At 45.6% G+C, this 109,221-nt stretch overlaps 1 protein-coding gene across 1 annotated transcript; it reads left to right on the top strand.

The window, feature by feature from the left end:
* The first annotated feature begins 4,026 nt into the window (after positions 1-4,026).
* LOC141270525 (uncharacterized) lies at positions 4,027-104,735 on the top strand. The gene is made up of 7 exons (XM_073680559.1): positions 4,027-4,085; positions 66,934-67,083; positions 67,213-67,392; positions 67,467-67,590; positions 67,672-67,769; positions 67,968-68,058; positions 101,972-104,735. The coding sequence occupies exons 2-7, from the start codon at positions 67,012-67,014 to the stop codon at positions 103,327-103,329; spliced, it is 1,923 nt and encodes a 640-aa protein (XP_073536660.1). The 5' UTR covers positions 4,027-4,085; positions 66,934-67,011; the 3' UTR covers positions 103,330-104,735.
* The last annotated feature ends 4,486 nt before the right edge of the window (positions 104,736-109,221 follow it).

The following is a 109,221-nucleotide window of genomic DNA, read 5'->3' as shown; positions in this document are numbered from 1 at the left end:
CATGCGGCTCCACTTCGTACACACGCGGCTCCACTTCATACACACGCGGCTCCGCTTGGTACACCTCTTACACGCGCTGCTCCGCTCCGTACACCTCTTACACGCGCTGCTCCGCTCCATACACCTCTTACACGCGCTGCTCCGCTCTGTACACCTCATACACATGCGGCTCTGCTCCGTACACCTCGTACACGCGTGGCTCCGCTCCGTACACCTCGTGCACACGGCTCCGCTCCGTACACCTCGTACACACACGGCTCCGCTCCGTACACCTCGTACACACGGCTCCGCTCCGTACACGCGCGGTTCAGCTCCGCACACCTCGTACACGCGCGGCTCTGCTCCGTACACCTCGTACACGAGCGGCTCTGCTCCGTACACCTCGTACACGCTCGGCTCTGCTCCGTACACCTCGTACACGCTCAGCTCCGCTCTGTACACCTCGTACACGCGTGGCTCCGCTCCGCACACCTCGTACACGCGCGGCTCCGCTCCGCACACCTCGCACACGCGCGGCTCCGCTCCGTACACCTCGTACACGCGCGGCTCCACTCCGTACACCTCGTATACGCGCGGCTACGCTCTGTACACCTCGTACAAGCGCGGCTACGCTTCGTACACGCGCGGCTACGCTCCGTACACCTCGTACACACGCGGCTCCGCTCCGTACACACGCGGCTCTGCTCCGTACACCTCGTACACACGCGGCTCCGCTCCGTACACCTCGTACTCAAGCGGCTCCGCTCCGTACACCTCGTACACGCGCGGCTCCGCTCCGTACACCTCGTGCGCGCGGCTCTGCTCCGTACACTTCGTACACACACGGCTCCGCTCTGTACACATGCGGCTCTGCTCCGTACACCTCGTACACGCGTGGCTCCGCTCCGTACACCTCGTGCACACGGCTCCGCTCCGTACACCTCGTACACACACGCCTCCACTCCGTACACCTCGTACACACGGCTCCGCTCCATACACGCGCGGTTCAGCTCCGCACACCTCGTACACGCGCGGCTCCGCTCCGTACACCTCGTACACGCGCGGCTCCGCTCCGCACGCCTAGTACACGCGCGGCTCCGCTCCGTACGCCTCGTACACGCGCGGCTCCGCTCCGTACGCCTCGTACACGCGCGGCTCCGCTCCGTAAGCCTCGTACACGCGCGGCTCAGCTCCGTACACCTCGTGCGCGCGGCTCTGCTCCGTACACTTCGTACACACACGGCTCCGCTCCGTACACCTCGTACACACGGCTCCGCTCTGTACACATGCGGCTCTGCTCCGTACACCTCGTACACGCGTGGCTCCGCTCCGTACACCTCGTGCACACGGCTCCGCTCCGTACACCTCGTACACACACGCCTCCACTCCGTACACCTCGTACACACGGCTCCGCTCCATACACGCGCGGTTCAGCTCCGCACACCTCGTACACACGCGGCTCTGCTCCGTACACCTCGTACACGCGCGGCTCCGCTCCGCACGCCTAGTACACGCGCGGCTCCGCTCCGCACGCCTCGTACACGCGCGGCTCCGCTCCGTACGCCTCGTTACCGCGCGGCTCCGCTCCGTACGCCTCGTACACGCGCGGCTCCGCTCCGTACGCCTCGTACACGCGCTGCTCCGCTCCGTACGCCTCGTACACGCGCGGCTCGGCTCCGTACACCTCGTACACACGCGGCTCGGCTCCGTACACCTCGTACACACGCGGCTCCGCTCCGTACACCTCGTACACACACGGCTCCGCTCCGTACACCTCGTACACACACGCCTCCACTCCGTACACCTCGTACACGCGGCTCCGCTCCATACACGCGCGGTTCAGCTCCGCACACCTTGTACACGCGCGGCTCCGCTCCGTACACCTCGTACACGCGCGGCTCCGCTCCGCACGCCTAGTACACGCGCGGCTCCGCTCCGCACGCCTCGTACACGCGCGGCTCCGCTCCGTACGCCTCGTACACGTGCGGCTCCGATCCGTACGCCTCGTACACGCGCGGCTCCGCTCCGTACGCCTCGTACACGCGCGGCTCCGCTCCGTAAGCCTCGTACACGCGCGGCTCCGCTCCGTACGCCTCGTACACGCGCGGCTCCGCTCCGTACGCCTCGTACACGCGCGGCTCCGCTCCGTACGCCTCGTACATGCGCGGCTCCGCTCCGTACGCTTCGTTACCGCGCGGCTCCGCTCCGTACGCCTCGTACACGCGCGGCTCCGCTCCGTACGCCTCGTACACGCGCGGCTCCGCTCCGTACGCCTCGTACACGCGTGGCTCCGCTCCGTACACCTCGTACACGCGCGGCTCAGCTCCGTACACCTCGTGCGCGCGGCTCTGCTCCGTACACACACGGCTCCGCTCCGTACACCTCGTACACACGGCTCCGCTCTGTACACATGCGGCTCTGCTCCGTACACCTCGTACACGCGTGGCTCCGCTCCGTACACCTCGTGCACACGGCTCCGCTCCGTACACCTCGTACACACACGCCTCCACTCCGTACACCTCGTACACACGGCTCCGCTCCATACACGCGCGGTTCAGCTCCGCACACCTCGTACACGCGCGGCTCCGCTCCGTACACCTCGTACACGCGCGGCTCCGCTCCGCACGCCTAGTACACGCGCGGCTCCGCTCCGCACGCCTCGTACACGCGCGGCTCCGCTCCGTACGCCTCGTACACGCGCGGCTCCGCTCCGTACGCCTCGTACACGCGCGGCTCCGCTCCGTACGCCTCGTACACGCGCGGCTCCGCTCCGTACACCTCGTACACACGCGGCTCGGCTCCGTACACCTCGTACACACGCGGCTCCGCTCCGTAAGCCTCGTACACACCCGGCTCTGCTCCGTACGCCTCGTACACACCCGGCTCTGCTCCGTACACCTCGTACACACACGGCTCTGCTCCGTACACCTCGTACACGCGCGGCTCTGCTCCGTACACCTCGTACACGCGCGGCTCTGCTCCGTACACCTCGTACACGCGCGGCTCTGCTCCGTACACCTCGTACACGCGCGGCTCTGCTCCGTACACCTCGTACACGCGCGGCTCTGCTCCGTACACCTCGTACACGCGCGGCTCCGCTCCGTACACCTCGTACACGCGCGGCTCCGCTCCGTACACCTCGTACACGCGCGGCTCCGCTCCGTACACCTCGTACACACGCGGCTCCGCTCCGTACACCTCGTACACGCACGGCTCCGCTCCGTACACCTCGCACACACACGGCTCCGCTCCGTACACCTCGTACACACGCGGCTCCGCTCCGTACACCTCGTACACACGCGGCTCCGCTCCGTACGCCTCGTACACACTCGGCTCTGCTCCGTACGCCTCGTACACACACGGCTCCGCACCGTACACCTCGTACACACGCTGCTCTGCTCCGTACACCTCGTATACACGCGGCTCCGCTCCGTACACCTCGTACACACGCGGCTCTGCTCCGTACACCTCGTACACACGCGGCTAGGCTCCGTACACCTCGTACACACACGGCTCTGCTCCGTACACCTCGTACACACGCGGCTCTGCTCCGTACACCTCGTACACACACGGCTCTGCTCCGTACACCTCGTACACGCGTGGCTCTGCTCCGTACACCTCGTACACGCGTGGCTCTGCTCCGTACACCTCGTACACACGCGGCTCTGCTCCGTACACCTCGTACACGCGCGGCTCCGCTCCGTACCCCTCGTACACGCGCGGCTCTGCTCCGTACACCTCGTACACACGCGGCTCCGCTCCGTACACCTCGTACACACACGGCTCTGCTCCGTACACCTCGTACACACGGCTTTGCTCCGTACACCTCGTACACACACGGCTCTGCTCCGTACACCTCGTACACACGCGGCTCTGCTCCGTACACCTCGTACACACACGGCTCTGCTACATCCACACTGTAAACCCCTCCTGACCCCACACATAAACTTCAGCTCATCCAGCACCATGACAACCAGCACAGCAGAGTCCTGCATCCACTGAGGCCCCTGATCATGTGACCCCTGACTCCTCCCCTCCTGTGACCTCATCACAGGTCCTGTGCGCACAGAACAGCCATATATGTGGTGACGGCTCTGCAGGTGGAGGTATGTGGAGACCCCATTACTGGGCGCAGGGGGCATTAACCCCTTCAGCACGGAGAATCTTTTGGGGTCTTGTGTTGCCTCTTTATAAGAATCATAAGGTTTTTGTTCTGTTTCCTGTAATAGATACATACGACCCAACTATGGAGACAGGAGGGGAGGAAACGTATTGTTCTCATAGTACAGGACCCCTTTACTGGCCCCACAGTGTAATGCCCCCATTATGCCCCTTATGCAGTATGTATGATGCCCCCAATATGCCCCTTATGCAGGATGTATGATGCCCCCACACAGTGTAATGCCCCCATTATGCCCCTTATCCAGGATGTATGATGCTCCCACACAGTGTAATGCCCCCATTATGCCCCTTATGTAGGATGTATGATGCCCCCTATGCAGGATGTATGATGCTCCCACACAGTGTAATGCCCCCATTATGCCCCTTATGCAGGATGTATGATGCCCCCATTATGCCCCTTATGCAGGATGTATGATGCCCCACAGTGTAATGCCCCCATTATGCCCCTTATCCAGGATGTATGATGCTCCCACACAGTGTAATGCCCCCATTATGCCCATTATACAGTATGTATGATGCCCCCACAGTGTAATGCCCCCATTATGCCCCTTATGCAGGATGTATGATGCTCCCACACAGTGTAATGCCCCCATTATACCCCTTATGCAGTATGTAAGATGCCCCCACACAGTGTAATGCCCCCATTATGCCCCTTAACCAGGATATATGATGCTCCCACACAGTGTAATGCCCCCAATATGTACCTTATGCAGGATGTATGATGCCCCCATTATGCCCCTTATGCAGGATGTATGATGCCCTCACACAGTGTAATACCCCCATTATGCACCTTATATAGTATGTATGATGCCCCCACACATGTAATGCCCCCATTAGGCCCCTTATGCAGGATGTATGATGCCCCCACACAGTGTAATGCCCCCAATATGCCCCTTATGCAGTATGTATAATGCCCCTTATGCAGGATGTATGATGCCCCCCACACAGTGTAATGCCCCCAATATGTCCCTTATGCAGGATGTGTAATGCCCCCATTATGCCCCTTATGCAGGATGTATGATGCCCTCACACAGTGTAATACCCCCATTATGCAACTTATATAGTATGTATGATGCCCCCACACAGTGTAATGCCCCCAGTATGCCCCTTATGCAGGATGTATGATGCCCCCCACACAGCGTAATGCCCCCATTATGCTGGATGTATGATGCCCCCATTCTGCCTCTTATGAAGTATGTATGATGCCCCCACACAGTGTAATGTCCCCATTATGCCCCTTATGCAGTATGTATGATGCCCCCACACAGTGTAATGCCCCCATTATGCCCCTTATGCAGTATGTATGATGCCCCCAAACAGTATAATGTTCCCACAGTACCGCCATCCCCCCACACACAGTATAATGTTCCCATAGTAGCGCCTGAGGTTTTACAGTTGGAATAATCCCTCTGGAAAATGTTTTTACCTTCACCTGCTCCCCTACATGTATACCCTCCAGCATGTATACATTCATGTAGGGGAGCAGGCCTTACTAGATATCGAGGCTTTGTACAGTAATATACCACATGAGGATGGTATCAGAGGAATAAGACATTTCTTGAAATCGAGATCAGTAGAGTGTAGTAGACATAATGACTTCATGGAGGATCTTCTAAAATTCACTCTTAGGCTATGTGCCCACGATGCAGAAATGCTCAGGATTGTACATGCGGATTGTACATGCGTTTTCCTGCCAGGGACATGCGGAAGTGAAGCATTCTTCACTTGCATTTCCGCATGCGGGTTGACAAGCGCTTTCCAAACGATTTTAGCATCTCTTGGAAAGTGCTTGTCAACTTGGTCACACTATATAAATCCATGCAAACAGCATGGATTTATATAGTGTGACCGAGAGAATGTCAAAAAATAAAAAAATAAATATATACTTACCTTCTGATGGCCCGCGCTGTCTGGCTTCGCTCGGTCCCGGCAGCGGTAGAGTGAAGGACCTGCCGACGTCAGCGTTGCGTGACCCGTCACATGACTCTGACGTCAGCGCAGGTCCTTTATTCCATCGTGAAGTGCCGGGAAGCAAGGAGGAGCGCAGCGCGGACCGCCAGAAGGTAAGTATACATTTATTTTTTATTTTATTCTTTTTTTTACAGCTTTTTTAATGGTACCTGGGTGTGGATGAGACTCTCCTCTACAACCCGGGTACCATCCACACATTAGAACGCGCCAATTACTCAAGTACAGATGCAGTCTTGCGGAATTGGCGCATTCTAATGCAAGTCAATGGCGGCGAAAACGCAGCACTTCCGCAAAATAATTGGTAGTGCTGCGTTTTTTTCCGCAATGATAATCCGCATCGGAAATTTCCGCAGCATGTGCACAGCACATGCGGATTATCATTGGGGAACATGGCAGGCCTTCTACCATGCATTTTTTAAGCGTTTCTGCAGCGTTTTTGCCGCTACGGAAACGCTTAAAAAACGCATAGTGGGCACACTGCCTTACTCATAACTTTTTTCTTTTTGACAGGAAGTACTTCCACCAGCTCAGGGGTACTGTGATGGGGAGCTGTGCCCCCTTGTATACTAACCTATTCCTGGGCTGAGGAACCCACAATATTCAGGGATGATCATAAGTGGTGGCATCCATATATTGGGGTATGGTATAGATACAATTGAATAGCCACAACCTGCTTAAACTTACGGCAGGAAATTACCTCAGTATCAACAATACAAAACCGCAGAGAGGTATCTCTTAAAATGTAACCTTTACTAATACTCATAAAAAACATTCTCTTATATATCCGATACTGTCTTTAACATTAATCCCTATTAACATCAGGATACAAGGTGACTCATTAAGTATATCAACAATTCACGGTCACTTGAATAAATATATCCAGTCCTTATTGTTAACAAACATAAACCATAATCTGAAGCGCTATTGTGCTTAACAGAAAGAAAATGTTTACATCTCACCCTTTTTGCATGTAGGCACCATCCAGGTTTTCCTGTTAATAGGGATTAACGTTAAGACAGTATCTGATATATAAGAGAATGTTTTTATGAGTATTAGTAAAGGTTACGTTTTAAGAGATACCGCTCTGCTGTTTTGTATGGTATAGATATACTTCAAATGAGACTTTAGAAGGATACTGGCACCAATCTCACAAGCTCAGATGATAATCTTAATGTCAGCAGTTACTTGCGATCTTTTGCGGTGGTGCATAAGATCAAAGCAAACATCGATATGAAGAAATATGAAAAACAGCACTCACCAGATCTTTCTTGGCTTAAAAGTCCTTTATTCCATCATGTGTGGACAATATAAGAAAGCATGCAGTAAAAATGAGGTGCAGAGGAGGAAGAGAGGACTCTTTTCATATTTCTTCATATCGATATGGTATAGATATATTGACAACATTTTTAACAACTGGTAAGGGACGAGTGAACAATTTCTTGAATTTGTCAGGGAACTCAATATCAGTAGTTGGGTAGATTTCCATCAGAGTTTAATTATAAACAGTTGCCTTTCCTGGATATACTAATCAAGAAAGAATGGGATGGGACCCTAGGGGCACTCTTCTACCATAAACCTATAAGCACTAATAAACTATTGAAGTGGGATAGCCACCACCCCATCCCCCTAAAAAAGGATTACCCAAAGGCCAATTTTTATGGTTGAGAAGGAACTGTCTAATGTTACAGATTCTAATATACTGGCAATAGCCATGAACACGAGATTCAGGGAAAAGAACCTACCCCCAGGGCTGTGGAGATTGAGTTGAAGTTGGTGTCCATTTTGGTGGAGTCAAAATAAAATGGACCAACTCCAACTCCTAAAATACATAATAAATTGGTACAGTAGTTCAGTGCATGATGTGCTGTAAATGTTTTTATAAGAATTTGGGAAATTTATGAAATGTCCTATAAATGTCTGTTCTGTTACTGATCTAAGGATCTAGGCTTTTAGTTGAGATGAATCTGTGCTGCACTTTATGTACAGTACAGACCAAAAGTTTGGACACACCTTCTCATTTAAAGATTTTTCTGTATTTTCATGACTTTGAAAATTATACATTCCCACTGAAGGCATCAAAACTATGAATTAACACATGTAGAATTGTATACTTAACCAAAAAGTGTGAAACAACTGAAAATATGTCTTATATTCTAGGTTCTTCAAAGTAGCCACCTTTTGCTTTGATGACTGCTTTGCACACTCGTGGCTTTCTCTTGATGAGCTTCAAGAGGTAGTCACCGGAAATGGTTTTCACTTCACAGGTGTGCCCTGTCAGGTTTAATAAGTGGGATTTCTTGCCTTATAAATGGGGTTGGGACCATCAGTTGTGTTGTGCAGAAGTCTGGTGGATACACAGCTGATAGTCCTACTGAATAGACTGTTAGAATTAGTATTATGGCAAGAAAAAAGCAGCTAAGAAAAGAAAAACGAGTGGCCATCATTACTTTAAGAAATGAAGATCAGTCAGTCTGAAAAATTGGGCAAACTTTGAAAGTGTCCCCAAGTGCAGTTGCAAAAACCATCAAGCGCTACAAAGAAACTGGCTCACATGAGGACCGCCCCAGGAAAGGAAGACCAAGAGTCACCTCTGCTTCTGAGGATAAGTTTATCTGAGTCACTAGCCTCAGAAATCGCAGTTTAACAGCAGCTCAGATTAGAGACCAGGTCAATGCCACACAGAGTTCTAGCAGCAGACACATCTCTACAACAACTGTTAAGAGGAGACTTTGTGCAGCAGGCCTTCATGGTAAAAAATAGCTGCTGGGAAACCACTGCTAAGGACAGGCAACAAGCAGAAGAGACTTGTTTGGGCTAAAGAACACAAGGAATGGACATTAGACCAGTGGAAATCTGTGCTTTGGTCTGATGAGTCCAAATTTGAGATCTTTGGTTCCAACCACCTTGTCTTTGTGCGACGCAGAAAAGGTGAACGGATGGACTCTACATGTCTGGTTCCCACCGTGAAGCATGGAGGAGGAGGTGTGATGGTGTGGGGGTGCATTCAAAATTGAAGGCATACTGAACCAGCATGGCTACCACAGCATCTTGCAGCGGCATGCTATTCCATCCGGTTTGCGTTTAGTTGGACCATCATTTATTTTTCAACAGGACAATGACCCAAAACACACCTCCAGGCTGTGTAAGGGCTATTTGGCCAAGAAGGAGAGTGATGGGGTGCTACGCCAGATGACCTGGCCTCCACAGTCACCAGACCTGAACCCAATCGAGATGGTTTGGGGTGAGCTGGACCGCAGAGTGAAGGCAAAAGGGCCAACAAGTGCTAAGCATCTCTGGAAACTCCTTCAAGATTGTTGGAAGACCATTTCCGGTGACTGCCTCTTGAAGCTCATCAAGAGAATGCCAAGAGAGTGCAAAGCAGTCATCAAAGCTAAAGGAGTCTACTTTGAAGAACCTAGAATATAAGACATATTTTCAGTAGTTTCACACTTTTTTGTTAAGTATATAATTCCACATGTGTTAATTCATAGTTTTGATGCCTTCAGCTTGAATGTACAATTTTCATAGTCATGAAAATACAGAAAAATCTTTAAATGAGAAGGTGTGTCCAAACTTTTGGTCTGTACTGTACATGCTCAGTAGTGAAACTCCTCCTACCAGTGCTGTGGAGTCGGAAGTCAGGGAAATTGAGTAGTCGGAGTTGGTGCTTACCGACTCCACAGCCCTGCCCACAGTACATTTTGGATTCCGCACGATCGTTTGCAGAAAAACGGGAGAGACAGACACTCCTCCATACCTAACCAAGAGACCAAGAAAAAGATGGGATAACACAAGTTATAGGTACTTACAACAATCAGAGTGACTATATCTTTAATATCCTCAGAAAACACCCTTGTGGTCGACTTGGACCTGTGGAGTGCTGAGGAGTACTCCCACAATAACTTACAGAAAGGGTCGGTCAATTAAGAATCTTTCAATACAGCGTTTCTATAAAAATCCTGCACCCAAGGGGAATTGGCTAGATAGAAGAGTCTGTGGTTTCTTTAGATGTGGAGAATGTTGTACATGTAATTGGATGAGACCATGTAAATCTTTCTTGAGTTCCTCCACGCGTAAAACCTTTTTCCAGAGGGATTATTCCAACTGTAAAACCTTTGCACTTGTATATATGGCCACATTAACCTGCCCCCTAGATAATGTAGGCAAGACCAAGAGGGAGTCTAAGAGAAATGTGGGGAAGCATTTGGGCAATATTATCCATTGTTGGGACACCGCATTAGCGAGACACATGAACAGTGTACATCGAGGTTAAACTGGAGACATCTCCTTTTGTATAATTGAGGTGGTTAATCCCAATGTGAGAGGAGTTGATCACAATAGATATATCCTCAAAAAGCAAAGGGAGTGGATTTTTAGACTGGATTCACTAGCCCCTAAGGGACTCAATGAGGCAATTTCCTATGCCTGTTTTGTGTGAATACAGCCCCATTCTGGATTACATTTTTGGATTTTATACTCTACCATTACTACTCAGTTCCCTGTGTATACTATTTAGTAATTAACAAGTGTGGTGATCCTTGTGTATCTCCAGTTATGCAATAAGGATCAAATATGAACAATAGGAATATACCGTGGGCTATTGTTGATGGGCTATTGTTCATTGTCCCAAAATGTACATATAGATACAGTGGGGAAAATAGGTATTTGATACACTTCTGATTTTGCAGGTTTTCCCACCTAGAAAGAATGGAGAGGTCTGTAATTTCTATCGTAGGTACACTTCAACTGCGAGAAACATAATCTAAAAATGAAAACCATAAAATCACAGTTTGATTTTTAAATAATTAAATTACATTTTATTGCATGAAATAAGTATTTGATCACCTACCAACCAGCAAGAATGAATTCTGGCTCTCACAGACCTGTTAGTTTTTCTTTAAGAAGCCCGCCTACTCTGCACTCATTACCTGTTTTAATTGCACCTGTTTGAATTTGTTGCCTGTATAAAAGACACCTGTCCAGACACTCAATCACACTCCAACATTTCTACCATGGCCTAGACCATAGAGCTGTCTAAGGACACCAGGGCCAAATTTGTAGACCTGCACAAGGCTGGGATGGGGTACAGGATAATGGACAAGCAGCTTGGTGAGAAGGCAACAACTGTTGGCACAATTATTAGGAAATAGAACAAACACAAGATGATTGTCAATCATCCTCGGTCTGAGGCTCCATGCAAGTTTTCACCTTGTGGGGTAAGGATGATTCTGAGAAAGGTCCGGAATCTGCCCAGAACTACATGGGAGAACTTTTTGATATCAACTCCACTCGCCTTGTTTGGAAGAAGAAGGATGAGTACAACCCAAAGAACATCGTCCCAAGTGTGAAGCATGGTAGAGAAAACATCATACTTTGGGGGTGCTTTTCTGCAAAGGGGACAGGACAGCTGCACCATATTGAAGGGAGGCTGGATGGGGTCATGTATCACGAGATTTTAGCCCACAACCTCCTTCCCTTAGTAAGAGTATTGAAGATGGTGTAATGCACACGCCCGGGCTGAGCGGCGTGTGCGTGTGATTCCACTGGACCGTGCCGGAGAGTGAATGCCTGGAGGGGCGTAGCTAGGTATTCACCCGATCCGACCAGGGTCGCACGACTGCATACGACGCCAGTGCACCAAGGAGGAACCGAGCAGAGGGACCAGGTGCTACTCCAGGACAGACCCCGGACACTGCTGTTGACCCACACAGGGGAATACAGGAACAGACTGGTTAGGCTGGCGCACAGACTGGTGGGTATAGGCAGGCATGACTGGTATGCAGGCAGGCGGGTATGCAGGCAGGGGGGTACAGGCAAGCACAGCTAGAGTGCAGATAGGGAGGCACTAGCAGGTAGGAACACAGGCAGGATAGGACCCAGTACACACTGGGACTCAGGAACAATACAGGCAGAGGGGTACAGGCAAGCACAGCTAGAGTGCAGACAGGGAGGAACTAGCAGGTAGGGACACTGGCGGGATAGGACCCAGTACACACTGGGACTCTGGAACAGAACCACAGATGTGGCGGACAAACACAGCAGAGTGAGGCCGCCCAGAGAGGTGAGCGAGAACAGGGCAGGACAAGACCGCCAGGAGCGGTGAGCAAAGGGTAGAGCAGGACGAGGCCGCCAGGAGCGGTGAGCAAAGGGTCAGAGCTGAGCGAGACTGCCGGAGCAGCGAGCAAAAGGGTCAGAGCGGAGCAAGGCTGCCGGAGCAGCGAGCAAAGGAGTCAGAGCAGGCTAGAACCGCCGGAGCGGTAAGCAAAGGAGTCAGAGCAGGCTAGAACCACCGGAGCGGTGAGCAAAGGAGTGCAGGGGGGACAGGGCTCTGTACACACGGAACAGACAGGAAGGGAAAGGCAGAGCCAGATACCCACAGGGTACTTGCAGTGAAGTAGCGAGTGGACCACAAACTCACAAACGGGAGTACAGAGACAACAAGCAGGAGTTAGGTACGAGTTCAGACTCTGCAGAAAAAGGAAAGGAACGGACATAGAGGCAAAACAGGTAAAGGATAGGAGAGCGTTCAGACTGGAACTGAGTGTACGGAGGAGACCGACACTGCAGCGGGATACAGGAGCGGGTCTGGGAATACGGCCCCTAGAAGGCGGGAGGAACAGGCTAGGAGCGTGTTCAGACAGGACAGACAAGATACAGGAGCGGGTCTAGGTAATCGGCCCCTAGAAGGCGGGAGGAACAGGCTAGGAGCGTGTTCAGACAGGACAGACAAGATACAGGAGCGGGTCTAGGTAATCGGCCCCTAGAAGGCGGGAGGAACAGGCTAGGAGCGTGTTCAGACAGGCCTGGAAATACAGCCTCCAGGATAGGCAGAGAAGAGAACACAGACAGGACTCAGTTCAGACACGGGAACTGATACCGCAAGGCAGGAGACATAGACAGGACTCAGTTCAGACACGGGAACTGAAACCGCAAGGCAGGAGACAAAGACAGGACTCCGTTCAGACACGGGAACTGATACCGCAAGGCAGGAGACATAGACAGGACTCAGTTCAGACACGGGAACTGATACCGCAAGGCAGGAGACAAAGAACGGGACCTGGCACCTTCAGAGTGCAAGCACACACTGAATGAAACACTATGCTCAGGCAGGGATTGATTGGAGCAGCTGACCTATATACCAGGTGACAGACAGCAATAGGCTGAGGACGCACAAGGGGTGTGACCCACAGCAGGTACAAAAAGCAGGAAGTGATAGGGCACCGCCCTTAAGCAGCAGAAACGGACACAAACAGACAGCATGGAGGGAAGCCAGAGAGACATTCTGGACAGGAGATCAAGTGCGCGCTCTTGCACAGTGGGAGATGGACCACTATGCAAGGACGCCGCCAGGTATGTTACAGTACCCCCCCCTTACGCCCCCTCTTCTTCAGGCCTGCCAGAATCTTCCGCAGGGAATTCGAGGGCCAATTCTTCACTTCGAAGAGATCACTTCCACTGTCCACCGGAAAAACTGGTCTCCTCTGGGTAGCTAGGATGCTACCTCCCATCCAGCCACCCTTAGCAACAGACGAAACGGGTGGAGTACCAGGAACAGCACACAAGGAAGTCTCTCTCCACATATTTTCAGGTGGCACCCCAGAGGGTACAGGAGACAACTGGAAGTCCTCCACCGGGTTGGAGGGGGACAGAGACTTGGGGGTAATCTCTGCTTCGAGGTACATCTTGTCAAGCTCACAGGAAGAAATAGACGGGTTATCAGGTACATAATGAGGAAAAGTCACTGTCTCTTTGTTATCTGGTGGTACCCCGGAGGATTCAGGAAACAACTGTAGGTCCTCCGCCGGGTCAGAAGAGTGCAGAGGCTCAGAGAAAACATCTGCTTCAGAGTACACTAGGTCGGACTCACTGGACGAAGCAGGCGAGGTATCGGGTACCGAGTATAGGAAAGTCTCTGTCCATTCACCACCAGGTGGCAACCCGAAGGGTTCTGGAGACAACTGGCGGTCCTCCGCCTGGTCAGAGGGGTGTAGAGACTCACGGGTAACCTCTGCTTCAGAGTACACTAGGTCGGACTCACTGGACGAAGCAAGCGAGGTATCAGATCCAGGATATAGGAAAGTCTCTGTCCATTCACCACCAGGTGGCACCCCGAAGGGTTCTGGAGACAACTGGAGGTCCTCCGCCTGGTCAGAGGGGTGTAGAGACTCATGAGTAACCTCTGCTTCAGAGTACACTAGGTCGGACTCACTGGACGAAGCAAGCGAGGTATCAGATCCAGGATATAGGAAAGTCTCTGTCCATTCACCACCAGGTGGCACCCTGAAGGGTTCTGGAGACAACTGGAGGTCCTCCGCCTGGTCGGAGGGGTGTAGAGACTCGGGAGTAACCACTGCTTCGGAGTACACTAGGTTGGACTCAGTGGACGAAGCGAGCGAGGTATCAGGTACAGAGTATAGGAGAGTCTCTGTCCTTTCGCTACCAGGTAGCACCCCGAAGGGTTCTGGAGACAACTGGAGGTCCTCCGCCTGGTCGGAGGGGTGTAGAGACTCGGGAGTAACCTCTGCTTCGGAGTACACTAGGTTGGACTCACTGGACGAAGCGAGCGAGGTATCAGGTACAGAGTATAGGAGAGTCTCTGTCCTTTCGCTACCAGGAAGCACCCCGAAGGGTTCAGGAGACAACTGGAGGTCCTCCGCCTGGTCGGAGGGGTGTAGAGATTCGGGGGTAACTACCACTTTGGGGTACCCATTGTCAGGCTCACAGGACGAAGCGGACAAAGTATCGAGTACCGGGTGTAGAGAAGTCTCTCTCCATTCGTCATCGAGTGGTATCCCGGAGGATTCAGGAGGCAACAGGGGGTCCTCCGCCAGGTAGTAGAGGTGCACAGACTCTGAGGTAACCACAGCTTTGGAGCATCCTTGGACATGCACACCGGTTAAAGTGGGTGAAGCATCTGATGCCGGGTGCAGGAAGTTCTCCTGTGTGGAGTCTGGATGGGCAGAAGTCTCTTCGGGCAGGAGAACTGGTGCACTACCCACGCACATTACCCGTTGGGGCTTCTCCAGGATACAGGGAGATGAAGCTTCAGTAGGGACCTCAAGGTTGGGGTCAGGAGGTCTCAGGGAGGACAGACCCTGGCGTGACGGCTTGCCTCTACATCTAGCACGTCTGGACTGCCTCTTGAGGTTGGGAGAAGTATTCCGGAAAGCGTAGTCACCCTGTGAGGATTCTGGGTGGGCAGTAGTCTCATTGGGCTGGAGGACTATTGCGCTACCCACACACATTACCCATTGGGGCTGCTCCGGGATATTGGGAAGTGAAGCTTCAGCAGGAGCCTCCGGGTTAGGATCATCGAAGACCATTAGAAAGGCCACCAGGAAGGCCATTAGGTCCAGGAGGATCGGATCCTGTGTTTCCCATGGGGGGTTGATCCATTCCAAGGCATCACCCGCTAGGTTAGACATAATGAATCCCACCTTAACCCGATCGGTGGGAAAACAAAGAGGGTAGAACTTGAAGTGTAGCATGCATTGCTCCACAAATGCACGACACTGTCTTGGATCCCCATAGTAACGTGGCGGATCCGCAGGAACGAGAGCAGATAGATCCATCTGGACGGGTGCGTAATTCGCCTGGAACTCAGCTAAGGAAAAAAAAAATTATTTATTTATTTTTAATGCATGTATTCGCTGGAAAACTTCTCAGAGAGCGAAGGCCGTGGGGCTCAACGGGAACCATGGCCTGAGCATGCTGTAATGCACACGCCCGGGCTGAGCGGCGTGTGCGTGTGATTCCACTGGACCGTGCCGGAGAGTGAATGCCTGGAGGGGCGTAACTAGGTATTCACCAGATCCGACCAGGGTCGCACGACGGCATACGACGCCAGTGCACCAAGGAGGAACCGAGCAGAGGGACCAGGTGCTACTCCAGGACAGACCCCGGACACGGCTGTTGACCCACACAGGGGAATACAGGAACAGACTGGTTAGGCTGGCGCACAGACTGGTGGGTATAAGCAGGCACGACTGGTATGCAGGCAGGCGGGTATGCAGGCAGGGGGGTACAGGCAAGCACAGCTAGAGTGCAGACAGGGAGGCACTAGCAGGTAGGAACACAGGCGGGATAGGACCCAGTACACACTGGGACTCAGGAACAATTCAGGCAGAGGGGTACAGGCAAGCACAGCTAGAGTGCAGACAGGGAGGCACTAGCAGGTAGGGACACTGGCGGGATAGGACCCAGTACACACTGGGACTCTGGAACAGAACCACAGATGTGGCGGACAAACACAGCAGAGTGAGGACGCCCAGAGAGGTGAGCGAGAACAGGGCAGGATAAGAACGCCAGGAGCGGTGAGCAAAGGGTAGAGCAGGACGAGGCCGCCAGGAGCGGTGAGCAAAGGGTCAGAGCTGAGCGAGACTGCCGGAGCAGCGAGCAAGAGTAAAGCAGGACGAGACCGCCTGGAGCGGTGAGCAAGAGTGGAGCAAGACTGCCGGAGCAGTGAGCAAAAGGATAAGAGCGGAGCGAGACTGCCAGAGCAGTGAGCAAAAGGGTCAGAGCGGAGCAAGGCTGCCGGAGCAGCGAGCAAAGGAGTCAGAGCAGGCTAGAACCGCCGGAGCAGTAAGCAAAGGAGTCAGAGCAGGCTAGAACCGCCGGAGCGGTGAGCAAAGGAGTGCAGGGGGGACAGGGCTCTGTACACACGGAACAGACAGGAAGGGAAAGGCAGAGCCAGATACCCACAGGGTACTTGCAGTGAAGTAGCGAGTGGACCACAAACTCACAAACGGGAGTACAGAGACAATAAGCAGGAGTTAGGTACGAGTTCAGACTCTGCAGAAAAAGGAAAGGAACGGACATAGAGGCAAAACAGGTAAAGGATAGGAGAGCGTTCAGACTGGAACTGAGTGTACGGAGGAGACCGACACTGCAGCGGGATACAGGAGCGGGTCTGGGAATACGGCCCCCAGAGAGGCGGGACGAACAGACAAGGAGTGTGTTCAGACAGGACAGACAAGATACAGGAGCGGGTCTAGGTAATCGGCCCCTAGAAGGCGGGAGGAACAGGCTAGGAGCGTGTTCAGACAGGCCTGGAAATACAGCCTCCAGGATAGGCAGAGAAGAGAACACAGACAGGACTCAGTTCAGACACGGGAACTGATACCGCAAGGCAGGAGACAAAGACAGGACTCAGTTCAGACACGGGAACTGATACCGCAAGGCAGGAGACAAAGAACGGGACCTGGCACCTTCAGAGTGCAAGCACACACTGAATGAAACACTATGCTCAGGCAGGGATTGATTGGGGCAGCTGAGCTATATACCAGGTGACAGACAGCAATAGGCTGAGGACGCACAAGGGGTGTGACCCACAGCAGGTACAAAAAGCAGGAAGTGATCGGGCGCCGCCCTTAAGCAGCAGAAACAGACACAAACAGACAGCATGGAGGCAAGCCAGAGAGACATTCTGGACAGGAGATCAAGTGCGCGCTCTTGCACAGTGGGAGATGGACCACTATGCAAGGACGCCGCCAGGTATGTTACAGATGGGTTGTGGCTGGGTCTTCCAGCATGACAATGACCCTAAACACACAGCCAGGGCAACTAAGGAGTGGCTCAGTAAGAAGCATTTCAAGGTCCCGGAGTGGCCTAGCCAGTCTCCAGACCTCAACCCAATAGAAAATCTTTAAAGGGAGCTGAAACTCAATATTGCCCAGCAACAGCTCTGAAACCTGAAAGATCTGGATAACATCTGTATGGAGTAGGGGGCCAAAATCCCTGCTGCAGTGTGTGCAAACGTGGTCAAGAACTACAGGAAACTTCTGACCTCTGTAATTGCAAACAACGGTTTCTGTACCAAATATTAAGTAATATTTTTCTATTGTAGCAAATAATTATTTCATGCAATAAAATGCAGATTAATTTTGTAATAATCATACAATGTGATTTTCTGCATTTTTTTTAAGACTCTGCCTCTCACAGTTGAAGTGTACCTACAATAAAAATTAAAATTACAGACCTCTCCATTCTTTGTAGGTGGAAAAACTTGCCAAATCTGTAGTGTATCAAACAATTTTCCCCACTGTGTGTGTGTGTGTGTGTGTGTGTGTGTGTGTGTGTGTGTGTGCGCATATGTACAGTACAGACCAAAAGTTTGGACACACCTCATTTAAAGATTAAAGATTTTTCTGTATTTTCATGACTATGAAAATTGTACATTCAAACTGAAGACATCAAAACTATGAATTAACACATGTGGAATTATTTACTTAACAAAAATGTGTGAAACAACTGAAAATATGTCTTATATTCTAGGTTCTTCAAAGTAGCCACCTTTTGCTTTGATGACTGCTTTGCACACTCTTGGCATTCTCTTGATGAGCTTCAAGAGGTAGTCACTGGAAATGGTCTTCCAACAATCTTGAAGGAGTTTCCAGAGATGCTAAGCACTTGTTTGCCCTTTTGCCTTCACTCTGTGGTCCAGCTCACCCCAAACCATCTTGATTGGGTTCAGGTCTGGTGACTGTGGAGGCCAGGTCATCAGGCGTAGCACCCCATCACTCTCCTTCTTGGTCAAATAGCACTTACACAGCCTGGAGGTGTGTTTGGGGTTATTGTCCTGTTGAAAAATAAATGATGGTCCAACTAAACGCAAACTGGATGGAATAGCATGCTGCTGCAAGATGCTGTGGTAGCCATGCTGGTTCAGTATGCCTTCAATTTTGAATAAATCCCCAACAGTGTCACCAGCAAAGCACCTCCACACCATCACACCTCCTCCTCCATGCTTCACGGTAGGAACCAGGCGTGTAGAGTCCATCCGTTCACCTTTTCTGCGTCGCACAAAGACACGGTGGTTGGAACCAAAGATCTCAAATTTGGACTCATCAGACCAAAGCACAGATTTCCACTGGTCTAATGTCCATTCCTTGTGTTCTTTAGCCCAAACAAGTCTCTTCTGCTTGTTGCCTGTCCTTAGCAGTGGTTTCCTAGCAGCTATTTTACCATGAAGGCCTGCTGCACAATGTCTCCCCTTAACAGTTGTTGAAGAGATGTGTCTGCTGCTAGAACTCTGTGTGGCGTTGACCTGGTCTCTAATCTGAGCTGCTGTTAACCTGCGATTTCTGAGGCTGGTGACTCAGATAAACTTATCCTCAGAAGCAGAGGTGACTCTTGGTCTTCCTTTCCTGGGGCGGTCCTCATGTGAGACAGTTTCTTTGTAGCACTTGAGGGTTTTTGCAAATGCACTTGGGGACGCTTTCCAAGTTTTCCCAATTTTTCGCACTGACTGACCTTCATTTCTTAAAGTAATGATGGCCACTCGTTTTTCTTTAACTGCTTTTGTCTTGCCATAATACAAATTCTAACAGTCTATTCAGTAGGACTATCAGCTGTGTATCCACCAGACTTCTGCACAACACAACTGATCGTCCCAACCCCATTTATAAGGCAAGAAATCCCACTTATTAAACCTGACAGGGCACACCTGTGAAGTTAAAACCATTTCCGGTGACTACCTCTTGAAGCTCATCAAGAGAATGCCAAGAGTGTGCAAAGCAGTCATCAAAGCAAAAGGTGGCTACTTTGAAGAACCTAGAATATAAGACATATTTTCAGTTGTTTCACACTTTTTTGTTAAGTATCTAATTCCACATGTGTTAATTCATAGTTTTGATGCCTTCAGTGTGAATGTACAATTTTCATAGTCATGAAAATACAGAAAAATCTTTAAATGAGAAGGTGTGTCCAAACTTTTGATCTGTACTGTATATGTGTGTGTGTATATACAGTGGGTACGGAGAGTATTCAGACCCCATAAATGTTTCACTCTTTGTTTCATTGCAGCCATTTGATAAATTCTAAATGTTCATTTTTTTTCTCACCCCATATTGATTGAAAAAAACAGAAATGTAGAAAAGTTTGTAAATTTTTTAAAAAAGAAAAACTAAAATATCACATGGTCATAAGTATTCAGACCCTTTGCTCAGACACTCATATTTAAGTCACATGCTGTCCATTTCCTTGTGATCCTCCTTGAGATGGTTCTACTCCTTCATTGGAGTCCAGCTGTGTTTAATTAAACTGATAGGACTTGATTTGGAAAGGCACACACCTGTCTATATAAGACCTCACAGCTCACAGTGCATGTCAGACCAAATGAGAATCATGAGCTCAAAGGAACTGCCCAATGAGCTCAGAGACAGAATTGTGACAAGGCACAGATCTGGCCAAGGTTATAAAAGAATTTCTGCAGTACTCAAGGTACCTAAGAGCACAGCGGCCTCCATAATCCTTAAATGGAAGAAGTTTGGGACCACCAGAAGTCTTCCTAGACCTGGCCATCCAGCCAAACTGAGCAATCGTGGGTGAAGAGCCTTGGTGAGAGAGGTAAAGAAGAACCCCAAGATCACTGTGGCCGAGCTACAGCGATGCAGTAGGGAGATGGGAGAAAGTTCCACAAAGTCTAACGATCACTGCAGTCCTCCATCAGTTGGGCCTTTATGGCAGAGTGGCCCGACGGAAGCCTCTCCTCAGTGCAAAACATATGAAAGCCTGCATAGAGTTTGATCAAAAACACCTGAAGGACTCCCAGACTATGAGAAATAAGATTCTCTGGTCTGATGAGACAAAGATAGAACTTTTTGGTGATAATTCTAAGCGGTATGTGTGCAGAAAACCAGACACTGCTCATCACCTGCCCAATACAATCCCAACAGTGAAATATGGTGGTGGCAACATTATGCTATGGGGGTGTTTTTTAGGTGCAGGGACAGGATGACTGGTTGCAATTGAAGGAAACATTAATTCCGGCCAAGTACAGAGATGAAATCCTCTTCCAGAGTGCTCTGGACCTTAGACTTGGCCGAAGGTTCACCTTCCAACAAGACAATGACCCTAAGCACACAGCTAAAATAACAAAGGAATGGCTTCAGAACAACTCAGTGACCATTCTTGACTGGCCCAGCCAGAGCCCTGACCTAAACCCAATTGAGCATCTCTGGAGAGACCTGAAAATGGCTGTCCACCAACGTTCACCATCCAACTTGATAGAACTGGATAGGATCTGCAAGGAAGAATGGCAGAGGATCCCCAAATCCAGGTGTGAAAAACTTGTTGCATCATTCCCAAGAAGACTCATGGCTGTACTAGCTCAAAAGGGGGCTTCTACTCAATACTGAGCAAAGGGTCTGAATACTTAGGACGATGTGATATTTCAGTTTTACTTTTTTAATAAATTTGCAAACATTTCTACATTTCTGTTTTTCAGTCAAGATGGGGTGCAGAGTGCACTTTAATTAGAAAAAAAATGAACTTTTTAGAATTTACCAAATGGCTGCAATGAAACAGAGTGAAAAATTTAAAGGGGTTTGAATACTTTCCGTACCCACTGTACAGTGAAGACAATAATTATTTGATCCCTTGCTGTTTTTGTAAATTTGCCCACTGACAAAGACATGAACAGTCTATAATTTTAAGGGTAGCCTAATTTTAACATTGAGAGATAGAATATCCCCCCCCCAAAAAATCAAGAAAATCACATGGTATAAATTAGATACTTATTTCTCACTGCAAAATGCAAATAAATGTATTTGAACCCCTACAACCATTATGACTTCTGGCTCCTACAGACCAGTTAGACACTCCTAATCAACTCATTACCTGCATTAAAGACAGCTGTCTTGCATAGTCACCTGTAGAAAAGACTCCTGTCCACAGACTCAATTAATCAGTCAGACTCTAACCTCTATACCATGGGCATGATTTTTTTGGGGATATTCTATCTCTCAATATTAAAATTAACCTACCCTTAAAATGATAAACTGTTCATGTCTTTGTCAGTGGGCAAACTTACAAAAACAGCAAGAGATCAAATAATTATTTTCTTCACTGTATATACACTGCTCAAAAAAATAAAGGGAATGCTCAAATGACACATCCTAGATCTGAATGAATGAAATATTCTCATTGAATACTTTGTTCTGTACAAAGTTGAATGTGCTGACAACAAAATCACACAAAAATCATCAATGGAAATCAAATTTATTAACCAATGGAGGCCTGGATTTGGAGTCACCCCCAAAATTAAAGTGGAAAAACACACTACAGGCTGATCCAACTTTGATATAATGTCCTTAAAACAAGTCAAAATGAGGCTCAGTATTGTGTGTGGCCTCCACGTGCCTGTATGACCTCCCTACAATGCCTGGGCATGCTCCTGATGAGGTTGCGGATGGTCTCCTGTGGGATCTCCTCGCAGACCTGAACTAAAGCATCCGCCAACTCCTGGACAGTCTGTGGTGCAATGGTGGATGGAGCGAGACATGATGTCCCAGATGTGCTCAATCGGATTCAGGTCTTGGGAATGGGCGGGCCAGTCCATTGCTTCAATGCCTTCATCTTGCAGGAACTGCTGACACACTCCAGCCACATGAGGTCTGGCATTGTCCTGCATTAGGAGGAACCCAGGGCCAACCGCACCAGCATATGGTCTCACAAGGGGTCTGAGGATCTCATCTCGGTACCTAATGGCAGTCAGGCTACCTCTGGCAAGCACATGGAGGGCTGTGTGGCCCTCCAAAGAAATGGCACCCAACACCATTACTGACCCACTTCCAAACCGGTCATGCTGGAGGATGTTGCAGGCAGCAGATCGCTCTCCACGGCGTCTCCAGACTCTGTCACGTCTATCACATGTGCTCAGTGTGAACCTGCTTTCATCTGTGAAGAGCACAGGGCGCCAGTGGCGACTTTGCCAATCCTGGTGTTCTGTGGCAAATGCCAAGCGTTCAGCACGGTGTTGGGTTGTGAGCACAACCCCCATCTGTGGATGTCGGGCCCTCATACCACCCTCATGGAGTCTGTTTCTAACCGTTTTTGCAGACACATGCACATTTGTGGCCTGCTGAAGGTCATTTTGCAGGGCTCTGGCAGTGCTCCTCCTGTTCCTCCTTGCACAAAGGCGGAGGTAGCGGTCCTGCTGTTGGGTTGTTGCCCTCCTACGGCCCCCTCCACGTCTCCTGGTGTACTGACCTGTCTCCTGGTAGCGCCTCCAGCCTCTGGACACTATGCTGACAGACACAGCAAATCTTCTTGCCACAGCTCGCATTGATGTGCCATCCTGGATGAGCTGCACTACCTGAGCATCTTCTGTGGGTTGTAGAGTCCATCTCATGTTACCATGAGTGTGAAAGCACAGCCAACATTCAAAAGTGACCAAAACATCAGTCAGAAAGCATTGGTACTGAGATGTGGTCTGTGGCCCCCACCTTCAGAACCACTCCTTTGAGGGTGCCTTGATAATTGCCAATAATTTCCATCTATTGTCTATTCCATTTGCACAACAGCATGTGAAATTGATTGTCAATCAGTGTTGCTTCCTAAGTGGACCGTTTGATTTCACAGACGTTTGATTTACTTGGAGTTATATTCTGTTGTTTAAGTGTTCCCTTTATTTTTTTTTGAGCAGTGTATATCTCTTCAGTTCTGTCCTGTGAAAAGATCTAAAATATTTACAACAATGTGAGGGGTGTACTCACTTTTGTGATATACTGTGTGTGTGTGTATATATACAGTACAGACCAAAAGTTTGGACACACCTTCTCATTTAAAGATTTTTCTGTATTTTCATGACTTTGAAAATTGTACATTCACACTGAAGGCATCAAAACTATGAATTAACACATCTGGAATTATATACTTAACAAAAAAGTGTGAAACAACTGAAAATATGTCTTATATTCTAGGTTCTTCAAAGTAGCCACCTTTTGCTTTGATGATTGCTTTGCACACTCTTGGCATTCTCTTGATGAGCTTCAAGAGGTAGTCACCGGAAATGGTTTTCACTTCACAGGTGTGCCCTGTCAGGTTTAATAAGTGGGATTTCTTGCTTTATAAATGGGGTTGGGACCATCAGTTGTGTTGAGCAGAAGTCTGGTGGATACACAGCTGATAGTCCTACTGAATAGACTGTTAGAATTTGTATTACGGCAAGAAAAAAGCAGCTAAGTAAAGAAAAACGAGTGGCCATCATTACTTTAAGAAATGAAGGTCAGTCAGTCCGAAAAATTGGGAAAACTTTGAAAGTGTCCCCAAGTGCAGTTGCAAAAACCATCAAGCGCTACAAAGAAACTGGCTAACATGAGGACCGCCCCAGGAAAGGAAGACCAAGAGTCACCTCTGCTTCTGAGGATAAGTTTATCTGAGTCACCAGCCTCAGAAATCTCAGGTTAACAGCAGCTCAGACTAGAGACCAGGTTAATGCCACACAGAGTTCTAGCAGCAGACACATCTCTTCAACAACTGTTAAGAGGAGACTTTGTGCATCTGGCCTTCATGGTAAAATAGCTGCTAGAAACCACTGCTAAGGACAAACAAAAAGCAGAAGAGACTTGTGTAATGCACACGCCCGGGCTGAGCGTCGTGTGCGTGTGATTGTAGTGATTCCACTGGACCGTGCCGGAGAGTGAATGCCTGGAGGGGCATAACTAGGTATTCACCCGATCCGACCAGGGTCGCACGACGGCATACGACGCCAGTGCACCAAGGAGGAACAGAGCAGAGGGACCAGGTGCTACTCCAGGACAGACCCCGGACACGGCTGTTGACCCACACAGGGGAATACAGGAACAGACTGGTTAGGCTGGCGCACAGACTGGTGGGTATAGGCAGGCACGACTGGTATGCAGGCAGGCGGGTATGCAGGCAGGGGGGTACAGGCAAGCACAGCTAGAGTGCAGACAGGGAGGCACTAGCAGGTAGGAACACAGGCGGGATAGGACCCAGTACACACTGGGACTCAGGAACAATACAGGCAGAGGGGTACAGGCAAGCACAGCTAGAGTGCAGACAGGGAGGCACTAGCAGGTAGGGACACTGGCGGGATAGGACCCAGTACACACTGGGACTCTGGAACAGAACCACAGATGTGGCGGACAAACACAGCAGAGTGAGGCCGCCCAGAGAGGTGAGCGAGAACAGGGCAGGACAAGACCGCCTGGAGCGGTGAGCATGAGTAGAGCAGGACAAGGCCGCCAGGAGCAGTGAGCAAAGGGTCAGAGCTGAGCAGTGAGCAAGAGTAAAGCAGGACGAGGCCGCCTGGAGCGGGGAGCAAGAGTGGAGCAAGACTGCCGGAGCAGTGAGCAAAAGGATAAGAGCGGAGCGAGACTGCCGGAGCAGTGAGCAAAAGGGTCAGAGCGGAGCAAGGCTGCCGGAGCAGCGAGCAAAGGAGTCAGAACAGGCTAGAACTGCCGGAGCGGTAAGCAAAGGAGTCAGAGCAGGCTAGAACCGCCGGAGCGGTGAGCAAAGGAGTCAGAGCAGGCAAGAACTGCCGGAGCGGTGAGCAAAGGAGTCAGAGCAGGCTAGAACCGCCGGAGCGGTGAGCAAAGGAGTCAGAGCAGGCTAGAACCGCCGGAGCGGTGAGCAAAGGAGTCAGAGAAGGCTAGAACCGCCGGAGCGGTGCGCAAGGCAGAGCAGGGGGGACAGGGCTCTGTTCACACGGAACAGACAGGAAGAGAAAGGCAGAGCCAGATACCCACAGGGTACTTGCAGTGAAGTAGCGAGTGGACCACATACTCACAAACGGGAGTACAGAGACAACAAGCAGGAGTTAGGTACGAGTTCAGACTCTGCAGAAAAAGGAAGGGAACGGACATCGGCCATAGAGGCAAAACAGGTAAAGGATAGGAGAGAGTTCAGACTGGAACTGAGTGTACGGAGGAGACCGACACTGCAGAGGGATACAGGAGCGGGTCTGGGAATATGGCCCCCAGAGAGGCGGGACGAACAGGCAAGGAGCGTGTTCAGACAGGACAGACAAGATACAGGAGCGGGTCTAGGTAATCGGCCCCTAGAAGGCGGGACGAACAGGCAAGGAGCGTGTTCAGACAGGACAGACAAGATACAGGAGCGGGTCTAGGTAATCGGCCCCTAGAAGGCGGGAGGAACAAGCTTGGAGCGTGTTCAGACAGGCCTGGAAATACAGCCTCCAGGAAAGGCAGACAAGAGAATACAGAACGGGACCTGGCACCTTCAGAGTGCAAGCACACACTGAATGAAACACTATGCTCAGGCAGGGATTGATTGGAGCAGCTGAGCTATATACCAGGTGACAGACAGCAATAGGCTGAGGACGCACAAGGGGTGTGACCCACAGCAGGTACAAAAAGCAGGAAGTGATCGGGCGCCGCCCTTAAGCAGCAGAAACAGACACAAACCGACAGCATGGAGGGAAGCCAGAGAGACATTCTGGACTGGAGATCAAGTGCGCGCTCTTGCACAGTGGGAGATGGACCACCATGCAAGGACGCCGCCAGGTATGTTACAGTACCCCCCCCCCTTACGCCCCCTCTTCTTCAGGCCTGCCAGAATCTTCCGCAGGGAAATCGAGGACCAGTCGTTCACTTCAAGGAGATCACTTCCACTGTCCACAGGAAAAGCTGATCCCATCTGGTTAGCTAGGATGCTACCTCCTATCCAGCCATCCTCAGCAACAGACGAAACGGGTGGAGTACCAGGAACAGCACACGAGGAAGTCTCTCTCCACATATTTTCAGGTGGCACCCCAGAGGGTACAGGAGACAACTGGAAGTCCTTCACCGGGTTGGAGGGGGACAGAGACTTGGGGGTATTCTCTGCTTCGAGGTACATCTTGTCAAGCTCACAGGAAGAAATAGACGGGTTATCAGGTACATAATGAGGAAAAGTCACTGTCTCTTTGTTATCTGGTGGTACCCCGGAGAATTCAGGAAACAACTGGAGGTCCTCCGCCGGGTCAGAAGAGTGCAGAGGCTCAGAGAAAACATCTGCTTCAGAGTACACTAGGTCGGACTCACTGGAGGAAGCAGGCGAGGTATCGGGTACCGAGTATAGGAAAGTCTCTGTCCATTCACCACCAGGTGGCACCCCGAAGGGTTCTGGAGACAACTGGAGGTCCTCCGCCTGGTCAGAGGGGTGTAGAGACTCATGGGTAACCTCTGCTTCAGAGTACACAAGGTCGGACTCACTGGACGAAGCAAGCGAGGTATCAGATCCAGGATATAGGAAAGTCTCTGTCCATTCACCACCAGGTGTCACCCCGAAGGGTTCTGGAGACAACTGGAGGTCCTCCGCCTGGTCGGAGGGGTGTAGAGACTCGGGAGTAACCTCTGCTTCGGAGTACACTAGGTTGGACTCGCTGGACGAAGCGAGTGAGGTATCAGGTACAGAGTATAGGAGGGTCTCTGTCCTTCCGCTACCAGTTAGCACCCCGAAGGGTTCTGGAGACAACTGGAGGTCCTCCGCCTGGTCGGAGGGGTGTAGAGACTCGGGGGTAACTACCACTTTGGGGTACCCATTGTCAGGCTCACAGGACGAAGCGGACAAAGTATCGAGTACCGGGTGTAGAGAAGTCTCTCTCCATTTGTCATCGAGTGGTATCCCGGAGGATTCAGGAGGCAACAGGGGGTCCTCCGCCAGGTAGTAGAGGTGCACAGACTCTGAGGTAACCACAGCTTTGGAGCATCCTTGGACATGCACACCGGTTAAAGTGGGTGAAGCATCTGATGCCGGGTGCAGGAAGTTCTCCTGTGTGGAGTCTGGATGGGCAGAAGTCTCTTCGGGCAGGAGAACCGGTGCACTACCCACGCACATTACCTGTTGGGGCTTCTCCGGGATATAGGGAGATGAAGCTTCAGTAGGGACTTCAAGGTTGGGGTCAGGAGATCTCAGGGAGGACAGACCCTGGCGTGACGGCTTGCCTCTACGTCTAGCACGTCTGGACTGCCTCTTGAGGTTGGGAGAAGTATTCCGGAAAGCGTAATCACCCTGTGAGGATTCTGGGTGGGCAGTAGTCTCATTGGGCTGGAGGACTATTGCGCTACCCACACACATTACCCATCGGGGTTGCTCCGGGATATTGGGAAGTGAAGCTTCAGCAGGAGCCTCCGGGTTAGGATCATCAAAGACCATTAGAAAGGCCACCAGGAAGGCCATTAGGTCCAGGAGGATCGGATCCTGTGTTTCATATAGGGGGTTGATCCATTCCAAGGCATCACCCGCCAGGTAAGACATAATGAATGCCACCTTAACCCGATCGGTGGGAAAACATAGAGGGTAGAACTTGAAGTGTAGCATGCATTGCTCCACAAATGCACGACTTTGTCTTGGATTCCCATAGTAACGTAGCGGATCCGCAGGAACGAGAGCAGATAGATCCATCTGGACGGGTGCGTAATTCGCCTGGAACTCAGCTAAGAAAAAAAAAAAATTATTTATTTATTTTAATGCATGTATTCGCTGGAAAACTTCTCAGAGAGCGAAGGCCGTGGGGCTCAACGGGAACCATGGCCTGAGCATGCTGTAATGCACACGCCCAGGCTGAGCGACGTGTGCGTGTGATTGTAGTGATTCCACTGGACCGTGCCGGAGAGTGAATGCCTGGAGGGGCGTAACTAGGTATTCACCCGATCCGACCAGGGTCGCACGACGGCATACGACGCCAGTGCACCAAGGAGGAACCGAGCAGAGGGACCAGGTGCTACTCCAGGACAGACCCCGGACACGGCTGTTGACCCACACAGGGGAATACAGGAACAGACTGGTTAGGCTGGCGCACAGACTGGTGGGTATAGGCAGGCACGACTGGTATGCAGGCAGGGGGGTACAGGCAAGCACAGCTAGAGTGCAGACAGGGAGGCACTAGCAGGTAGGAACACAGGCGGGATAGGACCCAGTACACACTGGGACTCGGGAACAGAACCACAGATGTGGCGGACAAACACAGCAGAGTGAGGCCGCCCAGAGAGGTGAGCGAGAACAGGGCAGGACAAGACCACCTGGAGCGGTGAGCATGAGTAGAGCAGGACAAGGCCGCCAGGAGCAGTGAGCAAAGGGTCAGAGCTGAGCGAGACTGCCGGAGCAGTGAGCAAGAGTAAAGCAGGACGAGGCCGTCTGGAGCGGTGAGCAAGAGTGGAGCAAGACTGCCGGAGCAGTGAACAAAAGGATAAGAGCGGAGCAAGACTGCCGGAGCAGTGAGCAAAAGGGTCAGAGCGGAGCAAGGCTGCCGGAGCAGCGAGCAAAGGAGTCAGAACAGGCTAGAACCGCCGGAGCGGTGAGCAAAGGAGTCAGAGCAGGCTAGAACCGCCGGAGCGGTGAGCAAAGGAGTCAGAGCAGGCTAGAACCGCCGGAGCGGTGAGCAAGGCAGAGCAGGGGGGACAGGGCTCTGTTCACACGGAACAGACAGGAAGAGAAAGGCAGAGCCAGATACCCACAGGGTACTTGCAGTGAAGTAGTGAGTGGACCACAAACTCACAAACGGGAGTACAGAGACAACAAGCAGGAGTTAGGTACGAGTTCAGACTCTGCAGAAAAAGGAAGGGAACGGACATCGGACATAGAGGCAAAACAGGTAAAGGATAGGAGAGAGTTCAGACTGGAACTGAGTGTACGGAGGAGACCGACACTGCAGAGGGATACAGGAGCGGGTCTGGGAATATGGCCCCCAGAGAGGCGGGACGAACAGGCAAGGAGCGTGTTCAGACAGGACAGACAAGATACAGGAGCGGGTCTAGGTAATCGGCCCCTAGAAGGCGGGACGAACAGGCAAGGAGCGTGTTCAGACAGGACAGACAAGATACAGGAGCGGGTCTAGGTAATCAGCCCCTAGAAGGCGGGAGGAACAGGCTAGGAGCGTGTTCAGACAGGACAGACAAGATACAGGAGCGGGTCTAGGTAATCGGCCCCTAGAAGGCGGGAGGAACAGGCTAGGAGCGTGTTCAGACAGGCCTGGAAATACAGCCTCCAGGAAAGGCAGACAAGAGAACACAGCACGGGACCTGGCACCTTAAGAGTGCAAGCACACACTGAATGAAACACTATGCTCAGGCAGGGATTGATTGGAGCAGCTGAGCTATATACCAGGTGACAGACAGCAATAGGCTGAGGACGCACAAGGGGTGTGACCCACAGCAGGTACAAAAAGCAGGAAGTGATCGGGCGCCGCCCTTAAGCAGCAGAAACAGACACAAACAGACAGCATGGAGGGAAGCCAGAGAGACATTCTGGACTGGAGATCAAGTGCGCGCTCTTGCACAGTGGGAGATGGACCACCATGCAAGGACGCCGCCAGGTATGTTACAACTTGTTTGGGCTAAAGAACACAAGGAATGGACATTAGACCAGTTGAAATCTATCCTTTGGTCTGATGAGTCCAAATTTGAGATCTTTGGTTCCAACCACCGTGTCTTTGTGCGTCGCAGAAAAGGTGAACAGATGGACTCTACATGCCTGGTTCCCACCGTGAAGCATGGAGGAGGAGGTGTGATGGTGTGGGGGTGCTTTTCTGGTGACACTGTTGGGGATTTATTCAAAATTGAAGGCATACTGAACCAGCATGGCTACCACAGCATCTTGCAGTGGCATGCTATTCCATCCGATTTGCATTTAGTTGGACCATCATTTATTTTTCAACAGGAAAATTATCCCAAACACACCTCAAGGCTGTGTAAGGGCTATTTGACCAAGAAGGAGAGTGATGGGGTGCTGTGCCAGATGACCTGGCCTCCACAGTCACCAGACCTGAACCCAATCGAGATGGTTTGGGGTGAGCTGGACCGCAGAGTGAAGGCTAAAGGGCCAACAAGTGCTAAGCATTTCTGGGAACTTCTTCAAGATTATTGGAAGACCATTTGCGGTAACTACCTCTTGAAGCTCATCAAGAGAATGCAAAGAGTATGCAAAGCAGTCATCAAAACAAAATATGGCTACTTTGAAGAACCTAGCATATAAGACATATATTTTCAGTTGTTTCAAACTTTTTTGTTAAGTATATAATTCCACATGTATTAATTCAAAGCTTTGATGCCTTCAGTGTGAATGTACAATTTCATAGTCATGAAAATACAGAAAAATCTTTAAATGAGAAGGTGTGTCCAAACTTTTGATCTGTACTATATATAATATATATATATATATATATATATATATATATATATATATATATATATATATATATATATATATATATATATATATTACGGTCTATTGGAGCGCCTCCCCTCCAGCTAAAGTGAATTGTCTCTGCGATCTGTCTAGTAAATTCTTCTATTAATCCCATTTATTTTGGTGTAACTGTATGTTCTGTACTGTGTTGTCCCCCTTTGTAAAACCTTTTGTATATTTTTTCATAAACCCTGCCTCCCTTTGGAATAAATATAAAATGTAATAGTCTGTTTTCTTGTGCTCTGTAATCGTTCCTCCCCGAAGCCATACGCTCTTAGAAAGCAGGTGTCCGATCAGGCCTGTATTTTTAAAACTGATCGGTGGTGGCAGCGAATAATATTAATTGAGTTATCGAGCAGCTGGCAGTGATCGTACGGGGGCATATACACATATTCTATGCGCTGGCATTTGTAGGTGTGTACGCCATATGCTCACTGCTCACTTGCTGATAATTACGTAGTGAGTAATTGGGTCGTCTGTGTGTGCGAATCCCTGACAAATTGGTGGCAGCGGTGGGATATTGTATGATCCCTCCGCTGTCGTTACCTGACAATTGGTGGCAGCGGTAGGATTCTGCGGGATCCCTCGGATGCTGTACCTCACATAGTTGCCAGCTTGGGTATAAATATATATGTATGTAACAGACTGTAGACTTGATTGTAGTACAGTTGGGCTAAAAAGTTTACATACCCCGGCAGAATTTTTCCTTTCTTGGCCTTGTTTCAGAGAATATGAATGATAACAAAAAAACTTTTTCTCCACTCATGGTTATTGGTTGGGTGAAGCCATTTGTTGTCAAACTACTGTGTTTTCTCTCTTTAAATCTTAATGAGGCTGCGTGCCCACGTAGCGTTTTTTAAGCGTTTATGGTGCGGAATTTCCGCAGCGTAAACGCTTGTTAAACGCTAGGTAATCCGCACCCCATGGTCCCCAAGGGGATTCCGCATGTTCTATGCACATGCTGTGGATTTTTCCGCAGCGTTTATGCTGCGTACAAAAATCCGCAGCATGTCATTTAATTTTGCGGTAGCGCAGCGGAACTCCCGACATTGACTTGCATTGAAACGCATAGAAACCGCGACTGTACATTTCTACAAGCGGCTTCTATGCGTTTCTATGTGCGGATGGTACCCAGTTCTGGAGGAGAGGAGACTCTCATCCAGACCTGGGTACCATTGTACCTGTAAAAAAAGAATAAAATAACAAATAAAGTTATATTCACCTGTCCGGCGGCTTCTCTCTGAATGCCGGCATCGCTGAAGGACCTGCGGTGACGTCACAGTCATGTGACCGCAGGCCCTTCACCACTGTGTCTCGCGATATGCCGGCAGCCGGAAACCAGACAAGAACGAGCGCTGCTGCACACACCGGGGCCTCGGGGGTGAGTATAGCTTTATTTGTTTTCATTTTTACGGTTCACACTATATAAATCCATGCCGTTTGCATGGATTTATATAGTGTGACCTAGTTGTCAAGCACTTTCCAAGTGATGCTATCGCCTGGAAAGCGCTTGTCAATCTGCATGCGGAAACGCATGTGAATCCGCATGTGGATCCGCATGTATTCTGCAGGAAAAACGCATGCACAATCTGCATGCGTTTTTTCTGCCAGGGAGATGCAGAAATGCTGCAGAAATTTTCTGCTTCATTTCTGCATCGTGGGCACATAGCCTGACAACCAAAAACATCCAAATGACCCTCATCAAAAGTTCACATACCCTGGTGATTTTGGCCTGATAACATGCACAGAATTTGACACAAATGGGTTTGAATGGCTACTACGGGAAAAGGTAGTTGAACTGTATAACACAGGAAAGGGATACAAAAAAATATTCAAGGAATTGATCATGCCAGTCAGCAGTGTTGATTAATAAATGGAATAGCAGGGGCTCTGTAAAAATCAAACCACGGTCAGATAGACCAACAAAAATTTCGGCCACAACTGCCAGGAACATTGTTCGTGATGCAAAGAAAAACCCACAAATAACATCAGCTGAAATTCAGGACTCTCTGAAAACTAGCGGTATGGCTGTTTCAAGATGCACAATAAGGAGGCACTTGAAGATAAATGGGCTGCATGGTCGAATCGCCAGAAGAAAGCCATTACTGCGCAAATGTCAAAGTATCTTGCCTACAATACGCCAAACAGCACAGAGATAAGCCTCAAAACTTCTGGAACAAGGTAATTTGGAGTGAGGAGACCAAAGTTGAACTTTTTGGCCACAACCATAAACGTTACATTTGGAGTGGAGAGAGGTCAACAAGGCCTATAATGAAAGGAACACCATTCCTACGGTAAAGCATGGAGGTGGATTGCTGATGTTTTGGGGATGTGTGAGCTACAAAGGCACAGAAAACTTGGTAAAAGTTGAAGGAAAGATGACTGCAGCATGTTATCAGCAAATACTGGAGGCAAATTTGCCCTCATCAGCCCGGAAGCTGCGCATGGGTCGTACTTCGACGTTCCAACATGACAACGATTCAAAACGCAAGGCCAAGTCGACCTGTCATTGGCTACAGCGGAACAAAGTGTAGGTTCTGGAGTGGCCATCTCAGTCTCCTGACCTCAATATCATTGAGCCAATCTGGGGAGATCTCAAGCGCGCAGTTCATGCTAAACAGCCCAGGAATTTACAGGAACTGGAGTTTTTTTGCTAAGAAGAATGGACAGCTTTACCATCTGAGAAAATAAAGAACCTCACCCACAACTACCACAAAAGACTTCAAGCTGTCAATGATGTTAGAGGGGGCAATACACGGTATAAAGAACTGGGGTATGTGAACTTTTGATCAGGGTCATTTGGATGTTTTTGGTTGTCATTAAGATTTAAAAAGAGAAAACACAGTCGTTTGACAATAAACGCGGGGACATAGCGCGTGCGCAGTGAAGCTGGTAACCACATAGCCTCACTGCGCTGGCGCGGGCCAGCGGCTGCACATGTAGAAATGCGCTACAAAATATCAGCGCTAGCCGGGAGCAAGATTCAAATTCGTGAGCGGCGCCATCAGTGACTGGATGCTGCGCCCGCCCCTGACTGAATAGCAGAATCACACCCCTATGACTGAAAACGAGCAGGTAGGATATAAGTACATAAAAGGTTATAGAATCATTATACTACCACCTATTTTAATGAAAAAATCTTGTTAAAAATGCACATTGCATCACTAACAAAGCAATGGGGGCATTGTAGATGGTAGATAGGACATGACAGGTTTCCTTTAAATTCTGGAAACAAGTGTAATTCCCGGGCCCATTGGCCTTTACGTTTTTATGGTTGATAAGGGGATACAACTGCTGGAGCAGATTACACTCTGAAGTATTTTCTTTTTCTATAGCAGAAAATAGCAGAATTAGGCAGGAGAAAGCAATGAGGTTTGTCTAGTTGCTTATAGGGAAGGACACCAGGAATAAGTCTTTGGAAGTCTTAAGTTGCAGGGTCTCAGTCTTATTTAAAATAGGTTGTCCCTGATATCATTAACCCTTTTAGGACGTGATACGTATTAGTACGCCCCACGTCATAACCCCCTGTTTAGTGCGGGCTCCGGCGCTGAGTCCGCTCTAAACCGGGCACATGTCAGCTGATCTATACAGCTGACATGTGCCCGCAACAGTCGCGGGTGGAATCACGATCCACCCATGGCTGTTAACAAGTTAAATGCCGCTGTCAATCTTCCTTTAGTGAACAAGGTAAAAAATAAAAATAAAAAACGAAGCCAAAAACCATGCTTTATCATCATACCGCTAAACAAAAAATGGAATGACACGCGATCAAAAAGACGAATGTAAATAAAAATGGTACCGCTGAAAACGACATCATGTCCCGCAAAAAACAAGCTGCCATACAGCTCCATCATCCGAAAAATAAAAAAGTTATAGCTCTCAGAATAAAGCGATACAAAAAAAATTTTTTTTCTAGAAAATCGTTTTTATTGTGTAAAACCACCAAAACATAAAAAAACTATATAAATGTGGTACCGCTGTAAACGTACTGACCCGAAGAATAACGCTGCGTTATCAATTTTACCAGACGCGGAATGGCATAAAAAAAAACACAAAAAAACCCAATTCCTGAATTGTTGGTTTTTGTTTATTCTGCCTCCCAAAAATCAGAATAGAAAGCGATCAAAAAATGTCACATACCCGAAAATGATACCAATAAAAACGTCAACTTGTCCCGCAAAAAAACAAGCCGTCGCATGACTCTGTTGGCCAAAATATGGAATAATTATAGCTCTCAAAATATGGTGATGCAAAAACTAGTCTTTGCAAAAAAGCGTCTTTTAGTGAAGTGTGTGACTGCTGTCAATCATAAAAACCCGATATGAATCTGGTATCGTTGCAGTCGCACCGACTTGAAGAATAAAGTCGTCTAATTACTTATACCACACGAGGAACGGTGTAAAAAAAAATAAACTCTAGGGTTAGGGTTGTTCTAGGGTTAGGGTTGTTCTAGGGTTAGGGTTGTTCTAGGGTTAGGGTTGTTCTAGGGTTAGGGTTGTTCTAGGGTTAGGGTTGTTCTAGGGTTAGGGTTGTGCTAGGGTTAGGGTTGTGCTAGGGTTAGGGTTGTTCTAGGGTTAGGGTTGGGGTTAGGGTAGGGTTAGGGTTGTGCTAGGGTTGGGGTTGTGCTAGAGTTAGGGTTGGGGTTGGGGTTAGAGTTGGGGTTGGGGCTAGGGTTGGGGTAGGGCTAGGGTTGGGGTTGAGATTTTTTCAAAAGTAAAGAAAAAAAAATGATGACAATATGGCGACCAGTGTTGAGCGCAAGTGCTCGCTACTTGAGTTTGCATCGGGTGCTCGGGTATGCACTGAGTATCGCGGGTGTTCGAGTGACATGCTCGAGTCTCTGCCCCATATGCTTCGCGGCCAAAAAAAACGTTGCTGGGATCGCCTGCCATGCACGAGCGATCCCCGCATGTTTTTTTTGGGGTGTCTAACAACCGTGAAACATGCGGGGCAGGGACTCGAGCATGTCACTCGAGCACCCGCGATACTTGGTGCATACCCCAGTACCCAATGCAAACTCAAGTAGCGAGCACTTGCGCTCAAGACTAATGACCACTTATTCAATATGATCACCTATTGTTATCAAATTCTGTCATTTTGGGTTCATAATTTACACTATACCCCTTTATAAAATCCTTGAGGGGTCTAGTTAAAAAACTGGAGTCAATTTTGGGGGGTTTCCACTATTTTTGCACATCAGGGGCTCCCGAAATGCGACATGGTGTCCGCTCTTGATTCCAGCCAATTTTGCGTTCAAAAAGTCACACAGTGCTCCTTCCCTTCTGAACCCTGACGTGCGCCCAAATAGTATATTTTCCCCACATATGGGGTATTGGCGTACTTAGGAGAAATTGCACAACAGTTTTTAGGTTCCATTTTCTCCTCTTACCCTTGTGAAACTAAAAAATTTGGGGCAAAAAGATCATTTTTGTGGAAAAAGTTAGATCCGCTAATTATTCAAGCAAATTTTACATTAGAAAAGTCAAATGGCGCTCCTTCCCTTCCGAACCCTGCCGTGCGCCCAAACAGTGGTTTTCCCCCACATATGGGGTATCGGCTTACTCAGGAGAGATTGCACAACAAGTTGCATTGTGCAATTTCTTCTGTTACCCATATGAAAATGCAAAACTGGGGTCTGAAAAACATTTTTGTGGGAAAAATGTGAAAATTTCATTTTCATGGCTCCATGTTATAAACTTCTGTGAAGCACCTGGGGGTTCAAGGTGCTCACTATACAGCCAGATAAGTTCCCTGAGGGGTCTAGTTTCCAAAATGGTGTCACTTGTGGGGGGTTTGCACGGTTTAGGCACATCAGGGGCTCTCCAAACGCAACATGGCGTTCGCTAATTATTCAAGCAAATTTTACATTCGAAAAGTCAAATGGCGCTCCTTCCCTTCTGAGCCCTGCTGTGCACTGCCCAAACAGTGTTTATTCACCACGTATGGGGTATGGGGTATCTGCGTGCTCAGGAGAAATTGCACAACAAATTTTGGGGTCCATTTTTTCCTGTTACCCCTGCAAAAATAAAAAATTGGGGTCTAAAGTAACATTTTTATGAAAAAAGTTAAATGTTCATTTTTTCCTTCCCCCATTCCAAAAATTCCTGTGAAGCACGTGAAGAGTTAATGAACTTCTTGAATGTGGTTTTGAGCACTTTGAGGGGTGCAGTTTTTATAATGGTGTCACTTTTGGGTATTTTCTGTCTTAAAAGCCCCTCAATGTCACTTCAAATGTGATGTGGTCCCTAAAAACATGGTTTTGTAAATTTTGTTGGAAAAATCGCTGATCAACTTTTAACCCTTATAGCGCACTAATAAAAAATATTTTTGGTTCCAAAATTGTGCTGATTTAAAGTAGACATGTGGGAAATGTTATTTATTAACTATTTTGTGTAACATATCTCTCTGATTTAACAGAATAAAAATTCAAATGTTGAAAATTGTGAAATTTTCCAAATTTTTCGCCAAAATTTCCAATTTTTTCACAAATAAGCGCAAGTGATATCGAAGAAATTTTACCACTATCATGAAGTACAATATATCACGAAAAAACAATTTCTGAGTCAGTGGGATCCTTTGAAGTGTTTCAGAGTCATTACCTCATAAAGTGACAGTGGTCAGAATTGTAAAAATTGGCCTGGTCATTAACGTGCAAACCACCCTGGGGAGTAAAGGGGTTAAATCACCCCCCTTTCGCCCCATTCAAAATAAAACAAAAAAAAAAACCACACATATTTGGTATCGCCGCGTTCAGAATCACCCGATCTATCAATATAAAAAATAATTAATCCGATTGGTAAACAACGTAACGAGAAAAAAATTCTTAACGGCAGAATTACGTTTTTTTGGTTGCCGCAAAATTGCAATAAAAGGCAATAACGGGTGATCAAAACATCGGATCTACCCCAAAATGGAATCAATAAAAATGTCAGCTCGGGGCGCAAAAAATAATCCATCACCCGTCCTCAGATCATGAAAAATGGAGACGCTACGGGTCTTGGAAAATGACGCTTTTTTTTTTTTTTTTTTTAGCAAACTTTGGAATTTTTTTTCACCACTTAAATAAAAAAGAACCTATACATGTTTGGTGTCTACGAACTCGTAATGACCTTGAGAATAATATTGGCAGGTTCGTTTTAGGTGGCCGTGGTATAAAAAGAAATAAAAAAACAACTGTGCAATTGCACTTTTTTTGCAATTTCACCGCACGTGGAATTGTTTTCCCGTTTTCCAGTACACAATATGGTAAAACCAGTGATGTCGATTAGTACAACTCGTCCCGCAAAAAATAAGCCCTCACTTGGCCATATTGCCAGAAAAATAAAAAAGTTATGGCTCTGGGAACAAGGGGAGCAAAAAACGAAAATGCAAAAAACGGAAAATGCTCTGGTCATTAAGGGGTTAAGGTAAAAGTGTCCTAATCGGTCAGTGCCCCCCCCAGGATATTTACGCCCATCACATATATAGTCCTGCCTCCGTAACAGAGGGTTTCACTATCGTCAAGTATTGGGGAAGACCGTTATCAGGCTTACAAGTAAGGCAGGACCCTACTGTTCAACATTTGGACACACATTCTGGTTGTAGCAGAGTCATTCTAGTAAGAAGGCTTCTACCCGTGTTGTCTGTCTTTTCTTTGGATATGGAGGGGTTGTAGGCCCAGTGTTCCACCCTACCATACTATCAATCAGCCCCATAGCCCGTATTGGCGGTGGTGACACATATGTACTTTTGGGTGAGTCTATAGGTGTCCCCACGCTGCCACTCCTACCTTCGGCAGGAGACCATGTTTTCACAGGTCAAATTTATAAAGGACTAAAGAGTCCGAAATATCAAACCAGAAAGTGGTAATTGCTTCCCCATTCTTTCTCTCTTGGGACATAGTCCTCAATAATCTCCCATTTATCAAGAATAAGGCACAGGGCGTGCATTCACATCACTCAGTGGCTTTCCTGGGCTCAGCTGTCCTCCTGTAGTGTAAGGCGTGGATCCAGTTGGGCTTTCTCTCGAGCTTTTACAGTCATCTCAGTTGTCATCAGGACTTGGAAGGGTCAGTCAAATCAAGGCTTAAGGGCTCTCCTGACTTGACTTGTCTTTTGACCATCCAATCTCCGGGCTGCAGGGGTGACTCCCTTCCACAGAATCTGGATCTAGAAAAGAAGAGTAAACTCGAGAGTATATGTTAGACCAGCATTTTGTAAGTTCAATAACAGAAGAAGACAGCCTATCATGTTGCATCTGGAGCCACTGTGGAAAATACAACCTTAGCCTAGGGGCTGACCCAAATAACACCTCATATGGGCTGGGGCCTGTCTTTTTTGTTAGGAGTATACCTGACTGAGAAGAGTGCAAGGGGCAAGCATTCTGTCTATGGTCTGGCCGTTTCGGCCATGGCTTTCTGGATTTTCAGTTTCGGGGTCCTATTCAAACTCTCTACCGCTACTTTGTGGATGGTACACTGTATTTAAGGCCTTTTTCACTCCCAGGGCGAGCGTTATTTCCTGCATTGCTTCTGCCTCTGTCACTCTTTATGGTCCAGGCACCCCGTATCTGCAGGCAACTTCTGAAATTAGTCAGTTTTATGTAGCCTTTAATGGTGGCTTTACACATGGGGAACGCTTCTGTACATCCTGAGAAGAGATCAACACACACAAGTACTTACGCGTAGGTTTGCATCTTGGGAAGTTGAATGTAGTCCTTCTGAAGACACTGGGACGAGTATAGGGGCCTCGGTGTATGTGTCTCATAGGCGTCTTGATGGTGTGTCTCTCGTTGTTGAGTGCATCAGTCAGACAGCTTTGAACTTGTTTGGCTGCAGTGACACTGAACGCTGGAGCATACCAATGGCAGTGGACGAGGTCTGTCATGGCATTCTTTGACTGGGATACAGAACTCGGGGAAAGCAAACTTTGTTCTCCACATGTCACAGTCCTTCTGGTGACTGCACGTCTCCCTTCTCTTGTCATCTGGCGAATTCTTCAACACCAGCCTGTTGTAGCTTCTAAAGAAGGTTGTAGGTCACCGGTGGGTCTGCGGCAGAGTCCACCTTTACAAGGTTGTCAAGCTGCAGATTTTCCAGTCTGGTCGGCCAGGTAGTTGCCTTTAGCTATAGTTGAGTCGTCCTTTGCATGACCTTTGACTTTCACCATGGCAACTTTCTCGGGTAAAGGTAGGTCTTCCATCAGGCATTGGACAGATTTATCATTCTTGATAGGCTTACTTGCGGCTGCGAGGAAAGATCAAGCTCTCCTTTTAGGTCCATATTCATGAAAGCATAGCGGCTGTCTGTATAAATCTTGGCAGTCTGGTCTTTAGTATGTCTGCAGTCTTCTTCTAAGGCACGGAGTTCTGCTTCCTGGGTGGACATGTGTGGGGTCAGCTGCTCTGCTTTTATGGTTTCATGGAATGAAACAGCAGCATATCCAGTGTATAAACGGCCATCCACGCCATACCGTGATTCATCCACTAAGAGCTCATGATCTGGGTTATCTTGTGGGCCATTGGTAACATGACTGAAACTCCACCCCGTGGAACATTATTTGTACACAGTCATGTTCCTCTTGTGGTTTAACTAGCAGATCACCCACATTACCACTACCACCCCTCTACCATTACCACTCCTCTCCCCCCTTCAGAGGCAACAAGGTGGCTGGATTCAGAGTAGTGCAACGGTGAATGGTGAAATTATCATACTGACGCAAGAGTCTATAAAGTATGCAACGATTGGCGGCATTAAGTATTGACCTCTGAGTATGATATAACAGAGGTGTTTATTGGTCTGACATTAGAATGTTGGATTGACCAGTAAGTAGGATGATCTGATTGGTTTACCCTGATGACATCACACCCAAACCTTTATAAGGTCTGTCTGACCACGTGCTTGTGCATTATAGCCTTGTCCCCTGATGAAGCCAGTTGTACTGGTGAAACATATTGGGGAGGCTTAGGTTTTAATAGCATTAGTCAGTTAGGATGGTGGAGATTCAATGATAGTTTAGGTGCAGCCGCTACCCTTACTATTCTTTCTTCCAACCACGCAATTAATACAATAAGTACACCAGGCAGAGAGTGATCTCAGTGAATGGGTAGTCTTTTCATGTCCATGAATATACTGACTCATGCAGAATTTTAAATGGTTATATTCCTTTATTAGTATTATTAAAAGTTATATTGTATAGTCTTTAGTTAGGGATTACACTGTGTGCAGAATTATTAGGCAAGTTGTATTTTAGAGGATTATTTTTATTATTGATCAACAACTATGTTCTCAATCAACCCAAAACACTCATAAATATCCAAGCTTAATATTTTTGGAAGTTGGAGTGTTTTTTTTTAGATTTGGCTATCTTAGGAGGATATCTGTTTGTGCAGGTAACTATTACTGTGCAGAATTATTGGGCAACTTAATAAAAACCAAATATAATCCCAACTCACTTGTTTATTTTCACCAGGTAAACCAATATCAGTGCACAAAATTTAGAAATAAACATTTCTGACAGGCAAAAACAAAAATAATTAGTGATCAATATAGCCACCTTTCTTTATGATGACACTCAACAGCCTTCCATCCATAGATTCTGTCAGTTGCTTGATCTGTTTTCGATCAACATTGCGTGCAGTAGCCACCACAGCCTCCCAGACACTGTTCCGAGATGTGTACTGTTTTCCCTCCCTGAAGATCTCACATTTTATGATGGACCATAGGTTCTCTATGGGGTTCAGATCAAGTGAACAAGGGGGCCATGTCATTATTTTTTCTTCTTTTAGACCTTTACTGGCCAGCCACGCTGTGGAGTAGTTGGATGCATGTGATGGAGCATTGTCCTGAATGAAAATCATGTTTTTCTTGAACGATACCGACTTCTTCCTGTACCACTGCTTGAAGAAGTTGTCTTCCTGAAACTGGAAGTAGATCTCGGAGTTGAGCTTCACTCCATCCTCAACACGAAAAGGTCCCACAAGTTCATCTTTGATGATACCAGCCCATACCAGTACCCCACCTCCACCTTGCTGGCGTCTGATTCGGAGTGGAGCTCTCTGCCCTTTACTGATCCAGCCTCTGGCCCATCCATCTGGCCCATCAAGAGTCACTCTCATTTCATCAGTCCATAAAACCTTTGAAAAATCAGTCTTAAGATATTTCTTGGCCTATTCTTGACATTTTATCTTATGTTTCTTGTTCAAAGGTGGTCGTTTTTCAGCCTTCCTTACCTTGGCCATGTCCCTGAGTATCACACACCTTGTGCTTTTTGATACTCCAGTAACGTTGCAGCTCTGAAATATGACAAAACTGGTAGCGAATGGCATCTTGGCAGCTTCATGCTTGATTTTCCTCAATTCATGGGCAGTTATTTTGCGTCTTTTTTGGCCAACATGCTTCTTGCGACCCTGTTGGCTATTTGCCATGAAACGCTTGATTGTTCGGTGATCACGCTTCCAAAGTTTGGAAATTTCAAGACTGCTGCATCCCTCTGCAAGACATCTCACAATTTTGGACTTTTCAGAGCCCGTCAAATCTCTCTTCTGACCCATTTTGCCAAAGGAAAGGAAGTTGCCTAATAATTAAGCACACCTTATATAGGGTGTTGATGTCATTAGTCAACACCCCTCCTCATTACAGAGATGCACATCACCAGATTTACTTAATTGGTAGTTGGCTCTCAAGCCTATGCAGCTTGGAGTAGGACAACATGTATAAAAAGTATCATGTGATCAAAATACGAATTTGCCTAATAATTCTGCACACAGTGTATTTGCCTTAGGCAATCTGTTAATAGCATTTATGACACTGAACTCCCGTCCTCCTTTCTGGAGAAGGGGGAAGGTGGGGGGTTATCACGCTCTCCTCTCCCTCCTGACCTCAGACTGCAGTTTGTGTGTCCAGGCTTCTCAAAATTTTAACATATGAAATTTCTTTGTCCTTGTCTGGACTGGTCATGCATAAGAGGGGCTCTGGACTGGGTTTCTGCCTTGTTATTCAGGGCATTTGTTGCTTCCACACCCTTGGCTACTTTGTATAACAGCCAGGTACTCTAAATGGGACACTATTAGTGGCTCTTTAATCATGGACTTTAAACCTTCAACAGAGGCACAAGACGGTAAACGGGTGTGAACTTTAGAAGTGTTCTCATATACTAAGTCCTGTCATCTTTGCCAGAGCCGGGTATAACATTTTTCTACTAACAGGAGAAAGCCTTTCTAATTGTATCTACTTTCACTAACAAATGGCATGGGAAACATTTCAGTGTCTGGTATTCTTCTCATCATGGCCAGCATTTCACTAGGATTCCAGGGATGCCACACACCCTCCTGGGGCTTTACAGTGTCTGCTCCCCCAGACTGGGGTGTGAGGTCTGGTGATAGCAGTCTGGGTGAGAGTTGCGGGCGAGCAGCAAGGGGGAGTTAAGGTGAGCTGACCACCCTGACTAAGTAATTGTCCTAGTGAGTCTTTCATGGCAGCAAAAGGCTGACGTATAACTGCTGCACCCATTTGGGTTGTGTCAGGGGCGGTGCTGGAGGGCAGACCAGGGCCTGAAGGGGCGTTGGTCCCATCCAGTGCAGGCATAATATTCATTGGGGGCCTGACCGAGACTTATGGGGACATAGCACTTAGGGCCCTGGCCAAGGAGGGGCTCAATATGCAAATGGACTGTGAGGCATTAACAAAACGGGTACAATCCTGTTTTAGAAGTATGAGGTTTAATGGTATGTGCCAACAGGCAGGGCTGTGGAGTCAGAGTCGTGGAGTCAATATAAAATGGACTGACTCCAACTCCTAAAATATATAATAAATTGGGTACAGTAGTTCAATGCAGTTTGTGGAGAATATTTTTTCAAAAGAATTTGGGAAAGTTATGAAATGTCCTATTCCTGATCTAAAGATCTAGACTTTTAGATGAGATTAATCTGTGCTACAGCAAATTTATCACTTAAACATGAGCCATGTATGAGGGAGTCGGTGCATGGAAATTGAGGAGTCGGAGGTTTGGCTTACTGACTCCACAGCCCTGCCAACAGGGGACACCACATACACAACAGGTTTCCACCCAATCTGGATTCTGATTCCTACATACAAGACATGTCCATCCTTTAGGGACAATGTACGGGGGTGGAGTCAAACTGGGAGCAGCAGGGGAATGAACGCCATCTTTGTTACATACTTTAACATACAAAAACTTACCACCATGTTTTTCTTCCTCCAACTCTCTTCTAGTTACAGATTTAGAGTTTTTCCACCATATCTCAGCCTGGTCTAGTAAACCAACATCATTTAAACAACCTTTCTGTTCCTTTAATACTTTCCAGAAACCTTCATCAAATCTGCCACCCGATGGATAACCAGACACTGAACAAACCTGTGCATTTTATACACAAATTTATTTTCTTTCTGTTTCTTTAACCCCTTTAGAGCCCATGACATCTTAGTATGCACATTTGCGTACTGCCCGTTCAGTGTGGGCTGCTGCGCTGAGCCCTCACTGAACCGAGCACATGTTAGCTGATTCTTACAGCTGACATGTGTCCGCAACAGCCGCGGGTGGAATCGCGATCCACCTGCGGCTGTTAACCTGTTAAATGCCGCTGTCAATCTCCGACAGCGGCATTTAACGCGCGCTTACTGGAAGCGCGTCCTAAGCCCCGCCCACCGGCGACCCCGTCACGTGATCGCGGGTCGCCGATGGGCGTGCATGACAACCCAGGGTCTGCAGCAGACGCCTGTGGTTGTCATGATCTGGTCGCTATGAGCGCCACCTAGTGGTCGGCGCTCATAGCACAGGACCCCTGTATGTAGCAGAGCCGATCAGACAACTGCTGCTTCTAGTCTCCTATGGAGACTATTGAAGCATGCAGTAAGTGAAAAAAATAAGTTTTTAAAAAAATTTAAAAAAATATAAAAGTTTAAATCACCCCCCTTTTTGCCCCATTCAAAATAAAATAATAAAAAATAAACCCCACATACACATATTTGGTATCGCCGCGTTCAGAATCGCCCTATCTATCAATATAAAAAAAGAATTAATCCGATCGGTAAACGGCGTAATGAGGAAAAAATTCTAAACGCCAGAATTACGTTTTTTGGTCGCCGCAAAATTGCAATAAAATGCAATAACGGGCGATCAAAACATCGGATCTACCCCAAGATGTTATCAATAAAAACGTCAGCCCGGCGCGCAAAAAATAAGCCCTCAACCAGCCCCAGATCACGAAAAATGGAGACGCTACAGGTCTCGGAAAATGGCGCTATTTTTATTTATTTTTTTTACCAAATTTTGGAATTTTTTTTCACCACTTAAATATAAAAGAACCTATGCATGTTTGGTGTCTATGAACTCGTAATGACCTGTAGAATAAGAATGGCAGGTCAGTTTTAGCATTCAGTGAACGTGGTAAAAAAAATAAAAAACAACTGTGGTATTGCACTTTTTTTGCAATTTTACCGCACTTGGAATTTTTTTCCCATTTTCCCGTACATGATATGGTAAAACTAGTAATGGCGTTGAAAAGTACAACTCGTCCCGCAAAAAATAAGCCCTCACACGGCCATATTGACCAAACAATAAAAACGCTATGGCTCTGGGAACAAGGGGAGCAAAAAACGAAAAAGCAAAAACGACAAAACCCAAGGTTGTGAAAGGGTTAAAAACAGGAATACAAAACTAGAGAGACAAACCAGCGGGGACTCATACCACACTCACTATGGTTTTTCAACTCTATACAGCACCTCTACCATGCTCAATCTGCCCCTTATTGAACAAATTACTACCCATCTTCTGTTTCTTTAAAATCAGGAATACAGGACTAGAGACAAGCCAGCGGGGACTCGTACCATACACACTATGGTTTCTATTCTGTTACTCCACTGTCACTTATAATCAGACGAAAACCATCAGTCCCTACGTCTAGGGACTGATCCATAAGGGTTTCTTTAGCAATACAAGAGGCTGCTGCCGACAATCACCATCGGCTCCACCTGGTACAATGAAGTAATCACTACAATACAACCCCACGTACAGATGACCAGTGAAATACCAAATCCACACTCCCCATAAAACACAGAAACTCAACACAGAACACAAGGTCTCATCAAGGTTCTTTGTCTAACAATTATGGACCCACTTACTATGAACAGATCGGATGATCTGTGGACAAACTTACCCAACTCAGACCAGAACCAAGAGAGAGAGACAAATTCAGGTAGTGTAAGAATAAAACTTCTTACCTTGCTGCAGCAGTCCTGATTTGTCAGTCTGTCTAGGCACCAGCAAAACGTTTGGATAAAGCTGTCCTTTAAATTAGCAGGTCCCTGTTCGTTGCGCCGGGTTTTGTCATCGCCACATAATGTGGGCCATTCTGAGACGTTCTGCCTGTTAAACATTCTGAGTGAGACGATCTGAGACGTTTTGCCAAATTAAAATGTAAAACTCAAATACGTGCACGGAAATACGACTGATACATTGAGCATCAGGGCAGATCTGTCTTTATTACATCATTGGTCAGGGTTTTATATGTTATTAATAGTCATACATAGTAACAATATAATTGGCTCAGCTTATCTCTATATACAGTTATATGAAAAAGTTTGGGCACCCCTATTAATCTTAAGCTTAATGTTTTATAAAAATTGGTGTTTTTGCAACAGCTATTTCAGTTTGATATATGTTATAACTGTTGGACACAGTAATGTTTCTGCCTTGAAATGAGGTTTATTGTACTAACAGAAAATGTGCAATCTGCATTCTAACAAAATTTGACAGGTGCATAAGTATGGGCACCTCACCAGAAAAGTGACATTAATATTTAGTAGATCCTCCTTTTGCAAAAATAACAGCCTGTAGTCGCTTCCTGTAGCTTTTAATGAGATCCTGGATGAAGGTATTTTTGACCATTCCTCTTTACAAAACAATTCCAGTTCAGTTAAGTTTGATGGTCGCCGAGCATGGACAGCCCTCTTCAAATGATCCCACAGATGTTCAATGATATTCAGGTCTGGGGACTGGGATGGCCATTCCAGAACATTGTAATTGTTCCTCTGCATGAATGCCTGATTATATTTGGAGCGGTGTTTTGGATCATTGTCTTGCTGAAAGATCCATCCCCTGTGTAACTTCAACTTTATCACTGATTCTTGAACATTATTGTCAAGAATCTGCTGATACTGAGTGGAATCCATGCGTCCCTCAACTTTAACAAGATTCCCGATGCCGGCATTGGCCACACAGCCCCAAAGCATGATGGAACCTCCACCAAATTTTACTGTGGGTAGCAAGTGTTTTTCTTGGAATGCTGTGTTTTTTTTACGCCATGCATAACGCCTTTTTGTATGACCAAACAACTCAGTCTTGGTTTCATCAGTCCACAGGACCTTCTTCCAAAAAGAAATTGGCTTCTCCAAATGTGCTTTTGCATACCTCAGCCGACTCTGTTTGTGGCGTGCTTGCAGAAACGGCTTCTTTCGCATCACTCTCCCATACAACTTCTCCTTGTGCAAAGTGCGTTGTATAGTTGACCGATGCACAGTGACACCATCTGCAGCAAGTTGATGCTGCAGCTCTCTGGAGGTGGTCTGAGGATTGTCCTTGACTGATCTCACCATTCTTCTTCTCTGCCTTTCTGATGTTTTTCTTGGCCTGCCACTTCTGGCCTTAACAAGAACTGTCCCTGTGTTCTTCCATTTCCTTACTATGTTCCTCACAGTGGAAACTGACAGGTTAAATCTCTGAGACAGCTTTTTGTATCCTTCCCCTGAACAACTATGTTGAATAATCTTTGTTTTCAGATCATTTGACAGTTGTTTTGAGGAGCCCATGATGCCACTCTTCAGAGGAGATTCAAACAGGAGAACAACTTGCAAGTGGCCACTTTAAGTAGCTTTTCTCATGATTGCATACACCTGGCTATGAAGTTTAAAGCTCAATGAGGTTACAAAACCAAAAAAAGTGCTTTAGTAAGTCAGTAAAAAGTAGGTAGGAGTATTTAAAACAAGAAAATGATAAGGGTGCCCATACTTATGCACCTGTCAAATTTTGTTTGAATGCAGATTGCACATTTTCTGTTAGTACAATAAACCTCATTTCAAGGCAGAAACATTACTGTGTCCAACAGTTATTACATATATCAAACTGAAATAGCTGTTGCAAAAACACCAATTTTAAGAAAACATTAAGCTTAAGATTAATAGGGGTGCCCAAACTTTTTCATATAACTGTATGTGCTGACATTAACATACATACATCTCATTGGCTAAAGGTAATTCTGTCTACACACAGCTTTTGAATTTTAGGAATCTCTCTACCTTCTAGTTTTGTTTCTCTTTCCTTTTGTCTGAGTCTCTAGACAAATACATTCCAAAGACTCCTTATCTCGCACACACATACTGGTTCAAACTTCATTTCAGAAAGCAAGGAGTTACACGTACAAAAATCAAAATGGAATCAGGATAGATAAAATAACTCAATCTCTCACACTTGTCTTTACGTTTATTTATTGAATCTAAATTTGAAATATTTTATCCCACACTTACTCTAAAGGAAACTTTCCACCCTATTTCAGCTATCATCCCATATTTTTGTAGAGATAAAGTAGATTTAGATACCTATTGCATGATTTGAGGATGTGCAGTACTTGTTTTTAGTCTCCCATGATGCTGATCTCAGAGACAGGATTTTTCTATATAGGTGAAATGCAATTCTAATTCATCATGCGCTCCGGCATGGAAAGCACACGTCCGGTCATGCGCAATCGCGGATAATGACCCTAGATGCGCTCCTGCGTCGAACGCCTAACTACGGGCATGCGTAGTCACGGGTACGAGTGGCGCGGCGGCAATCAGTTTATCTGGCGCTTCAGTCTAAAGCACGTCATTTCCGGATATGCACACAAGGGGATGGACATTATTGGACCTCCAGCTCATGAGAAGTAACCCAGGCGCAGTACATTATTGTAGAGAGACTCCATTCTATATATCCTATGAAAATTCACCTCTAGGAAAGGGAATGGGTCTCCTAGTCTAGGAGTGGTTTTGGATGAAGTGGGATATTTAAACATGGACACCTGGCTATTAGGCACACTATGCTGAACATCATGAATTATCATTCCAGTATCTAGCCTCCTGATGAAGCTGTTGGGGAAATGTGTTAAGGCGGATTATTGAAACATTCTCTGAGTACCATACCCTTTCCTTTATATATACCTTGAGGCATATGTGGTCCTATTTAGTGTATCAGTGTATTGTTGTGATATACATCAGGGCTAAAGGCCCCGTCACACTTAGCGACGCTGCAACGATCCCGACAACGATACGACCTGTCAGGGATCGTTGCTGCGTCGCTATGTGGTCGCTGGTGAGCTGTCAAACAGGCTGGCTCACCAACGATCAGGGGAGCAGCGACATTGTGGAAAGAATCTTTCCACGATGTCCTGCTCCGGTTACCAGCCTGCTGAAGCAGGAGCAGGCTGGTAACCATGATAAACATCGGGTTACTAGGGGCACACACGCACCTAGTAACCCGTTGTTTATCATGGTTACAACTCTGCTACGGTGAGCGGGAGGTTACCGCTCACTTTAGCAGGCTCGTAACCATGATAAACAACGGGTTACTAGGTGCGCGTGTGCCCCTAGTAACCCGATGTTTATCATGGTTACCAGCCTGATCGCTGCTCCCGCTGGTCACACACAGCGATGTGTGCTGACCAGCGGGAGGGCAACGACCAAAAAATGGTCCAGGACACTTTGCAGCGATCAGCGACCTCACAGCAGGGGCCTGATCGTTGCAAAGTGTCACACATAGCGACATCGCTGGTGAGGTCGCTGTTGCATCACCAGAACCGTGACACAGCAGCGATCTCGCTATGTGAGACGGGGGCTTAACTTGGGCTTCTGAGGGACACCCACCGGTGAGCGGGGGAGCTATTGTCATTCCTTAGGGTGCCAACCTCTGCGGCTAGGCAGTGTCAGCTTTGTTTAGGTACGGGATAGGGTAAGGTAGTGACTGTATCAATTATTCAGCATCATTATGCAGGGAGTCTGTTTTCCCTATAGTGACGGATATTTCTTGTTGCTAAAACTGTAATTTTTTTTTTTTTTTTCATGTTAAACTTTTTTTTTTTACTTTTTTGAACAACTCTCATAAGTGCCATCATACAACATACAAGCCTCTGATTGCTCAGGTGATGCACTGTGCTACTTTAGTGTGGTGTATTATCACTGCCTGTCAATGTAATACTAAAGCCCCCGTCTCACATAGCGATATCGCTAGCAAGATCGCTGCTGAGTCACGGTTTTGGTGACGCAACAGCGACCTCACCAGCGATGTCGCTATGTGTGACACTTTGCAGCGATCAGGCCCCTGCTGTGAGGTCGCTGATCGCTGCAAAGTGTCCTGGACCATTTTTTGGTCGTTGGCCTCCCGCTGGCCAGCACACATCGCTGTGTGTGACCAGCGGGACCAACGATCAGGCTGGTATCCATGGTAAACATCGGGTTACTAGGGGCACGCGCGCACTTAGTAACCCGCTGTTTACCATGGATACCACTCTGCTACGGTGCGGGGGAGGTTACCGTTCACCTTAGCAGAGTCGTATCCATGATAAACATCGGGTTACTAAGTGCGCGTATGCCCCTAGTAACCCGATGTTTATCATGGATACTACTCTGCTAAGGTGAACGGTAACCTCCCGCGCACCGTAGCAGAGTAGTATCCATGGTAAACATCGGGTTACTAGGGGCACACGCGCACTTAGTAACCCGCTGTTTATCATGGTTACGAGCCTGCTTCAGCAGCAGGCTGGTAACCGGGAGCAGGACATTGTGGAAAGATTCTTTCCACGATATCGCTGCTCCCCTGATCGCTGGTGAGCCTGCCTGTTTGACAGCTCACCAGCGATGTATTAGCGATGCAGCAACGATCCCTGACAGGTCATATCGTTGTCGGGATCGCTGCTGCATCGCTTAGTGTGACGGTGCCTTAACAGCCCCATACACATCTGTCGGGGTCGTAGCGACATTCCACTCGTCCTCCAGTCACTCCAAATTAAGGCTATGAGCATGGGTCAACCATTCAAAGAATGAGTCAGACAACAAGCTGGTTCAAACTCAGAGCATGCTCAGAAGGCTACTGGCAAGCCACGATCTCAGCAATGTTCTGTCTTTATTTCCGCATGCACAAACTTAAATACACTACGTAATGGGGAGGGGAAAGAGAGTGTTCGGGGCGGGGTAAGCCATAAATGTCTAGTATCCAGCCACTCCTGATTGGTCCACGACTCCTTAACTCAGTCTCTGGGCAGACAACAGTCAGTTGATGTTTTGGTTTCATTTCTCTGAAACAGGTGCTTGGCTGATACTGGCACCATCTTAGCATAAGTTTCGATCTACGTAACACATAGCAAGGAAAGCTTATTGTTATAGGACACAAAATGGTGGTTAGTACATAAGCAAAGCGTATAAAAGTATAAAAGTGGAAAAATATATATATATTCTTATTCTGACATTCCCCCCTAAACACTAAGCTTTCCCTTGCTTCGGGGCCTTTGAGACTGTCCATGTGTGGGGAGAAGGGAGGTGGATTTCTTCACCCAATTATTTTAGAAGCTGCCCCCTTATGGGACGCCCCCAAACAATTGAGCCCTACCCTAAATGACACATGGAGTTCTCCCAACTGACCCTAAACTAAATCTCTCAATTGGACTCTGTCATGGGGGGTCTGGTCAGGCTTGTTTAAAGGAGTGTATTTCTCCATGTCTTCCTTACTGGTATCATCATGTAACAGAGATGTGGTTTCTTGATTCAAAAAGGTCCCGGAGGTTGGAACAGCATTGTTTATAGCTTTCCTGTATAAGGGGACTATGCAGCATACCATGTCATTCCTGCGCAATTCACTATGTCACAGTAATCAAATCGATACGTCTGGATTTTTGCGTGAGTATCTACCCAGAATGTGGTAGCTGTCCACCCTGGGACAGACAGTAAGCATATGGAAAGGATATAGAAGGAGGTAGTCATCTTTTATAGGCTCGTTCTGTCTCTCTTGCAGTGGGAGGCGTGAATCCAGGTGCTCTTGCCCTCAAGCTTCAGAGCTGTAGGAGTAGTCAGGATCACAGTGTAGGGGCCCTCAAATCTGGATTGGAGACAGTCTCTCCGGACAAACTTCTTTACGTACACCATGTCGCCTGGGGTGAAATCATGTACCGCATCACCTGTGGATTCTGGGAGAGAAGCAGACACTGCAGAGCGGGTGTTAGTCAATTCTTTAGACAGAGCAATCACAAATTTTACTACTCTATCATGTGTTTCAGACAACTCTTGGGGCCTAATTTCTCCTATTTTAGGTGGGATCCCAAACAAAATTTCATAGGGAGTTAGCCCATGTTTAGCTTGTGGGGTGTGTCTGATATGATACAATACTATAGGGAGTAGGTCGGGCCAGGGGAGGGGATGATCTTGGGTCATTTTTAAGAGCTGGGTCTTGAGTGTGGAATTCATCCTTTCCACTTTGCCTGAACTGGCAGGATGGTATGGAGTGTGGAGGCCCAAATCTGTTCCCAACATGTTCCAAAGTTCTTTGTAGATATTTGCTGTGAAAGCTGGTCCTTGATCCGATTCTATGACTTGGAGAACTCCAAATCTGCAGGCAATTTCAGTGATCAGTTTCTTGGCTGTGACTTTAGCAGTCATGTTGACAACCGGGTAGGCCTCGGGCCAGGCTGAGAACATATCCACGGCTACCAAAACGTATTCATATTTTCCTGCTTTAGGCATTTGGATATGATCGACTTGTATTCTCTGCCAAGGGTAGTCTGGTTTAGCCAGGTGTTGGAGAGGGACCCGTGCCGTACACGTTGGGTTGCAGGTAGCGCAGACAGAGCAGGATTTTGAGTATGCAGTCACAGTGGAAGAGATTCCGGGTGCAAAGTACAGTTTCTTGATACATGCCAAGGCTTGATTCTTTCCTCTGTGTGTAGGCCCGTGAGCCCATGCTGCCACGGCTGAGTACATGCGCCTGGGCAAGCAAGGTTTTCCGTCCACTTGATAAAGAGCTGAGTCGATCTTTAAATCTTTGCGACCTGCCAGCACGGCTCCTGCCGCTTTCCATTGCTTGACTTCTTCAGTGGGGGTCTTCCTTTGTTCCTCACACAATTTTTCTTCAGGCATCCTGACCCCCCTGGATTCCACTCGTGTCTCCGCTGGACTTGTATGGTCTTCCGCCGGCTGTTCTTTGGCCCTTGCTCTAGTGAGCGCCACAGCTACGGTTTGCAGGGTCTCCCCCATCTCTTCTTCCTTTTCCTGCCACTTTGATGACACATTCTCCACTGCTGCAGTCTTGGCTGCTTGGTCAGCTAGGTGGTTGCCCCTGGCTTCCCTGGAATCTAGTCTTCCATGAGCCTTGACCTTGATAACAGCAACCTGAATGGGTAGTTCCAGGGCCTACATTAGGGCCTTAATCCATGAGGCATGTTTCACTGGTGTACCTGCAGCTGTGATGAATCCTCTAGACTTCCACAAGAGTCCAAAATCATTGCAAATTCCATGTCCATACCTAGAATCGGTATATATGTTTGCCGATGTTCCAGCTGCCAGGTGGCAGGCTTCTGTGAGAGCTACAAGTTCAGCTTCTTGTGCAGACATGTATGGTGGTAGAGCTTCAGCCTTGAGGACTGTTAGGTCTGTTGTGACAGCATATCCCGTGTGGAACTTCCCTTGAGGGTCTGCGAAACGGGATCCATCAGTCCATAGATGCAAGGCAGGGTGTGCGAGCGGATGTGCCACCATATTCTCTGGAGCAGAAGTCTCTTCCTGCAAAATTTTTATACAATCATGAGGTTCCGCCAATGGACCTTCACCCTGTTCATCTTCCCCCCTAGAAGGTGGAAGCAAAGTGGCAGGGTTGATAGTCAGACATCTGGTAAATGTTATATTGGAGGGCAACAATAGGGAACACTGCAGCCGCAGGTGTCTTTGGTTGGTTAGATGTTTCGGAGATGTTTGTTGCAGAACAGCCGAGAGATCATGGCCAGCCTGTATAACTAGATCATGTCCAAGGACGATATCAGCTGACTTGTCAAGGAGGATGTGAGCAGCGTGGACCGCCTTAAGGCACGTGGGGGCAGTTCGAGCGACAGGGTCCAGGCGGGCTGAGTAGTAGCCTAAAGGCCGATACTTATGATCATAGCGTTGTGCTAGAACTCCAGAGGCATGACCTTCCGATTCAGAGACAAAGAGGTGAAATGGCTGAGTATAGTCTGGTAAGCCCAAGGCCGGGGCAGAGACAACAGCCTGTTTAAGGCGGTCAAAACATAGTCTGCGTTGGTGAGAGACACGTGGATCTTCAGCATGAAGCCAGACGGAGCCTTCGTCCTTAAGACAGTCACACAGGGGTTGCATAGGCTTTGAGGCATCCGGGATCCATTGCCTGCAGTAAGTGATGAGGCCAAGGAAAGTCTGCATAGCGGAGTAGGTGGTTGGGAAGGTGATATCCATGATGGCTTGTTTTCTTTCTTCAGTCAGATGTCTAGCACCTTGTTGTATACAATGTCCGAGGAAAATGACCTTGGGCAGACACCATTGGACTTTGCCTTTCGAGACCTTACAGTTAGCTGAGTGAAGAAACCAGAGAAGGGATGTTGACATCTCTGGCAAATTTTCTTCAGTGCCGCAGAGTAAAAGATCATCCACATATTGTAGAAGAGTGACCTGAGGGTTATCTTGAACCCATGACTCCAGAATAGACTTCATAGAATGAATGAATTGGTTAGGAGAGTTCTGGGCTCCTTGTGGAGTCCTGGTCCATGTAAGCTGTGCTCCTTGAAAGGTAATGCAAAAAGAAACCACGAATCTTCATGCAAGGGTATACTGAAGAAGGCGTTGGCCAGATCTAACACCGTAAACAAGGTGGCCGTTGGAGGCACCTGAGACAAGAGGGTGTTTGGGTTGGGTACCACTGGAGTTTCTAAAATGGTAGCTGCATTGACGGCTCTGAGATCCTGAACCAACCGGTATCTTGGAGGCTCTCCCGGAGCGGTTTTCTTCTTTACAGGAAAGAGTGGTGTATTGCATGGAGATACACATCTAACAAGGACTCCTGACTCCAGGAGGGAAGCGATTTGGGTACCCAAGCTTTGTTCTTGTGCCGCCTTGAGGGGGTATTGTGGCAACCGTGGGTACCTGTGTCCAGGCTTGAGGTGTACTTGGACCGTGGGAACCTGCAGGAGGCCAACGTCCTCTGGCCCGCTGGACCACAGAGAGTGAGGGAACTGTGAGGAAGAAATGACAGATGTGGCCGCCCCAGTGTCCACTAGGAACTTCAATGGTTGATGGTCCACCTGTAAAGTGACGGTCCCACAGGCGGCCGTGGGGTGCGTAGCCGGGAAAGTGGACACTGGTTGACCGGGCCGTCATTGGCGTGGGTGAGATGGTTCACGGGAAGGTCCATGATTGCGTGGACCGTCATGAAACGAGCGGTCATGGTATTGTCTGCGGGTTGGACAGTCTCTGAGAATGTGATTAGGGCTACCACATTCCCAACACAGTATGCGTCCTTCAGAATCACGAGATTATCTCTTGTCTCTAGGTGGCCCCCTGTCATTTCTTCTGTCTTGTTTTCTATATGTGGGAGAAGTATCATCACCTGTGCCTTTAACCATTACCCACTTGATTCCATGTTGGTTGCCAGGAGGTGGGTAGCTTTCTTGAGCTTGATATACCATGGCAGGAGCGGCTTTCTTCTTTGGCTTAGTATCCTTTTCCATTTTTAGCATGGCTTTTTGGAAAGCTTTGACAATGTCCACCGCGTCGTTAAAAGAAGAAGAACGGATCTCGGGGCGTACCCTCAGAACCTCATCTCTGAGGGCGTCTTGTAGGCCATCTACTAGGGCCTGAACCAACAGGGCGGCCTGCGTCTTGACGTGAGGACTGTATCCGAGATCCTCAGAATGCATGCTGAGTCTTGCAGCATATCTTTCCACAGATTCATCAGGGTCTTGTTGAACATCTTGTACAGACCCAGCTTGATCTGACAAGCGATCCTGAGCCCAGGCTTTTAACTGTTTCATGTATTCTAGGCCGGATTCATATGTACTAAGGGATCCTGCTTTTGTGGAATCCATGGCCTTTTGAAAGCTCTCCGTTTTCGGCTAAGTGAGCCTGGCATTCTGTAGCCAGAGTGGAACCAGCAGCAAGGGCAATTTTACGAGCCAATCCTCCAGCATGGCTCATACGGGTGTTTGCAGGGTTGACTATGGCCCCCACCCGATGTGTAAGGATGTCACCATAGCCTATTGACAGAGTGACAGGGCGTCCTGATGGGTCTACTAGATTCCGGGAGCGGCAGGGGTCCCAGACTTCTGAGGGGCTGGGGGGTGGTGTTCTTTCAGCAGTTACTTGGAGCAAGGGCCGGAGTATGGGTAATGGATGTGGGGTGGAGGATGCCATAGGAGACGTATGGGATAAAAGGGGGGGGGGCTGGAGTATCTTGAGCCCATCCCTCATCTGGTTCATTATCGTCTTGAGTAACAGTATGTTGGCGGAGGGAGAGCAGTCTGGCCTGAAATTCTGGGGAGTTGAGGATATCCCCAGGATTATGGGCGACCCCTATGGGGAACAGAGGGAGCGCCTCAGCATCGTGGACTGGAGCAGAGGGTATCACATTAGTTTCAGATGGGTGCTCTGGGACTGCAGGCTTTTCCACCCGTGCTGGCGGCTGGTAATAAGCACCGGACAGATCTAGTAGTGGATATAGGCTGGATTGGGGCTTTCCGGGCCTCCCACAACAAGTAAAAGGTGTAGTAAGATGGCCGTTGGAGGGAGGAGTTGGAGTGGGAGTGGGATTGTTCTTGGGGGCAGGAAAAGGTGTCGTAAAATGGCCGTTGGAGGGAGGAGTTGGAGTGGGAGTGGGATTGTTCTTGGAGGCAGGCTGGGCATTGTGCCATGGGCAGCCCGCCCCACAGACACAGCAGAACTCCGCCCAGGGCGGGTTCTGCTCTCCACACATACGACACGTCCATCCTTCCGATGATTTGGCGTCGGCGCCATTATAGGGTGGTGGCTGAGGGCTCGGTGTAGTGACAGGCATCAACGGGGTTACGGCCAATTTAGGGTCACATAACAAATCACATTCTGCAGCTTTCATGTATCCGAACAAAGGCTCGGCATTCTCTGTTCCCCCCCCCCCCCCCCCCCCGCACCATCTACTTCTGGTGCAGGAATCCTTCATCACTCAACTTCCCTTTTTTTTTTTTTTTTTTTGTTACGCATTCCTTCTACACTGAAGGCTGAAGTCTGCCCGTACTGGGTAAACTTATCATTTTATACAAATTCCTAACATTCTTAACAGCCTCCTTGCTTTCCCGTGACTCTACTAATTGGATGACTCCCACTGCACCATCCGGCATCTTGCCAGGTCTTTCAGATTTGAACATACGCAACATTTTCTTATAGAATGCAATGATCTGTCGCGACTCAGATCACTGGTGCAGTCCACAGGTCGCCACCCGTCAGTGTAGAGCACACCTCAATACACTGATGAGATAGAGAGACACCTCAATCTATCTCCTTTCCTAACCGTCAGTGTAGAGCACACCTCAATACACTGATGAGATAGAGAGACACCTCAATCTATCTCCTTTCCTAACCTTGACTTTACAGCAGTCTCTGTGGTAGACGAAGAGCACTCCTCAATTCGTCACAGATTCTTTCTCCCTTACACTTCAATTCAAGGATGGCTTGGAATCGACTATCAGTCACGGGAGGCAACTATCTAAGAAAAGTACAGTGACCGGGGGAGGAGGAGGTGGTGTGCACACGAGAACGCGCAGGCATGCGACGTCACTCGGTCTCACAGTTGCTGGTACGGGACGTGGCGCGGGACGCCCAAGGTCTCACCACTCGACCGGTCACCCACCCAGATCCAAACTGATAATCCCACAGGAACCGCTGCGGCTGACATACAGGCAAGTGAGACATATAAAATACATCTCGACTTACCGTGTTCGATGGAGGTTGATCAGGCCTCAAATTCAGCCGCCACGGTCACCACCAGGGAAGTCAGCAATATGGGTCCGGGAGGGCGGCGTACCGCTAGCCACGCCCCACGTTGGGCGCCATTTGTCGGGGTCGTAGTGACATTCCACTCGTCCTCCAGTCACTCCAAATTAAGGCTATGAGCATGGGTCAACCATTCAAAGAATGAGTCAGACAACAAGCTGGTTCAAACTCAGAGCATGCTCAGAAGGCTACTGGCAAGCCACGATCTCAGCAATGTTCTGTCTTTATTTCCGCATGCACAAACTTAAATACACTACGTAATGGGGAGGGGAAAGAGAGTGTTCGGGGCGGGGTAAGCCATAAATGTCTAGTATCCAGCCACTCCTGATTGGTCCACGACTCCTTAACTCAGTCTCTGGGCAGACAACAGTCAGTTGATGTTTTGGTTTCATTTCTCTGAAACAGGTGCTTGGCTGATACTGGCACCATCTTAGCATACGTTTCGATCTACGTAACACGTAGCAAGGAAAGCTTATTGTTATAGGACACAAAATGGTGGTTAGTACATAAGCAAAGCGTATAAAAGTATAAAAGTGGAAAAATATATATATATTCTTATTCTGACATTCCCCCCTAAACACTAAGCTTTCCCTTGCTTCGGGGCCTTTGAGACTGTCCATGTGTGGGGAGAAGGGAGGTGGATTTCTTCACCCAATTATTTTAGAAGCTGCCCCCTTATGGGACGCCCCCAAACAATTGAGCCCTACCCTAAATGACACATGGAGTTCTCCCAACTGACCCTAAACTAAATCTCTCAATTGGACTCTGTCATGGGGGGTCTGGTCAGGCTTGTTTAAAGGAGTGTATTTCTCCATGTCTTCCTTACTGGTATCATCATGTAACAGAGATGTGGTTTCTTGATTCAAAAAGGTCCCGGAGGTTGGAACAGCATTGTTTATAGCTTTCCTGTATAAGGGGACTATGCAGCATACCATGTCATTCCTGCGCAATTCACTATGTCACAGTAATCAAATCGATACGTCTGGATTTTTGCGTGAGTATCTACCCAGAATGTGGTAGCTGTCCACCCTGGGACAGACAGTAAGCATATGGAAAGGATATAGAAGGAGGTAGTCATCTTTTATAGGCTCGTTCTGTCTCTCTTGCAGTGGGAGGCGTGAATCCAGGTGCTCTTGCCCTCAAGCTTCAGAGCTGTAGGAGTAGTCAGGATCACAGTGTAGGGGCCCTCAAATCTGGGTTGGAGACAGTCTCTCCGGACAAACTTCTTTACGTACACCATGTCGCCTGGGGTGAAATCATGTACCGCATCACCTGTGGATTCTGGGAGAGAAGCAGACACTGCAGAGCGGGTGTTAGTCAATTCTTTAGACAGAGCAATCACAAATTTTACTACTCTATCATGTGTTTCAGACAACTCTTGGGGCCTAATTTCTCCTATTTTAGGTGGGATCCCAAACAAAATTTCATAGGGAGTTAGCCCATGTTTAGCTTGTGGGGTGTGTCTGATATGATACAATACTATAGGGAGTAGGTCGGGCCAGGGGAGGGGATGATCTTGGGTCATTTTTAAGAGCTGGGTCTTGAGTGTGGAATTCATCCTTTCCACTTTGCCTGAACTGGCAGGATGGTATGGAGTGTGGAGGCCCAAATCTGTTCCCAACATGTTCCAAAGTTCTTTGTAGATATTTGCTGTGAAAGCTGGTCCTTGATCCGATTCTATGACTTGGAGAACTCCAAATCTGCAGGCAATTTCAGTGATCAGTTTCTTGGCTGTGACTTTAGCAGTCATGTTGACAACCGGGTAGGCCTCGGGCCAGGCTGAGAACATATCCACGGCTACCAAAACGTATTCATATTTTCCTGCTTTAGGCATTTGGATATGATCGACTTGTATTCTCTGCCAAGGGTAGTCTGGTTTAGCCAGGTGTTGGAGAGGGACCCGTGCCGTACACGTTGGGTTGCAGGTAGCGCAGACAGAGCAGGATTTTGAGTATGCAGTCACAGTGGAAGAGATTCCGGGTGCAAAGTACAGTTTCTTGATACATGCCAAGGCTTGATTCTTTCCTCTGTGTGTAGGCCCGTGAGCCCATGCTGCCACGGCTGAGTACATGCGCCTGGGCAAGCAAGGTTTTCCGTCCACTTGATAAAGAGCTGAGTCGATCTTTAAATCTTTGCGACCTGCCAGCACGGCTCCTGCCGCTTTCCATTGCTTGACTTCTTCAGTGGGGGTCTTCCTTTGTTCCTCACACAATTTTTCTTCAGGCATCCTGACCCCCCTGGATTCCACTCGTGTCTCCGCTGGACTTGTATGGTCTTCCGCCGGCTGTTCTTTGGCCCTTGCTCTAGTGAGCGCCACAGCTACGGTTTGCAGGGTCTCCCCCATCTCTTCTTCCTTTTCCTGCCACTTTGATGACACATTCTCCACTGCTGCAGTCTTGGCTGCTTGGTCAGCTAGGTGGTTGCCCCTGGCTTCCCTGGAATCTAGTCTTCCATGAGCCTTGACCTTGATAACAGCAACCTGAATGGGTAGTTCCAGGGCCTACATTAGGGCCTTAATCCATGAGGCATGTTTCACTGGTGTACCTGCAGCTGTGATGAATCCTCTAGACTTCCACAAGAGTCCAAAATCATTGCAAATTCCATGTCCATACCTAGAATCGGTATATATGTTTGCCGATGTTCCAGCTGCCAGGTGGCAGGCTTCTGTGAGAGCTACAAGTTCAGCTTCTTGTGCAGACATGTATGGTGGTAGAGCTTCAGCCTTGAGGACTGTTAGGTCTGTTGTGACAGCATATCCCGTGTGGAACTTCCCTTGAGGGTCTGCGAAACGGGATCCATCAGTCCATAGATGCAAGGCAGGGTGTGCGAGCGGATGTGCCACCATATTCTCTGGAGCAGAAGTCTCTTCCTGCAAAATTTTTATACAATCATGAGGTTCCGCCAATGGACCTTCACCCTGTTCATCTTCCCCCCTAGAAGGTGGAAGCAAAGTGGCAGGGTTGATAGTCAGACATCTGGTAAATGTTATATTGGAGGGCAACAATAGGGAACACTGCAGCCGCAGGTGTCTTTGGTTGGTTAGATGTTTCGGAGATGTTTGTTGCAGAACAGCCGAGAGATCATGGCCAGCCTGTATAACTAGATCATGTCCAAGGACGATATCAGCTGACTTGTCAAGGAGGATGTGAGCAGCGTGGACCGCCTTAAGGCACGTGGGGGCAGTTCGAGCGACAGGGTCCAGGCGGGCTGAGTAGTAGCCTAAAGGCCGATACTTATGATCATAGCGTTGTGCTAGAACTCCAGAGGCATGACCTTCCGATTCAGAGACAAAGAGGTGAAATGGCTGAGTATAGTCTGGTAAGCCCAAGGCCGGGGCAGAGACAACAGCCTGTTTAAGGCGGTCAAAACATAGTCTGCGTTGGTGAGAGACACGTGGATCTTCAGCATGAAGCCAGACGGAGCCTTCGTCCTTAAGACAGTCACACAGGGGTTGCATAGGCTTTGAGGCATCCGGGATCCATTGCCTGCAGTAAGTGATGAGGCCAAGGAAAGTCTGCATAGCGGAGTAGGTGGTTGGGAAGGTGATATCCATGATGGCTTGTTTTCTTTCTTCAGTCAGATGTCTAGCACCTTGTTGTATACAATGTCCGAGGAAAATGACCTTGGGCAGACACCATTGGACTTTGCCTTTCGAGACCTTACAGTTAGCTGAGTGAAGAAACCAGAGAAGGGATGTTGACATCTCTGGCAAATTTTCTTCAGTGCCGCAGAGTAAAAGATTATCCACATATTGTAGAAGAGTGACCTGAGGGTTATCTTGAACCCATGGCTCCAGAATAGACTTCATAGAATGAATGAATTGGTTAGGAGAGTTCTGGGCTCCTTGTGGAGTCCTGGTCCATGTAAGCTGTGCTCCTTGAAAGGTAATGCAAAAAGAAACCACGAATCTTCATGCAAGGGTATACTGAAGAAGGCGTTGGCCAGATCTAACACCGTAAACAAGGTGGCCGTTGGAGGCACCTGAGACAAGAGGGTGTTTGGGTTGGGTACCACTGGAGTTTCTAAAATGGTAGCTGCATTGACGGCTCTGAGATCCTGAACCAACCGGTATCTTGGAGGCTCTCCCGGAGCGGTTTTCTTCTTTACAGGAAAGAGTGGTGTATTGCATGGAGATACACATCTAACAAGGACTCCTGACTCCAGGAGGGAAGCGATTTGGGTACCCAAGCTTTGTTCTTGTGCCGCCTTGAGGGGGTATTGTGGCAACCGTGGGTACCTATGTCCAGGCTTGAGGTGTACTTGGACCGGGGGAACCTGCAGGAGGCCAACGTCCTCTGGCCCGCTGGACCACAGAGAGTGAGGGAACTGTGAGGAAGAAATGACAGATGTGGCCGCCCCAGTGTCCACTAGGAACTTCAATGGTTGATGGTCCACCTGTAAAGTGACGGTCCCACAGGCGGCCGTGGGGTGCGTAGCCGGGAAAGTGGACACTGGTTGACCGGGCCGTCATTGGCGTGGGTGAGATGGTTCACGGGAAGGTCCATGATTGCGTGGACCGTCATGAAACGAGCGGTCATGGTATTGTCTGCGGGTTGGACAGTCTCTGAGAATGTGATTAGGGCTACCACATTCCCAACACAGTATGCGTCCTTCAGAATCACGAGATTATCTCTTGTCTCTAGGTGGCCCCCTGTCATTTCTTCTGTCTTGTTTTCTATATGTGGGAGAAGTATCATCACCTGTGCCTTTAACCATTACCCACTTGATTCCATGTTGGTTGCCAGGGGGTGGGTAGCTTTCTTGAGCTTGATATACCATGGCAGGAGCGGCTTTCTTCTTTGGCTTAGTATCCTTTTCCATTTTTAGCATGGCTTTTTGGAAAGCTTTGACAATGTCCACCGCGTCGTTAAAAGAAGAAGAACGGATCTCGGGGCGTACCCTCAGAACCTCATCTCTGAGGGCGTCTTGTAGGCCATCTACTAGGGCCTGAACCAACAGGGCGGCCTGCGTCTTGACGTGAGGACTGTATCCGAGATCCTCAAAATGCATGCTGAGTCTTGCAGCATATCTTTCCACAGATTCATCAGGGTCTTGTTGAACATCTTGTACAGACCCAGCTTGATCTGACAAGCGATCCTGAGCCCAGGCTTTTAACTGTTTCATGTATTCTAGGCCGGATTCATATGTACTAAGGGATCCTGCTTTTGTGGAATCCATGGCCTTTTGAAAGCTCTCCGTTTTCGGCTAAGTGAGCCTGGCATTCTGTAGCCAGAGTAGAACCAGCAGCAAGGGCAATTTTACGAGCCAATCCTCCAGCATGGCTCATACGGGTGTTTGCAGGGTTGACTATGGCCCCCACCCGATGTGTAAGGATGTCACCATAGCCTATTGACAGAGTGACAGGGCGTCCTGATGGGTCTACTAGATTCCAGGAGCGGTAGGGGTCCCAGACTTCTGAGGGGCTGGGGGGTGGTGTTCTTTCAGCAGTTACTTGGAGCAAGGGCCGGAGTATGGGTAATGGATGTGGGGTGGAGGATGCCATAGGAGACGTATGGGATAAAACGGGGGGGGGGGGCTGGAGTATCTTGAGCCCATCCCTCATCTGGCTCATTATCGTCTTGAGTAACAGTATGTTGGCGGAGGGAGAGCAGTCTGGCCTGAAATTCTGGGGAGTTGAGGATATCCCCAGGATTATGGGCGACCCCTATGGGGAACAGAGGGAGCGCCTCAGCATCGTGGACTGGAGCAGAGGGTATCACATTAGTTTCAGATGGGTGCTCTGGGACTGCGGGCTTTTCCACCCGTGCTGGCGGCTGGTAATAAGCACCGGACAGATCTAGTAGTGGATATAGGCCGGATTGGGGCTTTCCGGGCCTCCCACAACAAGTAAAAGGTGTAGTAAGATGGCCGTTGGAGGGAGGAGTTGGAGTGGGAGTGGGATTGTTCTTGGGGGCAGGAAAAGGTGTCGTAAAATGGCCGTTGGAGGGAGGAGTTGGAGTGGGAGTGGGATTGTTCTTGGAGGCAGGCTGTGCATCGTGCCATGGGCAGCCCGCCCCACAGACACAGCAGAACTCCGCCCAGGGCGGGTTCTGCTCTCCACACATACGACACGTCCATCCTTCCGATGATTTGGCGTCGGCGCCATTATAGGGTGGTGGCTGAGGGCTCGGTGTAGTGACAGGCATCAACGGGGTTACGGCCAATTTAGGGTCACATAACAAATCACATTCTGCAGCTTTCATGTATCCGAACAAAGGCTCGGCATTCTCTGTTCCCCCCCCCCCGCACCATCTACTTCTGGTGCAGGAATCCTTCATCACTCAACTTCCCTTTTTTTTTTTTTTTTTTTTTGTTACGCATTCCTTCTACACTGAAGGCTGAAGTCTGCCCGTACTGGGTAAACTTATCATTTTATACAAATTCCTAACATTCTTAACAGCCTCCTTGCTTTCCCGTGACTCTACTAATTGGATGACTCCCACTGCACCATCCGGCATCTTGCCAGGTCTTTCAGATTTGAACATACGCAACATTTTCTTATAGAATGCAATGATCTGTCGCGACTCAGATCACTGGTGCAGTCCACAGGTCGCCACCCGTCAGTGTAGAGCACACCTCAATACACTGATGAGATAGAGAGACACCTCAATCTATCTCCTTTCCTAACCGTCAGTGTAGAGCACACCTCAATACACTGATGAGATAGAGAGACACCTCAATCTATCTCCTTTCCTAACCTTGACTTTACAGCAGTCTCTGTGGTAGACGAAGAGCACTCCTCAATTCGTCACAGATTCTTTCTCCCTTACACTTCAATTCAAGGATGGCATGGAATCGACTATCAGTCACGGGAGGCAACTATCTAAGAAAAGTACAGTGACCGGGGGAGGAGGAGGTGGTGTGCACACGAGAACGCGCAGGCATGCGACGTCACTCGGTCTCACAGTTGCTGGTACGGGACGTGGCGCGGGACGCCCAAGGTCTCACCACTCGACCGGTCACCCACCCAGATCCAAACTGATAATCCCACAGGAACCGCTGCGGCTGACATACAGGCAAGTGAGACATATAAAATACATCTCGACTTACCGTGTTCGATGGAGGTTGATCAGGCCTCAAATTCAGCCGCCGCGGTCACCACCAGGGAAGTCAGCAATATGGGTCCGGGAGGGCGGCGTACCGCTAGCCACGCCCCACGTTGGGCGCCATTTGTCGGGGTCGTAGCGACATTCCACTCGTCCTCCAGTCACTCCAAATTAAGGCTATGAGCATGGGTCAACCATTCAAAGAATGAGTCAGACAACAAGCTGGTTCAAACTCAGAGCATGCTCAGAAGGCTACTGGCAAGCCACGATCTCAGCAATGTTCTGTCTTTATTTCCGCATGCACAAACTTAAATACACTACGTAATGGGGAGGGGAAAGAGAGTGTTCGGGGCGGGGTAAGCCATAAATGTCTAGTATCCAGCCACTCCTGATTGGTCCACGACTCCTTAACTCAGTCTCTGGGCAGACAACAGTCAGTTGATGTTTTGGTTTCATTTCTCTGAAACAGGTGCTTGGCTGATACTGGCACCATCTTAGCATAAGTTTCGATCTAAGTAACACGTAGCAAGGAAAGCTTATTGTTATAGGACACAAAATGGTGGTTAGTACATAAGCAAAGCGTATAAAAGTGGAAAAATATATATATATTCTTTTTTTTACCCTGACACATCATACACATGAGATAAGTGTTGGCTGAATGGTCATTTGGCAGATGGCTATCTCTCCCAACTCCCCCATACACACAAATATTCTAGCTTCTGGATTAGCCTCTGAAATTCAGGATGCCAGATCATTCTCTGCCCTGACATCATCTGTCGGGAGACCCCCAAATACATTATATAGTTGACCAAACCCCCCCACCCCCCACCCCTGAAATCAGTGCTTTAATGCAACTGTAGTCTAATGTGTATGGGGGCATTAAAATGTAACATTGAATGCTGCCTCTGGCCCAGCCTAACAGACTGTTGTATAATGGAGGCCCAGACATCATTATTAGGCATTTAAATATCGTAGTAGCTAGGCAGCCCCATAACATCAAGTACTTGGGGGAGGAGGGGCATTCCGCCGAACTCTGTCAAACCTTTTTAGATGCCATGTTTGCTTTTGACAGCAACAAGTGGCTAAACTGCCAGGGTTTTTGTTGCAGCCGCACCTGTGCCATCCGTGAGGTGTACGTTTATGTTCTGGTTCCCAAAAGAGTAAATTTTTCAAAAATAACAAATTGTGTCTTATGCTTTTTGCATGTTCTTTTCTTTTTACTAGAATTGTTGGTGCCAATTTTTTTTAAACATATTAATATCTGCTCTTTTTCTGGGGGTTTTGTAATGTAGGAAAGCCTAAGGCCAGAAATAAATCCCATAAAATACTGTACATGGAGACTTTGGTATCAAATCATTTCTGTCAGTGGTGTATGTGCAAACAAAAAAGCTTTTATAAATGCTTCAAACTTCGTGTGAATTGGACATGTAATCTAACGTGATAGAAGATTACAGTTCGGGAAAGACCGGAAACATTCATATAGACAGCCGGTGGTGATGTAGTCAGTGACGGACTCTGGCCAAATATGTTTCTAGAGACGTAGTAGAAGATGAAGGTGTCCTCATCATGAAGTAGTTATTTCTCATATCACGTGTAATGAATATCTCCTGCAGTATTGCTAATGCTGATTCCAGTGTCAGTAAATGAGACGAGAATTAGCATAATGGAAGATGAGTCTATGAGAAAACGTGTTTAGCTGCGGACTCCGAGGAACTGCTTGTTGTCTGTAGCCTAAAATATATAGGTTTTATTACTAGTTGTAAAGAAGTAAACCTCATTCTCATTCAGGTCCCTACAATATCGGATCCTCTCAGTGAAGATCTTCTAGATAAGAGAATTTTCCTTATTGACCCATTAAAGATAAATATGGACAGAGACAAGATGGCGGAGAGGATATTACACCTCACCCTAGAGATCCTCTTCCGGCTTACTGGAGAGGTGAGAGATTCTGATGACGTCACATTACATCATTCTTGTCTATGGGAATAACCGATTTACTGAACTGGAGAGGGGAGTACTCTGGAAATGTTTTTAGTGAGATTTATTAATGTCTCTCTCCATAACCAGGATTACACAGTAGTGAAGGAGACCTCTAGTGAGCACTGTCAGGACCCTGTGTCTGAGGGATGGGAACGACCCCTGAGCCCAATCACGGGGCCTCCACCTCTGCCCCTGATGCATGAGGACATCAATGACCAGAAGATCCTAGAACTCCTCTACAAGATGATTGAGCTGCTGACTGGAGAGGTGACACTACTGGGACATGATACAGTAACGCTATGAAAGGATCAGGGGGATGACTGTATCATTGTATGTGTCAGGTTCCTATAAGATGTCAGGATGTCGCTGTCTATTTCTCCATGGAGGAGTGGGAGTATTTAGAAGGACACAAAGATTTGCACAAAGACATCCTGATGGACGTTCCCCAGCCCCTCACATCACCAGGTAATAGACAGGACTAAATATACACAGCCTATAATTATCTGTGTAAAACATGAATTCAGTCCCTGTATGTATTTTCTCCAGTTATATCCAGTAAGAGGACAACACCAGAGAGATGTCCCCGTCCTCTTCTTCCACAGGACTGTAAAGAAGAAGATCCCAATGTCCTTCAGGATCATCAGGTAGATGGAGAGAAGGTGTCATGAGATCTCCCCTATGATGTGTAGACTGCTGTGAAGGTCTTGTGCTCAGTCTTGTTTTATCCACCAGTATTATATGTTTTATACTTGTGTATTGAGAAGAGCGGAGATGGCAGGATTAGAGCTGATAATAGACGTGACTTCTCCATCTGTCTGTGACTTTTACAATATTTGTTTCAGGGTGAAGATCTGACCCATATTTATACTACACAGACAGGTGTGAGGGGTGATGAGCGGTGTAAAGAGGAGATTCCTACATATGACTACCCAGGTGAGTAGTAACCACTAAATACCCAGAAGTTACAGATTATTCTCAGTCACCGGCTGTGGCTACTTTATTGGTCGTGTAGTCCGGCTGCATTACAATCATGTGATCGCCTTTTTGCCTCTAGACCACAACATTCTCCTCCACCCAAAACTGTTCTATGTTCTTGCACCTCTGCAAATTATCACCTACAGCAGAAGTGACATGTAAAGCTATAACCTGATTAAAATTAGAGGGTCTTTCTCCCTGGCAGCGGCAGGGGATGATTAGACACCGAGTTTTTTATTTACATGAAGCTGTTGAAGCTTGCTTCCCAGGACAAAAAAGCGAATTTAATAGAGGGTCCCAGGACACCCGGCACCGATACGAAATATGGAATAGCTCAAGTTCCATAATTCTGATAACTTGAAAATGTAGAGTCCCTGTGGGTGGAGATAAGGGGAGGGGGATAAAATAATAAATTACTGATAGGGGTTTGTTATAAGTCTCCAAAAATAATGGAAGCAGCGGAGAATATCCTCATGAAGCAAATAGATGAAGCAGCGACTGAAGGAGAAGTCATTATTATGGGTGGCTTTAACTACCCTGAAATACACTGGGGAACAGAAACCTGTAGTTCCAGCAAAGGTAATAGGTTTTTGACAACTATGATAGACAATTACCTTTCACAACTGGTTCAGGACCCAACAAGAAGGGGGTTCACTGCTAGACCTAATATTAACCAACAGGCCAGATTGCATATAAAATATACGAGTTGGGGGTCACTTGGGTAATGGTGATCACAAAATAATAAGCTTTCATGTATCCTTTAATAAGATGTGTAGTACAGGGGTTACAAGGACACTAAACTTCAGGAAGGCAAATTTCCCACTGTTGAGAGATGATCTTAGTGCAATAAACTGGGACGATATCCTGAGACATAAAACTACACAAAGCAAATGGGAAACATTTATTAGCTTCCTGAATAGGACCTGTGCACAATACAGTGCCTACAAGTAGTATTCAACCCCCTGCAGATTTAGCTGGTTGACACATGCGGAATTAACTTGGCATTGTGACATTTGTACTGTAGATCAGCCTGGAAGTGGGAAATGCACTGCAGCAAATTTTTTTTTTGTTTGTTTTTTTTTAAAAACGTTAAAAGTTAATTCAGAGTGTCATTTATTATTCAACCCCTCAAACCACAAGAATTCTGTTTGGTCACCCTAAAGTATTAAGAAGTAGTTCAGGCACCAAGAATAATGAGCTTCACATGTGTGGATTAAAGATCTCTTATGCCAGCCTTTTCTGACTATTTAAGACCCTCCCCAAACTTGTGAACAGCACTCAGACATGGTCAACATGGGAAAGACAAAGGAGCATTTCAAGGCCATCAGAGACAAGATCGTGGAGGGTCACAAGGCTGGCAAGGGGTACAAAACCCTTTCCAAGGAGTTGGGCCTACCTGTCTCCACTGTTGGGAGCATCATCCGTAAGTGGAAGGCTTATGGAACTACTGTTAGCCTTCCACGGCCTGGACAGCCTTTGAAAGTGTCCTCCCGTGCCGAGGCCAGGCTTGTCCGAAGAGTCAAGGCTAACCCAAGGACAACAAGGAAGGAGCTCCGGGAAGATCTCATGGCAGTGGGGACATTGGTTTCAGTCAATACCATAAGTAACGTACTCCACCGCAATGGTCTCCGTTCCAGACGAGCCTGTATGGTACCTTTACTTTCAAAGCGTCATGTCAAGGCTCGTCTAGTTTGCTCATGATCACTTGGAGGACTCTGAGACAGACTGGTTCAAGGTTCTATGGTCTGATGAGACCAAGATCGAGATCTTTGGTGCCAACCACACACGTGACGTTTGGAGACAGGATGGCACTACATACGACCCCAAGAATACCATCCCTACAGTCAAGCATGGTGGTGGCAGCATCATGCTGTGGGGCTGTTTCTCAGCCAAGGGGCCTGGCCATCTGGTCCGCATCCATGGGAAGATGGATAGCACGGCCTACCTGGAGATTTTGGCCAAGAACCTCCGCTCCTCCATCAAGGATCTTAAGATGGGTCGTAATTTCATCTTCCAACAAGACAACGACCCAAAGCACACAGCCAAGAAAACCAAGGCCTGGTTCAAGAGGGAAAAAGTCAAGGTGTTGGAGTGGCCTAGTCAGTCTCCTGACCTTAACCCAATTGAAAACTTGTGGAAGGAGCTCAAGAATAAAGTCCACATGAGACACCCAAAGAACCTAGATAACTTGGAGAAGATCTGCATGGAGGAGTGGGCCAAGATAACTCCACAGACCTGTGCCGGCCTGATCAGGTCTTATAAAAGACGATTATTAGCTGTAATTGCAAACAAGGGATATTCCACAAAATATTAAACATAGGGGTTGTATAATAATTGACCCACACTTTTATGTTTAAAATTTAATAAAATTCAACTGAGCAACATAACTTTTTGGTTTGTAAGATTTATGCTTCTGTTCATAAAACCTACTCTCATTTGCAGTTTGAAGGCTCTAACTTATTTGCATCTTATCAAACCAGCTAAATCTGCAGGGGGTTGAATACTACTTGTAGGCACTGTATATACCCTATGGGAATAAACATGCTAGAAATAGGAGGAAACCACTATGGCTAAATAGAGCTGTAAGGGGTGCAATAAGTGACAAAAAGAAAGCATTTAGAGAACTAAAGCAAGTAGGTAGTGATGACGCATTAAATAAATACAGAAAATTAAATAAATTCTGTAAAAACCAAATCAAGGCAGCAAAGATTGAGGCTGAGAGACTCATTGCCAAAGAAAGTAAAAATAATCCCAAAATATTCTTTAATTACATAAATAGTAAGAAACTAAAAACTGATAGTGTTGGCCCCCTTAAAAATAGTCTGGGTGAAATGGTGGATGAGGATGAGGAAAAAGCCAATATGCTAAATGGTTTTTTTTTCAACAGTATTTACAAAAGAAAGTCACATGACAGAAAACATGATCAGTGGTGACAAAAATTCTCCATTAAATGTCACTTGCTTAACCCAGCAGGAAGTACGGCGGCGTCTAAAAATCACTAAAGTTGACAAATCCCCGGGCCCGGATGGGATACACCCGCGAGTACTGAAGGAATTAAGTAACGTCATAGATAGACCATTATTATTAATCTTTAAAGATTCCATAATAACAGGGTCTGTACCACAGGACTGGCGTATAGCAATGTGGTGCCAATATTCAAAAAGGGGACAAACGCTGAACTTAGAAATTATAGGCCAGTAATCTTAACCTCTACTGTGAGTAAAATCCTGGAGGGTTTCCTAAGAGATGCTATACTAGAGTATCTGAAGAAGAATAACCTCATGACCCAATATCAACATGGGTTTACGAGGGACCGTTCCTGTCAAACTAATCTGATCAGCTTTTATGAAGTGGTAAGTTCCGGACTGGATCAAGGAAATGCAGTGGATGTTGTGTATATGGACTTTTCAAAAGCTTTTGATACGGTTCCACAGAAAAGGTTGATACATAAAATGAGAACAATGGGGATAGGGGAAAATATATGCAAGTGGGTTAAGAACTGGCTCAGTGATCGGAAACAAAGGGTGGTTATTAATGGAACATACTCAGACTGGGTCACAGTTAACAGTGGGGTACCACAAGGGTCAGTATTGGTCCCGCTTCTTTCTAACATATTTATTAATGACCTTGTAGGGGGCATACAGAGTAATATTTCAATATTTGGAGATGACACTAAACTCTGCAGGGTAATCAATACAGAGAAGGACAATTTTATATTACAGGAGGATCTATGTAAACTAGAAGCTTGGGCTGATAAATGGCAAATGAGCTTTAATGGGGATAAATGTAAGGTAATGCACTTGGGCAGAGGAAATAAAATGTATAATTATGTGCTTAATTGTAAAGCACTGGACAAAACTGTAACTGAAAAAGACCTGGGTGTATTGGTGGACGACAAGCTCACCTTTGGTGGCTAGTGTCAGGCAGCTGCTGCAAATGCAAATAACATAATGGGATGCATTAAAAGAGGCATAGATGCTCATGAGGAGAACATAATTTTACCTCTATACAAGTCACTAGTGCGACCGCACTTAGTATACTGTGTACATTTCTGGTCTCCGGTGTATAAGAAAGACATAGCTGAACTAGAGCGGGTGCAGAGAAGAGCGACCAAGGTTATTAGAGGAATGGGGGTCGGCAATGCCAAGACAGGTTATTACACTTGGGGTTATTTCGTTTGGAAAAACAAAGGCTTAGGGTGATCTTATTACTATGTACAAATATATGAGGGGACAGTACAAAAACCTTTCTACTGATCTTTACTCTGAGACTGTGACAAGGGGGCATCTTCTACGTCTGGAGGAAAGAAGGTTTAATCATGATCTTAGACGCCGATTCTTCACTGTAAGAACAGTGAGGCTATGGAACTCTCTGCCGCATGATGTTGTAATGAGTGATTCACTACTAAAATTTAAGAAGCAAAAAAGAAGCAAGACAAAAATATATCTCATACCCTACCATAATTATATATAAATGTAAAGCAAAGTTGCATAATAAATATAGGGTACTTAGTGAACTATTTTTGATCAAAAAAAGTATACAAGCCGTCCCACCAGCGGCAAGGTGACCCTAAATTGGGACGGTACCTATACTGTCTATATTAAAAACCTTACTGTATATCAAAGTTGAAGTAATGCATATAAAAGGGTAGACAAATAGGACCGGGTCCCAACTCCAGACCACCTAGGCCCGTGGTAAGCTACATATATACCAATCAGCTCAACAAAGGGCATGCCACACCCTTAAATTGCACAGAATGCAAACAAGTCAAAAAACCAGACAATGTGAACTGAGGTCTAAGATGGCAGACATACAAGAAACAGAGGCATGTTCACACTAGCAAAAAAGAAGCAAGACAAAAGTATATCTCATACCCTACCATAATTATATATAAATGTAAAGCAAAGTTGCATAATAAATATAGGGTACTTAGTGAACTATTTTTGATCAAAAAAAGTATACAAGCCGTCCCACCAGCGGCAAGGTGACCCTAAATTGGGACGGTACCTATACTGCCTATATTAAAAACCTTACTGTATATCAAAGTTGAAGTAATGCATATAAAAGGGTAGACAAATAGGACCGGGTCCCAACTCCAGACCACCTAGGCCCGTGGTAAGCTACATATATACCAATCAGCTCAACAAAGGGCATGCCACACCCTTAAATTGCACAGAATGCAAACAAGTCAAAAAACCAGACAATGTGAACTGAGGTCTAAGATGGCAGACATACAAGAAACAGAGGCATGTTCACACTAGCAAAAAAGAAGCAAGACAAAAATATATCTCATACCCTACCATAATTATATATAAATGTAAAGCAAAGTTGCATAATAAATATAGGGTACTTAGTGAACTATTTTTGATCAAAAAAAGTATACAAGCCGTCCCACCAGCGGCAAGGTGACCCTAAATTGGGACGGTACCTATACTGCCTATATTAAAAACCTTACTGTATATCAAAGTTGAAGTAATGCATATAAAAGGGTAGACAAATAGGACCGGGTCCCAACTCCAGACCACCTAGGCCCGTGGTAAGCTACATATATACCAATCAGCTCAACAAAGGGCATGCCACACCCTTAAATTGCACAGAATGCAAACAAGTCAAAAAACCAGACAATGTGAACTGAGGTCTAAGATGGCAGACATACAAGAAACAGAGGCATGTTCACACTAGCAAAAAAGAAGCAAGACAAAAATATATCTCATACCCTACCATAATTATATATAAATGTAAAGCAAAGTTGCATAATAAATATAGGGTACTTAGTGAACTATTTTTGATCAAAAAAAGTATACAAGCCGTCCCACCAGCGGCAAGGTGACCCTAAATTGGGACGGTACCTATACTGCCTATATTAAAAACCTTACTGTATATCAAAGTTGAAGTAATGCATATAAAAGGGTAGACAAATAGGACCGGGTCCCAACTCCAGACCACCTAGGCCCGTGGTAAGCTACATATATACCAATCAGCTCAACAAAGGGCATGCCACACCCTTAAATTGCACAGAATGCAAACAAGTCAAAAAACCAGACAATGTGAACTGAGGTCTAAGATGGCAGACATACAAGAAACAGAGGCATGTTCACACTAGCAAAAAAGAAGCAAGACAAAAATATATCTCATACCCTACCATAATTATATATAAATGTAAAGCAAAGTTGCATAATAAATATAGGGTACTTAGTGAACTATTTTTGATCAAAAAAAGTATACAAGCCGTCCCACCAGCGGCAAGGTGACCCTAAATTGGGACGGTACCTATACTGCCTATATTAAAAACCTTACTGTATATCAAAGTTGAAGTAATGCATATAAAAGGGTAGACAAATAGGACCGGGTCCCAACTCCAGACCACCTAGGCCCGTGGTAAGCTACATATATACCAATCAGCTCAACAAAGGGCATGCCACACCCTTAAATTGCACAGAATGCAAACAAGTCAAAAAACCAGACAATGTGAACTGAGGTCTAAGATGGCAGACATACAAGAAACAGAGGCATGTTCACACTAGCAAAAAAGAAGCAAGACAAAAATATATCTCATACCCTACCATAATTATATATAAATGTAAAGCAAAGTTGCATAATAAATATAGGGTACTTAGTGAACTATTTTTGATCAAAAAAAGTATACAAGCCGTCCCACCAGCGGCAAGGTGACCCTAAATTGGGACGGTACCTATACTGCCTATATTAAAAACCTTACTGTATATCAAAGTTGAAGTAATGCATATAAAAGGGTAGACAAATAGGACCGGGTCCCAACTCCAGACCACCTAGGCCCGTGGTAAGCTACATATATACCAATCAGCTCAACAAAGGGCATGCCACACCCTTAAATTGCACAGAATGCAAACAAGTCAAAAAACCAGACAATGTGAACTGAGGTCTAAGATGGCAGACATACAAGAAACAGAGGCATGTTCACACTAGCAAAAAAGAAGCAAGACAAAAATATATCTCATACCCTACCATAATTATATATAAATGTAAAGCAAAGTTGCATAATAAATATAGGGTACTTAGTGAACTATTTTTGATCAAAAAAAGTATACAAGCCGTCCCACCAGCGGCAAGGTGACCCTAAATTGGGACGGTACCTATACTGCCTATATTAAAAACCTTTAAGGTTTGATATACAGTAAGGTTTTTAATATAGGCAGTATAGGTACCGTCCCAATTTAGGGTCACCTTGCCGCTGGTGGGACGGCTTGTATACTTTTTTTGATCAAAAATAGTTCACTAAGTACCCTATATTTATTATGCAATTTTGCTTTACATTTATATATAATTATGGTGGGGTATGAGATATATTTTTGTCTTGCTTCTTTTTTGCTAGTGTGAACATGCCTCTGTTTCTTGTATGTCTGCCATCTTAGACCTCAGTTCACATTGTCTGGTTTTTTGACTTGTTTGCATTCTGTGCAATTTAAGGGTGTGGCATGCCCTTTGTTGAGCTGATTGGTATATATGTAGCTTACCACGGGCCTAGGTGGTCTGGAGTTGGGACCCGGTCCTATTTGTCTACCCTTTTATATGCATTACTTCAACTTTGATATACAGTAAGGTTTTTAATATAGGCAGTATAGGTACCGTCCCAATTTAGGGTCACCTTGCCGCTGGTGGGACGGCTTGTATACTTTTTTTGATCAAAAATAGTTCACTAAGTACCCTATATTTATTATGCAACTTTGCTTTACATTTATATATAATTATGGTAGGGTATGAGATATATTTTTGTCTTGCTTCTTTTTTGCTAGTGTGAACATGCCTCTGTTTCTTGTATGTCTGCCATCTTAGACCTCAGTTCACATTGTCTGGTTTTTTGACTTGTTTGCATTCTGTGCAATTTAAGGGTGTGGCATGCCCTTTGTTGAGCTGATTGGTATATATGTAGCTTACCACGGGCCTAGGTGGTCTGGAGTTGGGACCCGGTCCTATTTGTCTACCCTTTTATATGCATTACTTCAACTTTGATATACAGTAAGGTTTTTAATATAGGCAGTATAGGTACCGTCCCAATTTAGGGTCACCTTGCCGCTGGTGGGACGGCTTGTATACTTTTTTTGATCAAAAATAGTTCACTAAGTACCCTATATTTATTATGCAACTTTGCTTTACATTTATATATAATTATGGTAGGGTATGAGATATATTTTTGTCTTGCTTCTTTTTTGCTAGTGTGAACATGCCTCTGTTTCTTGTATGTCTGCCATCTTAGACCTCAGTTCACATTGTCTGGTTTTTTGACTTGTTTGCATTCTGTGCAATTTAAGGGTGTGGCATGCCCTTTGTTGAGCTGATTGGTATATATGTAGCTTACCACGGGCCTAGGTGGTCTGGAGTTGGGACCCGGTCCTATTTGTCTACCCTTTTATATGCATTACTTCAACTTTGATATACAGTAAGGTTTTTAATATAGGCAGTATAGGTACCGTCCCAATTTAGGGTCACCTTGCCGCTGGTGGGACGGCTTGTATACTTTTTTTGATCAAAAATAGTTCACTAAGTACCCTATATTTATTATGCAACTTTGCTTTACATTTATATATAATTATGGTAGGGTATGAGATATATTTTTGTCTTGCTTCTTTTTTGCTAGTGTGAACATGCCTCTGTTTCTTGTATGTCTGCCATCTTAGACCTCAGTTCACATTGTCTGGTTTTTTGACTTGTTTGCATTCTGTGCAATTTAAGGGTGTGGCATGCCCTTTGTTGAGCTGATTGGTATATATGTAGCTTACCACGGGCCTAGGTGGTCTGGAGTTGGGACCCGGTCCTATTTGTCTACCCTTTTATATGCATTACTTCAACTTTGATATACAGTAAGGTTTTTAATATAGGCAGTATAGGTACCGTCCCAATTTAGGGTCACCTTGCCGCTGGTGGGACGGCTTGTATACTTTTTTTGATCAAAAATAGTTCACTAAGTACCCTATATTTATTATGCAACTTTGCTTTACATTTATATATAATTATGGTAGGGTATGAGATATATTTTTGTCTTGCTTCTTTTTTGCTAGTGTGAACATGCCTCTGTTTCTTGTATGTCTGCCATCTTAGACCTCAGTTCACATTGTCTGGTTTTTTGACTTGTTTGCATTCTGTGCAATTTAAGGGTGTGGCATGCCCTTTGTTGAGCTGATTGGTATATATGTAGCTTACCACGGGCCTAGGTGGTCTGGAGTTGGGACCCGGTCCTATTTGTCTACCCTTTTATATGCATTACTTCAACTTTGATATACAGTAAGGTTTTTAATATAGGCAGTATAGGTACCGTCCCAATTTAGGGTCACCTTGCCGCTGGTGGGACGGCTTGTATACTTTTTTTGATCAAAAATAGTTCACTAAGTACCCTATATTTATTATGCAACTTTGCTTTACATTTATATATAATTATGGTAGGGTATGAGATATATTTTTGTCTTGCTTCTTTTTTGCTAGTGTGAACATGCCTCTGTTTCTTGTATGTCTGCCATCTTAGACCTCAGTTCACATTGTCTGGTTTTTTGACTTGTTTGCATTCTGTGCAATTTAAGGGTGTGGCATGCCCTTTGTTGAGCTGATTGGTATATATGTAGCTTACCACGGGCCTAGGTGGTCTGGAGTTGGGACCCGGTCCTATTTGTCTACCCTTTTATATGCATTACTTCAACTTTGATATACAGTAAGGTTTTTAATATAGGCAGTATAGGTACCGTCCCAATTTAGGGTCACCTTGCCGCTGGTGGGACGGCTTGTATACTTTTTTTGATCAAAAATAGTTCACTAAGTACCCTATATTTATTATGCAACTTTGCTTTACATTTATATATAATTATGGTAGGGTATGAGATATATTTTTGTCTTGCTTCTTTTTTGCTAGTGTGAACATGCCTCTGTTTCTTGTATGTCTGCCATCTTAGACCTCAGTTCACATTGTCTGGTTTTTTGACTTGTTTGCATTCTGTGCAATTTAAGGGTGTGGCATGCCCTTTGTTGAGCTGATTGGTATATATGTAGCTTACCACGGGCCTAGGTGGTCTGGAGTTGGGACCCGGTCCTATTTGTCTACCCTTTTATATGCATTACTTCAACTTTGATATACAGTAAGGTTTTTAATATAGGCAGTATAGGTACCGTCCCAATTTAGGGTCACCTTGCCACTGGTGGGACGGCTTGTATACTTTTTTTGATCAAAAATAGTTCACTAAGTACCCTATATTTATTATGCAACTTTGCTTTACATTTATATATAATTATGGTAGGGTATGAGATATATTTTTGTCTTGCTTCTTTTTTGCTAGTGTGAACATGCCTCTGTTTCTTGTATGTCTGCCATCTTAGACCTCAGTTCACATTGTCTAAAATTTAAGAAGGGCCTGGATGCCTTTCTTGAAAATATAATATTACAGGTTACATATACTAGATTCCTTGATGGGGGCGTTGATCCGGGGAACTAGTCTGATTGCCGTATGTGGAGTCAGGAAGGAATTTTTTCCCCAATGTGGAGCTTAGCGTTTGCCACATTGGTTTTTTTGCCTTCCTCTGGATCAACCTGTTAGGCTATGGGTTGAACTAGATGGACTTAGCCTTCCTTCAACCTTAAATACTATCTAAGGGGACCCATATTTTTAGTGGCAGGGTCAGCCAAGGAACAAGATGTTTATTGTTTCAAAGCCGTAAGCCCCTCCAGGGAGCTGTAGCGCAAGAGCACCAGAATAACGGATCGCAGCTACGCCATGTGTGGTCTCCAAATGAAGGTAAAATCATAATAGAAAATATGGTATCACTTTTGGGCTTCTGGGATCAACCAGTGATAAGTTATCCCAAAAAACAGATATATTAAATTAAATGTGCAGGTTAGAGTCCAGCCCTGTGATGTCAGCACAGGGGTGTGTGGGCAAATCTTCCCTTATGCATAAAAGAGTCCACAGAGGATAGATGAGCATTCTTTGCCAGGGGGGTATAGATACTATAAGCAACAATGGCGTTCGATAACGCTCAAATCAAATTGGGGAGCCCCTTTTCCAGCTATACTGATTCGTCCCTACAAACTCTATAGTAAGTTTCTTCTGTAATCCTGTTTATTTTATGTAACTGTCTATTCTGTATTGTAAATGTCCATTTGTAAAATCTTGTATATTTTTCATAACACTGCTTCCCTTTTGGATTAAATATAAAATTTAATAGTCCTGTTTCTTTTGTCCTGTAATCGTTCCCTCCCCCGAAGCCATATATGCTACCAGAACGCAGGTGTTCGGCCAGGCCTGTATTATATTTCAAATCTGGATGGTGGTGGCAGAGAATAATAATAATTGGTCTATCGTGAAGCTGACAGTGACCGTACGGGGGGCGTATATACATATTCCATGCATTGGAATCCGAAGGTGTGACGCCATATGCTCACTGGTCGCTTGCCGATACCTACGTAGTGAGTAGTCGGGGTCGTGTGCTCGTGTATCCCTGACGAAATCCTGACAGAGTGACGGCAACGGCGAGATACTGCATAATCTCCCCGGTGTTGTTTCTGTGGAATACCTGACAATGATAGTTTGATTGTGGTGGGATCGGTTTGCCTCACTTATGTGACTCTGTAACTACCTGGTAATCTTAAATAAAAAATAAATAAAAGAAAGTCTCCATTACCTCTTCCAAATGCCCGAGATTTAAATTTAATACACCTTATGATAGTCTAAATTGCCAAAAGCCACCGAGCCCCATACTCTAATTACCCCAGAGAGGTTTCACCACTAGTTAGTCTCTTTTTTTTTTTTTTTTTTTACTGAATAAGACTGTTCAGCTTGATCATTTCAGTCGATGTGTTATTGTCTATAGTCACAGTTTAGCCCATCACCCTTTAACCCCTCTTTATGGATCTAGACCAGTGTTTCCCAAACTCCAGTCCTCACGGACCCCTACAGCTGATGTTTTCAGCATTTTCTTAGCATTGGCTAGGTGGTGGAAGTATCATCAAGGCATCAGTAATTCTCTTAGCTGTGCAGCACTATAGAAATCCTGAAAACATGACCTGTGTGGGGCCGTGAGGACTGGAGTTTGGGAAACACTGATCTAGACTTATACAGAGACCCCTAGTCTTGGGCCACGGTGTTATCTGCTGTTCTGTGGAGTGAGATGGGAAGAAGAATAGTCAGGTAGCCAGGTCAGAACCAGAAGGGCAGAGAAAATACAAAATCAGAAGACACAAGAGTAGTCAGTAAACGGGCCGGGGTCACAACAGGAAACAAATACACAAGCTGGGAGCTTAGCACAGAGGACTGAACCACAGGAGAGCAAGGCTGTATCTGTCAGTTTCCAGCACTATTCTTTGAGATTTAGTAGGGTGTGGTGATCTCCAGTTGGCTGAAGCAGGGAGCTGATTACTTCAACTGGACAGCACACACACCCATACGACCAGACTCGCTGTACCACTGGTCCCAGGCAGCCTAATCTTAGTGGCTAGACAGAGCATGAACCGCCTAGACCTTCTGGTTCTGACATCTTCTCCATCACCAGCGCCGCCTGTAGAATGAATAAGGCGGCACCTGGTGACAGAAGCAGACGTCGCAGAAGCAGTCCCCAGAGGAAATGGGAGTATAATCATGTCAAGGTGCTAGCTCCCCTTTAGGGACAAAAATTTTTACACAACATATTACCCAAAGGGTAAAAGGACCTTATTTAAGGGATATGCTAAAAGATAACTTTTATTTATTTTTGATTAAAAGTGGTCAAGACAATTTAAAACTACTATAGTGGACTTGTATTCTTTAAATGTGTTTATATCAGCTACAACTAACTAGACCTTACTATATACACATATTCTCACATCCAGATCATTGCTGCAGTCCATAGATCTGTGTAGCCCTCTCTTAACATGTCATTTCTCTGGTTTCATTCACCCACTCTCGGATAGAGAGAGAGAACGGAACGACAAATTGGGAGGCGGATTGGAGGTGACAGGGATGGTTAGAAGAGTTAGAAGAGTTTTTGGTTTGGGGTATGGGGGGGGTGGACGGCATGGGGGGCACTGTATGATGTGGTTATATACACAGATATTGATTCTGATAAATAATAGCGGGTATGGTTAAGGTATTAAGCTGGAACATACGTGGTTTGGCGGACCATAAGAGACGGGCCACTATTCTCCAAAATATTATGGCTCAAGGGCCCTCCATTATCTGCCTTATGGAAACACACCTGACAAGGGACAAAATAGTTTTTTTAGCGAGGAAGTGGGTTCAAAGAGCATACCATTCTACCTATTCTGCATATGCAAGGGGGGTTTCTATCCAGGTGCATGCGGGGACTCCGTTTGAGGAGGTTGAGCTTAAAATAGATAAAGACGGGCAATACATTTTTCTAGTTTGCAGACTTTATGGCAAATTATATTGCGTGTGGCAGTATATTTTCCACCGCCATATACTGGGACGAAACTGCAGGAGATTATAGAGCTCACGAGGCATTGGACAGGGATTCCTGTGTTGCTGATTGGGGATGTTAACAACATAATGAATATAATTTGGGACAAAACTAATAGGCAACCGGGAAGAAATGACGGAGAAGAGGAGACACCCTTTGCTAAGTATGTGTCAGAGGTGGGCCTGATAGATTTGTGGAGAGTGAGACATGTGGGAGTGAGGACATACTCGTGCTACTCTTCGACACACAGCTCTATGTCTAGAATAGACCTAGCCCTGGGAAATGGGATGATTGACTAAAACATTATGCATATTGAATATCTACCTAGGATACTCTCTGATCATTGTCCCTTGTTGGTAGAGCTGAGGTCAGGTATATGTGGGGGCGGTGGACTGAAAGAATGGAAGGTTCACCCAGTATGGCTGGAAATGGTGGATATTCAGAAAATAGCCAGAGAAGTGGAGGAATTCTTCCAGAATAATGTGGGAAGTACAGCCATAGGAACTGTGTGGGACACAATGAAGGCATATGTTAGGGGTTTACTGATTTGAGATATCTCCAGATGTAAAAATCAGAACAGAATGGAGGAAAGAGAGGCATTGGCCGTGCTGAAGAGAGCAGAGGAGGAATTGGTGCTTAACCCCACCGTAGAGGCGCAACAGATCATGAGGGAAGCTCAAAAAGGGGTGGATAAAATATTTCTGGCCAGTGGGGAAAAAAAGAGGGAATTTCGAAAAATTGCCTTTATGAAGAAGGTGAAAAAGTTGGCCACCTGTTGTCTATTATAGCGGCAGCGCAGAGAGAACCGGGATATATATATGGTCTCCTGGATCCCACTGGCACCTTAGTCACTGAAACGCGAGATATCTTGAGGGTGTTTAAGGACTTCTATAGTGATCTATATAATTCTAAGTTAAGTAATACGGGAGATGATATAGACCAATTCTTGAGGGGAACCCAGATATCTAAACTTAGTGAGGAGGCTAGGGATAGCTTGGGAGGCCCCCTGACGGCGGAGGAGATGGAGGAAGCTCTGGCTTCAATGGCAAATAATAAAGCCCCAGGAGCGGATGGCCTACCAACAGAATTTTATAAACATCTTAGAGATGTACTATTGCCAAAATTGAAGGATGTGTTTCTGGAGGTGGGAGAATTACCGGAGTCAATGCGGGAGGCTACAGTAGTGGTTTTGCCCAAGGCGGATAAGGACCGGACACAGCCAGATTCGTATAGACCCATATCTCTACTACTGGCTGATATTAAAATCTTAGCTAAAGTATTGTCTAACCGACTAAGCCGTGTAGTTTCTAGTGTTATACACTCAGATCAGTCAGGTTTTATGCCGGCTAGATCAACGGCCATTAACTTGAGGCGACTATTTTTTAACATGCAATTGGCCGCTGACAATGCTGGGCATAGAGTTGTGGTCTCACTGGACACACGGAAGGCCTTTGATAGAGTGGAGTGGGGCTATCTCTGGCGAGTTCTCCAATTGATGGGATTTGCTCCGGTTTTAATGGCCTGGGTAAAGTTATTGTACACACGCCCGGTAGCTAGAGTAAGAATAAATGGGGAACGATCAGATAAATTTGATATGGCAAGAGGAACCAGACAGGGCTGCCCCCTTTCCCCGCTGTTATTTGCCCTGGCCGTAGATCCACTGGCTTCTGTAATGAGACAGTCAGACATGGTAAAGGGATTTCGGTATGGAATGGTTGCGGAGAAGATAGCGTTGTACGCAGATGATATTCTATTATTCTTACAGGACCCTCAGGCATCATTACATGGTGCAATAGCTATCATCAATAGATTTGGCCTGTTATCTGGGCTGCAAATTAATTGAGATAAATCTCATATTATGGAATTAGATACCCTAGATGGCTTAGATGTTGAACTAGAGTTTAAATATCTTGGAATTATAATAACACTACCAGTAAAGGAGTACCTTCAGTTGAATGTATACCCGATAATTGGGAAATTAAAAGATCAAGCATCTACATGGAGCAAAATGCACCTCTCGGTGGTGGGACGCACCAGTCTTCTTAAAATGGTGCTGATGCCCAAATTGCTATATGTTTTACATAACTCCCCTGTGTGGATTCCTCGGTCTGTGTTCCAGCGTATTAATTCAATATTTAGGGATCTGGTTTGGGGTGGAGGACAACCTAGGATTAAGCTGGAGACTCTCCAGAGGCCGAAAGAAGAGGGGGGTCTCGCCCTACCAAACCCGTGGATATATTTTTGGGCAGCACAGTCCCAGCATATTAGAGGGTGGGCACGGAGGGCGGCGAAGGGGACTATCCAGGCGGTTTTGGAAGTTGATCTTAAAAAGAGTCCATTGGTAGTGAGCCTAGAGTCGGGACTTTTTGGGAAGATAGGCAGGTCGTACCCGACCTGTGGCTTTGTCCATAAATTGTGGACGAGGGTGAAGAAGATTAGAGGCATAGTGGGAATGTCTATGTATACTCCTATTTGGGATAACGAAAACTTAGGTGAATTTTATAAAATAGAAGAGCTGAGAGGATGGGTGGCAAGGAGTATACAGTATATTTACCAACTGATGGAGAACCAAAACATCAAAACCTTGGAGATGCTGAAAGAGGAATTTCATTTATTAGACAGACACAGCTATCAGTATGCACAGGTTAAGCATGCGTTCATTAAGCAAAGGAAAATCAGGAACCTGTCTGTTCAAAAGGATATCGTTATTGACTATATTTGTATGGGGGGATGTACAGCAGGCGTCATATCTAAGGTGTATGCTGATCTGCTTCACACCTTTCTATTGAACTATCCTGTTTTTGCGAGGGAAAGGTGGGAAGCAGATGTTGGTACCATTGAAGATGACAGGTGGGAGTCCATTTTGGAATATATCCCTAGGTTGTCTCTAAATGAACCTGCCAGAATGTCCCAACTACTTCTTGTACATAGAGCATATAGATCACCTGATTTTTTGTTCAGGATAGGGGTACGGGAGAATTCGGACTGCCCGAGATGTGGGTCAGAAACTGCCGGTATACTACATGTTATGTGGAGTTGCCCAAAACTTGCAAACTATTGGTCTGAAGTAGCTGGCCTAATTGAAGGACGGTATCATTGTATAATTCCTAGGGATCCAGTGGTTTGCTTGCTGGGATATGTGGAGAAACTTGTGGGGAATGATGTCGCAAAACTGGCAATTGCCAGACTCTTATATGCAGCTAGGAAAGTAATAGCTAGGTATTGGGTGCGACCGGAGCCTCCCTCTAGACAGGAGTACATAAGGCAGGTGGATTATGTGGTACGGATGGAGGAAAAAATGTATTTAAAAAGGAAAAACGCCAAACTCATTGACAACCTATGGGCACCATGGAAGGTGTGTTAATGCTTTTGGAGGAAAGAATCCGGTGATTACATTACATTATAAAATACATTGTAATGATTATAAGATGTTGAACCATATTTTATATAACGATAAAGGTTTATTGTAGTCCGTAAAAGGGGAGGGGGGGTGGGTGAGGGGTTCTTTTTGATAATAAGAAAATGGGAAATTATTGTACTGAAGATGTATTTTATTATTCTATCTTTAAATGAATAAAAATGTATCTGATTTAAAAAAACATGTCATTTCTCCTTCCTACAAGTAACACTTAAGAACCTAAAAAAATGCACACATAGCTCCCCCCGACTAACTTCACCTATACAGGCTTCCTCAGGGGGCCAGAGCTATAATGATAGTGAAAAATGGAGGGTTTGGCTTTATAAGGCTTTGGATCTCTGTGGCTTTGGAGCTTGGTGGCTCTTGGCAATTTAGGTGCCTTAAATTTAGATCTCGGGCATTTGGAAGAGGTAATGGAGACTTTTTTTTTATCTAATTTTGGCTGGGTTATAAAGCAATAAACCAACATGGACATTTAAATGAAAATGATGCACCCATATATAATATTGTGGGGTTTCTACTCGCTTGGGTGCGTCAGGAGGCACACAGGAATAGTTTTCATTTAAATGTCCATGTCAGTTTATTGCTTCATAAATCGGCCAAAAGAAAAAACAAACAGCCTTTAGTGCAGGCAAACAAAGTAAACAGTCCTTTAGGCAAAGCCTCTGGTTAGCCTGTCCCGTGGGCACACAGGCTGGATAGCATCCAGTTCACTGGCTCATTCTGGAGACAACAACACACAGGAGGCCTTCTCCCTCCAAACACAGACCATGTGCCAAACAACGGACTCCATTATAACCTCTAAACCACATCCAGAGGAGAGGTATGCGGGTAGCCAGACCCGCCCTTCTCTCCAACTACCCGTAGCCCGGTCCCAGGTGCACCAAACAGTCCTCTTAGTGCTTACGTGCACTAGAGCAGGGTTCCCCAACTCCAGTCCTCAAGGCCCACCAACTTTCCATCTTTTCAGGATTTCCTTAGTATTGCTCTGGTGATAACTGCATCACCTACACAGGCAATAATTCCACCACCTGTGTAATAGTAAGAAAATCCTGAAAACATAACCTGTTGGTGGGCCTTGAGGACTGGAGTTGGGGAAGACTGTACTAGAGCAACATTCCTGGATTACATCACAGAGGACAGCCATCTCTGTGATACATACCTCCCATCCACTATGTGTCCATTAGCTACCTTACAATAAATAAATATATATATATATAAACTTTTTTAAGAACATCTAGGGAATTCATAATTAATTATGAGATCTTTGATATTACAGTTTCTGCCTCTTTATATATATACATATATATATATATATATATATATATATTGTGACATTGTTTATTATTCGATTAAACTATCATGGTTTGATTTCTGCACTATGTCTCCTGACATACACAATGGATAGTCCGATGCATTTATTGAGAAACCTTGTGACGTGCAGATACATTTTTCTCATTTATAATTGGATTGATATATTCACTAGGGCGCATGCGCAGTGCTTGCACTGACGCAAACACCCTGATGCAGTAGTGATGTTGTTATGCATCCACCAATTGGACACTTCAGTATAGACATTGCAGTGGAACAGGATTGGTAGGCAGTCTGAACTGATGTGATTGGGGGCAAACGGTGAAAGTAAAATGCGCAGGCGCAGTTAACTATGCATGGAGTGGACACAGGCTTGGACTGGCCTTCTGGGAAATCGGGGAACCCCCTGGTGGGCCCCGCTGCAGGGCCAGCACTAACTAGAGATGGAAGGCTCCTCCCCCTCCTACACTAGCACATCAATGCACTGCTCAGCTAATCCCCATCCATAGCTGCACACTCCCTCCTTCCCCTGCTGTGCTCGCACCTAGGTGTCAGAGTCAGACTGACACGTGTACAGAAGAGGTGCCACAGACAGCAACATCTCTCCTGCACAGGTGTCAGTCTGACTCAAACACCTATAGCCAGCACAGCAGGAGAAGGAGGGAGTGTGGAGCCATGGATGGGGTTTAACTGAACAGTGCTTAGCTAATGAGCCTGCTAATTGACACCTCTCCTGCAGAGGTGTCAGTCTGACCAGCTTCAAGTGCCCCTCCCCCACTCGGCACAATGAGATCTTGTGGTTGGGTTAAGGTTACCACACCAGTCTGTCCCCCCACTCCTCTCTCGCACCTTAGAGTAGGAGCTTGGTGAGGCTGTGCTGCGATCAGTCCTGCCTCTTTACCCAGCATGCAGCAGCTGCCGGATCTTCTCCCCCATCTGCTGCTAATGCAATAATCAGCAAGAAGACTCCTGTGAGTGCAGAAGACTGTGAGTGGAAGCAGTTAACATTTAATACTGTAATTATATGTGTAGTAGAATAGTAGATCTATATACACTGCTCAAAAAAATAAAGGGAACACTCAAATAACACATCCTAGATCTGAATGAATGAAATATTCCCATTGAATACTTTGTTCTGTACAAAGTTGAATGTGCTGACAACAAAATCGCACAAAAATCATCAATGGAAATCAAATCTATTAACCATTGGAAGCCTGGATTTGGAGTCACCCCCAAAATTAAAGTGGAAAAACACACTACAGGCTGATCCAACTTTGATGTAATCTCCTTAAAACAAGTCAAAATGAGGCTCAGTATTGTGTGTGACCTCCACGTGCCTGTATGACCTCTCTACAACACCTGGGCATGCTCCTGATGAGGTTGCGGATGGTCTCCTGTGGGATCTCCTCCCAGACCTGGACTAAAGCATCCGCCAACTCCTGGACAGTCTGTGGTGCAACGTGACGTTGGTGAATGGAGCGAGACATGATGTCCCAGATGTGCTCAATCGGATTCAGGTCTGGGGAACGGGTGGGCCAGTCCATAGCTTCAATGTGTTCATCTTGCAGGAACTGCTGACACACTACAGCCACGAGGTCTGGCATCGTCCTGCATTAGGAGGAACCCAGGGCCAGCCGCACCAGCATATGGTCTCACAAGGGGTCTGAGGATCTCATCTTGGTACCTAATGGCAGTCAGGCTACCTCTGGCGAGCACATGGAGGGCTGTGCGGCCCTCCAAAGAAATGCCACCCAACACCATTACTGACCCACTGCCAAACCAGTCATGCTGTAGGATGTTGCAGTCAGCAGATCGCTCTCCCCGGCGTCCCCAGACTGTCACGTCTGTCACATGTGCTCAGTGTGAACCTGCTTTCATCTGTGAAGAGCACTGGGCGCCAGTGGCGACTTTGCCAATCCTCGTGTTCTGTGGCAAATGCCAAGCGTCCTGCACGGTGTTGGGCTGGGAGCACAACCCCAATCTGTGGACGTCGGGCCCTCATACCACCCTCATGGAGTCGGTTTCTAACCGTTTGTGCAGACAAATGCACATTTGTGGCCTGCTGGAGGTCATTTTGCAGGGCTCTGGCAGTGCTCCTCCTGTTCCTCCTTGCACAAAGGCTGAGGTAGCAGTCCTCCTGCTGGGTTGTTGCCCTCCTATGGCTCCCTCCACATCTCCTGGTATCTGGTCCATGCTCTGGACATTGTGCTGACAGACACAGCTACCCTTTTTGCCACAGCTCGCACTGACGTGCCATACTGGATGAACTGCACTACCTGAGCAACTTCTGTAGGTTGTACTGTAGACACTGCCTCATGCTACTGTACCTCTAGGGGTGAGAGCAATGGCAAAATGAAAAAGTGACCAAAACAACAGCCAAATAGGATGAGAACAGAGAAATGGTCTGTGATCACCACCTGCAAACCACTCCTTTATAGGGGGCATCTTGCTAATTGCCTATCATTTCTGCCTATTGTCTGTTCCATTTGCACAACAGCAGGAGAAATTGATTCACAAATCAGTGTTGCTTCATAACTGGACAGGTAGATTTCACAGAAGTGTTATTGACTTGGAGTTACATTGTGTTGTTTAAGTGTTCCCTTTATTTTTTTGAGCAGTGTATATCAATTTTGGTGGAGGGACACTTGGCTATATACTGTATGCTAAATGTGGGGGTCTTGGCTATATATACTATGTGAGAGGGACTTGTCTATATACTGTAAACTATGTGTGGGGTGGATTACTTTGCTATATATGCTATATGTGGGGGAAGCGGGACTTGCCTATATACTGTATGCAATGTGTGGGGGAGGGGGACTTGTCTATATATGTCTATATATACTCTTATATGTCTATATACGGCTATATGTCTTTATAATGTCTATTGTATTTTTTTGACTATAAGGCGCTCACAGTCCCGGCGTGGGGAGCAGTTATTTCCAGCAGCTGATCTCTCCTTGTGAGCAGCGCATGGCAGTGATGCCATGCGCGGCTCACATGAGATCAGTGGATCAGTGTGGGCAGACAGGATGTAGCGCTGGAGGAGAGAGAGTAGGAGTGTTTATTTTTTTATCTGCAGCGTGATGGGGATTAGGGGGACCATGCATACTAGGATGAGGATGAGGAGGCCATACATACCAGGATAAGGAAGAGGGGGGCCAAACATACCAGGATAAGGTTGAGGGGGACATGCATACCAGGATAAGGATGAGGGGGACATACATACCAGGATAAGGATGAGGGGGACATACATACCAGGATAAGGATGAGGGGGACATACATACCAGGATAAGGATGAGGGAGACATGCATACCAGGATAAGGATGAGGGGGCCATACATACCAGGATAAGGTCGAGGGGGCCATACATACCAGGATAAGGTCGAGGGGGCCATACATACCAGGATAAGGTCGAGGGGGCCATACATACCAGGATAGGGATAAGGGGTGCCATACATACCAGGATAGGGATGAGGGGTGCCATGCATACCAGGATAGGGATGAGGGGTGCCATGCATACCAGGATAGGGATGAGGGGTGCCATGCATACCAGGATAGGGATGAGGGGTGCCATGCATACCAGGATAGGGGTGCCATGCATACCAGGATAGGGATGAGGGGTGCCATGCATACCAGGATAGGGATGAGGGGTGCCATGCATTCCAGGGTAAGGATGAGGGGTGCCATGCATACCAGGATGGGGATTGCTGTGACATGCATACCAGGATAGGGATGAGTGGTGCCATGCATACCAGGATGGAGGGGTGCCATGCATACCAGGATGGGTATGGGGGCCACGTATAATAGGAAGGGGGTGCATATCTACCAGGATGGGGGATATTATCAGAATTGGGGGACATTACCCCTATACCAGTGTCCGCAGTAGACCCGCTCCCCTTTAACAGTGCATCGTGACCACATTTTTTGCTTACATTTTTTTATATTTTCCTCCTCTAAAACCTAGGTGCGTCTTATGGTCCGGTGCGTCTTATAGTCCGAAAAATATGATATATGTCTATATACTGCTATATGTCTATATAATGCTATATGTGGGGAAAGCGGGACTTGTCTATATACTGTATGCTATGTGTGTGGGATGATTACTTAGCTATATGTGGGGGAGAAGAACTTAGCTATATATTCTACATGTAAGGGAGGGGGACTTGTGTATATACTGAATGCTATGTGTGAGGGAGGGGAACTTGGCAATATATGCTATATGTGGGGGAGGAGGACTTGTCTATATACTGTATGCTATACATGGAGGAGGAGAACTTAGCTGGATATGGGTGATGGGGACTTGGCAATCTATGCTTTACATGGAGGAGGGGAACTTTGCTGTATATACTATGTATGGGGGATGGGGACTTGGCTATCTATGCTATATGTGGAGGCAGGGCTGTGGAGTCGGTAAGCCGAACCTGCGACTCCGACTCCTCAATTTCCCTTACAATGACTCCGACTCCGACTCCCACATATATTGCTTATTTTTAAGTGAAAAATTTATTGTAGTACAATGTGAACATCAGACATTTAATCATTTTTATGATACAATAATCAAGATATTTAGATAGAACATAATATATATTTATTGGAATACAACTTTAGAACACCAAAAAACTGTAATAAATTGTACATATTTAATACACTATGTAATATCGAATATATATATATATATATATATATATATATATATATATATATATATATATATATATATATATATATATATATATATACACACACACACAGTACAGTCCAAAAGATTGGACACACCTTCTCATTTAAAGATTTTTCTGTATTTTCATGACTATGAAAATTGTACATTCAAACTGAAGACCTCAAAACTATGAATTAACACGTGGAATTATATACTTAACAAAATAGTGTGAAACAACTGAAAATATGTCTTATATTCTAGGTTCTTCAAAGTAGCCACCTTTTGCTTTGATGACTGCTTTGCACACTCTTGGCATTCTCTTGATGAGCTTCAAGAGGTAGTCACCGGAAATGGTTTTCACTTCACAGGTGTGCCCTGTCAGGTTTAATAAGTGGGATTTCTTGCCTTATAAATGGGGTTGGTACCATCAGTTGTGTTGTGCAGAAGTCTGGTGGATACACAGCTGATAGTCCTACTGAATAGACTGTTAGAATTAGTATTATGGCAAGAAAAAAGCAGCTAAGTAAAGAAAAACGAGTGGCCATCATTACTTTAAGAAATGAAGGTCAGTCAGTGCGAAAAATTGGGAAAACTTTGAAAGTGTCCCCAAGTGCAGTTGCAAAAACCATCAAGCGCTACAAAGAAACTGGCTCACATGAGGACCGCCCCAGGATAGGAAAACCAAGAGTCACCTCTGCTTCTGAGGATACGTTTATCCGAGTCACCAGCCTCAGAAATCGCAGGTTAACAGCAGCTCAGATTAGAGACCAGGTCAATGCCACACACAGTTCTAGCAGCAGACACATCTCTTCAACAACTGTTAAGAGGAGACTTTGTGCAGCAGGCCTTCATGGTAAAATAGCTGCTAGGAAACCACTGCTAAGGACAGGCAACAAGCAGAAGAGACTTGTTTGGGCTAAAGAACACAAGGAATGGACATTAGACCGGTGGAAATCTGTGCTTTGGTCTGATGAGTCCAAATTTGAGATCTTTGGATCCAACCACTGTGTCTTTGTGCGACGCAGAAAAGGTGAACGGATGGACTCTACATGCCTCGTTCCCACCGTGAAGCATGGAGGAGGAGGTGTGATGGTGTGGGGGTGCTTTGCTGGTGACACTGTTGGGGATTTATTCAAAATTGAAGGCATACTGAACCAGAATGGCTACCACAGCATCTTGCAGCAGCATGCTATTCCATCCGGTTTGCGTTTAGTTGGACCATCATTTATTTTTCAACAGGAAAATGACCCCAAACACACCTCCAGGCTGTGTAAGGGCTATTTGACCAAGAAGGAGAGTGATGGGGTGCTACGCCAGATGACCTGGCCTCCACAGTCACCAGACCTGAACCCAATCGAGATGGTTTGGGGTGAGCTGGACCGCAGAGTGAAGGCAAAAGGGCCAACAAGTGCTAAGAATCTCTGGGAACTCCTTCAAGTTTGTTGGAAGACCATTTCCGGTGACTACCTCTTGAAGCTCATCAAGAGAATGCCAAGAGTGTGCAAAGCAGTCATCAAAGCAAAAGGTGGCTACTTTGAAGAACCTAGAATATAAGACATATATTTTCAGTTGTACTGTATGTGTGTGTATATATATATATATATATATATATATATATATATATATATATATATATGTAATAAACTATGTAAGTGGCAAATAACAGTTTTCAACAAAAACATACTAAATAACATTTGTGCAGTCTATGAATTTGTTCTAAGACATAGAATTGCCTCCATCAGATCCTCCTTCATAGATGACCTCAAATCTGACCTAATAATTTTAAGGCTAGAGAACAACCGCTCTACACTAACCACATGGGCAACATCTCTAAGAATTTCGGGGTATAAAGGAATTGCCTCATGCACAGTCTGTTTTGATGAACGGTTGAATTTTTCTATTTCTTTGAGAGCAAGTGAAACATTTTGCTGAAATATGATCAATCTGCTTGCTATAGGAGATGGAGTGAAATCTTTTTCCTTGCGGCAACGCTTTGCCTGCTCCATGTCATCCAAATACTTGTCAAATTTAAACTCCTAATCTGATGAGGATGAAGATATGGCAACAGTAGCACTGTCAGGACCCAAGTCCTCTTGCGCCTGGCAGTCCTCCTGTAGGCCACTCATCCTAACTGCTACCTCAGTCAGAGCTTCATTCTTTTTGGTACAGATAAGATATGGATAGACAGATATGGATAAATGGATGGATAGATAGATAGAGGGATGGAGAGATGGATGGATAGATAGATAGATAGATAGATACAGGGATGGATGGATAAATGTATGGATAGATATATGATAGATAGCCATGTGGATGCATAGATGGAGGGATAGATGAAAGGATAGATGGAGGGATAGATAGATAGATGAATACATGGAGGGATAGAGTGTGATAGACAGATGACAGCTACAGACAGCAAATAGTACATTGCACATATCGCACATATAGTTCACACGTACAGAGAGCACATAATAATCACCTACAATATTAGTATTAGTTACCTACCTGTGACAGAGATGAGAAGTAGTACTTTCACTTTCTCCAGCTCCGGGCCCAGGAATCGGATCCTCTGCAGGGCAGGCACCTCTCCCTCTCCCTACAGGACAGAGGAGAGAGATTGCCCCCTGCAGTCTGGAGCCGGTGCAGGACGAGAGCACTGCAGCATACAAGTGAGTTTTGATAGGTGTGTGCCCCTGCTTCTAGGGGGGGGCAGCTGCCCCCCCTGCCCCTCGCTGGCTACGGCCATGATTCACACACAGCGTTTTTGCAGATCCTTTTTTTGCAGTAAAATGCAGTGACTTTGGGCTTCCCAGCAAAGTCAATGGGTTTCAAGATATGACATTCAGACACATCGTTTTGTGAGGATCCTCACAAAGAATGAGCATGTCAGTTTGTGCGGCGTTTTTCTAATCTGTTTTTGCTATTGAAAACATTACCTATGAGCTCAAAAACCTTTCAGGTGATGCGTTTTTTTAAAAAGCTGATCTGCTTTTGCAGCTGAAAAACGTATCCTCAAAAAACGCAGCAAAAACGCTGTGTGTGAATGTAGCCTTAGATCAGGAATAGAACTGCCATTTATAGGACATTTCAGAACTTTCCCAAATTCCTATGAAAAAATATTCAGCACATTCTGCAATGAACTACTGTACCCAATTTATTATATATTTTAGGAGTCGGTCCATTTTATACGGACTCCGACTCCACAGCCCTCTGTGGAGGAGGGGAACTTGGCTGTATGCTATGTATGGGGGATAGGGACTTGGTTATATGTGGTAAGTGTGGGGCAGTTTTATCCTCTATAAACCGATTTTATTGGAGCAACTTTATTGTAAATGTATATGTAGTGTGTGCAATGTATGGGGAGGAGGAGGACTACTTTATAGATCACAGAGCGATCTTATGTGTTGATGAGTAGCCTTTCTGTAAATGCTATGTATGGCGTGAGAGGTGCACTATAGGTAGATAATCCTATGGGGTAAAGGTCTAGTTCACACATCTGTTTTTTACATATGCGTTATGCCTCTTTGACAGGTCACCATGTCCAGTACGTGTGGTGACAGTTTTCACACGTACTGGAGACACTTACACACGTAGACCAATTAAAATGAATGGACACATGTCAGTGTGTTTCCACGGACCTTGTATCCGTGGGCAAAATATGCTGACGTCCATTTTTTTCCAGTTGCACAGGCTGCAAAACGTCCCGCACTTACACACGGATGATATCCGTGTGTCATCAGTGTGACATGTACCGGCACCTTGAAATCAGCACTGTTCCCAAGTGCAAGGTGCTGAAGGCATCCGTCATCATTGTCCCCTGCTTATGCTGTGATCAGCACCAGCAGGGGATAATGTTGACAGTTGTATTCTGCTCCGGTTGTGTCCTGTAAGTGTAAAAATAAGAATAAAATAAAAAACACTTATACTCACCTGTCCGATATACTGTCCCATGCTGTAATCCAATTCTGCATCAGCGATCTCATTGAGCGGTGTCCTGTCACTCATTGAGCTCAGCGTGGGTGAGGGGCCCGCTCGCTGCAGCCAGTCATTCTCCTCTGCTCCTCATCGTATGCGGTCGCTTCAACCCACTGCAGACACTGATGCAGAATTGTCGGACAGGTGAGTATAATTTTTTTTTTTTTAATTTTACTCTTATTTTTACACTTTCTGGACACAGCAGGGGCACAATATAACTGTCCACATTGTTCCCTGCTGGTGCTGATCGCAGCCCAAGCAGGGGACAATGATGAGAGATGCCTTTAGCACCTGGCGCCTGGGAGCAATGCCAACTGTACCTCTGATTCCCAGGCGCCGGTATGGGTGATTCTGATGCGGCACATGGTTGCCACACGTATGCCACACAGGTTGACATGGATATCTCCTGTACTGGTTTTCCAGTACCGGAAATATCAGGAAGTGTGAAAGAGGCCTTACATCCATATTGTTGACAGACAGAATACGCACCCTTTAACTTCTATGGGGCAGTTCACATATCCATTTTTTTTTTTTTGTATATTGTAACAAACATTGATAAAATTCTGATCCATCCCTTTGATGAAAATCAGTGTGTTTTGTTTTTTTTAATGTACCAGAAAACTACAGATGTCTGAATGAGGCCTAAGGATCTGCTCAAATGTAGCAGATTTTTTGTGGAGAAGTTCCATAGAAAATCAGAGCAAATTAGCAAGAATCCGCAAGAAAATCCACAACGGCAAATTTGCATTGTATGATTTTGGTGCAGATCTGTCTGGTAATTCACTGTGGTAAACAGCAGCGTGTAACATAAAAAGAAACAACAAACTTTCTGGAAGTTGTAGTCTCTCACCACATACTGCAGTGATGGTTTAGTTACAGGACCTGTGCCTGCACTGTCACTTGCTGGGAGTTGTAGTCTCTCACCACATACTGCAGTCCAATTATGACGCAGTGATGGTTTAGGAACACGACCTGTGCCTGCACTGTCACTTGCTGGGAGTTGTAGTCTCTCACCACATACTGCAGTCCAATTATGACGCAGTGATGGTTTAGGAACACGACCTGTGCCTGCACTGTCACTTGCTGGGAATTGTAATCTCTCACCGCATACTGCAGTGCTATTTATTATGGCATAGTGATGGTTTAGTTACACGACCGGCGCCTGCACTGTCACGTGCTAGTGCTTTCCCCTCAGATACCACAGCCAGTCTTGGCCGTGGCACCTTGATATAATAAAGATATGGTGAATGCACATGCATTAAGAATTGGTTATGGATTTACTATTTTTTTTCCCATCATCCAGTTTCTCCCTAAAAAAATGTCACAAGAATAAATCTTTCCATTCCATGTGCCAAAAAAGTGGTTCTAACATACTATGACATCAAGGTAATGGTGCAGATACTGCCATTATGTTCACAGCATCACCAGCAGGAGAAGGATGGTGGTAATAAACAGCTGCACTCTTGCTGTTACTGCCCAGATCGGAGGGAAATCTGATCTAGGCAGGCCCTCTTGTAGACGTGATAGGACTGGCTTCACTATACAGGTAGCATGAGACTAAATAAAAGGCTCTGATCTGTCTCTTGAAAAAGCGTTGTCAACATTATTTACTCCACAAAAGCGGTGAAAATACAACAGAAGTGTCAGTGAGTCCCTGACTAGGACATTTCTTGTGGAGGCGCATGCAAGCTGAAAAATGTGCCAAATTCATTAGGAGGCACATGCTGTTTTACACACTGTATTGTATGTTGTACATGTTCATGAGGCTGGAATTTGAACCAGTAAAATGTCTACATACAGTAGCAGTAGGGTGGGCTCTCTGGAATCAATTACCCCTGTGGGCCCTAAACACTCCAGTCCGACCCTGATTGGACACTGCTATTATTGATACGGTATAATAAAGTGGTTGGCGTCTGACGCCGAAAACGAGCATTAGCTTCATTCTTCTCAAGGTCTACCTACAGAACGGGGAGGAGGTATATGAATGCATAAGCAGTAATTCTATTGGATTGGTAATGATGGTTTAAGCACGTTATGTTAGCATTGAATGGCCTAGGTTGAGAAAGAATGTGATTGGAGTTGTGTTAAGCCCTTATCTATTGGCCTCATCTAAGGACCCATTATACGAGATCCAAGGCCTTATAAAGCCAAACCCTCCATTTTTCACTATCATTATAGCTCTGGCTCTCTGAGGGAGCCTGTATAAATGAAGCTAGTCGGGGGAGCGGTGTGTGTGATTTTTAGGTTCTTAAGTGGTACTTGTAGGAAGGAGAAATGACCAGTTAAGAGAGGTCTACACAGATCTATGAACTGCAGCCATGATCTGGATGTGAGAATATGTGTATATAGTAAGGTCTAGTTAGTTGTAGCTGATATAAATACAATGAAAGAATACAAGTCCACTATAGTAGTTTTAAATTGTCTTGACCACTTTTAACCCGAAAATAAATAACGTATCTTTCAGCATATCACTTAAATAGGGTCTTTTTACCCTTTGGGTAATACAGTAGTGTTCGAAATAATAGCAGTCCAGTATGACTAACCAGATTAATCACTGTTTTTGGAATAAATTATATTACCACGTGTCAAACAATTTACCAGTTGGTGCAGTAGAGTCTAAGAAAACCAACAGACTCAGCATTCATGATCTGCATGTTTTTGAGTCTGTGTATTTGAATAATTAATTGAAAGGGGTGTGTTCAAAATAATAGCAGCGTGGAGTTCATTTAGTGAGGAGCCATGTGGACCTTATTTAAGGGTGAAGTCATCACATGTTGTATATGCATTTCTCCTTGAAAGCCTGAGAAATATGGGTAGTTCGAGACATTGTCCAGAAGAAAACGTACTTTGATTAAAAAGTTGATTGGAGAGGGTAAAACTTATAAAGAATGCAGACAATGATAAACTGTTCAGCTAAAATAATCTCCAGTGCTTTAAAATGGAAAGCAAAACCATAGAGACGTGGAAGAAAACAGAAAACTACTATTCAAATGGATCGAAGAATAGCCAGAATGGCAAAGGCTCAGCCAATCATCAGCTCCAGGATGATCAAAGACAGTCTCAAGTTACCTGTGAGTACTGTGACAGTTAGAAGATGCCTGTGTGAAGCTAAACTCTTAGCAAGAAGTCCCCACAAAATCCCACTGTTAAAAATTAAAAAAATAAAAAAAAAAGACATGCACTGAAGCGGATACAATGTGCCAAACAACACATCAACTGGCATAAAGAGAAATGGAGAAACATTTTGTGGACTGATGAAAGTAAAATAGTTTTATTTGGGTCCAAGGGCCGCAGACAGTTGATCATACGACCTCCAAACTCTGTATTCAAGCCACAGTACACTCTGAAGACAGTGAAGCATGGTGGTGCAAGCATCATGGTATGGGCATGTTTCTCTTACTATGGTGCCGGACCTATTTACCGCATACCAGAGATCATGGACCAGTTTGCATATATTAACCCCTTTACCCCCCGAGGGTGGTTTGCACGTTAATGACCGGGCCAATTTTTACAATTCTGATCACTGTCACTTTATGAGGTAATAACTCTGGAACGTTTCAACAGATCCCACTGATTCTGAGATTGTTTTTTCGTGACATATTTTACTTCATGATAGTGGTAAAATTTCTTCAATATGACTTGCTTTTATTTGTGAAAAAATCAGAAATTTGACGAAAATTTCTCAATTTTCAAAATTTGAATTTTGATGCCCTTAAATCAGAGATATGTCACACAAAATAGTTCATAAATAACATTTCCCACATGTCTACTTTACATCAGCACAATTTTGGAGCCCAAATTTTTTTTTTCATTAGGGAGCTATAAGGGTTAAAAGTTGACCAGCGATTTCTCATTTTTACAACAAAATTTACAAAACCATTTTTTTAGGGATCACACCACATTTGAAGTTACTTTGAGGGGTCTATATGACAGAAAATACCCAAAAGTGACACCATTCTAAACACTGCACCCCTCAAGGTGCTCAAAACCACATTCAAGAAGTTTATTAACCCATCAGGTGCTTCACAGGAATTTTTTTCACATAAATGTTACTTTAGACCCATTTTTTTTTATTTTCGCAGCGGTAACGGGAAAAAATGGACCTCAAAATTTGTTGTACAATTTCTCCTGAGCATGCAGATACCCCATATGTGGGGAAAAACCACTGTTTGCGTGCACGGCAGGGTTCGGAAGGGAAGGAGCGCCATTTGACTTTTTGAATGTAAAATTTGTTTGAATAATTAGCGGACTCCATGTCGCGTCTGGGGAGCCCCTGATGTGCCTTAACAGTGGAAACCCCCCACAAGTGACTCCATTTTGGAAACTAGACCCCTCAGTGAACTTATCTAGATGTGTGGTGAGCACCCTGAACCCCCAGGTGCTTCACAGAAGTTTATAACGTAGAGCCGTGAAAATAAAAAAAAATCTAACTTTTTCCACAAAAATTATCTTTTAGCCCCAAATTTTTTATTTTCACAAAGGTAAGAGGAGAAAATGGATCCCAAAACTTGTGCAATTTCTCCTGAGTACGCCGATACACCATATGTGGGGAAAATACACTGTTTGGGCACTCGGCAGGGTTCAGAAGGGAAGGAGCACTGTGTGACTTTGAACACAAAATTGGCTGGAATCGAGAGCGGACGCCATCTTGCATTTGGAGAGCCCTTGATGCGCCTAAACAGTGAAGACCCCCCACAAGTGACCCCATTTTGGAAACTAAATCCCTTAAGGATTTTATCATGCAGTGCGCATGATCAAAGTAACTTCCTGCCTGCTGGTGACCCGGACATCGGGTCACCATGACAACCTCCGGGACCCAGCAGAGATAGCGCGAGATGCCGAAGAAGAGGTAAGTAAGCGGCGCTTACCTCCCATTGCTCCTGGAATGCTTCGATCGACTTTGATCACAGCATTTCAGGGGTTAATGTGCTGGGAGCGGCGCGGGACCGCTCGTAGTACACAGCTGACACCCGGTGGCGATTGCCCCGCACCACTTGTATGCGGGCGCAATCACATTATGCATAATAGTACGCACCTGGTCCGTAAGGCCCAGGGCACAGGGACTTACTATTACTGACAATGTCAGTAAGGGGTTAAAATACTTGAAGAGGTCATGTTGCCTTAGGCTGAAGAAGATATGCCCTTGAAATGGGTGTTTCAACAAGACAACGACCCTAAACACACCAGTAAATGAGCAAAATCTTGGATCCAGTCCAATAAAATTGAGGTTATGGAGTGGCCAGCCCAATCCCCAGACCTTAATCCGATAGAATACTTGTGGGGTGACATCAAAAATGCAGTTTCTGAGGCAAAGCCAACAAATGCCAAAAAATTGAGGGATGTAGTCAAAGCATCCTGGGCTGGAATAACCGTTGATAGGTGCCAGAAGTTGGTTGACTCTATGCAACATGTGAAGCAGTTCTCAAAAACTGTGGGTATACAAATAAATATTAGGTTAGTGATTCACAGGAATGCAAAATCCTCAACAAAAAAAAAAAGAGTACATATCATGAGTTTGTAAAGACAAATACAGACACTGCTATTTTTTAGAACAGCCCAATGTTCATTTTTTGTTATTTTCTGTAAAGTAGTTAAAAATTATATACATTACTCTATGTTTTTGAATAGAAAACAGTTTGCAATGTTCCAAAAGCATGGAAATAAAAACTAGTGTAACAACTTTGTGCTTAAAGGGGTATTCCCATCTCCAAGATCCTATCCCATTATATAGTAGGTGTAATAATAATATTAGCAAATATCTCCAATTAGAAATGTAGTATAGTATTTTTTGATTCGCTATGCCACCTTCCTCATGTGCAGGCAATACAGGACCTTAGGTATCCATGGTTACGACCACTAGCAGCTAGCTAACTAACTTTCACTTTATCAGTGGACGTAACCATGGATACCTAAGGTCCTGCAATGCCTGCACATGAGGAATTTGACATAGCGAATCAAAAATACTATACTACATTTCTAATTGTAAGTATTTGCTAATATTATTATTATTACACTTACTACATTTTGGGATAGGATCTTGGAGATGGGACTACCCCTTTAACTCATGTTTTTGAACACTACTATATGCTGTTTAGAGGAGATGGGACACACCATTTGTAGAAGCCCTAATATGAAAAAATGTCAGAAAATCAGAGCAGTAGAAATCCCCATATAGTGACTACATTTTGGAAATTATAACCCTCAATGAATTAATCTTTAGAAGTTGTTACTATTTTGACTCCACAGTCACTTTCTGTAAATTAGCACGCAGTGGATGTTGCAAAGAGAAAATTACAAATATGCCATTTTTTCCTAAAAGTCAATATCGACCCCAAGTCATATGACAAGGTTCGTTAAAGGGAAGATATTGACTTTTAGGATTGCTACTTCCTAAAGGTGGCACTAGAGTTCTAGTCCTCTTCTTCTCTGAAGACACAATTTGCATATTTCCTAGAAGAGCATTGTGGCATAAAAGTCTCCTCACCTTGGCATGCTTAAGGTGAAATGTTACCCTTTGGATACCGGTCTGATTTTATTGCCCAACACATAGTGCCCAGATTATGCTCCAGGATACACACACACCGTAAATTAAGTTGGAACTTTTCAATATAGTAATCCCAAATACATGGAGGCTAAATGTGGTTTGGGCACATTGTAAGGCTCAGAAGCGAGGGGGAAATTTGACTTTAGGAGAGTGAATTTTGCTGGATTGGTTTTTATAAACAAAGTTGCTTTTCAAGAGTCTTTGAGCCACTAATAATGTGAAAACCTCTGTTTTTCCACTGACAGATGATGTATCTGAGTAGAGACTTGTTTTTTCTTAGATGAGAAGTTTTTATTGGTATTATTTTTGCCTACATAACAATGTTTAACTTTATATTCCATATTTGGGAGGCAGAATGAACAAACAGTTGAACACCATGCTCTACTGGTTCTTGCTATGAGGTCTTCGATTAGACTGTGAACTGTTATTTTCTTGGTGAATAATTCAATATTTTTACATAATTTGCCATTTTTACAGTTTAAGTAGAAATGTTTAAAAATATATAATTCGATGATATTTTATTAAGAAATAATAATTTGTTTTATTCTTGGCAGATGACTGTACCAGGAGATCAGAGGGACAGCTGACATCTTCAATTTTTAAATCAGACAATCTTGAGATCCCACAGGACACAATTGAAGTGAATGCCATTACTCCAGATATACCATCATCCCTTCACTGCAAAAATTTGTCATCTGATCCTTTCAAACAGGTCCTATCTTCTGATTCATTACCGACTACTAATGAAAATCAAAGTCGCAAAATAAGCCATAAAAAACAAACTACTCCTAAGTCAAAGAAGCCATTTTCACGTTCAGAATATGGAAATGGTTTTCCCCTTGAAAAGTCTTTTCTTAAATATCAAAAGTGTCACAAATCGGAGAAAAGATTTTCTTGTTCTAAGTGTGGGAGATGTTTTAATCAGAAAATAGAGCTTATTAGGCACCAGAGAACTCACACAGGGGAGAAGCCATTTTCATGTTCAGAATGTGGAAAATGTTTTAATCTGAAATCAGATCTTATTAGGCACCAGAGAACTCACACAGGGGAAAAGCCATTTCCATGTTCAGAATGTGGGAAATGTTTTAACCGAAAAGCGCATCTTGTTACACACCAAAGAACCCACAGAGGTGAGAAGCCTTTTTCATGTTCAGAATGTGGGAAATGTTTTACCCGGAAAACACATCTTGATAGCCACCAGAGAACCCACACAGGGGAGAAGCCTTTTTCCTGTTCAGAATGTGGGAATTGTTTTAAGCAGAAATGGAGTCTTGTTATACACCAAAGAACTCACACAGGGAAGAAACCTTTTTCATGTTCAGAATGTGGGAAATGTTTTACCCGGAAAACGCATCTTGATAGCCACCAGAGAACCCACACAGGGGAGAAGCCTTTTTCCTGTTCAGAATGTGGGAATTATTTTAAGCAGAAATGGAGTCTTGTTATACACCAAAGAACTCACACAGGGAAGAAACCTTTTTCATGTTCAGAATGTGGGAAATATTTTAAACGGAAATGGAGTCTTGTTATACACCAAAGAACTCACACAGGGAAAAAGCCTTTTTCATGTTCAGAATGTGAACAATGTTTTAACCAGAAATCAGGTTGTATTGCGCACCAGAGAACTCACACAGGAGAGAAGCCTTTCTCATGTTCAGAATGTGGGAAATGTTTTAACCGGAAAGCGCACCTTGTTATACATGAAAGAACTCACACAGGGGAGAAGCCTTTTTCATGTTCAGAATGTGGTAAATGTTTTACACATACATCAAGTCTTATCAGACATCAGAGAACTCACACAGGGGAGAAGCCATTTTCATGTTCAGAATGTGGAAAACGTTTTGTGAAGAAATCATCTTTTCTTCGTCACCAGAGCAGTCACACAGGGGAGAAGCCTTTTTCATGTTCTTAATGTGGGAAATGTTTTAACCTAAAATTGGATCTTTTTTAGAAGTTGCCCACTACTAGGACAACCCCTGTCATTCATCATGTTTGGCCTCCTTAAAATAAAAACACTCATACTCACCTTCTGTGCCTTTGCGGTTCCAGTGGTGTCGGGACTCGCCTTCCCGTGGCTCATATGAGGTTGTTACATCACACGAGCCCTGGTCCAATCAGTTCCGGCTTCACTGTACCCACCTTTGGATGTATTGAACATCAACAGGAAGCCAGTGCTGCGGCTGCTCTCTGATTTCCTTGTGATGTTCGATTTGTCTGAAGGTGGGGACAGTGATGCCAGCGCTGATTGGGTGCAGTGCTCACATGATGTTACAACCTCACATGAGCCCTGGGAACACGAGTGCCGACACCGATGGAACGGCGCAAGCATGGGAGGTTGGTATAATTCGTTTTTTTTTAATAAGACCAAACATGAGGAATAAGAAGAAATTATCGAAGTAGTGGAGAACCCTTTTAAACATCAAAAATTCTACACATGAGAAGTCATTATCACACCTAGAGTGTGAAAAATGAATTACTGGAAAATCAAATTTTGTTGACCGTCAAAAATAACTTAGACGGTGGAGAAACTATATATGTTGACAAATTGTGCAAAGACTTATAACAGACAGTCAAATAGTTAAATGAGAAAGGGAAGTTAGTTTAGAATTTACTGTATTTTTTGTACTACAAGGCTATGTGCCCACGATGCAGAAATGAAGCAGAAAATTTCTGCTTCATTTCCGCATGTCCTTTCCCGGAAAAACGCTTGCGGAATTTGGCGCGCGTTTTAGAAGCGTTTGGGACATGCGGAATTGCCTTGCGTTTTTATTGCATTCACAAGGCAATTCCGCATGTGTAAACGCAAAATTAAAGGACATGCTGCGGATTTTTGAGCGCATCAAAAAGGCTGCGGAAAAATCCGCAGCATGGGCATTGAAATTGCGGATTCTCATTGGGGACCATGAGGGACAGATTACCAAGCGTTTCACAAGCGTTTACGCTGCGGAAATTCCACAGCATATACGCTTGTAAAACGCTACGTGGGCACATACCCCAAGACGCACTTTTAGCAAGAAAAATTCTTGATAATAAGTGAGTGTGTCTTATAGACTGAAGGCAGCTTCCTCTGACAGAGGAGAGCGCTGAGACAATGTCTTTCCTGATCACTGAGAAAACTGCTCTCTCCTCAATCCCCACACTTATTTAACTGATTGGTGTAGAGCAGGAGCGGAATGTACCAGGACCTGCACAGAGGCTGCACCTCCTGAGTGAGCAGCTGAAGAACCTTCCACCCGACTAGCTCAAGGACCTTTCAGATCATGTAACGCTCATTTCATAATTATTTTTCACCTCCTGAATTAAAATCTTACAATAAAATTTTTTTGTTGGCTCTTATTTCTATGATATTAAAGAATCTTCCTTTTACTGCTACATATAATTAATGCATAAAATTTTCAGTAGTTTGAAACACTATTATTTTTGCAAATATAAAGATGCAGAATATTTTGTTATGCTAATTTTCTGATATTTCTTTAGAGAAAACTTGGCAACAATTCAATTCACTAAAACCTGTCTAAACACTATTGCGAATTATAAACAGTTAAAGAAATTGCACTACAAAATTTACTCCTCATTCAGTGACAACTTTTTTTTTTGCTTGTCTCTTGTACTCCTACATCGGATCATCTCTTAAAATTGTCCAAGCATTTATGGATTCCATTTTCCTTTATCTTTTCTCCATAGCCGCAATACCTTGGTGAAATCTCTGTTTCCTCGCTCACTGCTCCGCAGTGATGGAATACCATTCAGATGCAAATGTAAGAAATTAACCTTTAAGGACACAGCTAAGATCATTATTTGTTTTGATGAGATTTTCCACCAACTCTTCATAGTTATCTGCTTTTGAGTTTCCCAAAAAATTAGTTACCACTAATGCGAATGCTGCCTATACAGCCTTTTCCTTGCTCTGCAACAAAACATTTAGCATCCACATGTTTTGGCATTTCTGTAGCGATGAGAACCCGCTTTATTTATGGGTATATGTCTCCAAAAGCATGAGCTAGTCACTACAACATACTGGTCACTACAACGATAGTTTACAATCTTCACTCAGCAGCATCCATTGTTGCTTGATTCTGTAAAACACCCATGGAGTCAAAATCATCACTACACCTGTAGATAGATTCCCAAAGGGTTATAATTTCCAAAATGTGGTCCGTTGAGGGGGGATTCTGCTCTTCTAGCACTTAAGAGCTCTGCATACGGAGTCTGCAAACTATTCTAGGAAAATCTGTGCTCCAGGAGGCAAATAGTGCTCCTTCCCTACCAAGACTCGCCATGAGACTAAGCAGTACTGTACAGCCACTTATGGGGGTATTGCCACGTTCAGCAGAAATTGTGACAAATTTTGGTGCCATTTTTTACCCAATTCCCTGTGTGAAAATGTAAAATCTGGGGTTAAAACAAAATTTTGGTGATAAAAATTTATTTTTTCTTCACTGCCCAATGTTATAAAATTCTGTGACCCACCTGTGTTGTCAATATGATCACTGCACCCCTAGATGGATTCATTCAGAGGTCTGGTTTGTAGAATGGGGTCTGCTGTTCTGGCACCTCTGCCAATGTGACATAGCTCCTGTAAACCATAACTGTAAAATCTGCACTATTATATGACGCTCCTTCCCTTCTGAGCTTTGCACTGTGCCTGAGAAATATTTCCAGATTACACATAGGGTGTTGGTGTACTCAGGAAAAAATGGACCTCAAAGTGGTGTAAACATTTCTACTATTAGCCCTTAGAAAAATGTAAAACTTGGGGCTAAAACAAAATTTTAGTGGGAAAAATGTAATTTATTCTTTCTTCACCACCCAATAGTATAAAATTCTATGAGGCACATGTAGTGTCAATATGATCGCTGCACCCCTAGATGAATTTATTGGGGGGTGTAGTTTGTAAAATGAAGTCGCATATGGGCGTTTCTGTTGTGCTGGCACTTCAGGGGCCCTGTCAATGTGTCATGCCATCCTCAAACCATTCCAGCAAAATCTGAACTCCAATATGGCACTTCTTTCCTTCTGAGCTTTGCACTCTGCCTCAAAAATAGTTTTCGACCACATATGGTGTATCTATGTACTCAGGAGAAATTGCACAACAAATTTTGGGGTCATTTTTCTCCTGCTATCCTTGTGAAAATGAAAACATTTGGGCCTAAAACAAATTTTTTGTGGAAAAAATTATATATTTTTGTAATTTTCAAAGATCAAAGTTGTAAAATTCTGTGAAGCACCTGGGGGCTCAAAGTGCTCACCACATATCTAAATAAATTCCTTGAGGGGTCTAGTTTCCAAAATGGGGTCACTTGTGGTGGGTTTCCACTGTTTAGGCACATCAGGGGCTCTCCATGGCGTCTGCTAATGATTCCTGCAAATTTTGAGTTCAAAAAGTCAAATGGTGCTCCTTACCTTCCGAGCCCTGCCGTGTGCCCAAACAATAGTTTTCCCCCACATATGGGGTATCGGCGTACTCAGGAGAAATTGCACAACAAATTGTGAGGTACAATTTCTCCTGTCACCCTTGTAAAAATGTAATCTTTGGGGCTCCAAAACACTTTTGTAGGAAAAATCTGTTTGTTTTTATTTTCACGGCTCAACGTTATAAACTTCTGTGAAACACCTGGGGGATCCAAATGGTTACCACACATCTAGATAAGTTCCCTGAAGGGTCTGGTTTCCAAAATGGTGCAATTATAGGGGGTTTCCACTATTTAGGCAGATCAAGGGCTCTGAAAACATGGTATCCGCTAATTATTCCAGCAAATTTTGCATTCAAAAAGTCAAATGGCACTCCTTCCCTTTCGAGCTCTGCCATGTGCCCAAACAGTGGTTTCCCTCCACGTATGGGGTATCGGCATGCTCATGAAAAGTTGCACAACAAGTTTTGGGGTTCATTTTTTTCTGTTACTCCTGCAAAAATAAAAAAATTTGGATCTAAAGTAAAATTTTTGTGAAAAAGTTTAATGTTAATTTTTTTTTTCACCTTCCAAAAATTCCTGTCAATCACTTGAATGGATAATAAACTTCTTGAATGTGGTTTTGAGCACCTTGAGGGGTGCAGTTTTTAGAATGGTGTCACTTTTGCGTATTTTCTGTCATACAGACCCCACAAAGTCACTTCAAATGTGATGTGGTCCCTGAAAAAAATGGTTTTGAAACTTTTGTTGGAAAAATGAGAAATCACTGGTCAACTTTTCACCCTTATAACTTCCTAACAAAAATGTTTGAAAAATTGGGCTGATGTAAAGTAGACATGTGGGAAATGTTATTTATGAACTATTTAAAAAAAATTAAGGGCATAAAAATGAAGAGTTTTAAAATTGCCAAATTTTTGGCAAATTTCCATTTTTTTCACAAATAAACTCAAGTTGTATCGAAGAAATGTTACCACTATCATGAAGTACAATGTTACGGAAAAACATTCTCAGAATCAGTGTGATCCATTGAAGCGTTCCAGAGTTATTACCTCAAAGTGATACTGGTCAGAATTATACAATTTGTCCTTGTTATGAAGGTGTAAACAAGCTTGGGGAGTAAAGGGTGTAGGGATTTTACTCATTTGGGTGCGATGGGAGGCAAACAGGAGACGTTACTTTAAATCTTCATGTTGGTTTATTACCTCATAAACCCGGCAAAAATATAAAGGAATACAAACAGTCCTTAGTTCAGGCCAAAGTAAAATGTCCATTAAGCAAGTCTCTGCTTAAGCGAGTACTGTGGGCACGCAGGTTGCATAACGTTCAGCTCAATGGCTCAGTCCGGCGAAACAACACACAGGAGGCATTCTCCCTCCAAACACACAGACCATGTGTCAAACAAAGGCATCCATTTTTAAAAGCTGTTAACCACACCCAGAGGTGAGGTATGTGGGTAGCTGGACATGCCCGTCTCTCCAAGCTACCCATAACCCAGCTTCCAGGTGCACCAAATAGGCCTTTTAGTGCTTACGTGCACTAGAGAAACACTCCAGGTTACATCACATTGGACAGCCATCTCTGTGACACATACCTCCCATCGACTATGCGACCATTAGGCAGCTTACAAGGGGTTAAATGGAGCAGGCATCTACAATATGAAAAAATGTGGGACCCCCAATGTCTCAGGATTAGCATCATTTGAACTGTTGAGAAATAGAATCCTCCTAACCTAAATTATGTAACTGAACATACAATTAGGAGATTTTTACTGTGATGGACCGTGATCGTACTTAAAGAATTTCATGGATCTCTATAAGATTATTGTAATAGCTGGAGAAGGAATATTATTGGTCGACAATTCACAGATTCCAAGAATTGGAGGTCAGAGTTGTAAACCAGAGTCATTTCCATTAAAACTCATTTGAATTGTACTAGTTTATACGCCATGATACCTCTATTGTACTGAGAATTGTTTAGTTCTGGGTGGGGGGTGGATGGAAGTTAAGATTGATATGCTCCTCTTTTTAGCTTTGTACTATTTGTATATTGTTTTGGAAAATTCAATAAAAATTATCTGATTAAAAAAAAAAAAAAAATCTGCAAGTCTACATCATTTCAATTGCATCTCAGTTGTTTCAGTTTAAATCCAGATTAGTGGCCTGCAGAGCTGAAATCACAAAGATTCAGTCATATTTACACTATATGGACAAATATTGCATCTCTTGCGCCCACCTGCCAAATCAAAACCCATAAGTGTTCTACTGCCCCTTTTTCCTAACTCCCAAATCCAAAATAGACAAGGACATTCGGAGTTGCCAATCCTCCCTTTTTTGTAGACTTTTGGAGATAAAGCATCTTCAGCCTCAGGTCTTTACCTCCTACAAACAAACTGG

Source organism: Phyllobates terribilis, unplaced genomic scaffold (genome assembly GCF_046119375.1).
Source record: "Phyllobates terribilis strain yellow unplaced genomic scaffold, ASM4611937v1 Scaffold_5__5_contigs__length_657084704, whole genome shotgun sequence".
Classification (NCBI taxonomy): domain Eukaryota; kingdom Metazoa; phylum Chordata; class Amphibia; order Anura; family Dendrobatidae; genus Phyllobates; species Phyllobates terribilis.
The sequence above is the reverse complement of the archived record's forward strand: the minus strand, read 5'-3'. Positions and strand labels throughout refer to the sequence as shown.

What these genes read in the sequence shown, in the direction of transcription:
- LOC141270525 (XM_073680559.1), top strand. Translation starts at nt 67,012, where the DNA reads ATGGACAGAGACAAGATGGCGGAGAGGATATTACACCTCACCCTAGAG. An exon ending in CCAGCCCCTCACATCACCAG is followed by an intron (nt 67,591 to 67,671) that starts GTAATAGACAGG and finishes TATTTTCTCCAG; the next exon opens with TTATATCCAGTAAGAGGACA. An exon ending in ATGTCCTTCAGGATCATCAG is followed by an intron (nt 67,770 to 67,967) that starts GTAGATGGAGAG and finishes TATTTGTTTCAG; the next exon opens with GGTGAAGATCTGACCCATAT.